This window comes from Prosopis cineraria, unplaced genomic scaffold (genome assembly GCF_029017545.1).
Source record: "Prosopis cineraria cultivar Desert tree isolate PC_DT_omini unplaced genomic scaffold, ASM2901754v1 PC7, whole genome shotgun sequence".
In the NCBI taxonomy this organism is placed as follows: domain Eukaryota; kingdom Viridiplantae; phylum Streptophyta; class Magnoliopsida; order Fabales; family Fabaceae; genus Prosopis; species Prosopis cineraria.
In genome coordinates this window covers 32,996,618-33,137,333 of record NW_026555338.1, presented here as the reverse complement: position 1 = coordinate 33,137,333, position 140,716 = coordinate 32,996,618, and the positions used below count along the sequence as shown (strand labels likewise).

Below are 140,716 nucleotides of genomic sequence, written 5' to 3'. Positions count from 1 at the left end.
CGGTGACAAATTGAACTAATCTGTGTTGACTACTTAATAAAGACCTGGCCATTTTTTTTAAGAGGTTTTTCTAATGTCATTGATAAGATTTTATTTTGTTCTTGTTATTAGTTACTGGGCTTTCCAGAGAGACCAAGGATAGTGCACAAGAGTATGCTTCCACTGGAGTTGGCATATTGGCCGGATCATCCATCTTGCTCCTCACAATAGTTTGGGGAACCTGTGTCATCACTGGCAGGCAAAAATTTAAAATTGACTCAAGGCCTACGTACTCTCATAATTCAAATTCATCAAGTTCAACTCTCAAAGAATTATTAGCTGGTCTTCCCTCTATCTTTCCCTTTGGTTTCTGTGCCTATTAATTATTGTCCAATTGTTAAGTTGTATCTGAACTACCCAGAGCAAAAGAAGTACTCCCGCGGTCCCTATTATAAGCCACCTTTAAAAAGAAAAAGAAAAATTAGTCCTTGATATAAGGTACTTAATGGGGTATTAATTACATGTTTCCAATATAATCTCTATTTAAACTCATGAATTATGGGAGAGAATGTAATGCAAATTTTAAAAATTTTCATTTAAATAAGGGTAAAATTGAAAATTTATTCTATTTTTAGATAAAGTTAATAACTTAACATAGTTAGATGTAGAGGGAATAAAGAACTATGCAGTTGAGTTGATATATGGAAAACTACTTTATACCTCATGAACTTGAGATAGTGGTATTAACCTACACATTATTGAGATAACAAGACACATGAGGATCACATGGCATCTTTTAGCTGGGTTTAACGTTGTTCTTTTAGTCTAAGTCTGTAAAATGTAAATGTTTTTGATGTGTTGATTTAGTTTCCCTTTGACATTTATAAGCAATGAAGAAACCAAGTTGTTAATAGTTGTTTTCTGTGTTTCAAATTCTTCATTGGTGATTGCTTCCTAGCACTACCTTTGTTGTTCTGACACGTCTCTGATTTTTCCTTTTCTTGGCCTACTAGGGTTTGGGATTACTATGGATAAAGAGACAAAGGACATGGCAAGAATCATGGTTCTCTCAGTTATACCACTCGTAATTATGCAAATTCCTAGTGTGTTTGGACTCTCTTTAGTGCTTCGCTCGGTGGCCTTGATGGTTGCTCTTATCGTTACTGTCATTTTTGTCTTGTTGTACCTCATTTATCAGGTACCTCATCCCACAATTTCCATCACTACCGAAGTTAATCCTTGAAATTACATTGTCTCATTAATTTCTTTTTTTTGGTGATATGTTTCATTAATTTCTTTAAGAAAGCAATATGTAGTTACAGTCTAGTACCTGGGAAGTATTTTAAGCTGGATGAACCCTAATAAAGGGAAAAAACTTGGCTAAATCTTCAGCAGACTTACACGAAGAAACATTTTCAAGGAATCAGTATTAAAAGGTTATTTTATTGTGGACGAATCAGATAGCAAACAAACACTCCAAAAAATTTATCCAATTCTTGTGCTTGTTAAAATGCTTTTATCCATATGATTCACAATACTGTTGATGTCATTGCTTACAGTCATCCTATTTGCCCTTGAGAAACAGGTAAGTAACTGCTTATTTCCTTGTAAATCTGCAGATATTTAAACCTCAGATAGAGAAAACAAGGCTAGAATACATAAAACATCATGATTTAATATTGAGAATTTTCCAGCACGTTGAAAAGCAAACCCTTCAAAAGATCCTCACTGAGGATGGAACTCCTAATGTGGCAGCCATTAATGGGTGAGTAAGAAGATTTCATGAAGAGCTTGTCACAGACAGCATCAAATACATGATTAATCACAATTACTTGATAATGCAGGCTATATAACGAAATTAGTCAACACGGTGGTGGAGACAGGGATTTATTGGCTTCTGAAGTGAGAGAGCTGCTGCTCAAGAACAAATTAACTGAGACAAATATCTCAGAGGAACAAGTTGAGGACATGTTAAGAGTGTTTGATCGAAATGGTGACCAAATTATAACCAAGGAAGAGTTTGTCACTGGGTTAACACAATGGATTGAGCAAACGAAGCATGCTCTGGATAAACAATACATACCAAGAAAATCAGTCCAGAACATTTATCAGGTAGATGATGATGGTGGTGGTGGTGGTGATGGTGATATAATATACCTTGTTATATGAATGCCACGCATATATTTTACTTCTTTTAAGCTAAGCACGTCCTCATTACTGTATTAGTTAGTGAATGTGAGGAAAAAATATGGTTTTGAAAATCTACGAGGAAATATGAGATAAAATACAAAGCAGAATGCTAATTGATCTTATATTAGTAGGGTTTCCTCAAGCCATGGATGGAACACACCAGAAAAGAGCGCGAGATTAAGGGACATCTTGTATCTGAAATCTTAAGGCATGCTCAAAGCGATATGGTTGGCCGGCTTCTCAATGATGATGGCACGGCAGATGAGTCTGCTATAAGAAGGTATTAACTATAAACCTAAACCAAAAAATCAGTTACATACTTTGGAGATTCCAAAGACAAAAATTCAAATGTCATTCGATCACAAGGCTGTGTTCGTTGTCCCACAGACAAAGACTTGATGAGATTTTTGTTGTCTGTCATATATGTTGGTGAGCACTATTGACACTGCGATGTGATGTAACAGGTTGTTTGAGGAAGTTGATATCAATAGAGATAATTGTGTTACTCAATCCGAGTTAAGGAACCTAGTGACCAACATCCACTTTGGTAAGGCAGTGGATGAGGAGGAAGCTGTCAAGAAAATAATTCAAGATTTTGATATCAACAGTGACAATGTGATTACTGAGGAAGAATTTGTGGATGGATTCACAAAATGGGTGCTTTCATTTTCCAGACAAGCTCCACGCTCAAAATCTCTGCCTCATGAAGAAGAAACTCATCAAGTATTTGCATTATTCAATTTTTCTTCCTCATTTTTTTGGGAAAATTAATTATGTAGTTTATGTAGTTTTAACTTGATTATAATTCAGTCTCTCAAATTTTAGCCATCTAACATGTTGATCCCTACTTTTTATAACTCGATTATAACTAAGTCCTTGAAGAGTTAGATAATTTTTTGAATTTGCAAAGGCTAACATATTAAATGACTCCAACTTGAGGGGCTGAGTTGGAAGAGTTGAACAAAATGAGTTGCAAAAAATTATAAGGACTAACTAATTAATTTTTCCTTTTTTGTTTTTAAATGTTTTGAACGCTTGTCAATTCATTTTCCTTTCGGATGTGTTAGACCTGGGAATATGTAGAGAAGGTTGTGGAAGAGAAGCATCAGCACAAAGGAATATATGGATGGATCATGGCTATACTAAATGTGGTTCTTGGAATTACTATTTTATCCATTCTTGCAGAGCCATTAATAACAAGTGTCCAGAAGTTCTCTGCAGAAGCAGGAATCCCATCTTTCTTTGCCTCATTCATTTTAGTCCCTCTGGCCACAAATTTTAGAGAAGCAACCTCGTCCATCAAAGAAGCTAGCCACAAGAAGAGAAGTAACACTTCTCAGACAATCTATGAGGCCAGTCATGAGTAAATCACTTAGTCGTCTTTTCTATTATAGTTAACTGATCCCTACTTAACTATTTCTATAGTCATATTAAAAATAATTCTGTTTCTTATTGTGCATTTCTATACACTTCATTGACAAAAAACTAAAGAAATTTTTTGCTAAGAGGGTTTAGGAAAAATTCAATAAAAGTTAATATAATTTATTCATGAATTTTGAAATGCAGATTTATGGAGCAGTATTTATGAACAACATCCTTGGATTCTTGGCAATTGCGATTCTGATATATGTGAGAGAAATTATGTGGGAATTCTCAGCAGAAGTGTTGGTTGTTGCAATTGTCTGTGCCATAACGGGCCTTTCTGCAAGTTTCCGGCCCAATTTTCCTCTGTGGACATCCTTCGGCGCTTACCTTTTATATTTGCTGTCTTTAGTTCTGGTTTATGTTCTCAGTGATGTTCTGCATTACGCTTAGTGAGCCACTCTTTGAAGATCTTGACCGACACAGAATGATCTTATCTGGACAAGTACCAAACATTATATATTTATCATGGTTCAAGGACACACAATGATGTGTAACTAAATGTATTGTTATAGGTTCTTTTTTTGGGCCAGCGTTATAGGTTTAAATTTTAGTTAAGTCTATTTCTTAAGATCTTGGGCTGCTCGTGCATCTAATTGGTCTTTTATAGGTATAATAAATGATTCTCGCATGATCTGTTGGTCCGAAAAATAGAAAAATTATCAAACTGTTGCTGCCCCATCCCATGAAGTTTGACTTTTTTAAGGTTCCGTTTGGTTCTCAACTTTGATAGATTCCTGGAATATGTCGCATTCTCTGCTTGGAGCAAGTGGTTTTTCTTGAACAATAATTATACTCTTTAAATAATTTGAAGGTTGTTGACGGGGCTTCAAATGCTTCATCTCAAACCTTAAACAGATTGAGTATTGATATTTTCTGTAGACCACGTCAGATTTTTTTTTCCCCAACAAGTTGAAAGCATGAAACCGTATACCCATTCAATTACTTTACTTGTGGATCATAATTTCCTATTACTACTATTTCATCATATGCTTTTCAACAACTGCTTCATAATATGCAGAAGCATTCTTTCTACCGTTCATTTGGGCAACAATCAAGCAAGTGATGAGAACCATTTTGAGAAAATTATGCTTTGTTTTGTTCATTCTTTTTGCAATAAGGATTGTGGTTGAAGGGCGTCGTCTGAACTCCATAACTATTGATAATGAATTGGTTTCAGACGGGGTTGATGATGACGATGAAGTTCAACACAACAAAACTTACTTACTTTCCAAAGGCATTGAATCTGAACCCATTTATCAGGAGTGCAAGCAGATGTATGGGTTCTTGCCATGTTCAAACAACATTTTTGGCCACCTGTTTCTGATTCTGGTTTATGAGTACTTGTTGTTCCATGGAGAATCATATCTGGCTGATGGAGGTCAGCAGATCTTCAAGATTCTCGGTCCTGGGATTTTTGGTGCAAGTGCCTTTCACATCCTTAGTGCCCTCCCAGAATCCTTAATTCTTCTTGGTATGCGACTTCTCTTGGAAGTAAAACCTCATTTCGAATTAATCCTCAAATTGATTATCTTTGAATTTCGATAATACTCAACAAATTTTGTTTGGATCTAATTCTGTATCCATGGAGATACTGTGCTTCTGCGTATGCTAGTTTTCCTTCCATGAGCTTTAAATATTAAATCTTGATAACAATAATACTCAACTAGGCTCTGGACTCGCCAAATGTCTCCAATTAACTGTTTGATGTTGGAGCAACTAGTTGTTTTTGGAAAAACTTATATACTTAGCCTTATATACTTAAGGTGCTTATTTTCAATTAAATTAAGACATATATATGTATTATTTATAACTTATTTAATCTATAATAAATTATTATTATTAAAATTATTAACACATTTAAATCTACTTGTTTTGATTTGATTGGATAAAAGTACATTAAATATATAAGGCTAAATGCATAAATTTTGTCCTTTTCTTGATTGCACAAGGTATCCCTCAAGCTGGTAGCCATGAGACTAATTTCTCCAGAAATTTGAGTGCCATTTTTGGAGTTATCTTCTCCCAAGCAATGTTTTTTTATATATATCTTCTGGAATCAAACCCTGGATGTAGCATGTAGCTTTTAATTCTTCATGTTGTGTTTAGTTTGAAAATTTGGGAAATAAATTTAAACCTGAGTGAAGTTTTACATGTGACTAAAAAGTTTCAGCATTGCCTATAATTATGAAATTCACAACAACCAAACATGTCTTAATTCAGCTTCATAAACTCTATGAGCTGTTTTGCATCTAAAATTTTAAATGCAAGTTAGAACTGGTCGGTCTCAGAAGGGTCAATATTTGTGAAGCACTTTAATTCTTAATAGCGTGCAATCTTTATATGAATTCCTATACCATCTGATATTGATAAAATGAAATCATTCAATCTATGAACCCATCCCCATCTTTTGTATCCCAATTACGAATATGCCATATTTGGTAAATAACAAAAATGCCATTTTGCTTTATCAGTTATATGATTAGTGTTTGCTATCAGTTTCTGGACTTCTCAGCAGCAAGGAGATTGCTCAAGAGTATGCTTTTACTGGAGTTGGCTTGTTGGCTGGATCATCCATCTTGCTCTTGACAGTAGTATGGGGAACCTGTGTTATTATTGGGGCCCAACAATTCAACAGAGATTTAAATCTTAGAAACTTTGATGATTCTAATTCAGCATCTACAAGACTTGAAACATTTTTGACTGGTCTGTTCCATCTCAATCCTCTAATTATATTCTCACTTAAACTGCATTCAGATTCGTGGTCAACACATAATATTGTTTCAAATGCCCATAGCTAAGCCTGCTTGACATGTCTCCAAAAAATTTGGTGGGATTTTAGGTCATGGCATTACAACAGACTTGGAGACCAGCTACACTGCAAGAATCATGATTTTCTCCGTCATACCACTCATAATAATGCAAATCCCTAGTCTGTTTCAATTCTCTTCTGGGCCAAGATCTGTGACCTTGATAATTGCTCTCATCATTACTGCCATCTTTCTGTTATTGTACTTCACTTACCAGGTTTACAAAATAATCTGGTAACTTATGAAATCCTTTATAAAATAATGTGATTCAAACTATAAGAGGAAAAGTAAAAGGGTTAAAGAGCAAAAATACTCAGAAACTTTTTCTCTAAGAATTTCTAATATCTTTAAGTCAACAATGGTGTCTAGGTATCTATTAACTTTAGAAAAGAGGCCAATCTTCCCCTATCTATTAAGTTATATCCTTAAAATTTAATTATCAACGTTAGACTATTGTACCAGATTGGAGAATGTTTGCCTTTTTTATAAAGTTAATGGGTACCTAAGCACTGTTATTGATTTAAAGATGCTAGAAGCTTTTGAAAAAAAAGTTTTTGAGTATTTTTGCACCTTAACTCAGAGTAAAATGATAGTTCTCTTATAGAGGGGCAGAGAATGCATGCAGGGAGTTGTAGACCAGAAGAAAATGTTTCTGACAATTGGCTTTCATTTTGCTATCAATCTGCAGATTTTTGAACCCTGGATACAGAAAAGAAGATTGGAGTATGTGAAGCGCAATCATTTACTAGTACAAATATTACGACATGTTGAGAAGAGTACCCTGGAGAGGATTCTCACCAAGCATGGATCTCCAAATGTAAGCGCCATAAGAAGGTGAGATTTCATCAAACAACTCTTGAAGTAGGTGAAAATTTTGTTTTATTGTCCAGAAGGGTTATGTTTAGTTCATCGCAATGGCTATCTGTACATTGCAGGCTATTTAGAGAAATGGATCAAGATGGAGACAGTGTTGTAACACCTTCTGAAGTAAAACAAATCCTGCTTAAGAGCAAATCAAATGAAAGAAGTATCAATGAAATGGAGATAGAAGACATGATGAGAGTTTTTGACTTGAATGCTGATGACAATAGAATTACTAAGGATGAATTTGTGAGCGGCTTTATAAAATGGCTTGAACAAACCAAGTTTGCTCTGAATAAACAGTATATGTCAAGGAAATCACTCAAGGAGTTATATCAGGTACTAAATGCACCTTGTGACTTAGAATTCCACGCATTTCCAATTTTCAGCTCTACATATACACACTCATGTTATATTTACATGAATCTTGAAATTGCCATAACACTTGAGAAGCTACTGATTCGTTCTGTGTTTCTGACAAACTTGTAAAAATCTAACAGGTTTTCGAGCCTTGGATTGAGAACAAAAGGAGAGAACAAGAAACGAAGAGATATGTTATATCTGAAATCTTATGGCATATCCAGAACGATTTGGTTATCAACCTTCTCACTGAAGATGGCAAGCCCGATGAACTTGCTATAAGAGGGTTAGAATCTTGAATTCTTCTTCTTACCTAGCCAGGTGCAAGTATAATAACAATAATGATAATGATAATAAACCTTAACTAGATTACAATCATGTCAAACTAGTTAATAGTGCTGGAAATATGAGTTGAACAAGTGAGCTCATATCCACTTATTTCACAGGTTATTCGACAAGATCGATAGCAATAAAGATAACTGCATTTCCGGGTCTGAGTTAAGAAAACTACTCACAGATATCAATGTTGCTAAATCATCAATAGATGTGGAGGAAGCAGCCAGTAAATTCATTGAAGAACTTGACTCTGACAGTGACCATGTCATTAGTGAGGAGGAATTCATTTCTGGGTTAAAAAAATGGCTCAGCTCATCATCTCCCAGCCCCGCTCTTCTCTCAGACTCTGAGTCTCAAGAAGATATGGTGAAAGTAAGTGAAGCACAGTAAAAGAACACACAAAGTTTCCAATCTTGTTCATTTTACTTTTTTGTGTGTCAAGATCCAGAAGTTAAAACTGACACCATGTTGTTGTGACTAAGATGTGGGAAGAGACAAACATGGTGGTGGAAGAGAACCAAAGCAAAGCAGTGGTTGATAAATCGGTATGGGCATGGCTAAAGGCAATAATGTATGTAGTGGTGGGGATTGCTATTTTATCTGGTCTGGCAGAGCCCTTGGTAGAAAGTGTACGCAAGTTCTCGGACAGTGCAGGAATTAATGCGTTCTTCATCTCATTTATATTAGTCCCATTGGCTACAAATGCTAAAATAGCAATTTCTGCAATCAAAGAAGCAAGCCATCAGAAGTCTAGGACTACCTCTCTTTCCATTTCTGAGGTTAGTCATCATCTCGTCTCCCTTCACTTCTTCAATAACAACATAAATCATTGATGTCAACTCATTTTAAATAATAAATGTCAACCCATTTTAAATAATGATGGTGGTGGTGATGAATGATAAAAGACGCTTGGTGGAGGTATGACTCAATTTATCTATATGTGATAGGGTTGGGCTAGAAAAGAAAGGCATGCAAATAGAAAGAAATATGAAACTAATGGCTCAAAGTTTAGGGTTAACTCACGTATATGTAACATGAGTGGAAGAACTTGTACATTCCCCTGAGTCCCAACAAATGGTATTAAAGCCAGGTGGCTCAGTAGAATCTTCCCAGCCTTGGATTCTTTTATGAGTTCTCATGAGATGATAAAAATTAATTAGAAGTTTGTTTTTTTCTTTGAGATTTGATTGACAAACACATATAATCCATGATGTGAAAGAAGTTTTGTGGTCAATGATTGCAGATATATGGAGGGGTGTTCATGAACAATGTGCTAGGGTTCTTTGCAATTTCTGTTTTGATATATGCTCGAGGAATTACATGGGAATTCTCAGCTGAAGCTTTGGTTGTGGCACTGGTTTGTCTTGTGGCAGGCCTTGCGGCTAGTTTTAACTCAAGTTTTCCTATATGGTCTTCCTTCTGCGCCTATCTATTGTACCCATTTTCTCTCGTCCTTGTTTTTATCCTCAGAGATGTTCTCACCTATATTTAACCACAGTTTGGAGTGGATTTTTCTTTTACAAGGCATTTTATGCATGGAGTTGGCTTCTCTCCTTAGAGATCCCCTTTACTTCTCCTCCGTTGCATTCCTATGAGTAGATTTGGATTGTTTATATTCTAAACAATACAAATTTAATCTAGTTGTTTATTACTAATCTGAATAATATAAATTTAATCTAACTGTTTTAATTTAATATTATTTTATTCATTTTTATAAATCGATTATTAAAATATACTTCGAATAATATAGATTTAATATTAAAAATTTTTAATATTGAATTTGAATCATTTATATTAAATATGAACTATTCAAACTGATGATCTAACTGATTTATTAAATTTTTTTATAAATACTTATTTTAATAAATATAAAATAAAAATAAAAATATAGAAGCCAACCTTTTTATATATCATTGAATTTAATTTATAAATAAATGTTCATGTACCACTACGTGTCAATTGTTGATGCAGTAATTTTTTCAAAAATAAATTTATAGGTTTATTTTGTGTTTGATCCAGCTTTATAATTTATTAAAATCAATTTTATGTATTAATTATCGGAAAACCTAATTTTCCAACTTAAATTCAGACATATCCAAAGCAAACCATGTTACGCACCCATGCATGAAGGTAGCAGATGGGTTAGCCGACTCCCTAAATCTGTAAAGTAGCCTGTTTAATGTAATTACAGCTTTTGTGGTCCTGTATAGCAAATATTGATCGTTTTCGGTACTTGTGTGCAGCTTTTCCATTTAAATACATGACGCAACACGTAGCCATGTGGAGATTTGGCGAGAACAGAATGCTGCATTTGTAGTTTAATATAAATTATTCCCCGCTCTAATCTGCGAGATAGTCACATCAAGCAGTCTATTTTATTATTATTTAATATTTAATATTTAATTAAAATTATCAAGGCCTTGTTCCTATCATCTCATCTCATTGTGACCCACTGGATCAGATCTATACGTGGGCGCATATCGTGTGCCAAGTAGATCTGAATATTCAGAACTAAATTCTACTCTAAGTTTCAAAGGGTTAAAATTTAAATTGAGAGGATTATAATTTACTTCTTTTATTTAAAAATAAAAAATATTTTTTAAAAAATTTAATATTAAAAAATATAAGATATTTTTAATTTTTTAAGGTGTAATTATTATTTTTTTAAAATATTCCTATTAATAATGACTTTATATTTATTATAGGGTGTTTAATAAGGGTAAATATGAAAAGATAAGATTAATTGAAAAGTAAGTAACTATTTTATTGGGGGTGAGATTTAATTAAAAATGCCTTATATTTTTAAACGGAGGGAGTATTTGTTTTCTATTTTTAAAGATTATTTTTTTAAAATAAAAATTTTAAAATTTATTTGGATAAGTATTTTTATTTAATTATTTTTAAAAACAAAAAATAGAAAAACTTTAAGTTGTTTTTCATTTTATTTTTCTTGTTTTTAAAATACACTATATTTTATTATTAAAAATTATAGTTATCTTGATTAATTTTTATTATTAATTATTATCTTTAACTATCTAAAATCATAACTACCAATCTATTTTTAAATTTTAAAGCTTTTTTTAATTAACATAACTAAATGGATTCCTTTTTTTTAAAATAATTTTAAAAATTATATTATAAAATATTTTTTAAAAATAAAAAATGAGAATAGAAAACAAACAGGCTTTTAGAGCCTATTTATTTTCTATTTTTAAAAATTAGTTTTATTTTTGAAAATAAAAAATTCAAAATTTATTTGAATACTTATTTTTTATTTAATTATTTTTAAAATTGTTTTCATTTTTTTTAAAAAAAATGAAAACAACTTTAAATTATTTTTATTTTATTTTTCTTGTTTTTAAAACACATTACATATGATTGTTGAAAATTATAATTATCTTAGTCAATTTTTATTATTAATCACTATCATTAATTGTCTGTAACCATCACTATTAGTTTAATTTTTAATTTTAAAACTGTTTTTAATTGATATAATCAAATGAATTTTTATTTTATTTTATTTTAAAAACTATATTACAAAATATTTTTTAAAAGCAATAAATGAGAATAGAACCCAAACAGCCCCTTATATTTAAGAACTTTTTAAAGGAATTATTTACAGATAAAATTCAATATGAAATCGTTTGTTATTAAGATGGTAATGAAGATTTGTTTTTTCCTAATGTTGATTTGTTATTAGTTTTATTTGTGAATAATTCTCTTGAGATGTTTTTCAATATGATTCTTTTAATTTAAATTATACTCCCACCATCCTAAATTATAAACAATTTGATATATGATTATACATATCAGTAAAATATAATAGTGATACTTTATCAATTTACTTTTTTAAAATAAAATTATAAACTTTAAAAAATGAACCTATATAATTAATTATTATGTTATAATATCATTTTAATTTTTTCTCTATTTAAAAATAATATTAAAAAAGTATTATTAATAGAATTTTAGTTTTGTCAAGTTTTCTTTTCTTTTCTTTTTTTTAAAGCTGAGTTCAAGCTACTGTTTATTTGGCAGAAAATGAAATGGTGTCCTTCTAGTAAAATGCTAGAGTCTTGGATGTTATTAATGATCTATGATAATTGAATTTTAAAGAGTAAATTACATTATTTTTTTATCAATAATGGAAATTTAATTTCTTAACTTACACCTTGTTGGGAGAAAAAAAAAAAAACTCTTTAACTCACACCTCTATCTACATATTAGCTAATGTACTAATATACTGAACATTTGAGAAAAAGGCATCTTCTTAAATGATATTTAAATTTTTTGAAAAATTAATTTTATGAGTACCATATGTGGAGATACATTGGAAAAAAAAAAATCAGTAGATCACTCATAATTCGGGAGGCAATAACTGCTTAGGATCCTTCAACACCTAAGTCCTAACTGATAAACTGATAATTATTATGAAGAATGTCAAGAGGTTGGAATTAATTTAAATTAAATTTCAAACATTAACTTTTAAAAATTTGTAAGTTTGATTTTTAATTTTATAATTTTATTATAATAAATTTACAACTTATTTCTTTCTATCTTTATTATAGAACATTTTCAATATTTTTACATATATTAAAAAAATTAATTTTTTTATATCATAAAAAAGTGTGAAATACTTTTATTTTTATCTTTAAATTTAAATAATAATAAAATTATATTAAATAATTTCAAATGAATTAAGAAAGAATAAAATTTAAAAATTAATTTAATTAATATAAGGTGTCATATATTTTAAATTAAAAATTATTTTTAAAAAGTGTCTTATAAATAAAATGAAAGGGAGTGTGTTTCAAATTGTAATAGAAAAATAAATTTATTTATTTTTTAATTATATTAAAATTTAAAATTAAATTATAAATTTATCATTATAAAATTATAAATTTCTTAAATTTAACATTTAAAATTAAATTTAAATTGATTAATTTCTTTGAACCTACGGCATTTTCCCTAATTATTAACCAAAAGACAAAACAACTACTAGCCTCTCGTCTCTCTCCTCTAGCGCTTTCTGCCAGGACCCGCTTCTGGATTCGGATTTGCGGCATGCTATATTTCACTTGTGCCACCGAAACGTCTCGTAAAACCAGCCAATTATCCCCCGTCGTCGTATCCTTTTCCACTGAATCTCTCTCGGTTGATACATGTCTTGTACACATTCCCTCACCTTCAGCTTCTGAATTTCTGATACTGATTCTCTTTACAAACTATGCTTCTTCCTGCCCGTTTCACCCTCTTCCTTGTAATCCTACTCATCTGCGGTCACACTCATGGCCGCCTTGTCATCCGCCTTCCATCATCGTCTTCCTCCTCTGATTCGATCTCAGATGGAGTCTCTGATGATCCGCAGCAGAGCAAGCACGTACTGCTGCTGCCCCTGGCGGTCCAGTCTCTGACGGATTCCACCTGCGAGCAGACGTATGGGTTCTTACCCTGCACCACTACTGTTCTTGGGAACTTGTTCCTCATCATCATCTATGGCTTCCTCATGTACAAGGCGGCTACTTACTTGTCCGGTGGGAGTGAGCTCTTGCTTGAGATCTTAGGCCCTGGTATAGTTGGCGGCTTGTTCCTTCCCATGCTCGGTGCTCTTCCTGATGCCATGCTTATCCTCGGTAAGAATTTTATTTCTTATATCCCTTTGGTGAACTGCCAAGTATGATAGGAACTCACTCTCTGCGCTGTTTGCTTCGAATGAAGGAAGTGAAAAAAAGAAAGGATCCTCCCCCCCCCCCCCGGATGGCTGAAATGGCGGGATAAAATATAGGGGTCAAAGGATCTGTCCGATTGGTCTCGAAGGCAGGAGTAAGGAGGAAAAGTGGAAGTTGCCATATTTTCTGATTAGTTCCAGCGAGTGCTGAGCTTTCAAAATGGAAACATTGAACTTTTGATCTTATAGTGGGGATTAATTTTTAATGCATTGTTAGGCTTTGGTGACTGCATTTCAAGATCAAGTAACTTTTCTGTAAGTTCTTCAGTTATGTCATCAAGTGTTTGCTGAAGTATCAGATATGCAGTTCCTTAAGTAAATCAGGAGCCAAGTGCGATCCTTGCCGTCCCTATTCTTTTTAATTAAATGAAATTTAGGAAGGCTACTGGGTTTGTAACTTTTACACACATCAAGAGGCTTTTGTGTGAGAAGAAATGCCAGATTAAAAAAAAAAAAAAAAACCATTTGTGAGATATTAAGCGAAATGATCTTTGATAATGTGAACTTCATTTCCACATGTAATATTGTATTAGTGTTTCTCATGATTGAAATCATTTGATTATTGCAAACTTCATTTTCTGTAATTTGCTTTTTATTGTTTCTAATCTATTTCTCCCATTTATCTCAGTATCCGGGCTTTCTGGGAGTAAAGAAACTGCTCAGAGTCAGGTCTTTGTTGGAATGGGCTTGCTAGCTGGGTCAACAGTTCTTCTTTTGACTATTATATGGGGTACCTGCGTAATTGTTGGGAAGTGCGACCTTGTCGATTCAAAAGCAATAGACTCACAAGACACGAGGGGGTTTAGCTTAACCGGTGCATATTTTTTTGTTTTTTTGTTTTTTGGCTGCTCTGTGTCACTTATTTGATAATTGAGAGTCAGGTTAGCAAACTTTTCCTTTCCCAAGGTGAGGAAAAAGTCAGTATTTCTCTCTATGGTCATCCAAGAAATAAACTTCTTTACTCAGCATGTTTCTGGTTTTTAGGCTATTAAGTATAGATGTTCTCAGGCTGTTTAATGGTTATCTTTATAACGTGATAATTGAAGTATAAACATTCTAATGAAAACGGAAGATGAGCATAGTTAATAATTTGACATGTGCACCTTTCACTGAAACTTGGCAAGCTGAGAATGAAACATTGGTTAAATCTAACATCTTTATACCATATGTTCATTTGTAATTACTCTTTTTTTTTTTAATTTTATGTTAAGTGGATTTTTTTAAAATAAAAAAGTTGGAAAGTGGAAATCATTAGCAGATGGTCAACATATACCGAATGGATGCTTCTCGCTATGTCTCAGTTTTTAGTTGGATTATTTTGTGACTTTGAGAAATGAGAAGGGTGCTAGGCAGAGTTAAATATGACCCCTTCCATTTTCTTCTCCACCCCCCTTGTGAGTGAGGCCATTATTTCCTTATTTGTGCCATACTCTGCAAGTGCAGAAATATATCATTCATAAGGATCCTTTGTTTAATAAAACCTCCGATTGCAGGTTCTGGTGTTAGTACAGATATTTGGACCAGTTATGCAGCAATGATTATGGCCATATCCATCCTTCCATTTCTGATTGTTCAGTTACCACAAATTCTTAATTCAACTTCAGGAAGGCACCTGGCTGTTTTGATTGCACTCATTGTCTCTCTGTCTTTGTTGATTGCTTATTGCCTTTACCAGGTAAATTTTACTGTTACTTTGGCTGCATTTATTTATTTTGTTTTCCAAGCACTTCCATTATTCTGTCGGCTGTCTTTAGCATCTTTAGATATACAATTGACCAATTTAGAGGTAGTTACCATACCTCTGGTCATCTGATAATTAGGCTTCCTTACACCTTATTTTATGACTTGGTGCAATTAACAAGTAACTTTAAGCAAGCTGCGTTTCATCCAGCCTGAACGATACTTTTATGTTTTATTTTTCATTTTTTGTACGAAGTTGTGACTGGCAGTTCAATGATTACTGCATATTAGAACTAGAACTAGACTTTGTCACCACATAATTATAAATAGCAGTTCAATGATTACTTTTATGTTTTATGCATTGTTTCCATATCCTGATGAAATTGCGGGCTGGAATATGCAGATTTTCCAGCCTTGGATACAGAAGAGAAAACTCAATTATGTGAAACACAAGCACGTTATTTTAGGCCTTTTGAGACGCTTAAAGCAGCATGCATTGGGAAGGTTACTAAGAGATGACGGTGAACTTAATGAAGATATTATAAGAAAGTCAGCTCATCTTTCTGTTTTGACTTAACACATTTTACTTTCTAAAGCATAAGTATTCATCTCATATTTTTATCGTTTTTTTGGTAGTTACTAACTTCTCAATGGATATTTGTACAGGTTATTTGATAGAATTGATGAGAACAATGATAGGCACCTTTCTTATGGTGAACTGAAAGCGCTAATTATTGGAATTGAATTTGAGGAGATTGACCTAGATCACGATGATGCTGTAAAAAGGATAATGGAAGATTTTGATACTTCTCAGGATTCACTTCTCGATGCAAATGAATTTGTAAATGGTGTACGTAAATGGCTTCGAAAGTCTATGCGTTCTCAGGATGCTTCTGGGGATGCTGGTCCACGGACAATAAAGTTCTTAAACGATTTTCACCAAGTAAGTGGTGCTCTGCTGAACTGCTTGAAGGAAATCAGTCTTTATGAGGCTTCTGAATGACTTGACATTTTGTGTACAGGAAACAGAAAGGGAACGTGATCTATTGCATGTAGGGAATCATAGTGATACAGTTGAAGAGGGTGTAGCTGATGCTAAATGGAATGTTATCAAAGCAGTGCTGCTGCTGCTTCTTGGGACTGTGATAGCAGCTGTATTTGCTGATCCTTTGGTTGATGCAGTTGATAACTTTTCTGATGCCACAAGTATTCCTGCTTTCTTCATTTCCTTCATTGCACTGCCTTTGGCTACAAATTCTAGTGAAGCAGTGTCGGCAATCATTTTTGCTAGTCGTGATAAGAGGGAAACAGCCTCCTTAACCTTTTCTGAGGTTTGTATTCTGTTTTGCAATCTTCGTCCCTTTTAGGCATTAGAATGCATGAATAGGAGCTCTAATTTTAGAGAAGAAAAAGAAATTGGAATTGGGTTATTTAATACAATGATGTCACAAAGTTATGTTTGACCCATATTGTCACAAAGTCATAGAAATGAAATTCCTAGGATCAGTAGTGCGATTAAATGAATTTTTTTTTATCCTGCTTGTAAATGAGAACGAACTTGTATTTGAATTAAGTTTGGATTCTGATTGCGATGTCTTTGCAGCTATATGGGGCAGTGACAATGAACAATGTGCTGTGCCTTTCGGTGTTCTTGGCTCTTGTTTATGCGAGGGGATTGACATGGGACTTCACTTCAGAAGTGCTGGTTATTGTCATAGTTTGCGTTGTCATGGGTCTCTTTGCCAGCTTCCGCACAAGCTTCCCTCTCTGGACAGCAATAGTGGCTATCCTACTCTATCCCTTTTCCCTGGCTCTGGTCTATGTTCTTGATTATGTGTTTGGCTGGTCATAGGCCGCCTAGAAATGTTTTCAAAGGCCATTGCTTTCTCTGGTTAATTGTCAAATACAGTTTTTGTTGGGATGTTTTGTTTTGTTTTTGTTTTTGTTTTTGTTTTTGTTTTTGTTTTTGTTTTTTTTTTTTTGTTTTTTTGTTTTTACCAGCGTTGGGATGTTTTGTTGTCATGCTGTTCCCTGAGAGTGCTCTATATTTGCAGCCTTGTTAGGTGTGAGAAGCTCCATGTACATGGACGTGTGCGTGTGTGTGCGTGGTTTTTTTTTTTTTTTTAACCCAAAAACAAATTATCTATCTGAATGGACATTTATGGTCGAGATGATGAAGCTTATGTTTCAAAGAGCGCTGGTGCTCGTGTGAATTTTTTATTTTCATATAAGTAAAAGGACAGAAAAGCGAAAGGAGAAATAGGGTGCGAGGTTTCGTTCGGAGGATGTAGCCAGATACCTCGTATCTCCCCGAGCCACGTGCAGAAGTTTGTCTTTATCATTGCCCATCGTGATTCATCCTACCAGGTTCCCACAACCAGATAAACGATTACCAAAACTAGATACAGAAGAAACCAAAATCCAAAAGGCACATTACGACCAGAAATGTAGAGGAATTATTAGTTCCTCACGTCAAAAACAATGAAATATCTCCTGCTCACATGGCAGAGATTTCAAAGTCGCAGTCAGATTCATTCTTACATGTGCAAATTTAGAGTTACCTTCATCCCTGTGGAATTATGTCAAAATGGATAAGCCATTTTTGGAAGAGTCTGATAGTGAGAAAGAGCTGGTGGGTAGAAGTTACAGAGAAAAAGATGTTCATACCTTCAAATTTAAATCAACATTTTCTCCCACTTCATTACCATTCTGAATTCTGGCAGTTGTCTTGGCTTTTGCAACTGGTGGGAAGAAGTTATATAACGGTTGCTGCATTTGATTGAGTCCACTGAACCCTGGCAATTGAGTAATTTGATCTTCGATAATCCCCTTTAGCAAACAAAATGAAAGTCAAGAGTGGTTAATGAAATCAGCCAAATGGGAGAAAGAAAATCATATATCTGAAGTATATGTGCAAGTGTTTGCTGCTAGGTTCATCAATAAAAGCAAGGCAAGTAGATTTTTTTTTCTTAACAAATCAGCATCACATGATAGGATGATTAGGAAAAAAAAAGATCTTTTACATGCTAAGATTATACTGGAGAACTAGAGGCAAATACTTTAAAGAATTTTTATAATAGAGAAGAGAGTAAAATGAGTTTGCCCAAACCTGACAAGATAGAGACTTTATAGACGTTGAAGGAGACTTGGAGTTTGAAGGCGGACATAATGAAGTAGATGTTGGAGGAGCCAGTGTGAGAAAGTCTCCATTGAAATTCTCATTTTCTGTATTTCTTCTCTTTGAATTTGGCTCTAAGTTGGATGTCGAAGAGGAAGGGGCTTCTCTGTGGATTGATCAGAGAATAAACGAGGGTATGAGGAAAAAAGACTGACAATTACAATGTAAGGACCAAAAGATCAAATTGAAACAACCTGAAATTAGTTGCATTGGCAGCATAGTTAAATCCGCTTCCACTCCGAGAAGGAGTTTCATTCATTTTCATAGGAGCAGCGAAGGTAGGCAATCTAAAACTAAAAGGGGCAGGTGGGACATCCAGGGAGAAGGAGTGTGGCCTTTTCATGCCATTCATCTGCGTTTGAGTTTAAAATATAGATTTATATGCTATGTAAAATCGTCACATATTGTAAGAAAGAAAAATATCGCATCAAAATTTATTAGTTCAAAATCTCAATGAATTAAGCGAGATATGTTAATTACTCGATGATTACTGAAGAAATCCAGGTATATATATTTATATATATATTTGCCATAAAGGAAGAGAGAAAATTGTCATTTTTATTCACTCATCAATTTGAGTTTCTATGTTTTGGTATTACTGTCAAAGATGTCTTGGATTTTGTCTCACCTTAAATCCACCCACACGTGTGATTTTGAACAACTCATCTTGGTGCAGTCAGGATACTGCAACTATTGTGTTTCTAGAAGAACCTTGATGACAAAAAGAAGTCATCTTTTATTAATTATTAGGAGATTAACACTCCTGGGTTAAGACTTAAGACGCACAATAGCTATTCATATGAAAATAATCAAACACGACATTGAAATAGCTAAGATCAATCAAAAGAGAGTAAACTATGACTAAAAGCACATATCGTAAATACCTTCTCTTCCGGCTGCAAAGGCATCCAGTGCCCAGTGCAGTTTTGGTTTGAAGGGGGCTCCATTGAGCATCGAAGTGAAGGTATTGATGAAGTCCCTGATGAGGCATTCACCTACAGGTTCCAGAAGCCATCTTTTCTCATACCAAAGAAGGGAAGGAGCTAGAAGATGCCAATTGAGAAGTATCTTACCATTGAAGAAGAAGGCTGTTCATGTGGTTGTGTTCTTTGCAACCATTTTGGGAGAGGCCTAATGGAGTTGGAATTTGATTCATGAGGCAGAAAAACCAACCCAGGTTCAACACCAAAGCTCTCCTTCTCAAAATCATTCTCATGGGAGCTCCAACACTTTGATACAGTCCCATGGCCTGGAATTATAACAGTGCTTGACGCTTTAGCATCCACCTTTTGCAGTGAAAGAGGCGACCCCGCAGGAAATGAGATTGCAGAAGAGGAGGGTTGATTATAGTGACGAAAATTTGGAATCGAACGAGTCAGATAGGGAGATTTGCTTGATGATGCGGAAGATAGTGATGATAAAATTGCAGGAGATGCTGGAGCTTCGTCTTTGTTTTGCTGTTCCTTAACCCTTATTTTCTCAAGCTGAGCTACCCCAAGTCCTCTTTTTGGGATCTTCTTCTGCTTCGGCTTTTTGCATGGCCTACTACAATTGCCTCCAATGTCATCACCACCATAACTATTGTCACAGTTTTGGATTTGATCTTCTTGAGTCATCGTTGTTATATTCCATCTAATTCTTTACATCATGCACAGTTTTTGTCTCTTTCATGACCAAATTTTTAAGCAGACAACAGATCCCCAGACTTGTAGGGATAGAGATCTCACATTTGATATCACACCCAACATTCGGAATCAAAATCCAAGAGCAAAATCTAAGAAGGTACTAGAAGATTACACTAAATCTCTGGTTGTGGAAATCTGAGGAACAAATCCAAATGGCGAGCCAATCATATAGCAAAGACTGAATAGAGAGAAAAGTATCTGAAATGTTTCGGATTTTTCTCAAATCCAGATTTGCTTGTCTTGTGTGAGAGACAGATAGAAGATTAAACTAACAAGAAGAGAAAAACAAGGCTATAGATATTATCCAAAATTCCGAAAACTTTGAAATCATTCGCTTCTGGCTTAATCTTCGTTCCACATCCCTCATTTTCTTGTTAGATCGACTCTCACAAACTCTTCTTTTCTGAATCATTGATGGGTTATTGGGAGTGTCACTCTTGTGAGTCCGTTATTTTAAGCACTCGAGTCTTGAGGCTGGCCCGTGTATTACTATTAGCCTGACCCTAATTAACAGGTCGTACTATTTAAAGCTTACTAAACTGAGTAATTTTTTAAGATTTTTTTAACAATAATTAAATTAAATTAATTTTTAATCGTGATCCTATCGTTTTTAAAAAGAAAAAAGAAAGTAATAAAATCTCATGCTTGGGTGTTCGTTAGCTATTTTAATTGATTGCTGCAGCTTTAATAGAGAAATATTGTTTTGATATCTAATACCCCGATTTTGACAATATAAACCAAATTTTGATTTCAAATTTGAGTGGGCGAGAGAGATTTTGGGTGAAAAATATATGGTGCAAAAAGCGGGAAAAAAAAATTAATGAGTGAATCTATAATTTCATATTAATGATGTTTCAGAAATAACTAAATCATACTTTGTCCTGAGATAAATTACACTAGTTCATAGCTATAAATAATAGTATAACATGCAATGAAATATTAGTTTGTATCTACCACATGATAAAATGTTATTGTCGTTGATAGCACAATTAGGACTCACAATACTTATACCCCTCTGATTCTTATGCCATTCCTCTGCTCTTTTGTATTTTGTACCGTTTACTCAACGAAATCCCTTTTCCACTAAAAAATATCAATATCGCGCGCGTCCTGAGATCTGTGAATTTTTGTGGATTTTACTGTATTGAATAATTTAATTTACCTCAGACTACTTGGGTCCAAATTTAAATATAAAATATAAAATTTTTGCAAAATATAAAATTTATCCATTATGGATAGTGTGGTTTTCTTCAAGTTATAATTATTCAAATCAACCAATTAAAATTGATCTAGTTGATAAGAATTTAATTCATAATTTACAAGAACATAGATTTAAGACCCGTTATCTAGATGAAAACGTTATTAGTAAATGATTTATAAATACTTTTTTAAATAATTTTTGTTCCAATAAATTCTGGAGACCAGCTCACTTAAACTTTATTCAATAAAAGATAATAATTATTCAAATCAATACAAAGCATACCTCAGAGGTCATTATTAAGTTAGGGAAATCTTGAGCTAAGATAGGCGCAGGGTCACTATATGTAATTACGTTCATAAACTGGAGTCTAAAAATCTTGTCTCTTTATGTGTGATGCCAATGGGGAAAAGATATGCCAACACGTTCAATTTCAGGCACAACAACCAAACTGCATATTGATCAATTTCAATATTACAAACACACACACACATCCAGGAAAATAGTTAAACAGAAAATCAGAATCTATCTACCATGTAAAGCGTCTTGTCATCAATCAAAGACACTTCCACCACCGTCCGTGAGGGCATTGAACCAATTTTAGAGTCTTCATGGCCCCAGTTGTTCAATCATATACTAACTTGAAAGATCATACGCTCATATTGTGGTGCCATTTCACTTTCATTCGCCCATAGTTGGATGAGTCATGCCATCTAACATTGAACATTTAGGGAAATTAGGTTTATTTATACGAAATATATTTGCCAACTACTTAGGTTGTGATATTGAAGCCTGAAACCAAGGATCATGAAAGTTACTAACTTGGGTCACTCCTGAAATTTTTCTTAGATGTACAGTTAATTTTAGTCGGTTAATTTTCTCACGATTTGATTATTTAGTATTTATTTTCTTCATATTTGGAAACATACATGGAAATGGAGATCCCTACCTTTCCTCACCTTCATTCATATAGACTACTCATCTCTCAAGAGATGAACCATCTGCTTCAGTGTAGTTGGCTAGTCGCTCCACCATTTTCAGTATTCAAAACAATCCATCAATCACCATGCAAGCTATTGGCTGTCTTCCATTTTACCTCATCTTATATCACCACCCTCACACCTTTCCATCCTCGACAACCAATCTTCAGGTCCCTGCTTGTTCTTCTCCGGTACGTGTCCCTTCCCCTTCGCCATTATTTTGCATTGAAGTTTCTGCTTCTGGGTATCTCAGATTTTAATGTTTTAATGATGCTTCAATTAGAAAGATGAAGCCTTGTTGCTCTTGCTAATAAGGAAACAATTCTGTTGAACTCCAGTGCTCTGCTGTAGTGGCATTCAATAATTATGTATAAAGATTTGGGTAATTAAATTGGGGGGAGGGGGGAGATGATGTGCATAGTTGTAATTTGTAGAAGAGTATAGGATTCATGTTTAGTGTTTTTTTTTTCTTTTTTATTATGGCTATTTGATCGGTCAGATTCAAGTTGGCCCAATTGAGAGTAACTCTCTCAAAAGCATTTTCTACATCCACGCATAAGTTCGAACTCAAAATCTCATGCTTAATTAGTCATAATCCATTCTACTAGGACCAATGCCTGTTGGTTCATGTTGAGTGTTTTAAATGCCTCAATTCCCAAGCTTCAAAGAAAGTGGATACTAAATGTAACAGCATGTTTCCAGAATATTCGGAGCTGATTCCAGAAATATATTACTTCTGAAAGAAATAAAACCCTTGAGATGTGTGACTTGAACATTATAGTTCATATAGGTACTATCATGCATATGCATGCTCTTTTAGTTTAACATGCTGAAAGCCCCCATTCTTTAGGCTTTGCGGAGTCTGAATTGTTAATTGCATATAATGGAAGCTTGCTTTTTTATGAATTTGCAAGGAATTTGGCCTTTATTTTAAGGGTTTATGGTGGCTACAGAGGACATGTCCAGAAAAGGAGGGAAAGTAATAATGGGTTCTTTGTTCTGCTCCAGATTGTACCAAATGATTTAGTTTATAATGTACCTTAGTGTCTTCTTTCCTGTTGTTTTGTTGACCTTGAAGTGATGTTAGAACAAGTTTACAACATTTTGAAAATAAAAATTTCCCTGTATAAAATAGCACCTGAGTGAAATTTGAATAGCCCGTCTATTATTATTGTTCATCTACTATAACTTTGTAAATATTCCAATGCAGGTTTACAGGTAGCAATTTCTTCATCTTGCCTCCCTGAGAGAAAAGAATGAGTCCAAAAAAATGGTTTAGGACGATAATCAGACTGAAGAAAAAGGAAAACAAATCAAAACAAGAAAAGGTTGTATTTTCTCTTGTCCTTTCAGCATGTTTTTTTTTTTTTTTTTAGTTTTGTACACATGATGAGAACATGGATCTCTCTTATAGCTTTTCTAGAATGTTGTTATCGCGAATTACTGACTGGAGAGGATTAGAATCTGTGAAATCATCAACTTGCTTTGAGTTGTCTTGCATTACTTGAAGCTGGCTCTGTTTTAAGCTCTTCTTACTGTAACTATGTTTTGTTAAGTGAACACTAAAAAAAAAAAAAATTAAACACTTGTTAACACTCAGCACATATAATGCTGCTGAAATAGGTGGAGTCTAGTGCTGAAACGTTAGAAGAGTCAAACAGCACCCCCATTGAAGCTCCAGTGATAAATCGAGCAGTTCCAACAAGGTTGCTTGAAGATGTTGCTGCTATTCGCATTCAAAATGCATTTCGTTCATTCATGGTATAGGAAGACACTTCTTAATCCCTTTATCTTGTGAGTTTGGCTTGATATTTGCTCTTGTTTCTTCATGCTAATGAATCAATTTTGTTCATCCTATGAGCATAGTGGCATTATCTTCTGGTTATCAAATTTTCTCTCGCTTTTTCACAATAGAAAACATAATTTTACTTTTACTGTCTCGCTGGATTTTCCTGGTGAATTCTGTATGCAATGCACGTGGAAAGCAAAACATGCTTTTTATGAGCACTTCTCATGTTCTATGATCATTATGCTTCACTTCCCCAATCCACCACTCTCCTTTTTGAGGATGGGCTCCTTGTCAGCCGGCTTACTTTTATACAAGCACCAAATGGTAGTTAGTGTAGGATTTGCGTGGATTTAATCTTTGGCCACTTCAAGAAATATAAAACTTAAAATTTGGGCCTTCTTACTATTGGGTAGATCAAGTATGTTAAGTGCCCAGGTGGATTTTACAGGAAGATATACTTTGCACACTTAAATTTTTTTTAATGATTGATTTGATTTACCCATCTTTTGTAAATCAAAGTTACATGAGAATCTCCCCCCCCCCCAAAAAAAAAAAAACAAAAAAAAGCGTATTTTAGTAATCTATGATGTTGGCATGTATGACCACCTTTCTCCCTCTCCAACAATTATACAGGCAAGGAGAACAATACACCACCTGAGGGGAACCGAGAAATTTGAAGCTTTGATTCAAGATCACTTGGCCAGAGAGCAAACAGCAACAGCACTAAGCTACATACATTCGTGGTGTAGAATACAGGACCAAATTAGAGCCCGCAGACTCTGTATGGTAACAGAAGCTAGGATGAAGCAAAAAAAGCTAGAAAACCAGTTGAAGCTGGAGGCTAAGCTCCATGAACTCGAGGTATAATTATAATAACTACTGTCTGCTTGCAATGGCTTTTGCTTCTGATGTGAGGTGAGCTTTTGTGAAGCCTCAAATCAACAGGATATGTTTTTGTGATGTTTCAATGATGTATCTGTAACTCAGCAATTCAGTTGGTCCCATTCTCATTTGTGGTTTCAAAGAAAAAGTGCCCCTTCATCTTACAACATGAATCGTGTGTATGTCACTTGACATTTCTATTTGATGACAGTAACTCTTTATCCTGCATACAACAACAACAACAAGCCTTTATCCCACTAGGTGGCAAAAAATATTCAACATTCGATAATTGTTCTCTCTGTCCTCAAGGTTACTTGTTTACTGCGATTATCAGTTTGTCTCCTGTGTTGTAGTTATATATAGGGAGATATATCAGGTAAATATTCACAACAACGTAGGCATCAGTATGGGTGAAAACCTTATTTGAGTATTGTAAGCAAGATCAAACTTTTGCTCAAATGATCAAGAATCTGATTTCATTTCAAGAAATTGCCTCCAAAAGCTATGAGCTCTGTTACCTTTCTTGCAAAATGACGTTCGGTTCGGTGGACAGGTGGAATGGAACTGCGGGTCTGAAACAATGGAAGAGATACTTTCCAGGATACATCAGAGGGAAGAAGCAGCGTTGAAACGAGAGCGGGCCATGGCATACGCATTCTCTCATCAGGTGGAACAGCAAAACTCGCTCCTTGAATTTTACACATCAAGTTCTCTTGCTATATGAGTTATCAATTCATGGACTATTCCACTCTATTCAATTATGACAACATGATGAAAATGCAGTGGAGACCCAACTGCAGCCAGTACTTTGGTCAAGCTTCTTTCAGTCTCGGCAAAGAGAGCTGGGGTTGGAGCTGGACGGAGCGATGGGTGGCAGCACGTCCATGGGAAATTCGGATTCGGGTTCAGCCATCTAAAGCAAAGAAACTGAATGGACAGAACCGGATCAAGTCAGACAAGGTAACAACAACAACAACAACAAACCAGACAGATGGTAGCATACCAGCTATGGATAATGGGAATGAAACTGAGAAGGCCGAGGAAAATGCTACAGGCCTGTCCAAGAACACTCTGTCCGAGTAGTTTGTTCTGTCTGAGGTAGCAAAAGATCAAAGGTTGATGGCTTTCCCAACGAGGGACGGATCAAAAAGGCTTGACATGTTGATCGGGTGTCTTGGATTTTTCATTTTGCACTTCTTATAATCAATTTTGGATTTGTGGCTTGGTGGTGAGAATCTGATATTCAGTGTGTATATTACTGTTAGAAAACTTGTTTTGTTTCGCCGGTGTTTTGCTTTATCACTACAACGTGTTTAGTTTTACATTTCCCTAGTGATTCCTGGTTCTAGCTTGAATACAAACATACAATTCACCATCCTCTGCATTTCAGGTAAATTTTCAGATGATTTTCGTTTTACCCTTGCTCACCAGTTAACCCAAGTTGATCAAGAAGAAGATAAAATACCTTATACGTGTATATATATCTTAAAAATAAAAATATACGTAAGATTTAGTACATAAATGTTCAAACATTGATGCCCCCCCCCCTTTTTTTGGGAAACGTGTTGATATCTTTTTTCCTCGGGGAACTGTCTGTCTGAAAGTAGTCCCAGAATCCAGCAAGAATGATGTATAAATTGGGCCTAATTTGAAGGTAATGGTACCGGCGGGCTTTCCATCAGTTTCAAAAGGGGTCATCGTTTTCAATTTATCATCTTTCTTGTTGTGTAATAAGCAGTTAAACTGTGATGTGATTCTTTCAGTTTCAAAATTATAAAAGTTATCATTGTAACCCAAAAGAAATATAAATACATCAATCGAGATGAGCGCAGGCTTAAAAACCTAGTTTCGTGAAAGGATAGGCTCCTCACCAAATGCCAAGCTCATGCAACTATTTGAGGGACCGGAGTACATAAAAATATTAAATCATCAACAAGAGTGAGCTCTAGCAAAAGAAGTTAATTTCTCATAATGTAATTAATTTAAGTTTGAATTCTCCCTAGGAGAAGAACCCTGGATTTGGTGCCTGATCATAATGCTAAAAAAAGTCATACACAAACTTTTGTTTTTTAAGCCTTCAACCTCATTAAGACAAAGTATAACAAAGGACATAATTTGTCAATCTCTTAAAAAAATGACAGTTAAATCTTAAAATATTAAATTAATAATAGTTAAGTTAATTTTTTTTAAATAAGTTAAAAATATCGATCTCGATGATTACAAATTTAAAATAAATTAAAAATAAATATTCAAGTATCAAATGTAATTCTTAAATTATAACAGAAGTTTTTGATTGTAACTATTTAAATTAATATTGATAATTTATTTTTTAGAAAATTTTGTGAAGAATTTATTTGTCATTTTTTTAATTTTTGGGACCTAACGATCATTCTTCCTAAAGAAAATTAAAGCTAATTATATGCAATCTCTTATGATCAAGATTTAAATTGGAGGAATAGTCTAAATTTACTTACTCAATAAGTGTTTCAATTATGGCCATTAAATTTTATCAAATACTTAAAAATTATTAAGATATATTTTCTTTTTAAAATTTAAAATAATTCTCCCAATCAGAACACTCACATATATTATTTCTTCCAAAAATTCAAGATTTAATATTTTTTGAGTATTATATAAAAAAAATCTTCTATAATCATTTAATTCAATTAAATGGTTGTTATTGTATTATGTAAGAAACTCATTGAGTGAGTGAATTTACCTCACATATCTAATCCAAATATGAGTTAAAGAAGGTAATAAATATTGTTACCAACAGTCTCATGAAACAAGCTTATAAGATGAATGATGAATTCATAATTTTATGTCCCAACCTACAGCGCAGTGCAGAGTTCTCATGCGTTATCCCTTTTTTTGGGGGGCTTCTACCTTTTTCTTTTGTTGTTTTTGGTTTTGATGAAGTTATAGCCTTTCCTTTGTGTTAAGTCCAAAAAAAAAAAACAAAAAGAAAAACAATCATTTTCATCGATCGTAATCGGGAGCCCAGATGATAAGCCAATATAAATGCAGGGATAGTGAAAAATGAGGAGAGTTGAGAAGGAGCACAGGACAGAGGAGGCAATAAAATAAGTGCACTTTTGGTAATGGCAAAAAGCCAACGCAACATTAATTCAGGTTTTAACGCTAGTAATGGTGCTGACCTTTCGCTAAAAACGCAATTAATTGGTAATCGAGGTAGGCTTTTAATTAATTAATAGTAGTTGGCATGCCCTGATGTGATCTCATTGTCACGCACTTCGATTATTGTTAACGTTTCCATTGGTAAGACGGACGGATAATCCATTTTGCTTTGCCGTCAAATACACCAATATTTGTTGTCAAGTTAATCGGGACAAAATAGTTAGGGTAGAACAAATATACAAAGAGATGGTGATCCTCCCAATAATTACAGGATTACGCACTTTATGTGGCTTTGCAATGCTTAGCTTAACAGCATTCTCATTTTGTAATTTTTTGCTGCCGGATGTGGATCCCACTTTCAACAAATATGAATGCTTGATGTATATGGATTTTAAGGTTTTATGAAAAGAGATATGGATACATACACTGATAAAAGTATGAATCTTATTTCTAATCCATGTATGAATCCCACTATTTTTTGGAAAACCAGCTTTTTAGGAAAAGTTGTTTGATAAAAAAAATATTTTTTAAAGAAATTGCTGTTTTATCAAAAGACGATATAAATTCTTTTTTAAAAATTACTTTTAGATTTTAAATAATTTTTCTCTTGCTTTTCAAAAGTATAAATTGATTTGGGTTACTTTCCAATTGAAACATAAATCTTAAGGAAAATGATAAGAGATCCTAAAAAAATTAATTAATTTAAATTAGGTTTTAAGTGTTATATTTTAGAAATTTACAATTCAATCTCTCAATTTTATAATTGTATTGTGATGAATTTGTAACTTATTTTTAAAATTTTAACATAATTGAAGAATAAAAAAAATTATTTTTCTTATTAAAATTTAAAATACAAATTACAAATTCATCACAATAGAGTTGTAAAATTGAGATATTGAATTGTAAATTCCTGAAAGTTGATATTTGAGACCTAATTTAAATTAATTAGTTATTTTAGATCCTCTATGTCATTCTCCCCAAATCTTATCCTAATAACTAAGTTTATTAACTGATTGATAAACGAACTTTTAATAAATTAAAATTCAAACTCATACTCAAATACTAAAATTTTTAATATTTTACTGTCCAATTTTCAATAAGCCCTACCCACTTGACGGTGTAAAGGTGCTTATCTTAAAATGCTTGAAGCCACTCGCCTTTGGAACCAAAAAGGACAACACCTTTCACAAAATAAAATTAATTTGCACTCTCCGGCCACCCTAGTCACATAATGTGTGGAGATCCTTTAAGGTTGGGGAAAACAACTAGTTTGGCGTGTAAATGCAGTGGTCAAATATCTGTCCTTTTCACAAATAATAATATTATTATTGTCATTATGTGTATAATTTTAGCATATATAACACACACACATACACACGCACTTGTATATACAGCATGCGACCTATTATCTTCAAAATTGATGGAGCCCATCCCAATCTTACCAAACCTCCACTATACTTGTGGCACCATCATTCACAGTATAATGGTGCTAATCCAATGTATTATTTGTGAAGCAACAGACGCGTACAAGATAAATAATAATTTAAAAAAAGGAGATGAAATTCAGGGAAAAAGAATAAATCTGACTTATATGTGAATTATTATGATGTTTGGTATTTTTTTTTAATAATATTTGTGAAGAGCTAACTTGTAATTATAAAACCCCATAATATCATACAATTCATACAGCTAATTCCTTACTTAATAAAAGAGTCTCTATAATAATGGTGGTGGTGTTGGTATTACTTTTTATTGGAAGAGCATTTCATCGAAATGGATGGTAAGAGTTGTAATAAAATGTAACCAGGCAGTGCTCAAGGATTTAAACCCTTTTAATATAATAAAAAAAAATACAGAGTTAAAATTTAAAATTCCGGAATTAACATGCTGAGGCACAATTAATGGTTTTGTACTCTAATTTGGGTTTGATATAATATCAGACCACTCTTATGTTCGTGGCGTCACCTCCCGCGCAATAGCTCTATCTCCGCTCCCTCATAAGCAGTGCTTATATATACTCGCCACTTCTTCACGAGCATGGCCGTGATGTACAGCTAGATGATTTTTAATTTGTTCCTTTTTATCCAAAAAAAAAAAAAAACATTAGCCATATCTATATATATGTGTATGTATTGTTGTGATTATAAATATACATAGCCTGCATATGATTAAGTTACAAGCAAGTTTATACAACCAAATATCTCACCAAATGCGTGAGAATCAACCCTCTATTTTCCAATATATTAATGTTTTTTCATGTGATGCACGGGACAGGCACCAAGTTCATTTCTCAAATATGGGAATCATGGAAAAATATAAAAGTCATGTCATTTTGGTTTTCTTTCAAAGAAATAAAAATAATGTTACATGCATGGAAATTGATGGAATTTGTGGGAAAAATTTGGAGGGGGGGATAAAAGTGGCATGAAACCTGAGAAAAGTCACACTATTAATAATTGGCAACGCTACTAGCTATAGATTATATTATATATGTAAGGATAAATAAACATTTTTATCGTTAAAGTATTCTCTAAAAAGCACTTAGCATCTTAAACAATTATTGGTTGGAGCAATTTTACTCTTAAAATACTTAAAATGAAACATTTTTACTTTTGTTATTAAATTCTCTAATAATCAACATTTGAGTTCTAGATAACATTTTTTTTAATAGTCAACATTGAGAGTTTGATAATAAAGATAAAAATGCTTTGTTTTAATTATTTTAAAAATAAATTTGCTCCCACCAATAGTTTAGAATGTTGGTTACTCCTTGAAAAATACTTTAAGGATAAAAATATATATTTACTTTGTGTGTGTGAGTAGTGTGATGTATTGCTGATTTGTCATCTGTGAGAGATCAAATATTAATGTAACTTAAACCATTTGGATCAGCTCAGATGGTAATGATAGAATAAAATCTGGTTAGATTTAGCTATATAGGTTGGGAATTGAAACTTTCCAAACAATTTAGTCAAAAATAAACAAAATGATCAAATTATGGATAGCGCATGAGTCACTACGTACGCGCGAGTCAATGTATAAGATGGTATATATTCCTTTGAATTCGCAATGTTATCATTAAAAATGCAGATTCTTGAATAGAAAACGTAGCAACCGGATTACACGCACATAGACAGGACATATGCCAAGTAGCTATATATATCAACAAAATAGAATGTTTTGAAGTGTGAAAGTGAAATAGGTTGACCAAAATGACAAGGAACCTAGTTAGAATTCTTTCCACGTGCAAATTAGAGGAAGATGAAGGATACACAAACATTTGACCAACTTTGATAGAATGAAGATTATTCTTTTCTTTGGATGAAAGATTTTGGGGAGAGGGAGAGAGAGAGAGGTGAGAGAAGAAAGCAGTTGATCAGGATAAAGAAGTCGGCGCTTGGTGATCAGTGATCGCTTCTCTTGGCCACTCGACAAAATAATCAAATTGGTGTTCCACTCCTACATCAAGCAGTACGAAACCATATACATACATTCACACCTTTTATTTTTTTATCCTCAACTAAGAGCATGACATGTTTTCAAACTTAAAAAGAATTTATAAAAATATTTATTTATCACTTGTTAACAAAATCTTCATATTAAGAGTATAATTTAATTTTATGATCTCATAAGTTATAAATTAAATCTTTATTAATTATATCAATTTTTGGCAATCCCTCACCATACACTATACTATTTTGTTTCTATTTGTAAGAGAAATTACTACCTTATATTTTTTTTATATAAATAAAATTATATATTTTAATAAGCATTTATTATATTTTTTTTAAATCGCTCCTCATAATTTACATTAATGAGAAATTATTAATGCATACTTATGTTGATGAACATAAAGTATTTTAGTTCAATTTCTTTATTTTCAGACATAATTATTATGATTAATTAATTTTTTAAATTATGTGATTTAATTTTTTTTATATATAGAAATGGAGGAAGTAAGTCTATTTCCTCTATTACTTGCTTCAATACATACACACTGCCAGCTATATTGTTTCAACTTTTACATTTTTTTTAAATGATAAGAGAAAAATTAATTATTTTATTTATGTAGCTTTAATCAATTAAAATTCATTCATTAAATTTTAACTCTATGCAACTCATCAGTTTTTGAACTTTGATTCAATGCAATCCATTTTTTATGGTTTTGATAACCATTTAAAATATTAGTCCTTATATTTATTTCTTAAAATAAAATGGCAAGGATTAAATTTATTTTTTAAAACTTAATGACCAATGTTTTAAAATACTAAAACTATATATATGGACAGTGTTGTAATAAGTTAAAGTTCAGGGATTGAATTGTAATAAGTCAAAATTACAGGAACTAACTAGTTGCCCTAAATTAAAATTTAAAAATTGAATTATAATTAAATCAAAACTATAGGAATCCAATGAATACTTTGCCTAATGATAAGAATTAAAGTTTTTTTATGGGACCCATAAAAAACTAATTTATCTTGAAAAAAATATAGCCTATTGACCTTGATATACTAATAGGAGCACTATGTTAATATGTATTAAATACAAAATGTGTTTGTCCATTCTGAAAGATCAAAGTTTGACATTACTTTGTAGCACATACCAGTATAAATAGGCAGTCCAACCATGTTGGGATTGCAAGCATCTTAAGTTCTCTCTAGCCATTGACGTATCAATATATATATATATTCTGGTTAATTTGTTTTAAGAACTCAAAACGATGTTGTCTTTGAAAAGGTTTTGTGGATTGGGGGTTGTCTTGCTGGTTTTTCTTCTCTTCTCATTTGCGTTGATGTGCGAAGGCCGTGCTCTTCCCTCTCAAATCCCAGACAGGGATAGTGGAAACCGGGGATTCAGCGAGACCGCGGGACAAGTGACGAAGGATATTGCCCTGAGTCAGGGATTGGTTGGGCCAAGTTATAAGCCCAACCGTCTCAGCCCAGGGGGCCCAGATCCACACCACCACCTCCTCCGTTCCCAACTTCACAAGTCATAAAGACAAGATGGAAAAGAATAATAAGAGTGCATTTCATCGACATTCTTATTATTATTATTGTTATTAATTCACGAGATGGAATATTGGAGTGGAAACTAATGTGTTTGCGGTTTGATTCCAAATCATGGTTTGCCCAGAAGTGATATCTTGTCACCTTTTTTTGGTCAAACGTGATTTCACAATGTTCTCGCCGCGAAACTAAATGTATGTTAGTATTTAAGTCCAGTATTGTTTTCATTTTGCTAGTACTCAAACCTACGTGAGTTACCTATGTTAGTCTCAGTTAATGATGTAAACCTAATGGTTTTTTTTTTTCATGACTAGATAATGAATCCTATGTTTTATATAGAATTTGAAATGAGCTGTATTGTTCATAACTTATGAATAATATAATTCAGATGTTAAGTAATATATATTGATAATGAGAATGTGGCGTGTTTATTGAGTTACTGTGATGAGTAAATTATGGAATTTTCGTCAGTGCAGATTACAATTGTTCGCTCCTTTGTTCATTTGTGTTTTTCCTTCAATGCAATTATCGATCGAAATAGTTTATACTAGTGACACTTCGAATTTAATCCATTTCAATTAGGCAACGGTGGGAGCTGGTGTTGCTTTCTACAATGTTTTTGAACCGATAAAGAGCGAGCTCTCTCTCTCTCTCTCTCTCTCTCTCTCTCTCTCTCTCTCTCTCTCTCTCTCTCTCTCTCTCTCTCTCTCTCTCTCTCCCCCCCCCTCCGGCCCCCTTCTCTGACATGCTCGGCATAACCAAGCAAAGCCATAAAGATTAAGCCTTTTCACAATCATGAAAGGCATTGGCATGCAAGAGTCTAATTTAATTTATTTAACCCAGAGTCATCGTTATATTATTATTATTATTATCGAATATCAATTAGGATTAAATCATTAACACATATTAGGCCAAGACTATTTGGAAGAGAATAACTTTGGGCCTAATTTCTCACCTGGGCCTACACAAACAAAAGAAAACTTGGTTTTATAGTTTAAAGGAACTTGGCCCAAACCAATTTAAAATCACAAAAACCACACGTGATAAATTTCGCCCAGAAAAAAGTGACTGGTAAGACGCCTGATACCTCAGCCTATTTGTCCTCGACATTAGGACTACATACGGACAAGCCGACAAGATCAGGCAGATGGGGCATCATCTTTATGATTCAAGTCACCAGTTTAATGCCTGATTGTTTATGTCGGGTTTAGCCCAGTTCAAAAAGATTTTTTTTTAAACATAAAATAAAATGTATATGTGAAAATTATATAAAATATAATTATTGCCATTTAAACTATGTTCTTTATAAAATTAATATTTGATCAAAAGTAATTATTTTTAAAATTACATATGATCAACAATTGTTAATTATTTTTAAATAGTATTAATTTAAAAATTAATTTTAAATTTTAAAGAGATTAAAAAATTGTAAGGACAATAAATGTTCAAAAAGACTCAATATCAAGTTTTTTTTCCGCTAACTTTGATCTTAGCTGCCGGCCATAGTATTTAACAGTTGCTACGATATTCAGAATAGCTTGCTATTAATGCGCTGTTCTATAATACATACACGTGAGGGGATGGTTTTTAAATTTGGACCATAAGATAATATGAAGTTGATATTTGAAGATTTATAATGAATATATTTGGTATAAATTTTGAATAGTCAAATACACAAGACATTAAAAAAATTATGAAATTTTTTTGTCTCTTAAATTTGTCTCAATTATTAATGTAACATTTGAAATTTAATTTTTACCAATTGAATGTTTAAAATTTCATAATCATGCATAATTAATCTCAATTATTAATATAATATTTGAAATTTAATTTTTACCAATTGAATGTTTAAAATTTCATAATCATGCATAATTAATCTTTATGGTGTGAACACATATAATCCCAAACACATGTGATGAAACTTTAATTCCAGGACCACACCTCTTCATGGCTTGTCCCCAAAAAAAAACTAGTTTGATGAGACCAGATAAAAATATAAAATTAGGCATGAAACTGTAAAAATATACTTGATAAAAATTAAATTTTAAGAAATAAATTTGTAATTGAAATAAGGGATCAAAATTTTTATTATTTTTAAAAAATTGGAATGAATCTCATGTATTAGTTGTGTAAAGTTAAAAAAGTTAAGTTATATTATTAATAACTTATAATTTAATTAGATTTTATGCCTCATACGATGGACAGAAATATTAACTCTCATTTTTAAAAAAAGAAAAGAAGAGATTTTAATGAGTTCATTTTTTAAAAAAAATGGACAAGCATATTGTAAAATTTTATTTGAGATATGTAAAAGAAAAGATAAAAGAAGTCAATTTAAAACTCTTTTAGCCACAATTCTCTATTCTCTAAAGTTGAATTCATTAAAATCCCACCTTCCAACCATTCTCTTTGATCCAAACTAATCATAAAAATAAAAGAGGTTGAATTATGGTTAAATATTAATTTGATAATTTAAAAAAATAATAGTTTTTATAAGATGTGAAATAGAATTGCATAGGGAATTATAAATAAATAATTATAACAATGAAAGGGAGTATTTTATATTTACTCAAAAAAGGGAGAATTTTATATAATTAAGAGAGATATTTTTTTAATTTTTAATTTTTCTGTGCATCATATGAGTTGAAATATTCTATCTTTTATTATTTAAAGAGAAGGTATGTACCATTAAAATTTGCTGATATTGATTAAAAAAAAATGTTACAATAGAAGTCATGTAAATTAATGATAACATCAACCTAACTTGAAAGCCAATTTATTCTCATTTAGTTATGTATAAATGTCTGGTTATCAACACACTTTACATATTAAATTAAAAATTAAACAATATATTCAATTTTAAAATTTGTTACCCCATGGATATTAAATATATGAACACCAAATTATTTCAATTTAAAATTTATTATACTGGGAAACAAATTAAAAATACATATTATGTGTAAATATAAGTTCATGCGAATTTGTTAAAATTTGCTTAAAAATGGAGGGAATAAATTAATGGATTTAAATAATAAAACATTATATTTTATAATTTATTATTTATATTTATATTTTGTTATAAAATTAATTATCTTATGCATCCACAAGCAACAAATGCTAAGTTTCTTACCTTGACAAAAAAATTAGGCCTCATATATATCATTTGTATCATGAGTCTCATAACCACAAATAATTTCTTACAATAAGTTTCACACCTATTTTTTATTATGAATCTCACATGAACTCTTAATAAATAATTTTTTTAAAAAAAATATGGTTACTGTAGTAACTGTGACAAACTTTACTAATGGATATAGGTATAGATTGATATATTTTAAATAATTTATATAAATACATATATTGATTGTGCGGTCAAAAGGTAGAAACTACAGCCGCCCTTCTTTTAACGCATGAAAGCTGAAAGGAGAAAAGGTGAGGAGAAACTAATCCAACGTGACAAGTAACCTCTTTAGTCTTTCCACATGTGAAGTTTGAAAAATGCGGCCAAAATTAATCATATCTAAAGGATCGACCTGTTTTGGATGCTAAGATGAATCCATTTTGCAATTCCTTTCCTTCATTACGATTATCCCACCACATTCAGCTAAATCCCAAAATTAACAAGACTGTTTTATATCACGGCCCAAAAATGGAAGAAAAAAATGTTTAAAAAGACCTGACCAGATTTGAATTTGTTGAAGACTTGAAATTTGACGAAGGACCAAGGTCCTATGGTGACATTAAATGAAACAACCAAAAGATTAAAATACTCTTGATTAAAATATTTGAAAGGGTAAAAGACTAAATTATTTTTGCTAAATTCTCTCCCTCCCTCAACTCTTTAGTTCCTGTCCTGTGAGATTTCCGGTAGCATATTATTCTGGGTTGTAGGGGCAGAACTCACCTAAACTTTTATCCTGCCAAGAAGAAAAATCAAAAACCTTTGGTGCAGCATATTCGGGGATCTTAAAGAATGTACCACTCAATTATGCGACTTCCGAGCTTATTTATGAAAGCCTTTGATACAATTTACTTGTTGATCCATATGAAATTAATCAAGCCGCTGCAGAGATTTTGCTTTAAATTGAAGAAGTAAAGAATCTGCCGAGCCAGAGAGAAAAAAGGAAGACAAAAGTTTCAACAGTGAAGATGCAAGGAACGTGCTTCCCTTCAAATGCATGCTTTTGGGCAATCCCCTGAACTAGGCCTAGCCAGCTTGGCTTCATGTTTTTTCGGCCGGTTCAGTTTTTAAAATTTGAGGGTATATAAATATCCCTGGCCCAAATATTGTCGGCATTTCCATTTTTAATCTCTGACACATATATTTCATTCTTTTCTCTCTTTTCAAAACTTTCTATCATTTTACTTACGACTACCCAAATTCAAAGTTTCTTTTCCCAAGAATGATTGTATTAGATCAACATACTGTACACACTAGACCACTTCGTGAATGATTGTACTTTTGACTGCAATATTAAATGTCCTAATTGAGTTTACACATGCATCTATATATATATATATATATATATATAGCCGAATCCTCACTATAAAAATCGAGTCTTTCTCTGAAATCTGAAATACTCTATAATAGCACGTTTAAGTAGCTACAAAAACGATGTCGTTCTTGGCAAGGTTTCGGAGATGGAGAGTGTTCTTATTCCTTATGCTTCTCTTTTCACTTGTTTGTTTGTGCCAAGGTCGTGGCCTTCTTTCTCCAATCCCGAACAGGAATAGTGGAAACCACGTATTTGTGGAGAGTTCCAAACGCTTGACGAAGGATATTGCTCAGAGGCGGCAATTAATTGGGCCGTATTATAAGCCCAACCGGATCAGCCCAGAAGGCCCAAATCCTTACCACCATTAATCTGTCCCTCTTCCTTGAGAGAGTAAGGATAAGTTTCATTCTAGAAATAAGCATGCCCATATCATTTATTGGGCAAAAAGGGCATTTATGTGGTTACTTATAGTTCCAAGTGTTAATCTTGTTCTTAGCCATTAATTATGATATAAGCAAGGATGTTTCTCTTTATTTAATTATGATGTTATAATCATAGCAGTATTGTATTACTAGAGAAAAAAATAACTCTTGCTTGTCATTTTATATACTCGTAATTAAATTGATATATTGAGTAAGAAGTTCATAATTATTTGATTTTAAAGAGCACTTGAGTAAGGTGGAGAATCCTTCTTTAGCATTTGAGAATTTATTTAAATATTTCGAACTAATTTTTTTTTGGATGACAAATATTTAAATATTTCCTTCCACTTTGATTTTTTTTTTTAAATAAAATCAATTCGTTCTTTCTCGGAAAGCTAAGATCTCTTTCATTTCTTTTTTTTTTTTTTAAATAATCAACTTGCAATAACTTTCTAAGTACTTGACTTTCTTTTTAAATGGGAAGAAAAATTGAGAAGAAAGAAAAGAAAAGGAGAAAATAGAGAGAAGAAAAAACTTAAAAAATATAATCACTCATTATGTTTAGATGAATGAGAAAAAAGAGAGAGAAAAGAAATAAATAAATATCACAACATTATTAATACCCTTATATCAAAATATATTATATTTCGTATAATTATCTTTATAAAAATAAATTGAGTATTGATCATGTTTTCAGTCAAAAAAAAAAATCAAAATAGTTGCAATGTATTTTCAAATTATTATATTTTAAAATTTCAATAATTTAGTGAATATCGAAAACCAAATATATTAAAACTGTTCAACATCATGAGATCATGAAAATTGAAAACCAGAAAGCAAGAAAAAGCAAACATAATGCACTGATAGAGAACTCAACACAATTATGAAGGAACATGTTTAGGCTAGAAAACAAGCAAAACAGGAAGAATTCTCCGAACATGACTAATATCTGAGGGGAAAACCAAATAAGCCAACAGCAAAAGTTCAAGGAGCACAGTAAGAACTTTCAATGGATAAACAATGGAAAACAAAAATGATGAACCTGCACAAACATGAAGAAGGAGAGATAAGGGCAAACAGTGGAACAAAACTTTTATTTCCAAAATCTCTCCACTTGTGGAGAGAAATTTTGGGAGCAAAATGTGATAAGTTCCGCACTCTATTTTCTTTTTAAGTTATTTTCTCATTTGTTCCCCTCTCATACATTCAAAAAAATAGAGCACAACTCTATGCTGAGCTAAAAAAATGGAGTATATTAGTTACAATCAAACCTAAATATTTTTTCCATTCCTATTTACTTGTTTTTATAGAAAAAAACATACATATTAGGAGAAAGCAAAATCCATGTACTATATAAGTAAACGATATGATGGGTTTCGAAATATACGTGGATTATTGAGTTTGCCGAGATGAATATTGTGAAGTCAAGTGGCAATTAACGAGTCTGGGGGAGATAGTCAAAGAAAGAGATTGACGTACAAGGAAACTAAATGGAGTGATAATTATTAAGATAATTTAATTCATGGTGGATCACTAGATTTGACTATTTTAAGATACTATATGAGTAACTTTACAATAGTTTATCATCATATAGTACCAACCTGCATTTCAAAGTGACATCTTAACATGGAAAATCATGCCACTAATAGTTTGCTTATATATATATTAATGGTACAATAGAGGATATCGAATTTCTTAGCCTTGTGCCATGCACATCATTATAGTCGTGCTTAAGCTCACTGAGAGGTTAACTAGGTGTATGTATATATATTGAAGGTACTTTTTCTTTCGTCTTTAATTGTCATGATGATCTTCCAAGTAAGAATTTGATCCACAACATTTTATAGATTTGATAAGTTGAACTTGGAGCCATTATGATTTCTCAAAGAACATTTTAGTTGAAAATGTGTAAATAGAAAACCATGGAAGCCACACTACGTGCTTGTCAAACGAATAATTTATAATCTATATATGTGATTTGAACAATGGATTTTTTTAAGAAATTTATAGAAAAATAAGATATATAATATTTTTTATATTTTTTTATCTAACATGAATGGTTTTCTTTTGTTTTTTTTATATAGAGAAAATCATTTTTATAAAATTTTTGTTTTGTGTTGTATTCTGTTGATGTTAAACTAAATAACCTTTTAGCTAACTAAACAACCTTCCTTAAGTAATAAATTTTACTGAGGGCAATTTTAAAAATTTTAAAATATTAACTAATTTTGACAAATTCTTTATTACATGTAAAGTTGTTAATATGGCTTTGTAGACCAAAGGAAGTAGCTGTAAATGAAAATTTAAAAAAAAAAAAATTGTGCCGTCTTTAATATATATCACAAATCATGCATTTAAAACTATCGAAGTGAAGAGGAAATTGAACAGTGAGAGAGAGAGAGAGAGAGAGAATATTTGTAGGTATTTGCAAGAAACCTTTTGTTTTGGTATTTTCTAGTCTTGGATACTCTCAAGTCTCCTAAACCACAAGGTAAAAAGAGAAAGGGAGAAGGGTCATAGACTTACAGTGAGCATCATATGTTAGGTGAGATCCACAAATCTTCTCCCCCCCGGTCTCTACCTGGGTGATTAAGAACTTGAAGAGAATCTTTTATTAATTTTTAGATGAAATGGTTCTGATTTGTTTAAACACAAATTAAAGAAAGTTTATTTCATATTAACATATACTGATTAAGATTAAAGATGTAAAGGGAAACTTGACCCAAGTTTTTCAAAGATAGTTTAGAAACCTAGTTTAATTTTTTAGTTGAGAAATTCAAACCCTCATAATATTGGTGTAGATGAGCTGCATATTTTCAATCCATTGTATTGTTATTTTACTCTAATCAAAATTTGTATTGCCAGACAAGTTGAGGATTAAGGGTTTTACACTTCATAAAATTCACCAAATAAAGCTTTAGTTGATCATATATTTGCTATCTGACGACCTAGTACAGTTCCTATATATACTGTTTCTCGAATGGAAATGATATGTTTAGTCTCGAAGTTTTATCGCTCAGCCGCATCCCAACTGTCCAGTAATGAAACCCAAGGGACGTACACTAAACGACACCCATATTCGACTTTTAACACTCCGTATCCTCCATTAAATATCACAGTTTGATGATCAAACAAGGTAGTGAAATGAGTTACGCATGCATGGAAAAGACGGCACTTAAGCCAAAGAACAAGTTGGTTATATGCAGAAAGATTTCAACTTTCAAGCGTGGGCATGAGATTGTGTGGGCAAAGCATAATAGCTTTCATGCTTTCACACAAATACAAAAGGTATTGTCCGGTCTAATGAAGGTTATTATTTGTCTCTACTCAATCCTAGCACTCAAACATGTTTTGGAGGCGAAACGACAACCTAGGATGAATTCATCTTGTCTGCTCAGATTACGAGTCCTTAGAGACAAAGAAGAAAGCAAAGCAGGCAAACGAGCAGAAAGTCCGATGAGGATAAGAGCATTGTCACATTTTGTGTTTTTGTGACATCAAATTTAAACCCACATAGAGAAATACGACAATAGCAACCTTGGATTCTGGTTGTCTTCTTACTCCATCTTCCATTGTGCCTCTTGTAAATTCAGAATCTGAATCTCCTCCCAACTCCCTATTAGGCTAGCTTCGCTATTGGTCTGAGCATCTTCTACTCATCAAGATTCAGTTGAGTTATTTAGAGATATTACTCTTGTAAGACAATGGCTGCTTCAATGAATTCAAGGTTGTTTGTGTCTGTTCTCTGCGTCATCGTTTTTGTGTATTGGTTGTGGTGAGTTCAGAGGCAAGACTCTCGCCCCCGTCTTTCTCAACCAAAGGAGACAAAAAGATTGACAGTGAATCTTGGTTACGTGAGTTGATAAAAATTTTTAGGAAAAGTGAGTATTATGACCTTCAAAAGAGGTCGATGCTAGGTCAAAATGGAATGTTGGAGAGAGTCTCACCTACTGGGCCTGATTCTCAGCATCACTAGCCTCACACAACGCAATGAAACTTGCCACATTTAAGAATAAGAACAAGTGTAGCAGAAATGAGAAGTAGTAGTGTTATGGTGTGAAACTTATTGTCATATCATTTTCATACATTTCTAGCTTGTGACGCTTCCAGGGTCTGAAACCGAATGAATGAAGTCATTGTGCTGTTGCAACTTTTGCTTCTATATATATGTGTGTGTCCTGTCTTTTATATTCCCTTCACCCGCTTCTTTTCTTTCCCTTTCCATTTTTCCCCAATTCCACCTTGCTACCCAGACTACTTTTCTTGAAAGTAGAATCGATTGTTATCTGTGATGCCAGTTCAGTGCTATAAATGGTCTATCATTTAATTTCTAGCTATCTTTCATAAATAGATTGAAGTGGTCAATAAACATGTAGTGCATGGTTTTCTTCGGCAATCCAACTGCATACTGCAATATTCATATTCAAACAAAATTTTGATAGTATGGTTAACTTATTCTAATTTATTGATAAAATTTGAAAACGGCATTCAACTTTAAGGAATTGTCTTTCCTTAACCCAAAATGTATTTTTAGAGTGTAGTTTCACATTGGAAACCACTAAAATCATGGTATTGTTTTCAACATGAAACCAGCTTGGATAACAACAAGGATAGTCTTTCTTCTAAACTTGTTACAACTTTTCTGGGAACAACTAGGAGAGATTTAATTAAAGGAATTTATGTAAATCACATTGCTGACAAGGCTGCAATATAGTACAATTCTCTTGAAGCTCAAGATTACGCAGATAATCGAACAAGAGTCTCAAACACTGCCCAGAATTATTTGAAATGTTGCTGTCTATCTTTTTTATCTGTTACCTTTAGTTCTTGGTTTGGATGGGGAGAAAAAGGGGAAGGTGGGAAACTAAGAGATAGAACGCGCAAAAATAGGGAAAAAAACATTATTATTTTTGGAAACTTTTCCTCCTAGTTTTCTCTCCTTCATATTTTCTTCTCACTTTTTCCTCCATCCAAATGAAGCCGATTAGTAAAGTTATTTAAGCATGTCCGACTACAAATTCTGTGATTCTTGATTCAAAGCCTTATTTGTCCTCACTTTTGTCTTTACAATTATACATGGCCAACTGTGATCTTGAAATATGGATGTGTCCGAGAATCATTGTTCTGATCCAGTTCATCTCATACCAGATACAATCTTTAAACCTAAAATATTTAGATGCAAAGATTTGTGGCCACTAGAAATCTAGTTGAGGAGGGTTCTGTCTCGATAGTATCTTCTCTTCTGAACTCGGAGAATAGTTAGTTGCAGTAAAAATTGAGCTCTGCCTCTGCATATTCCTGGCAAGCCAATGCCCTTCTTCTGCAATACTTTGGCCTTTCTCTAATTGTTGCCTCCAGTGTCCCTAAAATTCAACAAATAATGCTGTGCCCTACTGTTTAATAAATTGTTCATTCAATGCATTCCTAAACATTTTTACATTGATTCAAAAAGCCATATTGCTAAAGGATGTAATCGCATTGTTCTTCACTCAAAAGTTTGTGAGTTACTTTTCATCCCATCCAATTATACACTATATTAATTCCGTGTATCAAAGGTGGGTTTCCATCAATTAAGACAGTTTCCAATGCAAATGATTAAAGAGGATAGTTTTAGAAAACCAACACAATTTTTTTTACAAATAAAACAACCATCATCTGATTAGATAGAGTCAGCTATATAAATTATATAATGCCATTTTGATATAACTTGATCGTTTGAAGGAAAAAAATATAAACTTAGTAGGCAAAGACAATTGAAGTCTCACCTTTAAGACCAAAACAAACCCTTTTAACTAGCTCCCGCATTTAGAAAGAGGGAGTAATCCATAGTTTCATAATACCTAACCTCCAAAGCTGAATTTTCAGTCAATCGTACGCTATCCAAAGGACATTAGCCTTTCACTGGAGTTCCATACCAGCAGCTTCAGCAACAAAGTTCGCCAATCCCATCACAGTAAAAGATCATGCGAAATAGAATATAACAATTATTGTACGTCGGTACCTGCATAATTTTCTTTTTGGACCAGATTTTACTTGTATAACCGTTTTATACTTTGACGTGTAAAATAACACAACAACGCATTCTCAACGGAGGATAAGTTGTATTGATGTAAGTAATGTCTGGTAATGTAACATTGTAACGTACATTGTGGACAACGGCCGTGCTGATAGCAAAAGTGCCAAGATGAGAACATGTAGCGGTTGAACGTGACAGTAGGGCTATGCATGGGATGGAAAAGAAAACAAAAAAGGAAAACGGGTACGCCACCCCGCAACTGCATTATATGAAATCCGACACGAAGCAAATATGGACCAATCCAGTTTTCAAGAATGGCCAGCCTAAACTGGTTTTATGATCGTTAACTTGATGATCAAACTGCTCTCCTAGAAATCATTATTAGCTCACGGTGCATACCTACTCTAAACAAATCGAAGTTGCCACAGCTGCCAGCAACACTCCACAATGGTCCTGGAATTGCAAAATTTGATCTTCTCATGCAAGTTACTGGTTGGCAAATTTGATTCCCTTCTCAATAGATGCCTTCAGTTCAGGCAATAAACTTTCAAGCCCTTGCTTTTCGTATTCTGAAAGAGCACCCAAACCCATAACTTCCTCCACACCATTCTTCCCAAGTCTCACCTGCAAACATTCCAGACACGTTTATCACTAACAATAGCAAACTAACCAGTGTCAGCATTTTAACAAATGTAACAAGCCTGTGTGCATGTATAATCAAATCAAAACATGAAATTCAACTATTGGAGTAGTAAAATTACAAAACAAAAGTAGATAGGAAGGGGGCGTGTGGGGAATGTGTTACAGTCCGCTGACCTTGGAGGCAAAGAAAGGGAGTTCAGTAACACTGGATTGCACAAATGAGCACTCAACCACATCTGGGACTCCGTTAAGTCCCTTGAGGCAAGCATCAGCGAAAAGGGCACCAGCATAACTGCAAGAATCGCATAAGAATCACTTAGGAATCCTAAGGTACGTGAAATTTTGACTTCAGAGAACACTGGTGCGACACCAAATAATTGTCTTCACAAGTAACAACATAAACTATGCTGTCAACACGAGAATTGAAGGATTAGTCCACACTTACGCCATTGACAAAGTGGCAGAACCTTTTCCAGCCTTAGCTTCCACAACTTCTGTGCCTCCATCTTGTGTTCGCTTTGTAAGAGCCTTAATGTCATCATCACCCAGATTGGCTTTAGGCGTTGCCTGTAAAAGTAAAATAAAGTCAGAATATTAGCAAAAGCAAAGTACATACAAGGTAGGCAGTCAACCTGGATGTAAACAGTCAAAGCAAACTAATGATGAGTTAAAAGAGAAAGGATTTACTTGAGAAAATAGTGGAAGAATAGTAATGCCTGCATGGCCACCTACAACAGGGACATTGACATCTGCAGCACAAATCCACATCATTGGAGAAGAACCATTATAACCATTTTAACTCTTGGACAAAAGAACCTCTCAATCATCGTGTGAGTTTGAAAATTCAAATCATAAAGCTCAGCCAACTATAAACCTAAAATCAAAACCCCTTGGCCTATCCCAACCCCCCCCCCCCCAAAAAAAAGCCAATTTTCAAACTTTGTTCCTGAGAAGAGTTGGTCACTCTTTGCAAACATTCAACACATAAATTTGGCTCCGAAATTCTTTCGTCAAGTTTTCCAAATTCTGTCTTCATCAGAAATGAAAATAGTGGCACCAAACAAAATATGAAAAGTAACAAGTTTCCTATAGTCAACATACCAGCAACTGGAACTTTGGCCTTCCCAGCATAGAAAGTTTTGGCCCTAACAACATCAAGGGTAGTAACACCAAACAACCTCTTTTCGTCATATGTTCCAGCCTTTTTGAAAACTTCAGCAGCGATAGGAACGGTGGAGTTGACAGGGTTGCTAATCATGTTAACAAGGGCCTGATTGCATAGACACAAATTCAACATCAAATTAAACAGTTACATAGTTTTTAAGCAAAATAATTCAAATCGTATGCTTATAATAGCATCTCAAATTCTCAAAATTGTTTCCATTTGAGTGAAATGTTCAATCTTCCAAGAAAAATCAATATCATTGTAACTAAAGCACATGTATTGCAGGTGACAATGTAAACATAGTCAAATTATTAACATTTTTTTAACAATTTAACAACTCGATGTGTAGGTATCAAGCTGCTGTGCACTTAATGAAAGCCCCAAATCGCAAGTCCATATCTTCAGCAACACAGACTGTCACGTCATTTAAAGCTTCATACCCAGTGAAGATCAAACTCAGATTCTCATTTCCTCCATGGACTCAATATACAGCATAGGTTTACCCAAGGTGAAATTTAATAAGGAAATAACATTGACAGTGGCATGCAACAGTGATTGATAAGTATAGAAGAAAAACATCAAAAGCAATTCAGGAAAATAGATGCTCACGTTGGGGCAGTATTTGGCGATAGCTGTGCAGAGTGATTTAACAATGCCCGCATTAATGTTGAACAGATCATCACGGGTCATTCCGGGCTTTCTGGGCACACCAGCGGGAATTATAACAACATCAGATCCCTCCAAAGCCTTCCCAAGCTCTTCTTCACCTTGGTATCCAGCCACCTAAAATTCGACCACATAAAGATTAAAGATCTTATCTAATTGTACAAAAAATTCAAAAGAAATAATCAAAGCTTGTATTTTTCAAGAGCTGCTCATATAGATGGAAGCCAGAGGGCAGTGTACCTCAGATCTGGTGTTGATATGGCTGACATCAGCAGCGACACCGGGGGTACCGGCAATATCATAGAGCGACAGACTCGAAACAAGAGGGTTGAGCTTCATCAGCAAAGAAAGGGGCTGACCGATACCGCCGGCGGCTCCGAGGACGGCCACCTTCCGCTCGGGAACTGATTCGGAGGAATAGCTACGGCGTGCAAGGTGGGATGAACCCCGAGAAAGGGCAGAGTGGAGGGATCTGAGCATCGACGGTTTCATCATTTTCTCTCGGAACTTTCTCAGGAAAAGCTACAGAGAGAACGAGAGACAGAGAGCAGAAGCGCAGGCTTAGAGTGAAGGAGTTCTCGAGGAATTGACCTGCCTCTTTATTAGGACTCACGAGCTGACGGCCGCAACGTTTTCGGTTCCGGTCCACGGAAAATACCTCAAAAAAAAAAAAAGCCTTTAAAGCTTAAACCTTTCCAAATTACTACATTTTAATTTTAATTCCGAATGCAATCGTTTCAACTTTCAATTATTAAATTTGAAGTTTCGTTCTTTTATTGTGGTAAAAAATTTAAACATTTAAAAAAAAACCTTACATCTTTTACGTTGTTTTGTTTTGATTAAAACCTGAAATAAGAAAACGCATAGTTGATAAAATTCCTTTTTGCTTGGGCCTGTGGTTGTAGATAGTGGAATCTTCTTATCTCTTTCAATTACTTTTTTCGCCTAAAATTTATAAAATGAGAAAGGTGATCAAATTTTTTTTTTTGATACAACGGAAATAAAAACAAGTTATTTTATGTAGGTCTCGTGATTAACTTGAAACAATGTTCTAACTTCTAATTTCGTTCAGCTATGGCTTCATATAGTTTGATTGTTTGACAATCAAGAGACAAAAAGTGGAAGAATGCTGCTATATTTATTTAATCAACTCATTGTACAATGCATGATGGAAGTAATTTTGATAAAAATGGAAATGAAAGTGAAGATAGATATGGATATGAAAATGAATATAAAAGAATAAATATAATCTTTAGTTCATGTACTTTGCTCGCGTTTTATTTTTTGTTCTTATATTTTTTTTTGATGTTTTAAATCCCCTCACTTTTATTTTTTATCATTTTTGGTCTCTCTATAAGTAAAGTATAAAAACCTTAAAATGATCCAAAATAATAAAACACAAAAATGTAGAAACTTCAAACATTGAAAAAAAAAATAGAGATAAAAAATAAAACACGAGTAAAATATAGAAACTAAAAGTTATGTTTACTGAAATTTAAAATATATTTGGTATATTTGTAGAATCAAGGTATAATTTTCATTCCAAAGACCAAAACAACCTTCCAAAAAGAAAAAACTACACTAGCAAAACCACAACCACTATTGTTTGAAAAAGTTTCCCCTTGTCCAGATATCATTGTCGATTAATTGCAGAAGTTGCTGCCACCAGACATGATTTCTAGTAACAAGAAACGCTCAAGTAATTTTGTTTGCCATCAGGCATGATTTCTCTCCACTTCATGAACTAATTACTTTCCCTCCACCATAGAGCTAAAAATGCAGAGTCAAAAATGGTGATGAGTATGAAAGAGAGGACCTTGCGGATGATTTTGCAAATTGGTTCAACGATGCTTCTTGATTCCACAATGCCAATTGTAACGCTTGGAAGCAAAGGCGTAAATGCAAAATGGTTACAAGATGAAACCACTTCCACATCAAACGAAGGATTTCTTAGATTCTTCACAAAACTGATCCAAACCCATCCAGTTCCGACCACCACCACCTTCTTCGGGCATTTATTTCTGCCATTCACATCAGCAAATGCCACTAAACCTCCCCATTAATGGAGTCGCCGGAAGAGGAAGAGTCACCATCAATTTCCACTATTAATGGAGGTTGTTGTCACTAGGTGCTAGAGGTCACCAGTGCTAGTTGCTAGGTGCTGAGAAATTCAAGGGGAATGTTGAGTCGAGAGAGGGGAAGGGGTAAAGAATGAAAAAAGCAGGCTGGAATTTGAAAATTGAGATTTTTCTTTTTTTTTTTTTATGGAACCCAATTGTTTTGGTGGAATTGGAATTGGTAAACTTTCCAATTCCATCATATCAAACAAATATTTTTCTCCATTCCATTTCCATCATACCAAACAGGCCCTAAGATATATCATTAATTAAAAAGTCTCATTTAACAACTTTTCTCAATGTTCTCTTAGGTCTTCCTTAGTAGTGCAACATAAACACAATGCAGCAACAATAACAAGCATAGGGGAGATCGACTACATGAATTGTATAATGTCATTATATTCTATCAACAATCAAATCTTTAAATATATTGTTAATCAAAAGATCTCATTCAACAGCTTTCTTGACTGTTGTCATCGGTCTTCCTTTGCCTTTCTTTACATCTAACCCAAAAGCAAAATGAAATGCATTCAGGTAAACAAGCAATCGAGACAGACCTTGCTGCTCAAACTGAAAGATTCGTCGTTTTTTCCGTGTCATGTCAAAATTGAGGCAACTTCAAGAGAACCCAAAATTCAGACTTGAGTTTTCATCCAGTTCAGAACAGGAAAGCAATCTTCTTTATTCAAGAAAAGCCTACGCAAGAAATTAAATGTCAAGATCAGAGGAGGCAAGGCAAGGGACGCTGTCATCATTTCATCTTCTTAAAAATATACCTATTTTGGGGGCGGTAGACCTTGAGGTCATTAGCTTCTCGACCATTAGAAACATCTCTAGACATTCTCAAGTGTTCGGGAACAATGAGAGTTCCACTCTTATCATGGTAAGATTCATAGATGAAGTCTAGAATAGTGTCCTGCAATAAATTGTTCAGTGCAACATTATGAACCATATAACACAGCTGAACTGCAAAAAGCTTGTTCGCCAGGGAAGAAGGGAACACATGCAGAGGAAATCACAATAAATATTTATTTTGGGGTAGAAACGATAGATAGTTTTGTAAATCTCTGAGATAAATAAGATGAAGGATTTTATCTTGATAGTTTACTGTTTGTCCCGCACCTATAAGAGAAAAAGCAAAAGGGCAATAAACTAAAATCAAATAAATATACCAGAGGTTTAGAAGCATCAAGCCAGTGGTATATATGTTCATTTCGAAACCATGTCAATTGTCTTTTGGCGAAATTCCTACATGAAAGTGTACCCAATAAGTTTAACTGAAATGAGCACCTCGTGAATAGCCAACAACGCTAAAAGGGCAACACTTGCGAAAACAACTAAATAGGAAAACTCAACTATGGAAGCAACATGATCCAACAATACTTGTTCAGAAAGTTCAATATTTCATCATGTCCTGCCATTACAGAAAAGGGCATATTTTAAGCAGAAAATCACTCTTACATCTACATGGTCTTAACACTCTCTACTCATAGAAATTAAAATGAAGAACATCGTCCACCTTAAATCAGATGAAGCCACCAAGTTTTGATAAAGCAATGTTCAATATAAAATCCCATGTCAAAATCTGTTTACTATCAATTAAGAAGTCGATATTCATCAATGGGCATGAAAAGCATATCTCATGATCAACAGGTCCTTTCTCACACAAAAAAAAAAAAAAAGGGTTCATTCACAAAAGTAACACAGCACGTACACATTTTTAAGCTTGGAAGCAATCAGGAAAATAAATTTTGTCTGATGAAATTTCATGGGAAACTAGCCAATGAATGTTCTGGGAAATACAGTCAAAAAATGAACCGAGATCCAGCACAGACAGTTTTTATTTTTATTGATTTTGGGGGGAATGGCAGCTTTGAGAATTGAAGTGTTTGTTTTCTCCCTCACAACATTTTTTTTGGAATCAAAGGGGCAGACACTAATAGCTTGAGGTTACAAGCAGGATCAAACCTACAACCTCCCACTTATATGGGAGCTGACATGCCACAAGGTTACAAGGCCATTGGCCCCGTAACATTTCATTGTTTGTCCAGGGAAAGAGATTTCAATTGCCCATAGGCCAAATACAGAAGGCAGCCTCCTATATTCCTCGAGTTCTCAAACTTGGCAAAATCAAACCATACTTGAGACATCTCATATGTTCCCAACAACGCAATGTGGGCAAACATTTCCAAAAGAAAGTAAAAAGATTGAATAATTGCAGGAAAATAACTCTGTCGTCAGCAATCCTCTACCAAGAAAATTAATATATAAAACAGATAAAACCTAGTTGCATCTATCTTAAAAAAAAAAAACACATATACCTAGACGCCTTTTGAAATTCAGTTAAAAAACTGAAGAATTCTCGAACTGAACTCTGACCCCCTTGCTGTCTGCATCTTACTAAGTAGTCCATGGCCTACCATAGTGAGTGCAAAATGTAAGGAGAATCACCTCATCAATCCATTCAGCAAGTAAAATGAACATGTGAAAGGAACTAAAAAAATTAACAGGGAAAAAACTAGGAAAATATCACTGTGAGCATGCCTGCACCTCTCTTGATGGATGCTCATTTGTTATATATAATAATTTATAATTTTATTCATTTTTATTTCAAATCAATTTTTTCAAGTTTCTCCTTGTCATCTTTTTGGGTTCACTTGAATAAGCACACAAACATCCATTCATGACAAAAATCAAAACCAGTAACTTATCACTTAGTTCTTCCTCATGTTCTGAACTTCATATAAAATATCTCTACCTCTTATTCTCAATAATAAAATGCATAAATTAGTGATATACATGATCATGATGTATGAGTAATATATATTCATGGACCAATTACTAACAAGCCACTAAAAACGACTGAATATAAACCCAAGAGTCCAACCCCAAACATGACCCAAGATAGGTCAATTTTTATTTTATATGCAAAAAAGCATGCTATTATTTATTGACTCCCCTCCTCCAAGAGTTTAATCCAAGATCTGTTCCTGCTGTCAAGCAAACATATTATACCATCACAGTCAATTCTAAAGGTCCCATTCCTGGTTCACATTCATATATAATTATGGTTAGACATAATTAGAATTTGTCAAGTGCAACATGTAAAAGTGAAATATGTAACCAAAAGGTATACCTGCCTGTAACCAATTGCTTTTGTTGCAGAATTTGAATTTGGATGAAGACCAATATTAAGAAGCCATTGAGCCTCAGACAATATCCCATCCCTCTCTGCAGTCAAAGAGAACAAAATCTCATATTTATGGACATCAAGCACAAAAAGCAGGATGTGTTGCTACGGAGACCTACACAGGCACATGTGCACATGCACACATGTGAACTCCTAATAACCACACTAGGAAGGAAGTGAGAATGATTATTTATACCCAACAAGATGCTAATAACGTCCAATGTAAGAAAAATAGAAGTCACGACTGAAACAATTAGAAATCATATCTACTATCAGTTCACAATGTACCTAATAGCATATCTTCACAGCGATAATCAATTGATCTATAGAGGTCAAGCCTTCGTGTAGAAAGGAAAAAACAAATGAACTCGTAGTCCAAATCTGAGGATGTTACTTTCATTCCATCACCAGTAGCATTGACATCAGAATAGTCAGAGTTGTCCACAACACTAGAATCTCCTTGTTCCCTAAAAGAATCATATGGTACCCGAAAAGCAGATGGAGGTGATCCACTAGACTGCCATTCCAAAATAAAACAAATAAAAAGGCAAACAAATATACTGGTAAATGTTAAATGTATCCCCAGACAGCTTAGTAATGCAGTAAGAACTAACCACACTGAAAAGATATAATAGAACTGCATTGAGGTAAATATTTTGATAATCTCATTTATATTGAAAATGCAATTATTGGATTTATGTGCAACAAACAAGTGAGGCAGGAACAGACAGAAGATGGACCAAGGGAGAAACTTGAAGTTCGCGTGAATATAATTTCCTTAATTCTTCTAGAATTCTTTGGTTGCTAGGAAGGGGAATTCAAATTTTCCTTGGAAAAAACTTAAAAACCTACCTTATCTTTTTTTCTTTTTTGGTAACATGAAAACCTACCTTAATAACCTCAAGGCTACGTCGTAATCGGTACCAATCATTGGGAGTTATAAATTGGGCCTTCGGGTCACCTGCTTCTACAACCAACCGCACAGCTGCATCCCATTTTCCGTTCCTCTGTAATTCAGCTAACTCCAAATACACTTCAGATGTAATCTCTTGAGAGGCTTTGGGGACCTCAGGCTTTCCATAAATGAACCTTGCATTTCAAAGTTCAAACAAAAGATTAATAGGAAACTATCTGCAACATAATCTAGTTTTTAAAAACCTATAGGAAAAAGAAAAAGAAAAAGAACATACAATGTAATAATGATAAGATGCAGTGAAAATGTTCTGGTGAAGTATTTGTTGCCCATATAGCAGCATCTAACGGAAAAATATTTTGCATATGAAAGCCAATCAAACTCAACCTTCAGCTACATATCTATCTTTGACAAAAGCCAAACTGTTGGGCCTCCCAACACATGGGGCCATGTGCATAAGAGAAGGCCCAAAAGAAGGACCCAATAACAGAATGGAGAAGGGAAGAATGGAGAGAGCTCAGGAAATAACGATATCTAACAATGTCAGAGTAGTGGGAGGTGTAAAAGGGGAGGAGGGGGAACGTAGTGAGGCAGGCAGCAGAATTGTCCAAGAGGAGAGGGTCTGGTCTCTCGAAAACCAGGTTGTCTGAGGATTTCTTTATGAGCTTTTGCTTCTGTTGTGAGTAGTAGGAGGTAGTTTGTGTGTGAGGAGAAGATTAGTGATTGTATTCTCTACATTTTCCCATCATAATAGAGGATACAACAGTGAATTTCTCTTCATTTTACTGCCATTTCTTGCTAGTCCTATCACAAACCAACATGACCTTTAGCATTATAAAAACAAATTTTTTTCACAGAAGTAGCTTTTGCCAACAGAGACATGATAGACATGGATAAGATAACTTCAGCAGTCAGCTATACACCCCTGATAGAACCCCGCTGAACAATAAAAGAAAAATTCAAAGAAAGGACAACAGAAGAAATAAATGAGGGAAATCCTAAGGTTTTGCTATTAACGTATGCAAATTACCAAATCAGGGTTACAAATGGGACACTACTACTGATTCTGGCCAAAAACCCATTCCCCCATTACACCCAGATTTGACAATTAACAGAAACAAATACACAAATCACAGAACAACATAGACATAAGCCACTGGCATTCACGAGGCAAGAACTCTCCTCACCACACTCAAAACATCAACAAATGACCTGCTGTGCTAGGAGACCTCAACGACTACTATATGCCAAAAAATAACTCTCACAGTTCCCAACACTGGCCACTCCTAGACCAAGCTATACCAACTCTAACTCATCATTGCTTTTTCCTGAACAACAAGAACCTTAGGATAACTCTGTTGACCATCAGAAGTTTGCTTTTCACTTCCTTGCATCTTCCTTGATTTCCTCCAATAGGTCTCAGTAAAACCAGTGGCTCTATCAACCCCACTTCTCAATTGCCATGCAAAATTTTTGCATGCTACAAGAAATAAAAAGGGGCCACCTTCTTTGTTCCTTTTATACTCAATTTTAAAGAAAGATCAATGAAACAACTGACGCCCAAGTTTCTTCGAGCTTTGGTTAACAGAATCTTTTTGAGAAAGGCAATGTAGGCATGCAGCAGGTTGAAGCAATAAGAAAACTGCGCTTCATTTCCCTACTTATGTTTGATCATAAACTAGCAATAGATACGTCTATCATGCAGAAATTGAAATGTTATACATGAAAGGACATGTGGACTCCTCGATCACAAGAGAAGGACATACCATCTTAAGTACAATCCAGTCCCCCCAACGACAATAGGAACATGACTGTTGTCAAGAATACATCTTGTAGCTTGCCTTGCATCCTCAAAAAATTGTCCAACAGAATAATCTGATAGAAGAATAATTTTATTTCAAAATATCCAAGATTCTTTGAAGACTTAACAGCAGTGAAGTCAATAAATAAATGTAAATATAGGTAACAATTAATGCATAAGAGCACAATCATATGTTATGTGTGCACTGGGAAACAAAATATAGTAAGCAACAATGAAACACACCTTCAGATGGGTGCAATATGTCAACCAGATGATGTGGCACCTCCTGATAAGAAAACCAGAACGCAAAAAGTGAAAAACATAGTCAGCCAAATTATTTTTCAAGCAGTTAACAATGGGCATTGTCGGAGTCCATTATAATGCAGAGGATTGATGAGCCTTAAATTTTTAACTCAATCAAGTAACATAAATTATTAGCAAAATCACACTCTTGAAACTTATATGCAAATTTGGCCCAAAAAAAAAAAAACTTATACGCAAATTCTTGATTTGAAGGGGGAGGGGAATCTAGTTACATCACTTTAAAAGCATCACATATAAGCAACTACCAAGTCTTAAAAATCACGGATCCTCCTCCTTTAGAGGGAGGGACTTTTGAAAGAACATTTATCTACTATAGATAATGCAATTCCAATGAACACATCTAACACACATCAATATATTGCCCCCAACAGAGGTATGGACCAGGTATTTTGGAAAGCCAAAATCATAGCAGGAAGCTCCAAATTCAAAGAACAACATTTTTTTCTTAAAAAAGCTAGTGTGAAGGAATATACTATTTTTTTCATGTAGTGACCTTTCTATCAATTTTGGATGGCTTTGCTGATCCAACATCAAGACCCTGGTATACCTGCAATACAAGCCATGTGAATAAATACAGCCCAAAGGAATGCAAAGACTTGTTCTATTGTAGACTAAGAAGTCAATGCCAATATTGGGACATCTATAATTGATTTTGTAGAATTCTCGTCACTTTTTCATTTTCCATATTCCTGAATTGTTGAAGAGTATCCATAATGCCATGTTCCTCACAACAGTCAAAAATAACTTTAGCATCTGTATTCAGTGGTTTCAAATAAATAGGAGAAAACTTTTTACGCAGAGAAAAATTTTATCATACTTCCAGTTGTCCACTTTAGATTTTTATGAGTTCTACATTTTAAAGGAAAGAGCTATGTTTCAAAAGCAGAAGGTTTGAGTGTCTGGATCGGAAAATGGAAACCGTAGTAACACTAGTAAAACACGATTTAGCCTTCAAAATTAGACTACACCACTTTTTTCGCCAACCATGAAACTAGCTTTTCACTTTAACAGTTCATATGCAGTTAAGTTGCTACATTTCTTCTTCTTTTTTAAGAGTAAGAAAACATAAATTGCGAGTTGAAACGGGGGGAAATCACTTCCATTATCAAAGAACTAACACATAAACTAAGCAAGAACACCTAAACCGCCATTCACCTTTCTTCTACATGAATGACTTCATCTTCCATGAACCAGGCAGTACTCTACAAAACTGTCAAACCTTGCACTTTCCCAATATTCAAAACTTAGACGATGGAAAACTCCATCCATCGAGAATCAGCTTACGTAAGCTCTCTTGCTTTCCACGTCATTTCTTTCCCTCAAAACCACGCAAGAGAGTGGAAATAAATGAAAGTCATGCAAAGATGGTGTCTTTTTTTTCACTAAGCTTACCTGGACAGAATCCGCACTGATAATTTCGCCATTGAGGCGCTTCGCGAGCTCTAAAGCAAGCCTGCTTTTACCAGACCCTGTGGGACCAGAAATGACTATGACCTTCTCTTTATTCTCCTTCTTAGTGGCACCGGAAACCGAGGACGCGGTGGCAAAAAGGCGGCGGCGGCAAGAGAAAGATAACCGAGCTGGTCGGAGAAGACATTTCTCTGAGAAGCAAGGGAGATGCAAGCAACACATTCGGAGACTACACCATCTACCGCTAATCACATCCTCTAGAAAGCAATGAGAGTTGAGAGGCAGGAACAAGCTTAGAGAGCCCCGTTCCGCTCCTGCAAACCAAACTTTAAACCCAGAGGCTTCCGCTACATGACTTTTTTTTTTTTTTTTTTTTAAATAAAGAACTTCCGCCATTTCTTGTTATTACTACTTAATTTTAGGGGTATTTATATGACAGGACGGGATCAGGTCCCTGTCCTGTCATGAAAAAAATAAATTAAGATTGAATTTTGATTTCATATTTTATTTCGTCTCGAAAGTCGTTTCGTCTCGTTAAGAGTTGGGACGGGATCGGGACAAAATCGAAACGTACTATCGTCTCGATAAATGAAATAATATCGAAAAAAAATTAGATAATAACATTCATTAAAATTTTAAATCATATAATTTATTAAGTTTAAAATCAAAACAACATAAGTACATAAATAACAATAATTTAAAATCAATTATTAAATTATATTAATCACAACTACATATTAAAATAACAAATACAAGTGATCTTTATACTATAAGATTAGCAACAACAAACAAGTCAAACACAACATTAAATCATTATTCTTTTACTTTAGTGAAGATGTACTAAGTTAATTACTTTTCTAAAAATAAGCAAGAAATATGTTATAAATAAAAGTTATTAAATAGATAGATATAAAAATAAATTATATTAATATAATTAATATATTATAAAGAAAGATATCACCATGTTTACTCATTAAAATTATCAATATAAAAAACTTTAGTTTTAAATAAGAATTACAAGTATTAAAATTATAATTGATATAATTAATATAAGTATAAATTATATTAATATAATTAATATATTCAAAATAGAAAATAATATATATAATATTTGGGACGGGACGTCCCGATGGTAATCCTGTGTCCCGGCCAGTCCCGAACTCCTTTTCTGTCCTGTCCCGTAAAGTTTTCGTCCTGATTATTTTTGAGCCGGGACAAAACCAATCTTAATATAATCGGGATGATACCGAGCCAATCAGGACAAATCTAAACTGAACACCCTTACTTAATTTACCGTGCAACTGGGGATTTTGCTTGAGACATCCATCCAAAATATTAATTTTTGCTGGTCCAACACAGGTATTTATTTCACCCGATAGCCGACACCAACTATTATTAACTAACTATGTGGTCTTTTTTTTTTTTAGCGATTTAGAATTTTGGGAAGTTTAACCCAAAATGTAAAATTTTTAATAAATCATGTTCATAAATAATATATATACTGTACAATAAAACATAACTAGTTGATATTAAACATTATTTATAACTTACAAACAAATAGTAGGGACAAAATTATTCCCATCAAATTTTTAATAAATACTAATTAAAAGTATTCTGAATGAATCCCAAAGACATAATTTCATTGGATTTTAAATATCAGTGTCCGGAGATTTGTTTGCAAATTAAGTGCTCCTTATTGAATTCTATAAAATTATCCAGCTATTTCATATAGACCTTTTCAAATAGATCTCCATTTAATAAAGTAGTCTCAGACATCTAATAAATAAATAAATAATCTCAAGATCAAAATGTTTTAGTTCAAGAATTGAATCAATTTATTTTAAAATCTTAAATTTGAATACTAAAATATAGGCAAGGATTACAACTCATTTTTCATATATTATATAAATAGATTTTATAGAAATGAAATGAAATCTCTAATCTTAGTAAGTTTCTGAAATTCAACTCGACCACAACATGAAATGGAAGCTGTCGGCTCATCAGAAATGTAATAAAGCAAATGAAGCATAAACAATGAAAGAATCGAGTTGCTTTATTTTTTAACTCATGTCGCTCCTCAAAGAACACAAATCTTGCATTAGAACTTTGGGTTTGAACAGAATATAACGATTACTGAGCCAGACGCACTTTCAAATATCCCCAGCTTAAAACCTCATTAGATGGGGACGATACTCTTATTTAGGTTTCTGTATACCTCAAAAAAAAAAAAAAAAATCTTTTTTACATGGCAAAATACAACTACCTCTGAGCCTAATTGTAAGAAACAAACCCGGAGGTAGAATTAACAAACATTTGGATGCTAAACTCGAGTTTACTCCCGAAAGGACCGGCTTTAATTGGGGCAAAAAGCAACTCATCCGAAGAGATAATTATTGTGGTCTGCATGGAACCAGCGTGATTTCACCCACTTCACCGTTTACAGATGGCAGAAGCAAAAGCTCAAGCATTTACAGAAAGAGAATTTCCCACTCAATTTCACACAAGTTCTGCACCTGCAGGTTCTTGGAGTCCAGATATGTTTGTGATGTTCCTTTACTAAATTCCACGTCACTGTCTCCGTACCATATTGCTAGCTGTTCATACTCCTTTTCTAATCGCTTCTTCCGACCAAACGCATCCTTGATCCTTTTCTGTTGGAACAAAGAAATGCAAAATACTTGAGCTTTTGAAAATAAGAAATGCATAATGATACATATTTAAGCAGGTGAAGTTTTTGAGTGCTTCCTATCAAATTCACCCATAAAAATCATAACAAGAATTGCATACAAGTCCCACGACACATTTAAATACCATAAGGTCTGCTGATTTGTAGTATTTAAATGTGTTGTGAACGACCTCAAAGCAATTCTCCCAAAACTATAACATGCCAAGGGTTTTTTCATGAATGAGTCAATCATGGTACTAGATTGTAAAAAATATCCACATCTATGTTTCCATTATATTTGTCAACCTTAGTTTTCCCTTAAAGCATCATTAATTTCTTTGCTGGCATAGGCAATATATATATATATATAATGATAAGACCCCATCTCCTGTCACTATGAAAACTCAAAAAAAGGAGATATAAAAAGAATGGCAAAGGGCAGAAAATATGGAACTATGGGTTTAGGAGAAAATCCTATGGGTAAAGACCAACTGACACATCAAAGTAGGGGAGTAAAGCTAGTGTTTTGACAGGGGCAATCTAATTTTAGGCTTTTTAAATCTATATGTTCGTGTAGAAGGAAAGTGTGGAGTAATTTCAAAAATTGGAGTGGTGTGGAGAGCTCTGGCCTCTCGAATGCCAGGTTGGGGTGGAGGAAGTTCATCTTGCTTCATCATTTGTTCATGTGTAGCTTAGGTTTGTGTTGCTGTACTGGGTGTATGTTGTGTTGTTTCATCATATTTTGTGTTGTTTCATGTACTCTGTAATTTCAGCTCTTTATTCTGCTTGCAATACAACTCCGTTAGTTTGTTTAATCCCATTTGTGGTGTATTTTCTGTATTTTCGTTGGTTTTAAGTTTATTAGGATAGAGGGTTGCAACAGATACCAAGTCTCACATTGAGTAGTATGGGATACTCAATGGGGCATATAAGTGGGTTGGTTCTCCTACTTCAACAGCTAGCTTTTGAGGTAGGGTTCTCCATCCTACTTAGGTACCCATCATATAATAATAGCAATATTTTCTTCCATGTGAAACAATAAGTATTGCTTTTGTGGGAATAAATCAGTGGTGTTATTTGAGTAAGTTTCAGGCTTTAGTAAGCTCTGGGCAAAAGTATAAACCACAAAGAAACATTTAATACCTGCATGAAGCACAGGTTGAAAGTACAATATAACATCACATTTCTTAGTGTAAGAAGCATATCAATTGACACATCCGATCAGCGGGAAAGAAAGGAGTACCTTGTATGATCTAAGCCTTTGGGCCCTGGAGGAAGCAGCATGCAGTTCCATATCATCCACAAAAAAGCAACTTTCACCAAGCTTTACATCATCACGTAATTGAATATCTTCCATGCTGGAATCAATAGAACTGGCTAGACGTTCATCTAAACAATGAAAAACCCACATCACATGGGAGAAAATGGAACGCACTGAAAAGGTAAATATTGACAAGCACAGGATAGTACAGAGCACATAATGAATTTTATTTTATTCTTTCTACGCCATTCCTCTTGAAGAAGTAAGCAATGACAGTTAAATATAAGGTCCTGTTTGGCAATTTATTCTGAAAACAATTTTCTATTCTTTAAAATAAAATACAAAAATATTTGTTTAGTAACGTGCTTTCAGAAAGTATTTATGAGAAAGAAAGTGTTTAAAACAAAAAAAGAAAATATTTTAAAGAATAAAAAAAATAAAATATTATTTTAGAAAATAGAAAAACGAAAACATCTTTTAGATGTTATAGGATTATTGTTTTAGAGTATAAGAAAGAATGTGAAAAACACTTGCTTTCATTATTATTTTTTATTCTTATAATATATTCTATAAAACACCAGTTCTCAAAACAGTAAAACAAAAATAGTTTAAAACAAGCCCTAAGTCTTATGTTTCTCAAGTTCCCCTCAATTAAAAAGTACAATTATAAATTGAAAAAATAGCAATCAAGGATTGCTGGAAAAAATTTATATCAATCAAAAATTGCTGGTTATCAAAACTCGAACAGATACTTGTTGATTTGGATTAGTCTTTTATCAACAACCATCCATTTAAATTTTAACAACAACTCATTATAAATTAACAACAATCAATTCGGGTTTATTTTTCATTCGAGTTTTGACAATAACTGATCCTTGATTGATATAAATTTTCTCCAGCAATCCTTAATTACTATTTTCCCTTCTAAATTTGATGTTGCTCAGATGGCCTTGTCTGCATCCAAACCCACTAAGTGAAGCAAGACATCATGGTCTGTCTGATAATAATGACTTACCACTCTCTGACACTGATATTATAGCCCTCTCCTGAGCAGAAGATATCTCTCCATGCCCAATCGAAGTTCCAAATAAGTTATTTGAAGGCATTACTTCATTGAACGCAGAAGTCTCTCCCTCTGACAATATTAAAGCAAGTCCAATTCAGCAGCAAGAGGATACAAAGACTAGTTATGATCATCATTAAAAGAAAGAGAAAGAAAATAGTGAGAGATACCAACCATGTAACTCCATTGACTTGTTGCTGCCACAGGAAGGTCCAGCCTGTGATGTCAAGAACTGACCAGCAACACCTACATTAGGGGTCGCTGTGCGGGATACAAGCACCATGGAACTATCTAAGGTACAGCCAGCAACAACTGAATGTTCCTTGCAAGAATCAATTTCAGAGCAATAGCTCACTTGTGATCTTGCAGATAGACTGTCAGATTCAGACAAGCAGGAACCTTCACTTAGCATGGTAGACAGTAACACTTCAGAGGAAGCGAGGCTATCTAAAGAGTCACTAAAGACTGAGGATTCAAGGGGTTTTTTCTCATTAAGAGAAATCTCATTCAACAGCTCAGGGATTGATTTGACAGCATTCTGTACAAGGCCCACGTCCAAGTTTTCTTTCATGACACTGGCAGTTTCCCTCAAGGAATTGTCACTAACCTCTTCTCGAGTAGAGCAAGAATCTTCCACCTCAGAGGAATTTGGCAAAATTTCATGATTGACTTGATTTACAAGGTCAAGTCCAATGGAAGCTTGACCATGCTGACTATTGGTAAGATTATTTGCATCAGAATCATGGAATGACTCGATGATATTATTGACAGGGTTTTCCTCGGCCCTTTCTTTATTTACTGTACCAGCTGCAACTGACTCTAATGAAGAGTCAACATTATTGTTCAAAGCCAGTGAACGATATCCATGTTTCACAGGATTGACCAAGGGAGGTGGAGGAAGCACATCCTGAACAACATCAGAACAGAACCTTTTTACGCCATCTCCAACATTCTGAACCTGATTCCCAAGATATTTAACAGCATCCTGAACACAGTAAGTTATAAGACTATCACAACAGCACTTAAAAATACCACAGCGTAGATATCAAATCAACAAACAGAGTGCCGGAGCTATGCAATTTTGTAATTGAATCATCAAAAGGAAAAGGAAAAACCAAATAGAAATGAAAGAATGAAATTACACCTGCCCAAAAATATCATCCACCTCTTGGCACACTTCTTCAAACTTCTGGTAAAAATCCCCCACCCATGTTATTCCTTTAAGCTTGAAATCCATTTTTTGCCATGCACTACTGCACCAGGTCTACAACGTCATATAAATGATACTTCACTGCATGTGGACTAACTTCACTTGCACACTAGAAGATCCCAAAAACATCTGACACAGCAGTCAAGGTAGGCCTTAAACTTAAGCAAGCCTCAATAATATACATATCAGTAGTTAAAAAATTGTCTTCTGCAAGTAATATGCACATTAGATAGTGCGCCTTAATTTTTAACATTACCATCAAGGGCATAATCAATTCGCACATCTCTTTGAACAGATAAAATTAGATATAAAAGAAAGGGGGGAAGTACACCACATATTTATAATTACAATCGAAGACAACCAACGTTAATAGAAACCAAGATAGTATATTTGAAATTAGATACCAAAGCGAAGTTTACAGCAATTAAGTTAACTCTAAGAACTTAAAGCACAGAACCTTCGATTTATAAATTCAAAACCCTGACGCTCATGCTTTAGAACTTTTAAAGCCCAATTAAGCTGCTAGCATCTATATCGCTCAGTCTCCTTATGCATCGCCGCACAACTTAGACTGCTCAACACATCACGCTGTTTGAAAACAGGTTCATTATGTGACGACATGTAAAGCTTCTACAGCTAAAATAATAAAGGCAATCCTACGTATTTATAGGTCCTACCCGTATTGCTTCCTTAGATTATCATTACGGTTGGCAACTTAGAAGCTGATGCATTACATATTAGGTCAACAGCAATTACCTATTATCCCTCATACGCACGCAGGACACAGTGACCCGAAAAATACAAATAATATTAAAAAAAAAAAAGCTGGGCGGTGTATGCCCGAGTTCAGCTAGTAGCTGTTTATCAAGGGGTAAAGAGAGGCTCGAATTTTCTGCAATCGCAGCATCGTGATTAGGTAGGGGTATCTAGATAAAAAAGCAAAAGGATTTCGAAATCGAACAATTCAGGGGCAAGCTAGAACTTGACATGTAATCGGTAGGATATTTCCAAACTCGTCAAATTTACGACAGAAACCCAATGCACTGCTTCCCTCTAAACGAACACGAGCATCAAAATAGAAATGTGCATGGATATATGCAGAGCATTCTACAAAAAGCATTTAATGATGCAAACGGAAATAAGCCAAGGAACTACCGACCAACTCATATGATCCATGATCAAATATCAACGATGCCCATTTGGTTTTTATGATCAAACCGGTAATTCTCCAAAACCATGGATAACCAGAATCAGTGTTTGGAGAGCTGTCGAAGAAGGACCATGAAGAGTTGAACTGAAACAAATATGATCGGCTATCGGCAACTCTAACAGCTGGACATTGGTGAGATGAGAGTGTCAAGGGCCAGGCGCGAGAACACTGAAGCGGAGGTATACCCCTCAAAGCAAGAGCAAGGTCAGGGTTTTGTTTAGGGACTTCGGAAAGAATAATAGGGTTTTAGTATTATCATTATCGTCACCATCTAGTCATCCTCATCGGCTAATAATTTTTTTTTTTTTAGTGTATCCATAGAAACAAAAATTCCTTTGTAAATATTTTGAATTGTTCATAATATTTCAATAATATCATTAATAATATAAAATATAAAATATAAAATTTGTAATACGAAACCCTGTTCATAACCATGAATAATAGTACTGCTATTTTTGTAATTGGACTTTGTAGCCTATGTTTTGCACAAAATCTAATGTGAATATGCCTAAGTTGCTTTATTCATGAATATTTTGTTATATATTGATGAATTTTATTGTTCATCTTTAATTTCCGTGTTATTTTGAAAGTTAATACATTTATAAAAGGTAAAAATTAGTTTTTACCAAATCATGGATATACTCCTTTTTTTATGTATAATAATAATAATAATAATAATAATAATAATAATAATAATAATAATATTTAATTAATACATTTTTTTGGATCAAAATTTTTTTTCAAATTTAGTTTATTAGAACTTTATGTCATATAGTAACTTAATTAAAAGAGATCTATCTTTTGCTTTTCATATTTCTTGAAGAATAACATTTACTGTCGGTGAAGTTTACTTATCATGCTATAAAAAAAAAAAAAAAACATTATCTACTATAGAGATACAATGATCAATTATAATAATATAATCAATAAAATTTAAGGTATGCAATTTGCCATTGTTGCTCTAATTGGGTTGAAAATTTAATTGGAGTAAGTTGTGAAATTACTTTGTTTAAGTTGAAAAATATTTTATTTCTAAACTTGCAAAATTGATCACAAGACTTGCAACTTCATGACAAATTTTTAGTGTTACAATCACTTTAATTTGGCTAAAAATATAGTTAAAGGGATTATGAAATTATTTTATCCAAGTTGGAAAAATTTTTATTCTCAAACCTGCAATTAACCAATTTAAAATTCATTAATGTTGAAATCACTTTAATTGAATTAAAAATTTAATTTAAAAAAATTTAAAATCACTTTGTTTAAGTTGAAAAATTATTTGCTACTTGCAAACTTAGTCACAAGGGACATTTTAGTTAAATTATTATTTTTAAAATTACAAAAAAGAACCATTATCCTAAAACTCAATTTCATAATTTCATGATTCTATGATTTTAGTTATTTGCGGAATTCGGAAGTCCTTAATTATAATTGTCCCTAAAAGTATCCTACGAAAGCAACACACGCATAAACACGTATAAATAAATGTACCGCAATCAATCCACTTACTATTTCCTCATGTCCTTACGGAAGTCCAGGATACTTATTTTTACTCGGCTCCTTTACAATATTCAATGTCACCAATCATTTTGTTAGCCTAGAATAACCAACTATATTTTGCATATTAAGGGCAGAATCAAAATACTCCTCTCCAATTTGATACATGCCAGAAGATTTAACGAGGCCAATTTCTTCGGCTTTCAAAATCGCTGATTTAATACAACCACACACCAGATGCTTGATATTCACAATAGGTTAGTAACACTCAATAAGTCACTGATTTGAAGTCAGTAATTCAAAATCTCAAGAAATAAAAGATTAAAAAAAAATACCATAATCTTGACTGCAAAAATTATGTAGTTGTTCCTTTACATAACATAAGCATAAAGATTCATCATTCATTGGATTGACAAGCAAAACTAAATAAATTAGAATTTTTCCAACACATGACATCACCTCAGGTTGTCTCGACACAATTCTTCCTTATCTACATGGCCACAAGACTGCCATATCTCCCAATCATCTCATTCACTGTCCGAATTTCAACTTTCAAGTGTATAAGCTAAGCTAATGGTCTCTACCGGACCATCCCGCATTTGATGGAACCCCTCCCAGGTTCTGATTAGATGGCATCGCTCCCATATTGCTGGGTGGCGTGTTACCCTGGCTGTTAGGAGGGCCTCCGCCCATGTTATTGGAAGGGAATCCCCCCATTTGGCTGGGAGGGTATCCCCCCATTTGGCTGGGAGGGTATCCCCCTGGGTTGTTGGGAGGATATCCCCCAGGGTTGTTGGGAGGATATCCCCCTGGGTTGTTGGGAGCGTACCCACCAGGGTTGTTGGCCGCATACCCGCCAGGGTTGTTGGCCGCGTACCCGCCCGGGTTGCTGGCAGAGTATCCACCTGGATTGTTGGGAGGGTATCCACCCTGGCTGTTGGGAGGATATCCACCCTGGTGATGTGGATATCCAGCTGGATTATTAGGAGAATATCCACCAGGTTGGGTTGGAGGGACTCCAACTGGGTTGCTTGGAGGTCCTGGCATGGGAGGTCTACCTTGCGTATCTCTGTTCACAATATTTTCCCTCCTCCTCTCAAAATTTCTCGACCTATCAGCATTGCGAGGCCTATCATTGCGTCTGTTCCTTTCATTTGCTCGCGCATTGTTCCTTACCCATTCTTCATGATACTTGGGATCATATGGAACAGCTTGCCCATTGATAAAGGGTTCACCTAGTGGGGGAATTGGGAGATTCCACTAAATGTGAGCGGATTGCAGTTATGCAGCAGCAATAATATAATATATGCAAAAGATTACATTCTAGCAGGATTTCAGGCATCGTACAAATAGAGCAGATCCTTACAAACTTTTGAGAGATGCTGATGATATATTGAATTGACCAGAGCAGGCAGAAATGCACATATCATACAATATCCAAAAGATTTTTGAAATTGAAGGTAAAGTTCTTACCTCCATAATCTTTGTTCTTGACATCCAAATATGAATCAGGAAGGACCCAACGAACTCTAGGCAATTCTGCAATTTCAAGAACGATTAGTCAAGTCCACGATTTTATGGAAAAATTATTTAACCAAAAAAAAAAAGAAAAGAAAGAAAGAAAGAGCCAAAGTGTTTAGGATTGTCTTCACCCTTAAGTTTGTACGAAAGTTCTTCAGATACAAGGGCCCCAAATGCATAGTAGTGTCTAGTTGAAACTGAATATATCTTCATCCTGGCTTCTTCTTCACTGAACGAGCGAACAATTTGAATGCCAATCATGAGGCCAAAATGTGAAGTCATATAAATATTAAAAATATAGTTTCCCTATATCTTTCCAAAAAAGAAAACAATAGCGTGCCCTCAATGACAAGCGAAACATAATTGCTTCACTTCCTCATCTGCTCTACCATTTATTTAAAGTATGATTGTACAGCAATGACTAGAGCATACAAGTCAATTGCAAAACTACAGCAGACGTGAATATGAATAACCTGCAAAAATTGCTTCTTCTATTGTGAAGTAATCTATTAGGCCGCTAAGATAAAATGTATGCCATAATAAATACGCAACTATGAAACGCCAAACAAGCTAACACAACGTGGTTAATTTATGGGAAAGGAAACAACCTTCCAACTTCAATTAAACGCATCTCCCGACAATCAAGAACTAAAAATTTGAGATCCTAAAGAAATTGATCACCACGATTAATCATACATAAAGGGTAAATCAATGGATATTATAGAAGACAGTACCTGCCAACCACCTGAGCTAAAGTTTTAATATAACTATCAATGATCTCGTCCCTGGTGGGATCACCTTCGGGCTTCTCCATGACAACAAGCCAATGCTCAAAATCACATCCATCAAGCAAGATTGTCTCTTTAGGGGGCCGGTTCGACCAGTTAGGGTTGGGATCATTGAGCGAAGAAGAAGTCGCACGGGTCGAGAAGGTCCGCAAGGAGGGAGGCGCAACTAAGCGGCGATGGATATCAGCAGAAGCGACGGCGAGAGGGCGGAGGCGGTGGAGAAAAGCAAGAGCGGAGAGGGGGGAACGAGCGGTGACGGAGAGAGAAGCAGAGGAAGTGGCGGTGACGGCGGATAAAAGAGAGCGAGAAAAGAAGAAAGCCGAGGTTAGAGATTTAGGGAAGGCGCGAGAGAGGATTTGAGTCGCCATCGCTAGGATTGAGTGAAACGATTGAGCTTCAGCTTCAAGAACAAAAACCCTAACGAAGGTTCAGGAGAGAATCTCAATGAATACCTGAATGAAATTAATAGGACGCAGGCCTAACACACTCTAAACTCTTTAGCGGGTCCAAAGGCCTTGGGCGGTAGGGGTAGAGCACTAGAGCATTAAACATTTTTTGTTACATACAGTAAAATAAGAATATATATATATATATATATATATATAAACCGTGAAAATAAGTTGAGCTTTAAAAAAATTTGCTTATTTTTTCAAACAGATAGGGCTCATGAGTTAGCTTTAAAAAAAATTAATTTTTTTAATTATAATACATCTTCTAATAAATTTATAATAATAATATTTTTAAAATTTATAATTTATAACTCTTAAATATATTCTTTATATTTAAAATATAATATGAATCTTTATTATAATTTATAAATAAATTTTTTGCTAAAATTTATAAAATAATGATTTATGAATTTTTGTAGAAATATTTTAAATATATATCATTTGTTAATATTATAAGAATTATTATTCAAATCACAAATATAAATTTATTGATAAAAATAATATGAGTTTATATTTAAATTTTCTTTCTCAGTAAAAAAGATAACACACCTAAATAAGAAGATAATTAATTATAAAAATTTAATAAATTTTTTTAATATTTTTGCTTCATTTTTTTATTTAATTCATAACCCATAAAAAATATAAATAATATCAAAATTTTATTTAAATTTTTTGTGGTGCCAAACATATTTTTAATTTTAATTCTTTTTCTTTTATCAATTTCATATTCATTTTTATTATTTAAACTTACTTTTAGTAAGATGTTCAAGTAAGATTTTTTTTTTTTTTAAGTATTATGACTTTTCAAGAATGCACAATAGATTATTTGTGATTTAAATGGGTGTTGAAAAAAATTAGATTTGATGCGCTAAATCCATAAAGAAAAAAATTGTCCATTTGGCTAAAATAAGTATGTGGACGCTGTCTTTTGTCCATACATTTAAAAAATTATAAATAAAAAATGTAAAAAAATATTTGTTTGATCATTTGATAGCCTTTATTTTTAAATACCTTTGTGTTCATCTTGTTGAAACAAAAAATCCAAAAAAAAATGTAAAAATATAAAATTAAAATTTAATCATCTTTTAAAGAATTAATTTTCAAAAATAGAAAAAACTAAATATTAATTATTTTTAAAAATTATATTTCAAAAAATCTAATAAATATAAAAAAATTTAATCCTTTTTAAGGATTATTTTTCAAAAATAATAATAATAATAATAATAAAGAGAATAAATTTAATATATCTTCAAAATTAATTTTGAAAAGAGAGAAAAAAATATTGCTTGAATCTTTAAAAAATATCTTTCAAATTATCTCAACAATTTAAAGATAATAGGAATCAACTTCTGAGAACTAAATCTTTTTGAATTTTCTTGAATCTTATTATTTCTCCTTAACTACTAAAAAAAATAGGAGGTTTTCTCTCAAATAAAAAATAGATTTTTTCAATAAAAAATTTAAAAATAATAAAATAGGATGATTGAAGCGTTGATTGCTTTAGCATTCCAACCAACCCCAAACCTCCCCATCTCTAATCCACAAATGCAAAAGAAATGAGCATGCGGAAGATAATAGTAACGGCTGCAAGTAAGTGAAAATTGATGAGCACCAACTAGATCAGGCAAGTGGAGAAGCAAAGTAGTCCTCAATGGTCAAAAGTTTAGGAGGAAAGACGAAAAAGCCAGTCTAAAATTGGTGATGCAAAGAAAGATGAAGAAAAGTGAGATTAAAGCAACAAAGGATAGTGAGTTATCATGATTTTAAAAAACCTACCCCTCTTCTTCCTATATAAAAGTGACAAAGCATTAAGAAAAGAAGATTGTTAGTTTTTAGAGAGATTGAGTCCGTGATCAACGTGAGGGAGAGTACGATAGAATTCGAGGCAAAGATAAGTAAAGGCAAGAGGGCGATTGAAAGCTAGATGAGAGAAGTAGAGCACGGCACAGTAGAAGGAGAGATTGAACATTTGAAGGGAAAGAAGGATCAATTGGAGGTACTTATCTCTGCAAAAAGGTTTGAAGGCAACCTTGGATTTGATTTAACAAAGATTTCAATTTCCAAATTGCTTCCATATTCTATTTCATAAAGTTCATATTGTTTTTAGGATGCACAAAATTGTAGAGATGTTGCCTGACTAAAAAATAATCCCTTTGTGGTTAAAGAAGTGTGTTCTGTTATGCACATGTGTCTTACTCATAATGGAAGTATGGATTGAAAGGTTGAAATCACCTTGTAACACCCTCAAATTTACAGACCGATTTTTCGCAAATTATTAAAACCATTATCATGGTAGAAAAATTTCTACCACGATACATCCAAGACAATATACCACAGGTCTTAAAATATCTCAAAAAAAAAACAATTAGAACCATGAGGGACAGACATGATCCTCATAGCATGTTATTCAAATCAGATCATAAATCAAGAGCGACAGACATAATCCTCTTGGTCATATAAATACTTTTAATAAAAAGGATTAGAGTTTACATGCTTCACAAAGAAGATATGTCCTAAGTTGGCACAAGATACATTGTATAATCTAAAATAAGAGGCAACGTAAAAGATGATGTCTCATACACCACAGTTACACCTCTGGTGCTTTCTCGGCCAGACTCGCTCCTGTAAAAATATTAACCACGGGGAATGAGACTTAAAAGTCCCAGTAACCAAAAATTAATATGTGATGATGCATGCGGATGTAACTAATCATGCGATTGCTAAGTGGGCACACAAAACATTTAACCGAACAATACTTTCAAACAAACCGAACAAGTATTTAATTTGCATGACTGCACCTTATATCCTCCTTTCGCCATGCTCGGACGCCAAATCACCCGGCCAAAAGTGAGTTGGACCAAGCGACACGCCACTCATTGGGTCCAATGAGGGCTTACCACGTGGTAATAATTAACCGAACAGAAATTCCCATTAACACCATACATTAAAATACCCTGACAAGTCATGCATCATTCAAATATCCAAACAGGAATATATCCGAACAATAATATCTCATCATGATAAACAAAAATAAATTTTTAACCCACTTGGCAATAATTTCAAACAAGTATATACAGTATTTATTTTTAATAATTCATAATTTTTCCAAACAACAAAACAACACATAACCATTCACAAACACACTCATCACAACACATTAATAATGGTTACCTTGTGTCTTGAATAACAAGTTCCCCTTCACAACTCCTTTTTCACCACTATCTTTGTCAATATAATCTACACAATACTATATATTAATTTTACATTAAAATAAATAACTCTAATTTAAATAGTTAGAAAGTCTTAGATCTATAATCCATATTAACACTAATTTAAGATTTATGCCTCATTTAACTTCCCAAATTCTTTTCTAAAATTCTCGTACCCTAATAAACTATTTTTTTAATCCTCAAATCACTTCTAGTATCACAATTTCATCCTTCTATATTCTAAAAATTCGTCCAAAAATAAATTAAATTTTTAAAATTATCCTGAAGCCTCAAATCACCTTTCTATAACCTCAAAAATACCTATTCATACTTAAATAAATATTTAATAATCATAGGTTTATCCCTACATCTCAGATTCCACATAAATTCAACCATATAGATCTAGATTTTAACTCAAAAATTCTTAAACATGAGTTTCAACCTCAAGAAAATATTCTATAATATTTATTATATCCCTAAGAGTTTTAACCTATATTTTTAATCCATCATATCATCAGATTTACTATCCTATAGAAAAAATCCTAATCAAAATATTTACTCTATCCTACAAAATAATCATATCACTAGAAAGCTAATATTATTTAAAAAATAACTATAAAATTAATTTTGTAATTAAATAAATTTTTAAATGCTAATCTAAACAGGAAAGTTAGAACATACCTGAAGAAAAAAGAAAATAATCCCCCCTTGCGAGAAAACGCCGAGCAACGTGAGAGGAAGAGAGAAAAATAATATAAAAATGGGATTGTGAGTCCCAAAATTATATTAAAAAAAACTATAGGTTTGAATTTAATTATTCAAACCTTTGGGCCCAAAGTTGCAATTTTCTCTAAATTGCATCTTAGTCTCTCATGCTTCCTAATGCACACACCCCCTCCTTTTTATACATGAAGGCACCTCTTCTCTTCCCTCATCTAACCAATGTGGGACTTAGAAACAACAACCTTCCACCCCCCCTTTTTTTTTGTTCCTTCTACCTTCTTTTTTTTTAACACACACATAAAAAAAATTATTTATGTATTATATCTTAACTAAATATTGCTTATGTGGTTTTAAATTTAAATTTTTTAAATTCATAATTAAATACCTAATCATAATATTATTTCTAAATAACCTCAAATAATATAAATTCCTATTATTATCATTTTTTTCCTCAAAACCTAAATTCCACAATTTCTTTATTATATAAAAATCAGGATGTTACAATTCTCCCCTCCTTTTAGAAATTTTGTCCTCAAAATTTAATAGATAAGCTTAGAAACTATGTACCTAAGCAAATAAATGTGGATAATCTCGCCTCATACTCTCCTCGGTCTCCCAAGTAGCATCACCTAGGGCTCCACCCTTCCAAATCACCTTCACGAGTCGGATGGTCTTATTGCGTAGTTGTTTGTCCTTAAAGTCCTCAATTCGCTCCGGTTCGGATCTAAAGGTCAAATTCTCCCTCAATTCTACTTCTTCAGGTTCAATAACATGGGAGGGATCCGGGTTGTACTTCTTCAACTGTGATACGTGGAACACATTATGGATACCTGCAATCTGTGGAGGTAATGCAACTCTATATGCAGTAGATCCAATTCGCTCCAAGATCTCATACGGGCCCATAAATCTAGGTGTCAATTTCTTTGCCTTAATGGATTTACCAATGCCTGTCACTGGAGAAACCTTCAAAAATACATGATCTCCTACTTCAAACTCTAACGGCCGTCTCCTCTTATCAGCATAGCTCTTCTGTCGGCTCTGAGCGGTTAGCAATTTTTGCTTAATCATTGCAATCTTCTGGGTGGTCTGCTCTACAATTTCTGGACCAATGATACTCCTCTCACTTAATTCTGTCCAACATAAAGGCGATCTACACTTCCTTCCATACAAGGCCTCATAAGGCGTCATCCCAATACTAGAATGATAGCTGTTATTATAAGCAAATTCAGCTAATGGCAAATGATTATCCCAACTACCTGGTAGTTCAATGGCACAAGCTCTCAACATGTCCTCCAAAGTCTGGATCGTCCTCTCTGTTTGTCCATCTGTTTGGGGGTGGTATGCGGTGCTAAAACTCAGTCTGGTACCCATAGCCTTCTGTAGCGCACCCCAAAAGTTTGAAGTGAACCTTGGGTCACGATCTGACACAATTCTAGAGGGTATACCATAAAGTCTAACTATCTCCTTAATGTATATCTCAGCAAATTTCTCTAATGTAGAGGTAAACTTGATCGCCAAAAAGTGAGCTGATTTGGTGAGTCGGTCTACTATCACCCAAATAGCATCCTTACTCGAGGGTGTTCTTGGCAGTCCAGTGATGAAATCCATAGAAATATCATCCCATTTCCACTTTGGAATATCTAACGGTTGCAGTGTTCCAGCTGGCTTCTGATGTTCTATCTTTATCTTCTAACACGTTAAACATCTAGAAACAAATTCAGTTACATCTTTCTTCATTCCTGGCCACCACCAACCTCGCTTCAAATCATGGTACATTTTAGTTATACCGGGATGAATTGTATATTTGCTCCTATGAGCTTCTTCTAAAAGGATATTCCTCAATCTTGGATCATTAGGTACACAAACTCTACCTTTATACTTCATCACTGTGTCCTCAGAGATGGTAAAATTTGGGGCCTTACCTACCACTATCTCCTTCCTTATATTCCTTAAGTAGTCATCACTCTGCTGTGAGACTCTGAGATCTTCCCAGAATTTGCTCTCAAAGTCTGCTACCTGGAGTGCGGCCATTTGATGTTCAATCACATCTACTGGAACATCATGAAAACTGTTCCATAAATGATATTCATGAACCATCAAATGTGCAGCATGAATAGTCTTTCTACTTAAGGCATCAGCTACCACGTTAGCCTTACCCGGATGGTAATGTAATTCAAAGTCATAATCCTTTAGAAATTCCATCCATCGTCGCTGCCTCATATTAAGCTCTTTTTGATCAAATAAATACTTCAGGCTCTTATGGTCACTGAAGATTTGAAACTTAGATCCATACAAGTAGTGTCTCCATATCTTCAGAGCAAACACAACTGCAGCTAACTCCAAATCATGAGTAGGGTAATTTTCCTCGTGTGGTCTCAACTGTCTGGAGGAATAGGCAACCACTCGGTCATTTTGCATCAAAACACATCCTAAACCCTTTAAAGAAGCATCAGTGTACAGAGTGTACGGCACCACAGGGTCAGGAATAGTCAATACTGGAGTAGTGGTTAACCTCTTTTTCAATTCTTGGAAAGCAGCTTCACATTTGTCAGTCCAAATAAATGGGGCATCCTTCTTAGTTAGCTTAGTTAAGGGCATCGCAATTTGCGAAAATCCCTTAATAAAGCGACGATAATAACCTGTTAGACCTAAAAAGCTTCGTATCTTGTAACAGATTTTGGCTGTTCCCACTTCATCACTGCATCAATCTTGCTAGGATCCACCGCAACTCCATCTCTGGACACAACATGGCCCAAAAACTTTACTTCTTGGAGCCAAAATTCACACTTGCTTAATTTGGCATAAAGCTTATGTTCCCTCAAAACTTGCAAGACGATTCTTAAATGTTCACCATGAGCCTCCTCATCCTTTGAATAAATAAGAATGTCATCAATAAACACTACTACAAACTTATCTAAATAGGGTCGAAAGATCCTATTCATGTAATCCATGAATACCGCAGGAGCATTCGTAAGTCCAAACGGCATCACCATGAATTCATAATGCCCATATCTCGTCTGAAATGCTGTCTTAGGTATATCCTCTGCTCTCACTCTCAATTGGTGGTACCCTGACCTTAAGTCAATCTTTGAGAAAACTGCGGATCCCACAAGCTGATCCAGCAAATCATCGATTCTCGAAAGTGGATATTTGTTCTTGATGGTTACTTTGTTCAATTGTCTATAATCAATGCACAATCGGAGGCTTCCGTCCTTCTTCTTTACAAAAAGGACTGGAGATCCCCAAGGTGAAACACTCGGTCTGATGAAACCCTTCTCAAGTAGCTCTTCGATTTGCTTTTTCAGTTCCGCTAACTCTGAAGGGGACATCCGATAAGGAGCCTTAGAAATTGGCCCTGTACTGGGTACCAATTCAATTGAGAACTCTACCTCGCGCTTTGGGGGTAAACCGGAGACTTCGTCTGGAAATACATCCGCAAATTCTTTGACAATTGGGATATTCTTCACACCTTCATCAATCTCAGCTTGGATAGAGAAGAAAACCATGTAGGCCTGGCAACCCTTCTTCATACATCTATCAACTTGCACCGCCGACAAGAAAACATGATCTTGAGTCTCGACTGGGGTCACCGATAAAGAAGATAAAGACACACTCCTCTCTCTACAATCTAGGATAGCACCATTTGCAGCCATCCAATTCATTCCCACAATTACATCCATACCTCTCAGTGGTAGGATAATTAAGTCCATAGTTGTTTTCCTATTTTTAAACTCGACTACTAGGTTAAGGCATGCCTTAGCGGTCCTCACAGATTCTCCCGCAGGAGTAGACACATTCATATCAAAAGGTAAAATACACACAGGCAAATCAAGGTTCTTTACACAAGTTTCAGAAATAAAAGAGTGTGTAGCACCCGAATCAAATAGTGCAACAATATCATGATGAAGGATTTTGATGTTACCTCTAATGGCATCTGGGGAGTTCATGGTGTCCTGAGTAAGAGCAAACACACGACCAGAGACAGTAGGGTGTTGGGAAGGGTTCTTCATATTTGAGCCCTGGTTGTCCCCACAAAACTTTGCAATGTGATCGGGTTTCCCACAAATGTAACAGACCCAGCACTGTCCGAAATGACGACGCCCGCATTTAGTGCACTGTTGAGAGCTCGCTGTACTCGGGGCAGGGGTAGATACTGTTGGGCTCCTCTGTGACCCGTGATAACTACTATGATAGCTCCTCTGTCCTTGGCCCCTTTGAAATGGACCCTTCTGCCTTCCTTGGTTCCATGAGCTACTCGAACCCTGATGGTTTTTCTTCATAATGCCTCCGGTGGGTCGAGGGTAGGTTGGGGGTCTACTATATGAATAACCCCTCTTCTCTCTCTCGACCTCCTTCTTACTGCGAGCTACTACTTGTAGTTTTATGCACATTTCATCATAATCTGGATATCTAGATGAGCCAATTGTTCCCTCAATTCTGGTCTAGCCTTCTCCAATAAGCGCTTAGCCTTCCATTCGGAATCATCCCTATACTGCAGGTACGTGGAGTATCTAGATAACTCCTGAAACTTAGCAATGAATGTGTCCTCATCGAGGTTCCCTTGCTTAAAGGCATGGAATTCCGCTTCCTTCTCAGACCTTAACTCTGATGGAAAGTAATGCCTGAATAATTTTTCCTTGAATTCCTCCCAGGTGAGTGTAGAATCATCCCTGGGCCCTGCTGTCTCCCACCAATCTCTTGCTCCTTTCACTAGGAGCACTAATGCTACTTGTACTTTTTGATTGCTGGTGCATGTGACTACTCGAAAGATGGATTCGAGTCTCTTCACCCATTCCTCTACCACGGATGGTTTAAGGTTACCATCAAACGTAGGAGGGTTAAACTTCCTAACAGTTTCCCACACATCAGTAATGGTCGGTGGGGCTCTCTGTTCCTCCTGCCTAATTTCTTTCCTTCTAGACTCATGATCTCTCAGAGTGGCAGGATGTGAGGAACTGCCTTCCCCCACATGACTCTCAACATGAGCCCTATCTCCATTTTCAGTTACCTTTTGCCTCTTTAGCTCCGTCAACTCTTGTTCGTATCCTTGAACCTTGTCTGTTAATGTTTTTACAAGCATTCTCAATTTCGCCAAGTCAGGCTCCTCATTTGGCAGTGGCGGTGGTAGGTGCTCATGTTGAAATCCTGAGTTACCACGAGTAACAGGCATTTTCTCTCCCCTCCTAAAGGATACAAGATATAAATAATAAAATTAGCCTAGCTATATCATGGCCATACAATGAGAAGCACCATAACAATGTATATTGCCAACCGACTATATGCTCTGATACCAATATGTAACACCCTCAAATTTACAGACCGATTTTTCACAAATTATTAAAACCATTATCATGGTAGAAAAATTTCTACCACGATACATCCAAGACAATATACCACAGGTCTTAAAATATCTCAAAAAAAAAACAATTAGAACCATGAGGGACAGACATGATCCTCATAGCATGTTATTCAAATCAGATCATAAATCAAGAGCGACAGACATAATCCTCTTGGTCATATAAATACTTTTAATAAAAAGGATTAGAGTTTACATGCTTCACAAAGAAGATATGTCCTAAGTTGGCACAAGATACATTGTATAATCTAAAATAAGAGGCAACGTAAAAGATGTGTCTCATACACCACAGTTACACCTCTGGTGCTTTCTCGGCCGGACTCGCTCCTGTAAAAATATTAACCACGGGGAATGAGACTTAAAAGTCCCAGTAACCAAAAATTAATATGTGATGATGCATGCGGATGTAACTAATCATGCGATTGCTAAGTGGGCACACAAAACATTTAACCGAACAATACTTTCAAACAAACCGAACAAGTATTTAATTTGCATGACTGCACCTTATATCCTCCTTTCGCCATGCTCGGACGCCAAATCACCCGGCCAAAAGTGAGTTGGACCAAGCGACACGCCACTCATTGGGTCCAATGAGGGCTTACCACGTGGTAATAATTAACCGAACAGAAATTCCCATTAACACCATACATTAAAATACCCTGACAAGTCATGCATCATTCAAATATCCAAACAGGAATATATCCGAACAATAATATCTCATCATGATAAACAAAAATAAATTTTTAACCCACTTGGCAATAATTTCAAACAAGTATATACAGTATTTATTTTAATAATTCATAATTTTTCCAAACAACAAAACAACACATAACCATTCACAAACACACTCATCACAACACATTAATAATGGTTACCTTGTGTCTTGAATAACAAGTTCCCCTTCACAACTCCTTTTTCACCACTATCTTTGTCAATATAATCTACACAATACTATATATTAATTTTACATTAAAATAAATAACTCTAATTTAAATAGTTAGAAAGTCTTAGATCTATAATCCATATTAACACTAATTTAAGATTTATGCCTCATTTAACTTCCCAAATTCTTTTCTAAAATTCTCGTACCCTAATAAACTATTTTTTTAATCCTCAAATCACTTCTAGTATCACAATTTCATCCTTCTATATTCTAAAAATTCGTCCAAAAATAAATTAAATTTTTAAAATTATCCTGAAGCCTCAAATCACCTTTCTATAACCTCAAAAATACCTATTCATACTTAAATAAATATTTAATAATCATAGGTTTATCCCTACATCTCAGATTCCACATAAATTCAACCATATAGATCTAGATTTTAACTCAAAAATTCTTAAACATGAGTTTCAACCTCAAGAAAATATTCTATAATATTTATTATATCCCTAAGAGTTTTAACCTATATTTTTAATCCATCATATCATCAGATTTACTATCCTATAGAAAAAATCCTAATCAAAATATTTACTCTATCCTACAAAATAATCATATCACTAGAAAGCTAATATTATTTAAAAAATAACTATAAAATTAATTTTGTAATTAAATAAATTTTTAAATGCTAATCTAAACAGGAAAGTTAGAACATACCTGAAGAAAAAAGAAAATAATCCCCCCTTGCGAGAAAACGCCGAGCAACGTGAGAGGAAGAGAGAAAAATAATATAAAAATGGGATTGTGAGTCCCAAAATTATATTAAAAAAAACTATAGGTTTGAATTTAATTATTCAAACCTTTGGGCCCAAAGTTGCAATTTTCTCTAAATTGCATCTTAGCCTCTCATGCTTCCTAATGCACACACCCCCTCCTTTTTATACATGAAGGCACCTCTTCTCTTCCCTCATCTAATCAATGTGGGACTTAGAAACAACAACCTTCCACCCCCCCCTTTTTTTTGTTCCTTCTACCTTCTCTTTTTTTTTAACACACACATAAAAAAAATTATTTATGTATTATATCTTAACTAAATATTGCTTATGTGGTTTTAAATTTAAATTTTTTAAATTCATAATTAAATACCTAATCATAATATTATTTCTAAATAATCTCAAATAATATAAATTCCTATTATTATCATTTTTTTCCTCAAAACCTAAATTCCACAATTTCTTTATTATATAAAAATCAGGATGTTACACACCTCCTTTGATGTTTATTGAAATTGCTTGCTGTAAGTTAATGTTTCCTTTAATAAGGATATTGCCATATTGGTTTCACCATGCTCTTGATAAACCATATGTGTTTTAAAACTGGCACAAGGCACCATCTTGAATTCTAGAATATGAGTTGGTAAAATTTGATTCTACATTATGGACTTAGACCTTTAAAATTGCTATTATGCTTGTTTCACAATTTGGGTATCTCAAAGGTTTTTCAAGAAGTTTGATTCATGTGGCTGTATGATGTTGTATCTTTAACAATGGAAATGTTAATTGAAAACACCTTATGAAATAAAAAAAATGGAGAGAAAGGGAGTAAGAAAACTTGACGGGAGTCTTTTTTTTTGGTAGAAAAAAAAAACTTGATGGGAGTCTTTGATTTGAATTAAATCTCTTACCTTCTTATGATTAGTTTTAAATAATTGGGTGTCTCTTTGATCTTGCCATTTTTTATTGCTAAAATATATGACTCCCTAAAGCTTTAGACCCCTTAATGTTTCATTAATTAACCATAACAAATGGAATTCATTAAGGCTTGCACTGTTTGCCTTTTGCTTTTAGGGTGTTGGAAATTTGGAGAAATTTTGACCTTGAATAGTGGTCACATGATTTGGATAATTTAATACTCACATCTAATTGCATGCTAAAGAATAAAAAAAAATATGTGCTTCATTATACTTTTGGTTTTTTTATGTGAAAATATATGTATAAATAGTTGATGTAAGATGGCAATTCTTCCTATTGATGGCTCTCATTTAAAATGCATGCATTATAGCATAAATATGATTGTAATCAAGAGGCTTTTATTATCTCTCGTGGGGTGAAAATCACAGGGGAGGTGTATTAATATTTGTGGATAAATTAGTGTTTTGTTTTTTTTACTCTCTTAAAATCAAGAAATCAAAATAAAAAAAGTGAGGATTTATTTGTGTTTTATTTATTTTCGTGTAAGATTTTAAGAATCTTTGCAAGTATTTAAAATAATTTCATATTATGTAAATTAATAAGATTTTATAGGTATGGACTTGTATGTATTAACATGGATTTCAAAGGCCCATTATTCAAATTAAATATTTTATAATTTAACTCAATTAAATTTTTAACGATATTGTGTAAGATTTGAAGAATCTCTATAGATACTCAAATTAATTGCTTTATCATGTTGGATAATGAATTCTTATAGATATCAATTTATATAGTAAATAAATGAATGTATTTTGTAAATAATAATATAATCAATATTTTTTTAAAATTTATTAATTAAATTAATGCATTTAAATTATAACCATGTTTACTCGATCTAATCCTTTGGTCACATGACATTTTTAAATCTCTATAAATCTTTAGGATAATCATATTATCATGTGAATTATTAAAACTTCGCAAGTATAACTATTAAATTTTTTTATAAAAATATAAATTATATACACATGCATACAAATAATTAAATAAAAATATATATAAATAAACATTGTCTAATCTTTTTATTGTGTGAGATTTTTGAATTTTTGCAGACATTAGAAATAATCATATTATTTTATAAATTAATAAGGCTCTGTAAATAAAATGATTTAAATTCTTTTAAAAAAGAAATACAAAAAATAATAAAAGATTATACCACGTAGGATCCATATATCTCTATAGGTAGATCTAATAAATCAAATTGCCGTGTGAAATAATTAGTTTCTGTAGGCATATTAATATATATAGGTATATAAAGTAATAATATAAAAATATATTTAATTTTTTTATCATGTGAGATTTTAAGATTCTTCACAAATATTTAAAATAATCATATCATCGTGTGAGTCAATAAGACTTTGCAGGTATAATAATTAAATTTGCAAAAATTCCCATAAAAGATTTTAAACTATTTTTGTAATAAAATATATTTTTTCTTTTCAAAATTGAGAAAATTACTTTTTTGTAAGTTGAAACACACACATCCAAATTTTAAAAAATTATTTTATTTGCAAAATCATAAGTTATTTTTTAATTAATTTCTCTTCAAAAAAATAAAAAAATAAAATACCAATAAACAAAATTGTAACCTAAACTATGTGGGCTTTAATTCTTCTAGCAGGATTCGTAGGTCCTAGACTCTCATCCTAAGTCAAGTCTACCTTGTGAATAAATAATATTTTTCCTTTCACATTTAAAAGTTAATTTTTGTTTGTCCTTTTTAGATTTATTTTGTTTTAGTAGGTAAATAATAAAAAGAGTAGTTAAAAAAATTAAAATGCCATACTAATTGCATAATTAACTAAGGTGAATGTTTCATAAAACAAATATTACAGGGTGCATAAGACTTTCTTCACTTACAATCAACTCCTAAACTTATCTTTAGTTGTGAAGACTATCCTTGTCACTTTCAGTTGGCATCCCAAATTTTTTTCTTAAAATCTTGATAGTGACTCCTTTCTCTAAGACTAGCTCTCACTTAAAGGCAGGCTCCCTTCCTCTTTTCTCTCACGACAAACAAGAGACTACGTCGCATGGCGGGCACGACAAAGTAAATAACATGAGTTTGCTTAAGAGTAATAATATTGTGCAGGATTTGTCTAACAAGATTTAGACGGGTGATTTAATTTTTTGTGTGCCTGTGTGTGTGATATGTTGATTAAAAATTTAAAATTATTTAAAAAATAAAGTTGCATTTTGCAAGTTAGCCTACCAATGTGTACTTGGGTTGCAAGTTGGCTTTCCACAGCTCTACCATTTATTTTTATTTATAAGTCATTTATACCAACATCGTCAATATCAATATAGCAAGGGTTAAGGTGCAGAAATACATACCAAGTAATCAGCCAAGAGTATTCAATAGCCTAAAGTGAGAAAAAAAAACAATATCCACAACATCACCAAATTTGGTGCAAAAGTAATCAAATCGTTAACTTTGCCCTAACGTCATTAGTTTTTGGTGTTAAATACTGATTGTGTTTATCATATGTCAATCTTTACTAAGTGGACTAAAAATGGGCAAAAATACCTACAAAGTCACCAATCAGAAGTATTCAATAGTCTAACGTGAGAAAAGGAATAAAAATACTCATAATATTACCAAAGTTGGGGCAAACATGACCAATTCATCAAATCTCGTAAATATTGACTATTTAGCTGACATTTAAACAGAATTTTTTTGCCAACGTGGACAAAAATATTCCTAGGTGAAATTCTATAAAGGTTGATCAATCATCATATGGATATTATATAGAAAAATGTCGTTTTGACAAAATATAAAGTTAAATCACTTGCTCTTTTGCAGTAGTGGCAAAAATAAATTGAGAATTTCAAACCTCTCATTAATGAAATTACTTAATGTTGTGACAATGTTTTTAAGGTAGGCAATGTAGAAGGTGTGCTTAGTCTTAATTTTTAATTGTGTACAATATATCTTACTGTATTGAATCTCAAATTTTGTAAATAAGAAAATGAGTAGAGAAGGAGGGGAGGAAGGGGTAAGAAACCTCAGTGAAAAAATGAGATTTTGTGAGATATGTCATTGATCAACCTTTGTAGAAATTAACGTAGGAATATTTTGTTTGCGTTAGTGAAAAAATAGTCAACTTTTGTTTAAGTGTTAGTTAAACAATCAACATTTAAGGAATTTGATGAATTGATTACTTTTGTACCAACTTTAATAATGTTATCAATATTTGTACCCCTTTTTCTCATTTTAGATTATTGGATGCTCCTGACTAATGATTTCATAGGTATTTTTCTCCTTTTTTAGTTCACATCAGTAAATACTGACACGTGACAAGTATAATCAACATTTAATTCAAAAACTAATGGCCTTAGGATAAAATTAACAGTTTAGCCACTTTTGCACTAACTCTTATAATATTATGGGTATTTTTATCATTTTTTTTACTTTAAACTACTAAATGCTATGGCCAATCACTTGATGGGCACTTTTACACCTTAACCCATACAATAAAAGTAATCAAAATAATTGTAAATGAAATTTTAAAACTAACCCTCAGATGAAAAAGTGATCCAATCAATGTAATATTATTTTTGTTGTATTTATCTCTCATACTTTACAGAGAAGTTACTTCATCTACGATGAAAAATGTATTGTCAATTTTGCTTTACAATAAGGGTGTTTTGGGAACTTCATTTTGAAATGCAAAGTCATCATCATTGAATGACTAATATTGTGAACACGTTTTCCTTCTAGAATGTGACCAATTTAGTAGATCAGAGGGAGTGTATATTAAAAGTTATTTTTAAGCATTGATATGATTTGTCACTTGTTAGTGTTGTGTCACCTGTACATATATGAACATGATTTGTTTCTACATAAAAAAAGAATCAATTTTTAAACCTATCTTTTTCAAATTTTGTTGATAACTTGTTATTTTAATATTGACAATTTATCAATATTATATTAGATAAAATACATATCTTATAAATTTATTTTTTAAGTATTTTTATTAACTTTAATTATTCATGAACACATTATTGTTTATATCCAAACAATCGTTTGTACATATATAAATATGACTTATTCATATATAAAAAAATATATGTGCTGTGAATTTTGGTGCCAGAATATATTTGTTTAATTTCAAACTACCAAAGTTGAAATTTAAAAATAATAAAATATTCTGTAAATGCTGTGAATTTTGACCTTTAATAACTACATCTAAATAACTCTGATATATTGCTAGATCTCACACGTCATATAATTAAAGGATAAGATTGAAGATATCATGTTAAAGAAAAAACTGGTTTGATTTATAAGATGATGTGTTAAAATACTAATTAAATGATTTTCATTTCTTACTTCTAAAATTTTAACAGTGATCCCGTGACTTGAGCTAGAGTTTTATAATCTCCTTTACAAAGAATGATAGTAAGCAGGGTTATATTAATATTTTAATTGATGGAACATTTCGAAGATTTTGAACAAATGAATCCACGCAACAATTTTTTCAATCTACGTGAAAATGTCTTTTTCATATCCTCCCTTAATTCATCCATCAATACCTCACTTTCATTTATCCATTTAATTATTCATTTAATTTAATAATTATTATAAATAAACATCATGACCTCATTTCCAAACATATTTAAGTGATGACAATGAATGATATACTTATTTTAATGTTGTAATTAGCAAATTTATACTATTAAAGCAAAACAATACTTAAATAAATAGATAAAATAGGCATGAAAAGATGAATTCGCAGAGCATATACCGACATTGAGAGGATCCAAATCCCGAAAATATCTTATAATTAGGATAAGGAGAAGAGTATCTTAATTAGAATTTTAGCTACATAATTAAATAATTAGAATATTTAAAAAAAGTTTTTATATATTGTATTCCTTCTATTCTAAATTATAAGGCATTTTTGAGCTCTGAAGAAGATTTATCAATTCAAAATATAAGACACTTTAAAAATATTAAGATTTCATTAAATAAGTTTATTATAATAATAATATTTTTATTTAATATTAATTAAGTATAGATTTAAGGTTATTAGAATATTTAAAGAGTATAAAATTTATCGGGAGCGATTCTCATTTCAAATAGACAAATAGTAATTCATGTAAAATAGGGCAACAAAAATACTACCTGAATTTACAATTTAGATATAGTAAAAGGAACTTGATTTTCTCATTTAAGTAAAGTTGAAAATTCAAGTCTTACAGACGATCAAATCTGACACACTCAACATCACATAATTGTAATATATATATATATATATATAAACGAGACCATTTTTTTTTAGAACACATGGCCACGGTAAAAAACTATACAATAGACCAAAATTAGGTCATGTAGAAAGTCATAAGACTTCTACATTCAGTAGGCGGTCTATTAAAAAAAGTAGTATCAAAATGATCCCTTAAAGCCATTTGGATTAGAAAGTCGGCACAATGGTTGGCTTCTCTGTAAATGTGATCAAAGGTAGTTTCCTAGTTATTTATAAAAATGCTTCAGATGTTCCTTAAAATTGGTGCAAGAGAATGACTTTGCTCGAAATTACTTTCAATGAGGGAAAAAGCCTCAATAGAATCGAAGCAAACATTCACTGTGGTAATCTTAACATTCTAATATATGTTAGGCCCTTTCAAAATTTCTAGAAGCTCGATTGTAGTGGTGGATTAATAATCAAGATTCTTAATAAATCTCTCGATTCAATTTCCCTGACTATCCTTGATAAGTCCTTCACGAGAAGCTGCTCTATTATGTTTGACCGAACCATCAACGTCAAATTTAGACCATCCAAGTTTACCATTTAGCTTTATATTTAGAGTCGGCTCTATCTAAAAAATAAACTGTAACTTGAAGCTTCATGTCATTGATAATTTAATTGGTAGTAAAAAAAGCGACGTCTTTATTTGCATTTGCATCTTTAAAATAATTTTTTTTTACATTTTGCTTTTCAAATATTTCAGCAAATATGGGTGAACAATTTTTGCCAAGGCAATCTTCGTGTTTATATTGAAATTGAAATGAATGTAAAATGATGTCAAAATAGGAACAAGGAAAGTAGGCGGGGAAAGAGAGAGTGAGTCTAACATGCGAGTCAGAATACTGACTCGCAATGTAAACTGTATAACAACAGAGGCAAAGCCAAGATCTTCTTGCTTCTTCCACCTTCCCCTGCTTCTCCATTCTTGCAATTCCCCCCCCCCCCCAACACGCATACACACAGCCCTCTCTTCTCAGCTCTCACATATTCATCATCTTCATTTTTCTGCGTTGACCACCCACGGTGGGAGACAAGGCTATCAGCCTTGAGGAGATCTAAGAACGAGGCTGTTGATCTGGTACGTTTCTTCCTTAGCTTCTTTCTTTTCTCTGCTTTATTTCATGCCTAACCAACCAGATCTTCCATTCATGCTCTCTTAATTTAGGGAAGGCGCGAGAGAAGAATTGAGTCGCCATCGTTGAGGATAGAGTGAGAAAGGATCAGGCTTCTGCTTCAACTGAGGAAAAGCCCTAAACGAAGCTCTTGGCTTGTGCTTTTGTGTGCCCTATCATACGGCGATTTGCTAGTCCCGTTATAATGATATTTTGAAGTAGCGTAAAATGATAAATGCCTTGATATGCTGGTTGAATGACAAATTTTTTATTGAAAAAATATATAATATAGGAAAAATGACTGGAAAAATTTCTCAAATTATATGAATAGTAATTTAATATCTTAAATTTTTATAATTTCATTGAAATTCTTAAAGACTTCTGTCTCAATAAATTTTAAAATAAAAATTATTTTATTTTTACTAAAAATAACAAATCTCAATCACAATTTTTATTTAAGGAATAAAAATTTTATTATATAAATCACAAGAATTAAATAAAAAAATTATAAATTATCAAGTGTAATTTTTATCTTGAAATAACAAGCCTTAATTGTAATTTTTATTTGAGGAATAACAACTTTTATTTTATAAATATCAAGAGTTGAATAAAAAATCACAATTACTCAAATGTAACTTTTGTTATTAAAAAACAAGATCTCAAAATAACAAGCTCCAATTAGAGATGCGAAAATGGGTAGGGCTTGAGGTTTTCCAAATTTTGACTGAATCTTGAGGTTTGACCTTAATTGACAAGGCTAAGGGCAGGGCCTGAAAGCTCGATTTAAAAAAAATTAATATTATAATTTAATGTTGTTCTTTTAAAAAATAATTTAATTCAATATCACAATATTTAACATTATAATTTAACTCTAAAATTTAACATAAACTAAATTAAGGTCTCACACATCATCTAAAAAAGAAATAAAAGACTTAAAAGTCTAAATGCATGTTAGTTGATACAATCATAATTCACAACAAGGTTCCAAAAATAAAATAAATGAAGCATATCAACATAATCCTTACAAAATTAGATGAGGGATAAAAACTTTCAAATCAAATTGAAATCTCAAAAGCAAGCATCAAATTGAAATATCGAACATCCATGTCTAAAAAGAAGGTTTATGCCAAAATAATAATTACTTGAGAGTAAGGGAGTCAAAAAGCCAACGTAATAAAACATCGAGAGGGAGACATAGAATTAAGAGACGTTGAATCAAGAAATGAAAAGAGGGTGTGAGTTGAGAGATGAAGAGAGCTAGGGAGTGAGCAAAGCAACAAGAAGAAGAAGTAAGATGGTTAAAGGAAAGGAGATGGCAAGAAAGAGAGGTTGAGTTAAGAGATGAAGAGAGATAAAGAACTTAGAATGATCAAATACTTAAAATGTTTTTTTATTTGCCAAACAGTGCATTTTAAGGTAAAAGAGAAAAAATATAACAATATTTAAAGGGTTAGTCGGGCACGAGTTTTTTTTTTCAGGGCTTATCAAGGTCAAATCCAAAAGCTCGACTACTCTAAAAAAACTTGAACCTTTATTTAAACATGACTTTCAGGTCCAACATTTGCTCCTAACTCTAGCCCCAATCACAACTGTTGTTTAAAGAGTAATAACTATTACTCAAACAATTGTAAGAATTAAATAAAAAATCACAACTTGTCAATAATTATAAAATGATATTTTCAATTTAAAATTTATTTAAAATTATAATATTTTGATAAATCGGATATAATTTGGGAGATTTTATTATCATTTTCACTATAATGTATGATATCAATACTCCATTTATTTTTGTATATAAAAAATTATACCACACAATTTAAAAAAAATATTACCTACAATAATTATATTTGAAAATAAAAAAATTAAACTAAAATATCTTATTTTAATAAATATAAGCATGCATTAATTATTTTTTATTAATGTAAATTATAAGGAATAATTTAAAAAATATATAATAAATATTTATTAAAATATATGATTTTGTTAATAAAAAATGATAGTTTCACTAACAAATAAAAGAAGGAGGGAATGTATCAATACTTGTCATATAAATTACTTTACTGAAATCTAAAGAAAAGGTACGTAAGCCCTTGATATTGCACTGGAAAATTTAATTTGTTTTTATTAAAGGTATTATTTTTTTAAAAACACACTTTCTTTTTTGGCTAATAAAAAACACACTTTCTCGTGGAAAACCTTTTACCATAAAGAAAATTGCAAATAGGTGGAATTAAAAGAAAATAATTTGTGGTTCAACTTTTTATACAAAGTTACTTATAAAATAGGCCATCGAATTTTTTCAGAATGTAACTTATATATAGCATAGCATAAAACAAACTCATATTTAGAGGGGGGGTTTTTGGCTAATAAAATTGTTTATATTTCATAAAAGAATTAAGTAACAGGAAATGAAGGTTTTTTAGCCAATAAATTAAATGACAATTTATCTATATTTAATTATTTAGAAATATGTTGAAGAAAGAAAATAAATTATTGATAAAATGAAGGCACTTTTACTAATATGAAATGACTTAGGAATTATTTATTGTTGTTGTTGTTGTTGTTGTTATACAAAACTGGAGTTCTAACCATTATTAATATCTATACAAAATATAAAATTCATTACATTATCAACCATCCATAATAATCTAACTTATATCAAACTCCAGGCAATATTTCTTATTATCTTAATATCTTCTGCATATTTCATTAGATATTTCATGTAAGTTCATTTTTATTTAATTAATACCCTCACCTTATTTCATTATATAATTATAATATAACGAAAAAGAGTTAATCAAATTATAATCATACCCGTTATTTATGTTCTTTCTTAATCTGAAATCTGAATTGCGATTTTGGAAGTTAGCGTCAAATATAAATCACATCAATACAAATTTTCAGAAAAATTATAACATGCAGGGTTCAAAACCATAACGATAAAAAATTACACACACACACACGCGTTATCAAAACAAATTATATATCTTCATAAGCACGAGATTAACATCAGTTCGACTTATTAAATGATTGACCAACACACACCAACTATTAAATCAACATATATCATTCATTGGGTTCATTCATATATGACCGTATAGAAGAATCCACAAACCAGTTTTATTTTTCAAGAAGCAGAAGCAATCACTCACCAAAAATAGAGATGTCAACATGTAACACGTTATTTGATGTGCATATTAATGAAGAAAAATTGACGCTAATAACTTGTAAAACTGTGTTTCATAGTATGCATCACTCATCAACCTAACTGCTAGCTGTCTTAAGAATTATAGATGGTGGGGGCAACCAAACTCTCAACCTACACAGTCATGTTCTGCTCACCAAAAAACTTCCCAAGAACACTCTTTCTTTCTTTGGTTTCTTGAGGCACTTCAACTTGAAAAACTCTTTCCTACGTCCTACGGACCAATAGAAAATAACAAGCAGAGCGCCAAGTCAATTCTCTGGCCAACACTTTCTACTTCGCCCATTCATTCAGAAAACTAGACTGGCTTCGTTCTCTTAAATTACTTGCACACAGTTTGGTGTGTTGGCTCATCTCCTTCTCTTCCTGTTCCTCTTCTTGCACCTTATTCACAAACCTAAGATACGACACTTCGTTCTTCTTTCACTTTGCATGCATACAAGCACACAATGGGATCACCATTCAAGCCAGTTTCATGTCCCAGAAAAACCCCATTTAGAATAGAAACCAAGAACTTGTCATGCAGATTGCGCAGCCAACTTGATGAATTTAGAAGCCTGTGTTTTGGTTCGAGTCCAGGGAGACGTGCTAAGCTGATCTTGAAAGATGTGAATTGTGAGGCAAAACCTGGAGAACTAACGGTCATTGCTGGTCCTAGTGGAGCTGGAAAGACCACACTGCTAGAGATTCTTGCAGGGAGAATATCCCCGTGCGAGGTTTCAGGGCAAGTGCTTGTCAATCATAGGCCTATGGACTTGGAGCAATTTAGAAGAACATCTGGGTATGTCACACAAGAAGATACTCTGTTCCCTTCGCTTACAGTTAGAGAAACACTCATGTATAGTGCCCTTCTGAGGCTTCCTGGAGGTAGAAAAGTGGCTGGTGCAAGAGTTGCAGAGTTGATAAAGGAGCTTGGGTTAGATCACATCGCTGATTCAAGAATTGGTACTGGTTGCGGTGGATCGTCAAACCAAGGCATATCGGGTGGGGAAAGGCGAAGAGTTTCCATCGGAGTTGATTTGATTCATGACCCTGCAGTTATTTTGATTGATGAGCCTACTTCAGGTTTGGATTCAGCATCTGCGCTGAACATAGTATCGGTGCTTAAATTAATGGCATTTAACCAAGGTAAGACCATCGTTTTAACCATTCACCAACCTGGGTTTCGGATTTTACAGCTAGTTGATCATCTTGTTTTGCTTTCGGATGGATTCGTCATGCATAATGGGTCATTGAACCTACTTGAGGCTAGGCTCAAGTTGGCTGGGCATCATATTCCCCACCATGTCAATGTCCTTGAATTTGCCCTCGATGTCATGGGAAGCTTGGTAATACAAACTTCAGAATCCATGAACAATCAGTTTCTTCTCAGAGACAGAGAGGAGCAAGTTTGTAAATTGAGGATGCCGTGCTCAATGAATGTCAAAGAAAAGGCTCTTCAGTACCCAAATTCTCCAGCGGAGGAGATTCTAATCCTAGGACAAAGGTTTTGCCGCAACATATTCAGAACCAAGCAACTGTTTATCACCAGAGTCATACAAGCCTTGGTAGCTGGATTTATACTAGGGACTATATTTTTTAATGTTGGCAACAGAAAAGGCCAAGTTGCCTTACAGACACGAAGTGGATTTTTCGCTTTCAGCCTTACTTTTTTGTTATCTTCAACAACAGAAGGCCTGCCTATTTTCTTGCAAGAGAAAAGGACTTTGATGGAAGAGACCTCAAGAGGAGCTTATAGAGTTTCTTCCTATGTTCTAGCAAACACCCTAATGTTTCTTCCTTTCCTTTTAATGGTTGGTCTTCTATATTCTACTCCAGTTTATTGGCTGGTAGGTTTAAGGAAGGAAACTGATGGGTTCCTATACTTTTCTCTAGTGGTTTGGTTGGTGGTCCTCATGTCAAATTCTCTTGTAGCTTGTTTCAGTGCTCTGGTGCCAAATTTCATCCTGGGAACGTCAGTGATTGCAGGGCTAATGGGTTCTTTCTTTCTATTTTCAGGATATTTCATATCAAAGGGAAACATACCCAGATACTGGATTTTTATGCACTATATAAGCCTATTCAAGTACCCATTTGAGTGTTTTATGATAAATGAATATGGAGGAAAACAAGGGAAAATCAGATGCCTTGAGAATAAGAATGGAGAATGCATTTTATATGGAGATGAGTTCTTAAGACAGCAAGGTCTGAAAGAGTCCCAAAAATGGAGTAATTTGGCCGTGATGTCGGGTTTCATAATTGGGTATAGAGTGCTCTGTTTTTTTATTTTGTGGTATAGATGCCACAGGACCAGAAGATAATCGATCAGCTTCATACAGCAATAGGTACTTTTCACAGATTACTATTATTATTATTATTATTATTATTATTATTATTTTGCTTACCATCAAGAATGAATACTTATGAAAAGGTTAGAACAATTCATGTTTGTACATTACATGCAAATAATCAGGGTAAACTTGTAATAAAAAATGGTTTGATTCACTGGCCATGTGTATTTACTACAGCGTCTGCGCTAAATTTAGCCCTTAATAAACATTAATTGTCTACCCCAAGAAGCAAGATGATAGGAAAAAGAGCAAGTATATAGGCCTTTTTCTCTCAGAGAACAGTAATGATTTCACTTCACTTTCAATTAATGGAAAATAACAAATGCAATGCGCAGATGATGTAAACAAACATGAATAGAACAAATCAGTTACATTAAAATCAGATATCGACCATTAATGCAGCCATATTAATGGAGCAGTTCTCAGGAGGACAACATCATGTAGAGCTAAGGCATATGCTAGACCTTTAAATAGCCAAAAATAAGCAATCTACTGGTGTAACAAACTTCAAATACTATCCTAGGTTTCAGAAAGTGTTAATTGAATCATCAAATGCTATAAATTTATTTACATGAGGGGAAAAACACAAAAAATTACAATGCAGTATGTAACATAACAAAGAAGAGAAGACAAATTTTTAGGACGAGAGGGAAGAGCAGAACTCAAGGGTAAACGCAGATACTCAACTCAATAGGTTCGGTCATAAATTGAGGTGAAGGTCATGGTAGCAAAAGAGGTCGTGGTTCCCATCAAAGAGGAATCGTCTTGCTTCCCATAGACACCAAGGGAAGATGTATTTTCTTCAGCCTCGACCTTTTGCATCCTTTCATCTTTGGCTTCTACAAACTCAAACAGCAATCCTGGCTTTGTAATTTTCTTTTCATCAACATCAATTTCGCCCAACAACATGCCAAGCACAGAAGACATAGATGGTCGGAGCTGAGGAGAATCCTGAGTGCAGAGAAGACCGATCTTACAAAACTGGCATGCCTCCTCAACATTGAAGCCATCTTCTAGCAATGCATCCACCAGTTTCTCCAGCTCCCCATTTTCATACACAGTCCATGCCTACAAGTCATACAATTGTATCATCCTCTCAACCATCGCCACAACTGTAATAACATTAGAATGACTTCTATGCTTTGGACCCTTAAAATCACGTGCAACTCAATCCAAGCATTAAGGAAACCCCTAAGCAATTTGCAGGAAACCCTTGGAACCATTTATATTATGTTTGGATTGAGGAAGATGGAGAAGAAGGAAAGATTCAAAACAAACTTTTCCTTCTATTCTCCTCCTCCCAAGCATTCCCTTAGAGATTCCAGCCTTAGGCTTTTCAGGGACATCAATTGTAAAAGAAAAGTTGTCCCAAATTAATTATAATTTATAACCCACTCCAAGAACTTATTCTCTGTGAAGGACTTGACAAAAAAGAAAATAAATGATGACATTGCATTTACATCCCTAATGACTACTTTAAAGTCCTTCAGAAAGCATGATAATAAATGTTGCGACAAATGGATGCGTTATCTAAATTATAGTTAAAAGATTGAAAATGCAGCAAAAGAGTCATACTAATGTGTTATCTAAATTATAGTTAAAAGATTGAAAATGCAACAAAAGAGACATAATCATGAGTTATTTGAACACATAAAAGTTGTTTCCAGGATTGCCAAGCAAATCTACGCCAGACCTCAAGGAATCTATCATGAAACCCTTGAGTTCCAACTTTTTATAGGTGGGCCTTTCACGCTACCTAAAGAACTAGGAATAATTTCTCTCTCAATATAGATCAATTTCATGATGTATTTTCAGTTTGACTTGAAAGAACCACAACTATGTTTAGCAGCTCTTTCTTTTTTTGTACTTGCCAAAAGAAAGGTCCATACCTTTGGAAGAAGATAATGTTCTTCAGCAGGTAACCGTCTGTTTGTGTTACACCTCCCACTAACAATTTCCAACAGTAGAACTCCAAAACTGTAGACATCTGATCTTCTTGTTACTTGATTTCGTATGGCATACTCAGGTGCTAGATACCCACTTTAAAAACAACACAGCTTAGTACAGAGTCATAGTAGAAAGCAAATGGCCAAAATTGCCAACAATATTTGAAAGAATCAAAACCAAGATACAAGGCAAAGAAGCAATTAATGTTCCTGCCAAAATAATGGCATAAATAAGTTGCATGTTCTTCAAAAATCAAAGAAAAATATAGGAACTTACGCTGTTCCAGCAACACGTGTACTAATATGGGTCAGGTTTGGAGAAAGAAGCTTTGCAAGACCAAAATCAGAAATTTTGGGCTGCAAGTCTTTATCAAGTAGTATATTGCTTGCTTTAATGTCTCTATGAATAATATGTGGTTCTACCTCCTCGTGAAGGAATGCTAGGCCCCGTGCAACACCAACGCAAATGTTCCTCCGCACAGGCCAACTGAATTGAATGCTACTATGGCCTCCACCTATAAAATCACAAGACTGAATCATCATTATGCCAACAATTTATACTCGCATATCCAATGCAAAATATATATTTACCAAGAAGTGTTTGAGCTAGGCTGTTGTTTTCAAGATAGCCATACACCAAAATCCTGTGTTCTCCTTCTGCACAGCATCCAAACAACTTAACTAGGTTTTCATGCTCTATGCTCGTGATCACTTTGATTTCTGTCAGGAATTCCCGAACCCCTTGATTCGAGTCAGCTGACAACACCTTTATAGCAGCAAGAGTCCCATTTCTCAGCTTTCCCTGATCAACAAACAGAGTTATCATTGGTCACTGAACAAAGAAACACATAAATAGCACTAGTGCAAATGTCCAGAAAATGAAGCAGCAGCCTGAGAATTCTTCGTGAACCGTCAAATGAAACCATACTATTGCAGTCACCTTATAGACAGATCCGAAACCACCTTGCCCTATCTTGTTTGCTGGGCTAAAACCTTCTGTAGCAATTCGAAGTTCCTTGTAGGTGTAAAGGTTCACATTCTGAATGTCTGAAACCTCGTTGCCAACATAGACATGATAGCTTAATTTAGACACAGAACGTTTGGAATATAGCTAAATTTATTAATATCAGATAATAAAAACGTAGTATAAAGATATTGAAAGCGAAAATAATAAGAACAGATTAATATTAAGTAGTTGCGTACCAAAATCTATTTCGGTAGGTTGCGTGGCTGAGACAGATCCTTTTTTTCTGATAAGCCAAGAGAAACAACTCATCACAAAGTAACTCAGGGGCTACAATGGACCAAACCCAGCGCTGCAACGTAAGTAATCAAACATCAATATGCAATCCTCCGATAACTGAGATCATGTGTAGAAAAGAAAAAATTCATGGTAAAAGGCAAAAGCCTTGAATGACTAATTTTGAAATTTCTAAAATTGAACAGTAGATTTGCTGACGGACGGGACGATGCATCTTTTCAAAAGAGAAGTCATAGCTTATTACTTGAGCAGAATTTTCTGTCAAATCAGAACACAGAAGTCACAGCATGCATTTCCGGAAACGGAAGAAGTTAATAATGGGAGGGATAAGGAAGGAAGGAAGGAAGTAGCGAAGACACGGATGGTCCGTCATGAGCAGGCATGAAAGATGAACTTACTCTGTGGAAAGCAAGTAGCAGAGGAGAGAGGTGAAGAGAAGGGGAATCGTAATTTGGAATGTTGACTTGAAAAAGCAGCCAAGCAGGTCTTTCACGGATAGTCGCTCTTCGATGAGAGAATTGGAGGCAGAGAAAGAGAAACAAGAAAATGGCAAAATCAAAACTTGCACGAGATAAAATGCAAAGCAATTGAAGGCCCCGACTCTTCTTCGTCTTCTAATTTGATGATTATTCAACAGATGGGGTCCAAAACAAAAGATGCAGATGAAATCCACAGGCAACTCCTGGGCACATACATTTTAATCTATGCATGAATATTGACTTAGAGGAATCTAAATGGTTTAATAATTTTTAGTTTTTTTTATTAATTATTATTACAGTTTATATGAGATATTATATTATTTCAGGCACGGTCATGCACCATCTAGTAATATATTTAACCCAGTTATAAAAAGCTTTTAAATGATGCAATTAATTTTGATATTAATACACTATTTAATATTTATGTACAATAAAACAAAAAATTTAGTAAATTATACCATCTAAATCTATAAGTTATAGATAATATGTTTTTTGACGACTCGCACTAATTTATGCATTTGAATTAATTATAGTTTGGCGGTGAATTAGATTTGAAACTATGAACTGACAGACAATTAAAAAATGCAAGTACTTTGTCTGAGAGATTCTCTATTAAATTATCGAGAAATATTAAAGTAAATTGAGTGTATTAAATTATTTATAATCTGTTTAATTAAAATACTTTAAATAATATAAATAAAATTTTTTGTAATATTTTTTAATTAATTTTATTTTTATAACAGAATACACATTTAATTTTTTATCTTTTCTTTTTATATAATTATTAATATTAGAATTAATTTATAATAAATACTATTTAAATTTTATGTTTTTATCAGATATATTACAAATGATAAGGTGCATTCAATCTATCTAAGTAATTTTATTAAATTATCTTATTATGTTACCCGTTAAAATAGCTAGTTTTTATTACGAGAAGAGAATACAGTCATACACCCATGGATCGTGATCCATTCCTTCCGTTTTTTTTTTTTTTTGGCCCCAGAGAGAAACTAAATTTTTATTTGAGAAATATTTTTTTATTTTAAGAAAAAAATTATAACTATAAAGGCTTAGGTCTCATATGATAAAAACTCATTAGTATTTTTAACTGTTGGTCTAATTTTTCACCAAATTTATGTTGAAATTTTTTACAACTAGTTTCTTATTTTAATGGTAATAAATGGTAATAATTACACTTTGAAAGACTAAAAATATCTTACATTTTTAAATATTTAACTCTTCAAAAAATGTCCTATATTTTTTAATAGAATGAGTATATCATTGTAGAAAATTGTTTATTCGGTTATCATTCTCATTTCTCTCTCTATTTTTTTTTATTATTATTGTAGATGACTTCTTATAATTTAATCCCTTTATAATAAAATAATTTTAAATTTTAAGTTCAATTACTTTAGCTCAACGGCCTTCGCATATCGTGTGCCGTCGCAATATTGACCGGATCATCTAATTCATACTTTCTCCAATCAAACACAGATAGCCCATATAATTAATCAGATTCAATTGATTAAAATAATAAAACACACAAATTGTCTATAAATAATAATATACAGCAAACTGGGGAAAAAAAAGGCATGTTGAAGTGAAAGTAGAGTATCTGCTAGCGGCCAAGAGGATGGGCAAATGCACCCATCACTTTGAAGAAAATTACAAGGTAGATAAATTTTGTAACTTTGCACTTTTTATTTTTAATATTTTACATATTTTGAATTAAAAAAATCCAAATTCAAAATAAGATATGAATAGAATATTCATATAAAAGATCATATTAACATGTATAATATAATTTTTTAAAAAGAAAAACAATAATCAATCCGTTACTGCAATTTTAGCCCTAATACAATTATTATTTTAAAAAAGTATTAATTTTTAAATTAAATTATTTTGCACTCCTCACTTCGCGCCTGATTCCACTATTGATATCAGTTAGTGATAGTTTTTCTTTTTCGGCCAAAAATCAGTGATAGTTGGAAATCAATGAAATGTTGCTTTAATTAACATACGACGATGATCTGGATACAGAGATGTTTTACTTAAAAAATTGTTTTCGAGTTTTGACATTCTTTCCTTCAGAGTTCAGATATAATTTGCTGAGGTTATGCCAGCATTGTTTGAAGTCGTCATCCGGCATTATTATATATGCTCAGCTTATGCAACCATGGATTGTAGTCGTCGTCCGGCAGTTCAATCCTATCCAACATCTACTACCATTTTTAACCCCTTTTACTTGGTAAATGGAAAATGTGGCTGCTCTATTATTAATTTATTATACTAGTTCATCTTGACAAAGGAGCCTTTACATATAAAGTAAAAACCAATCCATCTATCAGATTACTTATTGAGAGAGATACAATATATATATATATATATACTGGAAAATACCTCCACCCCTTTTGGTCAAGCAAAATAGACGAGTTAGGTTTCTCAGTCGATAAGACAAATAATGAAATGTCGACAATAATTAATATATCTTATACAATTGGTGACGAAAACTACTTCACCAACGAAGAATCAATGCTCCATTAACCATTTTTCCCTTATAATAAAAAGGCCGCAAACTTGAAATTTTCCGTCGTATTAACAACTAGTCCTAACTTCTCATCATCATAGCTTAACATACTCGTGTTTCAAAGACCTTGTTCCCATTCCAACATGAACTTTTCCCATGTTGACGTGTACGTCAAGAAATCAAATGCTCTTTCCTAACTCATTTGTATACATCATCAATGGTTCAATATTCGTATGTAAAACAGATCACGCTTCCCAATTTGTATTCACAAACGAATATAAGAAATAAGAACAAGTTTGAAACATCCGGGACACGACATTCAAAGAGAGAAGTAATCAACCTTTTTTATTTAGTCTACAAAAGAAATTAGTTGGAGACAGAAGCCCAACGGATACGGAGAGGAAAAGTTCTAGTGAATTCAAATTCAACAAGAGAACTTCCAGACGACTCTCCCTCCAGCAGAGCATGTGAGAAGCGACTAGCAAGCTACATTCAAATAGCCACACTATATTCGTTTACCACTCGATATTTCAAACATAGACATCTCTATACGTTAGCTTAAAGAGCCACTCATGCTTAAATACACTATGCGCGAGTAAAAACCATAGCTTTTGCAAGTTCTAGTCCTAACTTCCGCCCAAACAGCTTTTCCACTATAGTTAATGCAAACTCCATGGAGGTCCCTGGTCCTCTGCTGGTAATAAGATTGCCATCAACTACAACCCTATTTTCAACTTCGCTCTGATCTGATAACTTATTGCACATAGCAGGAAACGCAGTGGCCTTCTTACCCTGTAACACGGAAATATATATCAGTTTTACACTAATACAGTGAAGAAGCACATTTTGCACATCGAGTAGGATTATTTTAACAATAAAAACAAATCTACAGCTACATATCAAAATTATAGATAATGTAAAATTTATATAAAACCATATTATTCTTGAGTCATGAACAGCGTCACTCATCTTCAGACTTTGTGCCCATAATCTAGTTCAGTGAAATTTTATGCACTTGCCATCTGGCACATACCAACTGGATGTTTTTAACAGCACGTTAAGTACTCTCATCTAACAAAAAAGAAGAAGAAAAACAAGAGGGGGCAAAAAACCCAAAAAACTTGCACAGTTTTGTTTGGAAAACCCACAGCTTAAATCATGCTGTGCAGTCATTTCGGTAAAATTCCAATGAAGAGTTACCCATACAGCGATGATACATGCCATTTCATCAATATTTCACTAAGAGCTGTCCCTAGAATGATGATTGATCGACCGAAAAAAAAAGAAAGAAAGAAACCTTTAGCAAGCCGTGGGGCTCCAAGACTAACGCGGGGGATGCACAAATTGCTCCATAATATCTGTTTGATTCTCTCTGCTTTTTCAGCAAACTGACCAGAGCTTCTGACTTCGCAAAAGCTTGGGCACCACCAAGTCCACCCTACAGAAAGTGGATTATATATTTATACTTACACCTTAAACTAATGCTAGCTGCTGGCTACCACGAGGAAAACAAGATGCTAACTTACTGGCAGCACAATTAGGTCATATGTAAGTTTAGCTGCCTCATCAAGGAGCATGTCCGCCTCCAGTTTAACTTTCCTAGAAGCTACGATCTCTACTTTGTCCTCAAGAGAAGCAACTACAACATTTGCTTTTGCTCTTCGCAGAACATCAATGATAATAACAGCTTCCATTTCCTCAGTGCCATTAGCAATTGGTACAAGAATCTGACAAGGTAATGCAAATACAATAGCCAACCAAAGTCATTTTAGTGAAAAGAATTACTTCCATTACTATGAAGTTAAGAAACTCAGACTAAACTAGTCATCCCTTCTTCTCCATATCAACATCAGTCCACACAGCTAATCTCAATAGTTGATACCAACAAAAAAAAAATGATGGTGATGAGAATCTCAAGGTCCAAAGTTGAAACCAAACCTTGGGGGGATTATCAGATGTCCATTGGACTGGGTTTAGCTCAGTGAAAGTATATTCTTCTCCATGATTGGATCGCATGACCTGAATAAAAACATAAAACATACAAATATCTAAATAATGCTAGCATTTGTATGTCAAAAAGCAGCTGCTAAAAACTCGATCTCATATATAAGCAGTACAGTAAGTCGATAGTCAGCTGTACAAAGAATAATTAAAATATCCTGCAATTTTTCATTAGGATTTTGGAAGAAAGAATACCAACTGCTAACTCGTTTCGGGGAAAGACAAGTTTTAACCATCTAAAGGAAATAAGAAACCCCCAACACCTTTTCTTGTTCTTCCAAGATCCATGACTAAATTTCATGTTCAAGTCAGGGTTAGGTTTCTCGCTGAATGACAAAGACTATATAGAAGCTGACTAGCAATTATCAAGCGGACACGATGCGTTAAACCATAGAGAATAGTCAAAATTCAAATTAGGAAAAATATTATGCACAACATCATGGGAATGAACAATGAAGAGCACCAAACACCTTTTTTCAATCCAATAGTAATTATGTATGCCAGTAAAGGCCTCTTACCGTTACCTCCCACAATGTTATTTGATATTGTAACTTCTTCCAGTTTCTTGACCTCTATCTTTTACCACATCAAAATGAAATAGAAGACCTCCTTTAATTTTCAACGCCCAGATTTAAAATATTGACGTTTTCTAGCCACCTCCATTCACTCAATATTGAGTTTAAAATTATTTAAACAGCAAAAACATAGGAAACCAGTTTCCAGATGCAGAAGGATTGAGAATATTAAATTTCAAACAACATTGTTTGTGAATGATAACACTTTTTAGCCTTTTCCCTCTCAAAAAACTACTAGAATTATCACGAAGTAAGTCTTAACCAGTGGACCAGCAACTTCGTTGGCCTTCTCCTTTCCATATAACTGCTCAACCAGCGCAATACCGAAGTCCATGGTAGTGCCTGGTGCACGGCTAGTCACAACTTTTTCATCCAGCTGCACTATTGATTCAACAGCCGTCGCATGAGAGGCCAATTTGTCCATAAATGATGGGTGACCAGTTGCCTGACAGATCACATTACACCCATTACCACAAATTCATTCTTCATTTGATTTGTTAGACCCTATAAGAGCAACATGACTAATTGAGGGTTCTAGAAAGGGTAATGTCAACGGATAAGTTAACTTACCTTCAGCCCCTTGAGCAAACCCCACGATCCAAGTACCACGGCCGGAGCAGCGCATACTGCAGCGTAAAGCCGTCCATCTGCAACGTGCTTTTTCACTAAGCTTTCCAAAGTTTCACAGTCTCTGAGATTATCTACACCTGGAACACCCCCCTGTCGAAGAAGAAAAACTTCAGACAACTCAAAATTAAGAGACTGAACATTACGTAGAAGAGTATGCTGCTCATTTTCTTCATTAAAATTCAAATGCAACAATACCAATAATAAGATGAAGATTTATTTCATGTTATACATTTTGTCGGCTGGATCAACTGAGTCGAAGACAATCAAAATCACTTCTACGGCACAGCAAACAGGGATTACGGACGAAATCGATGATCAAACATAATTAAGACTCGGAAAGAGGAATGTACAGGTAAAGCAACAAGGTCGAAAGCACTATCGGCCACATCAGAAGCAGAAGCATCGGCAATAATCTTGACGCCGTGTAGAGCTTCGACCCGAAGCTGCTTCCCAGTAGAAGCAACGGTAACATCAGCTCCCGATCGTCGCAGAACATCGATCGTAATCACAGCCTCCATAGGCTCCGTACCATTCGCAATCGGAACCAGAACCTAACAATCCCAAGGGAAAAAAAGAGAACAACCACAGCATCAGTCCGCGATCCCATTACGATCAATATCTCGGACGAAAAAGAAGATGGAGATGCGTGGTTTACCTTCCGAGCAGAGGAAGCCATAGCTGTTGCAGAACCAGAGACGGAGAGGATGCGCTTCTTGAGCTGGGTGGGTTTGGGAGTGAAGTTGGAGAGGGAAGGAGGGAGTTTTAGAAGCAAGTGACGCAGAGCCATTTATGCTTCTGGGCGGTTCTGTGTGACAGTGCGAGAATGCGCATAATTAGGATTTGCGTCTGTGTGTTGCCAAAATGACAACACGTATCTCTTTGATGCGGATTTGCCGCTCTGATTTTGCCACGTAATAATATGTCATGATCCTGCCCTGCATGCACAGCTCCTGATCGATGGAATATTTTTTTGGGGATAATACGTGAGAATAACAATAAAATTTCAAAATTTAGAATTTATAACATTTAACATTTTAATAATTTTTTTTTCAAAAAACGAACAAATATTGATTCAAAGTTAAAATAATTATAAATAAAAATTTTAATTACAAATTAAAAGTTATATTTAAAATTAAAATATTTTATTTATAATTAAAATTTTTAAATTTATAATTATATGAATTATTGTTTTTAATTTATTTGTCAGGAAATTTTATCCCGATTTAATTATCCTAAATTCATTATTTTTTATATTTCAATGTAATTTTCTATTATCTGTTTATTTCTTCTCCCAAAAGGAATGTACTTTTTTCAGCACGCCTTGTTGTACGGAGTTTAATCATGGACCCGGTTTGAAGCTTGTTAATAGTACAGTAATTTATTATAGTTGTAATTGTAAGTATATATATAATATGTAAGGGAAAAATCACATTTAAATTTTAAAAGAAAAAATTAACAATAGGTAGGTTTTTAATATTTTTAAAATAAATTGTCAACTATCAATTCAAATGTTATGAATTTAAAAATTTTAATTATATATATGTTATTTAAATTTTAAATATAGTAGTTAGTTTGTGATTTGAATTTCTTTTTATAATTATTTTAATTAATATTTATAATTTATTTTACATAAAATTTTATCAAGAAATTAACCATCATTAATTCGTTCTTTTAAAATTTTATTGCCATTCTCCCATATATAAATGCAAATTTGAAACACAATTTATAGATCTTAATTTTAAGATTGTGTGTTATCTGTGTGATATGGTTCAATTCTCTTGCCAATAAAAACTTAATTCTATGATACTGCAAAGGGCATATCCGATTCAGCTTGTTAGAATTTTAAAAAGTAACCTACAATGCAAAGTTTTGCCCTTCTTTACTGATAATCTAGATCGAGTACGAAGCCATTAGAATCCATTCCAATTCTCAATTATCCATTTGCAACTCACAAGATCACATAACTCCGCTTTGAAAGCATATTAGTGTTATTTTGAGTTTAAATTGAATATTATATTCGTTAAACAAATTATTCAGCCTATAAAAGCACTTTTATCTCAACTAAACACATTCTTTACATGCAATTTTTTCATGACTTGCAAGTAATATAATTTATTATGATTTTTAGTATACATTATATTAAAAATGTGCTTTTTAAAGGGGGAGGGGGGAAGGATAAACTTAACGCCGATTAATTTCTCACCGTCGAAACTAGTCCGGAGAAGACAGAAAGATAATCAATTACTGATAAACTAGATTACGTGCGTGATGCAAAGAAACAATAATCATTGATCGATACTTGTAGTTTCTCTTAGTATATATGCACTCTATAATGTCATCGTGCTTAATTTTTATCACATTGTTAAATCGCAAAATCAAACAAAATGTGGTTATTTAAGGGAAAGCAACACCTTATTTCTGTGCCCAGAAAACAAAAGGAGAAGAATCATATGAACACGTCGAGATCATATTACTAATTTTGCTAATTAGTCATCGAATTGGTTCTTACAGGGTCCTAACAGTTTTTTTTTTTTGGGGGGGGGGGGGGGGACTGAAACTCTAAAAGGTGTCACGTGATTTTTAAACATGGACAAACACAGACAATTATATATTTTGTCTTCTAGCTATGCGGTTTAGATGTCGCTGCTTGATTTGGTCAGCACAAAATGCTTATCATGCCTAATTTTCCCATATTCCCTCCGTTTTTATTTTAAAAAAACAAGTTATACAATTTAAAAAAATAATTAATTATATTAATTGTGTCTGAAAATAAAATAATTGTTTTATTTTTTATTAATTATATTAATCAAACTTTCATTAATTATTTTTTTATAGTTACGAATGATAAAACTATAAGAGATAATTTAAAAAGTTTGCAATAAATATGAATTGAAAAATGTGATTTTGTTTATATAAAAATATAAATTAAGAATAATAATTTTTTTATATAAATAAGAATGGAGGTAGTATATAGTGAAAGTTTTCAAAACTTTAAAAATATGAAAAAAATAATGTTGAGCCCTTTTAGTTCCACCCATTCTTAAAGGAGGTCCCTGTGATCTAACACTTTTTAAATTCATCCCCATGCACTGTTTCACCCAACCATAAAAGAGGTCTCTATAGCTTGGAAGTTTTTAAATTCATCCCCGTACTTCGCAAGGGCTGAATGATCCTCCAGATTTCAAAATAATTGGGAATGGATTTCTACTTTCTTGCTAAAACTAGTCAAAGTTGATTTTAATTACATGGCAAAAAAATTTTATGAACTGACATGCACACAAAATAGCGAGGTGGATTGCTAATGGGATATAATAATGTAAGCCAATGCATTCTATTTTCAATTGTTAAAAACTCAAATGCTAAAAAAAAAAAAAAAAACTCTAACAATTATCCCATTAAATGTTTTGTTTTGATAGATAAGCTCCAAGTGTCTGATGATTTTCCCTCGTACATCCAAGCCTTTTAATTCGAATCCTGACAATGCATTGATAAACTTAACTTCGAGAAATAAAAAATAGAATCAAGTAAAATTAAAACCTCATTAAGATGCGTGAAGTTTCAGAACTTGAATAGTCATTAGGGTCTTTCACCATCACATTAAGACCATTTTTCCTAAATTAAGTTGCCTGATTCATCCTCATGATGTTATAATTGAGAACAATATATTAAAAGAAAGGATGAATAACATGTATGTCATTTAGGGTTTATCAATTTGAGGTATTTGAAACTATTTATTAAGCTGAGCAAGTTGGATTTGCCCTCCTATAATATTCTAGTGCTCGATTGAACAGTGATTTGAAAGAATTATTAGTTATATGATTTTGTTATGCTTAACTGGAGTATGATTTCCCCATACTAGTCATGTTTTGAGCTAATAGACAAAAACAATCAAATTTGAATAAGATATATGCAGTGATGAATTTAAGGGGGGCCAGTAGGGGCTGTGCATTCCAATTTATGAAAAAAATAAATGGAATTTTATTTATGAAAAAGTTAAAAATTCTTGTTAACTTCCCATATTTAAATGAAATTTTAATTATAGACCCTTATATGATGAATTCTGGATTCGTCCCTGAATATGTGATACATACAATTTATGAATCTTTATTTTAAGCTTCGTTCAATATCTTCATCCTTCAATGACTATTTTTTTTATTTAACCTTTTCCCCCGCATTCTTTGGCTCCGAGCCTTTAACAAACCGTTTCGGTTGGATTTAGCCAGTCATGTATTTTTGTTACCATCTATTGTTTAGCCCCTGCTTATGTCAACTTGTCCTGGTTATCACGATGAGGCATTTTTTGAACACGTTCGCAACTTTTGAATGGCATTCACAATATGAACACAGTATGACGAGTTAAGAAACAATTTCATACTTTAAGAATTCAAGTGTATTTTTTGCAAATTTTGGGGATTGATTTTAAAAAAATGTGAGTTACGTTGTGTAGACCAATTTCAAAATTGAATGAAATTATTGGCTGCAACATTAATTTTCCCGAAAACATGTTATTTTTAGTTAAAAAAGTTATTTTATCTTGAATTATAATTTATTTTTTATATGATAAGACATCCTAGACTAATTAACACTATCATTTACTTCCTCCGTTAAAAAATATAAGGTATTTTTAATTGAATCTTACTTCTCAATAAAGTAGTTATCTATTTTTCAACTAATTTTAATTTTTTATATTTACTTATATTAAACACCTTATAATAAATATTAAGTTGTTATTAATAGGGGCTTTTAAAAAAAAAAGCAATCACTACATTTTGAAAGACTAAAAATATTTTACATTTTTTAACATTTAACTTATTAAAAAATGTCTAATATTTTTAAATAAAAATAGTAGTAATTTTAATTTTTTATTGTGAATTTATCAAAATTTATGTGTCAGGTCCCGACAACAACTTCTTCAAACCAATACTCCTGGTTTGATAACAGACAGAAGGACTCATCTCCAGCAGTGTGGTGCATGACTTTCTCTTAATTGAAATGAGATGTTTACAATGACTTCACGATTAAAAAAAAAAAGTTAAATGCAATTTAATATTTAAAAAAATTATGTTTTTAATTATGCTTTGATAAAATATTCTATACAATATTTTAATAATGACAATTAAAATTTTAATATATTATTCTTAAAAAATTATAAAAAAAACATGTAATGTTTTATACAAGATTTTTTTTCTGGGCATACACTGTATTGTGATGGAGGGAGTAACCGGGAGCATCCCTAAAACAAGTGAGTCCATAAAAAAAACATTCCAGGTTGTATCTCCTCGTTTCAAAACATTAGTTTTATTTAAACTAGTATGTGTCTCATGCACAGTGTGAAATGATAAGTAACAATTTAAATAAATAATGAGATATAAATTATATTATTGTAAAAAATTACTTTTAAATTAAAGTAATTGTTTTTTATCAGTAATAATGAGTTAGATATAATAATTATTTAAAAATCTCCATGGAACTTCCCATTGAATGAATTTAAAAACTAAATCAATTTTTATAAAACGTGTTTAAATTATAACTAGTACATACACGTTGCACAATTAAATTAGAATTAAGAATTAAGGTTAATTTCATAAATTAGATCTAGGATGGAAAAGATTTTGTATCTCAATTTTCTCCAGTAAAGCACGATTTCATTTTAAAATATCATTAAACTATTTTTCATAACAGGAAACATATCATTTATCATTTTTATTCTTGTCATAAACTATTTATCTTACGCCATGATCTCTTAGTTTTTAGAATAAAAAATGAGAATAATATGATGGGAAGCTACACTAATTGCAAGGTAGGTGAGATAATGGGAGAGAAATGAAGAAACAACATGAATTATGATAAATTAATAAATTATTTTAAAAATAGCATGAGTTAGAAAAATGAAATTTAGGAAGAAGTGGGGTTTGACAATAGCGGAAATAATATGACAGAGAGTAAAATAAAGTGACATTCCTTCCCCTTTGTTACAACTACACAGGCCTTCCCTCTATTTTTAAACTCTACACTTTAGTCTCATCACTAATGTTGTGAGGAGTATTTCATTAAAAATCTTAAAATACTTAATTTTTTATTTGTAATTATGTAAAAAAATTTAGAACTATTAATTTGTCTTTATGATCTAATTGTTTACCCTCTCTCGTAATTTAAAAAATAAAATTTAAATAATTAATATTATCAATATTTATGTTTTAAATTTTTTTGATAAAAATTTTTTGAACTGTTGGTTTGACTATTATTTTAGCCAATTTATGTATTTAATTTTAAAAAAATTATTAAATAAATACATTTGCATAATAAAAATTTAAAATGTAAATGAAAATGTAAAAAAATATGCATTCATTTTTTAGATAATTTGAATTATTTTTATACAATATATATTTAAAGAGGGATATTTTGGTCAAGTGTGTATAACTTAACAATCAACTAACAATTAAGTGGATGTAAAAAAATATTAATAATTGAGAGAACATTTGTATTTTATAACTATTCATATTAGAGGAGGTTCATGTATATTTCAAAAATAAAAAGTAGATAACTGTAATTAAGATCAAATATATAGGAGGTCAAAATATTTTATTCTATAAAAATTATAATCTTAATATTGTAATATTTGAGAAAATACAATAAAATATGCTGTAGCATGTTGCAATGTCAAAGCTTATAAAGTGATAAATTATATAAATATTCTATATGATTAGATACAATTTTTTAAAACAAAGATGATATTTGAGTATGAGGAATAAATAGTGGATAATGATTCATCAATCCCTTGTAACGTCAATGAAAGCTTTTTCGATAAACCTTCACCTGACTTTGTCTTTTGAAAACAAGCTCGACTTCAACACTTCCAACAATCAACACATGCGTAGGCAAAATCATGTTGATATAGCATTACATTTTATGCAACATAACACAGGGAAATTATAAGTAAAACTACATAAATATTATCTAACTTTGAAAACAAACCAAGACACTTTAGATTAAAGCTCCGTGGAAGAATTACAAGAATTACCTAGAGTTGGTGCATCATAATTTGAAAACCATACATGTTGAATACACCTTTTAGTAACATTCAATTATATGCAATAAAATTTTAGAAATCATGACATCTTTTAGAAAGAATGATATAAAACAATGTCAAGTACATTACAAGATAATAGACATGAAGGATGAACCATGGAAAGAGGAAATTAAGAAGCATGTATGTGAAGATTAAACACAAACAATAAACTTATTGAAAAAATAGGTGAACTCTTTTAAGAAGATGTCACTCCTTAAACTTGAGTTAGAAGCATGATGTCATTGGTTGTGCCTGAAATACTTCCATTATAATGGAGCATAGCAATTTTGTGTGCCAACTACTATAACCTACCCCTCCTTTACATTTGAACCTTTTTAAGGTTTCACGCATGTAAATGCAACAATATAAAAACTTGGGATCATATCAATGTATGGTTAGAAAAATATATAATACATTTATTTTATAGAAACCTTATAAGGCATTGCATGATCTCAAAGATGCCAATTAGAGAACAAAATCAATACTCTATAGCCCCAACACAGCCGTGTTTCATTTTATGTGAGAAAGATATAAAAAATCATATGAGTGAATCGAACTATTTATCTAGAAAATGAAGAACATGAATTGGTGGCATGAGAAGGGAGGAGGGGGATGAGGCGACAGTAACTTCAAGTAGTAGACCTTGACAGTGATAGATGCTTGACGTTGATGTTATATTGAATGCTCAGAAGAAGGATGGGAAATCCAAAGGCATGAGATTCAAAGAGGTAATGAATAAATAAATACATGTGAACAATGCGAGTTGTTGTTAACGTGTGGGTAGAGAAGTTATAATTTGTCAAGGCTTTTAATATTTTTAAAATTTAAAATAAAAGATAGAAAGGTATATTGACAATGTGAGATAGTGGGAGAGAACATTATAAATAAAATAATACATGAAGGTTTTTAAGAATTTTAAAATAAAAATTTAAAGTTTAAAATAAAATGATTGGAGGTTATAGTAACGGGAGAGGTCATGGCAAATAATATTAGAGATAAAATAAAATAAAATAGCTAATATAATGTGAGAGAAAAATAAAGGATAAAGGAAAGTAATTTCTATAAGTTTTAGAGATATTGCAATAAAATATTTATAAAAAATTAATGTTAATGTGATAGTTATGATAATGGGAGGGATTGTGTGAGAAAAAATTATAGATATATTATTAAAAAAGAAAAGAAAATAAAATAAAAGATTACAAATAAGTGGAAATAAAGGAGTCAATAAGAGAAAGAAATAAGAGATGAGGGGAAGTGGTTTTGGTTAGTTTTAGAGATATTGTAATGTAATTATTACTCCAACTCATTAAAAATGTAAGACAATTTTTAATGGTTTAGATATTAAAAAATTTAAGTTATTTTTGTGTTATAGGGTGTAATTAATTAATATTTTTTTAGCAAAAGTGTCATTAATAAATAAGTCACTTTTTATTTATATAAAAATAAAACACTCTGTTAAATAAGAATAAATATGAAAAGATGGTATTAATTGAAAGACAACTAACCATTTTATTAGGAGATGTGTTTTGGTTAAAATATTTTACATTTTTTTAATGGAAGGGGTATTCTAATAATTTTAAAAACAAATGAAGGCTAGAATTTGCAATATTTATTGTTGTCAAACTCTCGAGTTGGCTCTATTAATTTATTATTTTTATATTTTTAATTTATAAAATTATGTTAACTTATTCATAAACTTGAACTAGATAAAGCTTTGTTAAACTCACGAGCCGCAAGTTCATTGTTTTTACATTTTTAACTTGCAAGATATTGTTAATCTGCTCATAAACTCATTGAGCAAGATATGCATTGTATAGAACTTGATTTATAGGAGTAGTAGGATTCAATTTAATGAAAAATAAATTTAAAAATAAAAATTAATACTAATAATAAAACAAAAATATAAAAAAATAAATTGCTCTATTTTAAAGTCTTTATGTTGAGTATAAATAATCTATAAATGTGGGTAGATTTAATTTTAATAATTTATATTTAAAATATATTTAAATTAAATTATAGTTATATTTTGTATTTTAATTATTTAATTATATATCTTTAAAGGTTATTTATTATTAAAGGTAAATTCTTATGGGTTTATAATTCAAGTCTATATTTCAAGTTTATATTCTTATTATGAATTTATTTAAATCTATGAATTTAACAACCTTGACAGTATTTAATGAAAAGTTGGGATTGAAGGTGGGATGGTTTTATAAATTTAAATTTAAAAATTTTAAATTATGAATAAGTTATATTAAAAAATTTCAATACTAATGTCATGTAGCATCATCATGCTACCTGCAGTTTTAAAAGAATCATGCTGCTTGGAGCTTTACTTTTAAAAATTTGAAATTATGAATAATTTAAATTAAAAAATCAGAGCATAAAAATTACATGACATCACAACGTTACTTACAATCTTACTTATAAATATATATTGGGTGTGTTTGGATTTCAATTGGTAAAAATTAATTAATAAAATATGATAATGTTTAGATAATATTTTTTAAAATTGATTTTGACAATTGAAAATGTTCAGATAATTTTTCAAAATTAATTATAAAAATGGGGGAAATTGAAAATGTTTGAATGTTAAAAATTAATTTTTAAATGGAGGGAAAAAAATAGCTTTTTTAGAATGAAATTTTATAGGTCAAATAAAGTTTTACAAAATAGAGAGTGTTTGAATAAGTTTCTATATAACTATAATTTTGATCCCACAATTAATTTCAAATAAAAATCCAAACAGGCCCTGCAAAGCCGATCGCGTTGCCCGCGACAACGAGGCATCGAGTAAACTCCATTATTAGTGATTGGTGGTGTTTATATTAGACAATGTTATCCTATCCCCATCTCCAGCAAAAAAAGGAACCCTATCATTTTATTAATCATTAAATATTACAAAAAAGACAAGACCGGGGTGCAATCATTCCAGTATCCCTCCCCTCACTCCCAATAATTAACTTAAAAAATTAGTTTGCTGTATATCAACCATGATGGATATGAATTTTTTTACGGATCTAAGGTGGACGAGTTATATCGGAATTTCGTTAAACAATTTAATAACCAAATAATAAATTTATATTTTTTGGAAATTAAATCAATATAATATTAACTTATATTATATTATACGAATTTCTCTTGCAATTTATTATGTAACGCTTACTTTTTACTGAAAAAATTATATTTAACTCCCTCTAATTTAATTTATATCTATAAATTCATTTTTTTAAATAAAAGATGAACTTAAATTAAAAAAATCACATCACTACCTTGATCATCATATAATAAAAAATTAAATGATAAGTTATATGTTAAAGTTCAGAATCCGTTATTTTTCATGTTGAGAAATACTCCTTCTATTTAAATTCACAATCTTAGTGTAAATTATTATTGGCAATAAATCGAAGAAGAAATTTTGGAGGGTGTGCGCATTTATATAACAAGTGCATTTACCATACCTTTTATCCGAAAAAAGAAATATAAACTACCCAAATACCTCTATAACTGAAATATACTATAATGGAATAGCGACAGCATCGTATAAAGTAAAATCACACATAAATATTGTTTGAAAATCACATCTTAATCTTACGGTTTGTTAAAAGTTAAAATACAAAATTCAAGATATAAACATTTTTTTTGAAGACGATGTAATTTTGTTTCAAAATATAAATAACTTATTATGTGTAATTTTTTTTTCATTTTACCCCTTATGTTTATTAATTTAGATATTTATATAAATATACCTCTCATTCATTATAAATATATTGATAATTAAGATTAAAAATAAAATAAAAAATTCATAAAAGATTACTTATATATTTGTATGAGAACGAAAACATTATTGGTATACATTTTTTTTTAAATTATTGATATTTTGAACAGAAACATTATTTGTTTATTTATTTTTTCTTCTAAAAGGAAAAGGCTCCGCTTTTGAACTGATCCGTCTGCGATGTCCATGGAAGGGGTTACACACAGACTTAAATAAAAGCAGCCACAAAGGGACAACGGACAAGGTTAAGTGGAAATGGGAGAGTACCAGTCCATGACATTCACTCATGGCCTCATGGAAAGTGCTTTGAGAGAGAGAAAGAGAAGAAGCTTTTAGAGCGAGAGGGAGGGAGAGAACGCTTTCTGCCGCCTGCTGCACTCTGGAATCAACAGTTCGTTCGCTGCCGTTGCGGATGAGTTTTGGCGTGCTTTTGCTTATGAAGTTAAGGCAATCTGCATCGGCCATTGGACCCGTTTCTGCTGCTAGGGAACCCTAATTCTGAAGTCCAGCCATTGTGGAGAATGCGCTGCCAAGGTCACTGGAATTTCTGGTCCGTATTTGTTTTTTGAAATGCATGCTAAGTTTGATGCATGTGGACGCTGAGGGTGGATATGTGACTCTCTTTATCTGAAATTTTAGCTGGAAAGGTCATGAGTGTCACTAAAATGTGAACCTGATGACCTCTTGTGCCCTTTTATTTTCTGGTTTGTCTGGCATTTGTGGATTTCCTGTTTGTGAATTGACTCTATGATCCTTTGGGATCAATGCATGCGGGTGAGATAGTGAGATGGTTCAATTTTGTCGCAGGATTCATGGTTTCTTCGTCTCTCTGCGTTTGCCAGTCTCGTTGGAGCGTCTTTTTCAACCAATGAGTGCCCGATCTTGCATGTTCGCTTTTTTGCTTCCATTTTCTAACTCAGTTGCTCGCATGCTGCTTTGGCATAAAAATGGCTTGAAAATGAAATTATGTCTGTTTCTGAAAATGTTATGGAAGAGTTGTTGTGCTTACTGAAAGAAACATGCGAACTTCTGCTGATCTTATCTTCCATAAGCCTTTTTTTAGTGACTTTGATACAGTGTAATTCTGAAGCAGGTTATTGTCTATTAGAAGTTTTTTAACTCCCTTTTATTCGCGTCCAGGATGTTAATGCATTTTATTTCCTTTATTATGTCCATAATTGGCTTTGGACCAGCGATTAGAAAACTTTTGCGATTATTCCCGGGACGGGAAAAATGAAACGGAAGATACCATCAATGCATGAAGGTTTGTGTGGGAAAAAAAAGACGCGCATATTGTATTCTGTCAGGCTTACATGGAAATATTGCACTGTTGACTATTTCCAAAAATTTTGGTTCATTTTAACATAATGCACTTCTACTAAGTAATTCCTGTCGTGCAATACGGACCATCCTCCTTTCCTCTTCCAGGTCTCTGCGAAATCGCCTTTCACAAGGAAAAGGAAAACGTGAAAAATCCTTTTGATTTTCACGGCATTATTTGCCAGTTGAAAATAATTCCTTTTGCACTGAGTTAAATGCATTATTCTAAGATTGTCGAAATCCAAGGGACTTTTTTTGGGCTGAGCTTACTAGCAATAGTATCAGTTAATGGGATAGGTCGTGGGAAAACAATATACTGACAGCTTATGCTTGATAGAATTAAATCATATAGAAACAGTGTCATCTTTTTGCTGTGCTTGGTCTTTTTGGAATTACATGTTGATGCATCCAGAATAATATTTTTTATTGCTACCAGACAAACTTTGAATCACTATTGCAGAACTGGTGATTGTTATATTTAGGTGCGTTTTTTCCAATTTCATGTTTAGATTTTTAAACGTCTCTCTCTCTGGGCTTCTTATGTGTGTTTAAATATAGTTTTTCCTTGCTTTTTATTTGAACCCTTGCTCCGGTCATTTTTGCTTTATATTCTCATACTGTAAGTGATGAGATTTTTTTCTTCTTCTTCTTCTTCTTCTTTTTTTTGCTTGGTTTATAAAATGCCAGGGCTGGGTTTTGATGACGGCAGCAACATGTAGAACTGGTCAACGAAGGTTGTAAATAAATAGAACAGTATTAACTGTAAGAGATGTTACGTAACAAAGAAATAGAGGATTTATGTGATGACAACTTTGAAGGTTCTAATGATGAAAGGCAGATTTTTACTGAGATATTTTTCAGTAAAGATAGTGTTCAGCCTAGTCAGAGGTGTCTTGTTACTGGAGTCATCAACTTTGAATGTGAATCTAGTAAAAACACAAATATTTCACTCTGCTCTAGCAATGAAAACTCAGTCACAAGAAGCCCCTCTTCTTCAAAAGTTACACATTCTGAGGATGATTGTGACGTGATTCAGACTTTGAAAGGGACTGCTCTTGGTTGTATGCCTGATAGATTCAATTATGAAGGCCCAAATCATGAGGATGTAAATGTCAAACGCATGAAATTTTCCCTGCATGAACTTCCCTATAGATCCAATTTCAAAAAGGTTTTGAGTTCACCAAAACTTTCAAAAGAATATGTCACTGACATGGCTGGTGCTGCTATAGACTTTGATAGTAAACCACTTTCACTTCGTTTAGTTGAATCGTCAAAGCATGGTGTGATATCCAGTTGCTATCTGTTGAAGCATAGCATGATGCTGAACAAAAAAAGAGGTAAGGATGATGTAGATGTTTCAAATTGTACAAAAACCACTGTGGATGGAAATTTGGCCAAAGAAGTGTCTACAAGTAAAGCGGCTGCTTCTCCTGTTTCCCAAGAGAGCTTTGCAAATAAGCTTGTAGTAACAAGTCCATTTATCACTGCTATGGAGAAATCTGGATCTCATTTCCAATTTGAGGAGATACCCAAAGGATTTTTATCCTATGATTTGGATAAGTCAAATTTATCATTGACACCAGACCTTAAGAAGGACCCCCGTGATTTATTGCATCACCGTAGCGTGCAGTTGCTTATGATGGCTGGATGGTCTATGGAGAAGCGTAAGAGACCTTGTAGACGCTACTTTGAGTCTATTTATTGGACGCCAGAAGGAAGGCCAGTCCGTGAGTTTATAAAAGCTTGGAGGTTATGTGGTCAGTTTTTGTCAGTCGACAAATACAGTTCAATGCAGGATAGTTGTAAAGAATGGGCTGATTTTGGCCAATTCTGGTCTGATCTATCCCATGCACTGATCAATGTTGAAAAGGAAATAAACCAGTCAGAGTCTGCTGCTATGTTAGCTTATCAATGGTGTCTCCTGGATCCGTTTGTAGTTGTAATTTTTGTTAAAAGAAAGATTGGTGCACTGAAAAAGGGGGAGCTAGTGAAGGTGACTCGAAGTATAGTTTCTAGAAATTATAGGATGGCATGTACACCCAAAAGTTCAGCTTGGGAGGATTCTCCTGCAATTCCATTTGATCTGAAACATGGGTCAGCTTTTCTTTTTGATTCTGCTACTGCCACTCAGAGCAAACTAACAACATCTTCGCTCAATTACCGTGCCCGTAATCAGAAAACTGGGGATGGAAATAACTTAGGATATGAACAGACAATTAATGGGATGATAAAACTTCCAGTATTTGAATGTAATGGTATTGGTGACAAGGAAGAGATGTACTTAGAGCACAACACTGACAGCACGGTGAATCAATGTAGGAAAGTGTCTGTATATGAAAGGAGCAGACTTGGAAAAGGCTTGTTAACTGATGATGAGATGGGTTTTACTGGTACACAGTCCAGTGCTTGTACTTCCAATGTTACTACAACTTCTGGAAATTCAAATCAGGCATTTAGGGGGCTTAAAATAAACACTTGTCTGGAAAGTAATGTTAGAAATTTTGAAAGCTCTGATGAAAAGTACTTGGAAAATTTGCTGGAAACAGATAAGAGAGTAGCTGGGGATGTGCCAATGGACAAGGCAGAGGAAAAGGATCAATCAGATGGCGAAGTTCAGGATTGTTATGGAAGTCATCTGCGGGAATCCCTGAATAGATATCCACAAGGAGCAAGAGATGGCCTGGTTCATTGTCATGCCTCAGAGGGTGTTCAACAGTCTGAATATGTTGAGGAAGGGTGTGGACAAAGCTCAAGAGCTTCGGTGCTTGAGACAGACAACACATGTTCTACCCATGATGTTATTCTGAAAAAGAAGATACAGAGGAAGTGTAAAAGGGTATCTGAAATTAAACTTAATATGCTATATGAAAGTGACATGATGGGTTTTACAGTTACAGACGACGCCCTATTACCAAGTGGTGGGGTATGTGGTACTCACTTAGGATTTGAAGAGGGTGATCATGTAGCTGATGATGCAGAGGATGGAGGAGCCTGTGGTAAAGTATCATCAATCAGTTTGTTCCAGCAACAACATATTGGGAGTACAAATGCAAAGTTTAGAAAGAGCTGTCATAACTATGACCCTATAACTGAAAAACCAAAGTCTAGTGGATGCCAGATTGCAGATGATGACCTGTTGGTTTCAGCTATTTTTAAGAAAACTGGTTTCATCTCAAAGACAGCTCGAGATCAATCTAAATCTAAATCCTGCAAATCAAAAGCTCAGAGAAAGCTGAGGAGGCAAAAGGGTCACTGCAGGTTGCTACCAAGGAACCTTGGCAATGGGGGGAAGCGCCTTAAGGAAGGCAAGAGGTGTTATCTTGGGGCAAGAACAGTGCTGTCATGGTTGATTGAAAATGGGATCATATCTTTAAATGATGTGATTCAATACCGAAGCCTTAAAGATAATGCTGTCATTAAGGATGGTAGGATTACCAGGGATGGTATTATATGTACGTGTTGCAATAAGTTGCTTACATTATCTGAGTTCAAGTTTCATGCTGGGTATAGATTGGATCGCACCTGCTTGAACCTTTTCATGGAGTCTGATGAGCCCTTTACATTGTGCCTGCTTCAAGCTTGGTCTGCTGAATACAAGGCCAGGAAAAGTGGGAATCAAACTGTAAAAGTTGATGATGACGATGGTGATAAAAATGATGACTCATGTGGATTGTGTGGTGATGGCGGTGAGTTGATATGCTGTGATAACTGTCCATCAGCTTTTCATCTTGCTTGTTTGTCCACTCAGGTCTGTCTGATCTCAGGTTTTTTCTTTCCTCTATTCTTCTGACTTTCACTTATATTTTTACTTCCATTGGAAATAAACTTCTCGTTTTTTCAGTAATGTGGGCGTTCTACTGAGTAATTATTTCCCTGTTTCCTTCTGCCTTTCCTGATACTCCCCCCATTCTCTCTCTCTCACTCAAAATTCTCTGTATGTTTTATCTCATTGATGTACTCAAGGGTGTGTATTCATGCGCACCATTACGTATGCCACTCTACCCTCCCCCCCCCCCACCCCCCCACCCAATATTGTGTTAAATCCTTTTGTCATTTAACTGGTCTGGTCACTAGTTAACATGCTTTTATATCTAGCCACGTACTGGGAAAGTGTAAAGAGTTTGTGAACATGATGGCTTATAGGGGTACTCTGTACCCTGGATTATATTTAACTTGTGATATGATAACAAACTGACATGTTTAGTTTCGTTGTTCTTAAGTAAGGGGTATCATTTAGTTTATTATTATTATTACACATATATTTGTTGTTTTGATGAGTGAATTCCTTCATGTTATTAAATGCGAACTTCTCTAGCATCTTTAATTTGATTATCATGTATTCTTTTGACCAATTTGTGTTTGAAAACCTGATCCCTTCCTTTCTTTTGGAATTTTGTGAACATCATGATTATGGTAGTTTTCTTATTAAACAATGATATAAAAGCATGTTTTATACCTCAGGATATCCCTGAAGGCAACTGGTACTGCACAAACTGCACTTGTGGGATTTGTGAGAATTTTGTCAATGATAAAGAGGCTTCTGGTGCTTGTGATGCATTGCAGTGTTTACAGTGTGAGCAAAAATGTGAGTATGACAACCATAGTTATTAAAATTGTACAATGCATGAGATGAAATCCGTGAATTGTAATTGAGTAACAACCAAAAATATGAATTGATTGCTGAATCAGAAGTAGTCATGAAATATGCAGTGCCAGCCAATGTGACATCATCACATGAGTTTACGATTCAGACGTGTGAAAACTATGAATTGATGTCATATTGTTGTTTATGCCTTCTATAACGGAAGGAGAGAAGGATATTGCTTGAGACTATCTCAAGAATTAATTTCTTACAAATTTATGACTGATGAGCTTATCTATGACCTGTGTCTAAGTACTTCTTTTAACTCTTGGGTTAGATTTACCATCTTGAGTATTTTATACATATTATAAGGACAAGGATGTCATGTTTTATGTTTCAAGCTTTTTTGTGATTGAATCATAAATCGGTACTTTCTATTATTCAAGATTTGTGTATGTATGTTAGGATTTGATAACTATGTGACAACCTATATATTCTGAATCCCTTTTTGGCCTTGTTGTTGAATTCTCATTAGTAGTATCTGTAGTTTGATTAAAATTGGTCATGCTGAGATGTTCCTGTTAAATTCATATTGTGTTGGATCTTGTCTTAATAATTGCAGCTTTCCAATGAGTTGACATTTTGAACACAGTCAATTTTTAGGTTATCACCTTGCCTGTCTCAGCTTGAACCATAGTTGTCTGTAAAGATTCTCAGCTGATTTTTTCTTCTTCTGTGCTTTCTTCTTTGTGATTCTTTCACGATGACTTTATCTAATAATTATAATTTTTAATAAATAGATCATGGAAAGTGTCTGACTGGAGGCGGTAAACCAGAAGGGGAAGTTTCTGGCAGTTGGTTTTGTGGTGGACTCTGTCAAGAGGTACTGTAATTGCAATTCTCAAATTTCTTTACTTCTTTCATCAGTTGGATAGTGGATTTGTTAAATTTAGAAAATGAAGGTTTGTTATTTTATCCTAGCTTATAATAATATAGTTTTGATAATGTGTTTGCCATTTCATTTCATTTCTTTTTTTTTTTTTTGCTTTGGAGGTTGTTTTTAATGCATTGAATGTGTTCTCTTGTTCATTTGCAAAAAATTAACATGAATATGATTTGGTAAAAGTTCAACAAAGCATGGATAATGGATGGTAATTAACAAAGTAACATTGTTTTTATTTACAAACTCTTCTGTTAAAATATTCAGATAGTACCTGTTATTGTGAGTCATGTTCTAGGAGGCAACCATGCTGAAATAGATGTAGGAAATGACAAAGAAATTGACATGGCAACAAGACAAATTTGAAATGCTTGCATGTCTAAGTTGAGGTTTATGAGTGTCTGATATGTGGGAGACATTTGTAAGTCTCTTCTTTTGAATTGTATGTGCTTTATATGTCAGTATTCTTGATTCTGTGTTGAAGTTTCCATTATTTCTATGACTAATGTTCTTATGCCACAATGTTTGTTAAAAGTAAAAAATACTTGGACTATTTTAACAATGTCATATTTTTCTGTACTTTTAACATGTCTTTCCTGGAATGAATAAATCTGATATATTGATCTTTTTTCCAACCTGCTCTTCACTCAAGGGAAGTGAAAACCCTTTTATTGACATGAAAGGGCAAAATTTTGAATCATCTTATAACTTTTAAATGATTTGCTTTTGTTTTACAATATTTTATGTGAATATTAATCGAACAGTTAAGTCATTGTCTTCGGTTGATGTTATCAATGAAAGAGTCTTCAACTTTTGATGTAGTTGCTTTTGTGGTTGTTTAGGCTTAACTTTTAAAATGGTCTCTGTTTTCACCCATTGCATTCTCCAGCATGAACAGATCAACAAATTGACATGTTAATATTTTCTGGTTTCTTGATGTAGATAATATGGCTAATGACATTATTGGTTGTACTGTGCTTATTGTTCGTTTGTTTTCTCTGTCATCACTAATCACTAAATATTTTAAACAGCATGAATATCTTATATTTAGTGTTATTGCTTTGATTTTTTTGTTTTTTGCCCCAAGATTTAACAATGTAGCCTGTGCAGGTATACTCTGGTCTTCAATCTCGGGTTGGACTTGTTAATCATATTGATGATGGCCTCTCATGGATGCTTCTTAAATGCATCCGGGATGACCAAAAGGTTCATTCTGCCCAGTGGTTTGCCCTCAAGGCGCTATGCAATACAAAATTAGCTGTTGCCCTTACCATCATGGAGGAGTGCTTTTTGTCAATGGTGGATCCTAGAACAGGCATAGACATGATACCCCATGTTTTATACAATTGGGGGTGAGTACCTCTTCATTTTGATAACTCTTCCCCCTTGATTTATTGTTTACGTTGTTATGTTTTCCGCTTTGCAATTTTCTTACTAGTTCTGTGTCTTCTTTAAGGTTTAACAGCTTTTATTTCTATATGATATGTAGGTCTGATTTTGCTCGACTGAATTTTCAAGGGTTTTATACTGTGGTATTGGAGAAGCAAGATATCTTAATTTCTGTTGCATCTATCAGGTAAAGTAAATGTTCTCATGGAATTTATATTAAAACTGAACTGATCATATCTATCTTCCCTTAAGCAATCACTGGAACCTGTGTGAAATGGATCTGTTTAGTTATTTTAATGAAATGTAAAGCCCGTTATAATGTGCTTCTGCTTCTTGTTGACATACGAGATGGGCCATTTCATGAGTAATCGTATATGTGGCATCCCTGTATTTACTGCATTCTCTTGGACCTTTTACTCTTTTGCAGGGTGCATGGAACTACAGTTGCAGAGATGCCACTTATTGCAACTTGCAGTAGGTATCGTCGGCAGGGAATGTGCCGACTCCTTGTGAGTTCAATTGAAGAGGTATGACATCATTCTGCTGTAGTTTTGTGTTATCTTGAACCAATATTGGCCATAGGGATGCTTATAGTTGTTCCTCAGTTTCTTAACTTTTTGCCAAATTTTGTTTTTTCAACAACAACAAAACTTCTTTTTCCATTAAGTGGCATCGGCTATATGGATTGCACGATGCCATTATATTTTATCATTTACCAAATTTTTAGGAATGTTGTTAATTAAGAGGTCTCGGTGAACAATTTCTATAAATGTACTCGTTAATTTTTCTTTACCTCTCTTAATAGGGTTCATAATTATCCTTACCAATGCCTCTTGTGATCTTCTTTTTACGTGTTCAAATCATCTTAAATGATTTCTTCATCCATTTAAAAAAACAAACCTTTTTCAAATTTAGCAACAGACTGGATGATTTTTTTTTTAGAGAATCTGCGCTCAGCAGTTTGAAATGGTTCCACAATTCGTTCTTTTGTCTTATTTAAGCACTTTATACATGTACATATACTTTTATCTGCAGATGTTAATATCTGTCAAGGTAGCAAAGCTTGTGATAGCAGCCATTCCAGATTTAGTGGAGACTTGGACCAAGGGTTTTGGATTCAGACTTGTAGGTGCTGATGAAAAGCAGAAACTGAACAAAATAAACTTGATGGTTTTTCCTGGGACTGTGTTACTTGAAAAACCCTTGTTCAAGGAAGATAAAACAGAAGGTATTTTCATTTTGTTTCATATGGACAGCAAGCTAATGTTGTGCTATATCGTCTATATTTATAGAGGATCTAATCTATTTTGTGACTGTGATCCATCAACCTTGGTAACAGATGACCCGGCCAAAGTAGGTGTGTATTGTAAAGGAATGGAGATGGCCGAATCATTGCAGCAAGATGTTGGAGACACCTCTGCAGATGAAATTGGTGCTAAGTCTGACGCTGAACATGTTTGCAGCGAGAATGACCCAGATTACAGAATTGAATCACTGCAGCAGCATGTCCAAAACAATTATACTGATGAACTTAGTGCTAAGTCAGAAACAGAACATGTTTGCAGCAAGAACTTCGCAGATTACAGAGCTGAGTCATCATTAGGATTGAAAGAAACGGCAGATCGGAATACCTATTTAAGCGGAGAGAAGATCATGGGCCTTGTAAAGCAGTGTGATGACTTGCAGAAATATATCAAAGTGAAAAATATGCACGAATTGAGAAACAGCGCCAAACTGGAAGCCACAAATGAGTCCGTACAGCACTCTAGTGAGAACTGTTGCACTAACAGAGATGGTACTGAAATTGAGAAAAGGAATATCAAGGCTGGTGAAGGTCACGAGAATGGCTTGCGGGGCCCCTTTTTGCAGAAGTCCTGCAAGCCAGTATTAGGCAACAATTTTGACGTGGATTCCATAATTGAATCCTCGGGGATGTATGATGAAACACAACTTTCTTTGCAACAGAGTTCGCAGGAAGCATGTGAGATAATGAATGAATGAAAATCAGAAAGGAATTAGTTGTTCAGAGATATGGTATGTTATTCTGATGGTACTTATGGGTCAGCACTCCGTGGTGCACCTTGGGAAAATTTGACTGCAAAGGAAAACACAAGTTTAAAGACTGTGACCCCATTACGCATTCAGCATAATTAAGTCTAGCATGCGGTTAAAAAATAGAAAACTGCATCGGAGTCTTGACATGAGGTGAATCTGGATCCTCTCCATTCTTTTCTTCTCGTTTCATCTCGATATTTGTGTTTACTTGGCTTCAAGACTAAATTGAAAGATGAAATCTTACAAAGTTCTTTGTAACCTTGCAGACTCTCGCAAAAGACTAACATTTAAAAGAAATAATTCAACAGGTGTTGGCCTTAATAAGAGGCACCTTGATTACTTAAATACAAGATTTTTAAGTTTAAGTTTGTGTGAGTGCAGAAAATATATGAGAGATTCTTGCTCAACAATGTTCAAATCTGATTCAATTAGATTGTCATATGAATAAAAATATTTATAACAAATAAATATGTAAATATAAAAGCGATAACAAACCATACAAAACAGAGAGTTAGTGCATAAAGCGATACGGAAAAAGTTGAACATTTGAACTACTTCCACTTGTTGGTCCCCCCCAAAAAAAAAAAGCACCACATCCAATTATGGCCCACTAGCCAAAAGATTTTGGGCTTAACTAATAAATGATGAATCGACCTCAGTGGGATTTAGCCCATTGGGTTCACAAAGGCTGGATCAAAGATCAGAACCCAGTGCTTTGACCAAAAAATGACTGAGTAACTGATAATAACGGATCGCCGGATGCTACCTGGGAAATACAGTTCATCTGTTTCTTTCCTCAACGCCTAATAGCTTGCTTCGTAGTCACTGCAGTGGAGGACACGGCAAGGCGAGGCGGGGCGAGCATCTTCCTTAATGCCATGAACGAAAGCTCCTTTCTGATTCTACAGTTTATAGTTCCTCACTCCCCAATAGACCCTAGACTAAGGCTTCGTCTGCTTCTGGGGTTTCTATGAGCTATGCCTTCGTCCCCCAAGTCCTTCTACGGCCGCCCACCTCCGCTGTCATCTCGTAGACCGGCGTTCCTGATCATCTTCTGCCTTCTAGTAGGTGTTTCTGGCTTTCTCTATGGAATCACATCCTTTCTGTGGCCGATTCACGGGTATCGATGTCTGAATACCCGGCCTAGATCCGTTAGAGTGGTTTGGGAGCAACTTGGCAGCAGTGGTGGTTCCAACGATGGGATCCGTGGTGGGATTGGAAAGGATAGGCATAAAGTCATGGGCTTCGTGGGGATTCAGACCGGATTCGGATCCGTTGGTAGGCGGCAGTCGCTTAGGAGGACTTGGTTGCCATCGGATCGCCAGGGTCTTGAACGGTACTGATGTTCTATGCATTGTTCGCTGTTTTCATGAATCATGATTTCTAGCGACTAAAACATGTCGTGTAACCGTGGGTTATTGAGAAAAATTGAGTAATATGCAACTCTTATTGAAGTACTGCTATTCTGCCTACTTCCACGCCACCATTTTTTATTATTGTTGGATTTGGGTTTGATCTGGTTTGTATAAATGTTATTGGCTGTCTATCACTTGAAAATTCAAGTATTGCAAGCATCTTCTCTCTGCTTACATGGCGTACTTTACATTCTATACAGCATTGAGTATCCATAATTAGTTTTGCGTATAGTATTTTAAAAGATGTTAATTATAGAATTTATCCTCAGCATTGTTCATGCAAGTTTTGGCTTGAAAATTTGCCGGCAGCATTGGGCGATAAAAGCAAGTGACCTAATTTTATTCAAATTGTTTACTCTTAGTGCTCAGTTCTATTAAATGGTTGTGATCTGCAGCTTGGAAGAAGCCACTGGATTAGCTTTTAGGTTTATCATTGGTAGAACAAATGATAAATCAAAGATGGCAACACTTCGGAAGGAAATAGCAGAATATGATGATTTCATTCAATTGGACATTGAAGAGGAGTACAGTAAGCTACCATATAAAACGTCAGTACTAAGAATTACAGAACGCTGTCTGTTACGCCTTTGGTAATAGTACGTTTGCTAAGTTGCTTACCGGATTCTTTCATTTATTCAGTTTAGCTTTCTTTAAAGCTGCCTATGCACTTTTTGAAGCTGAATTTTATGTCAAAGCTGATGACGATATATATTTAAGGCCAGGTACTTGATTAGTATTATATTGATTATATGCATATAGGACCTTCATTTGTTAAGATCTTCCCTCCTTTACCACCTCAATATGATTTATGTGATTTTGAATTTATTGTCAGATCGGCTTTCATTACTGCTGGCAAAGGAGCGATCTCACTCTCTGACTTACATAGGATGCATGAAAAAGGGCCCTGTTTTCACCGACCCAAAACTTAAATGGTTTGTTCTATTTAGATCTCTATTTCAGCTGTTATCTTGATTTTATCTTTTCTGTGCACAATGTTTCTAACTCAACATCTAGTATTTGTTTGTGTCTCTAAGGAAATTACTTCAATTATGCAATTTCAATAGAATATAAAATGGGCCATCTTGGTCTGATATTGCTGATTCCTGGAGAAAGAAATAACTATACTACCTATATGTTTTATGAATGAAGCATCACAACCTTGAGATATCAATCTTCTGGTAATAGATTCACCCCCAGATGCATTATTTATTATAAATAATGTTCTAACAGTTATAGCAGTTATGAAGATGTTAACCTTGCAATAAGAACTGAACAAACTGTGTGGATAATATAGTTTTTCATGCTAGTAATTGGAGATCTTTCTTATCCTTTTCATCCCTTGAAGATTGAGTATACCTTCAGTTTAAAATCTACAAATTCTTTTAGTTCAGTTTTTTGTCAATTTGGGTTGGTCTGGATGCTACCTAGGTGACAATCCACTATTACTTTTGTTCTAAACTGCTCTGATATTTTGTGTGAAAAGTTGTAAAATATCAATTATTTAATGACAGCCTCATTTATATCCTGAGAAAGAAAGTTGAACCCAATTCACAAATGAATTGAACTTAAACAATTTGAGACCTTTGCGTACTCCTCTCCTCTTATTTGGTTTTTCCAGTAACTGGACCGTTAAAATCTTCAGGTATGAACCATTGTCCCATTTGCTTGGAAAAGAGTACTTTCTCCATGCTTATGGTCCTATATATGCGCTTTCCGCTGATGTTGTTGCAAGCTTGGTGGCTCTTAGGAATAATAGGCAAGTATCTTTTTCCACAACTGAGCTGCTTGGGGTATATTTTGCTATCTAATAATCATGTTATGAAGTGACACATGATGCATTTAGACATATTTACGAGTCTTTGATCATGGGATGTTTTTGTAACTTTATCTAATCAAATTACTATTAAATGTGATCAAGATTGAGGTTATCTCCTTCTCCATTTCTGTTCTTTCCTGTCCTGTATATTTGCGCAGATAATATGGACGTTGTGCATTGCTCACACCTTCCTAATTCCTGTGACTGTAACTAATATTTGCATTTTTCTTTGCTAAATCACAGTTTCCGGATGTTCAGTAATGAGGATGTCACTATTGGAGCTTGGATGCTTGCAATGAATGTCAACCACGAGAATAATCATGGATTGTGTTCGACAGACTGCACATCCACATCCATTGCTGTATGGGATATTCCAAAGTGTTCAGGTTTGTGTTTTGCTGATTGCAAAAGTATTTATAGAATCAGGATGTCGGAGGTTGTACTATAGAGTTGCACTGGATATGGTTAAAAACACCTGTAATTTATGGATCTCAATGGCAAAACACTTGAGGGGACTATTGTTGCCTTTATTCTTGTGTACATTTGGCCTGCGTATCGGGAAAAACTAATTTTAACTTATCATCTATCAAAAGAATAGTCTTATGATATCATATGTATTAGTAAACTTACATTTATTGACGCCATTATTGTTTTGCACAACTCTATGTTGAGATACACCTGTTGTGTAAACCAAAGCAAAATGACTGCTTATGATTTCAATGCTGTTTTGTTTTGTTTTTTTTTTTTTTAGGCCTCTGTAACCCTGAAAAGAAAATGCTCGAACTCCATCAAAAAGAGAGCTGCTCAAAAAGCCCTACACTGGAATCTGATGAGTAGTATTTGCGCGCATATTTACATAGCAAAGTTCAGAAGCTACTGAAGGAATTGCATGCTCCTGTATGACACTGCTTTGAGATGAGATGCAACCGCTGTCATCATTTTCTATCAAATGATAATTTTCATTTCGATTCACCTTCTTCCTGCATGAAAACGTGCTATCCTATTTTTTCCTTTTTCTTGATTTTCCTCGTATTTTTTTCTTAATTTTTTGATGGGGGTTAAGGGGGAGATGAAAGGGTTGATTTGAGGAAGGTTTTGTGTAGAACATACGAAAAGGGATAGACTTGCATCATCCAGCTAAATTTTAACTTCTGAGACTTCATATGATTCCCACCAAGTTTTGACATTCTTCAGAAGAATGGACCATTTGCCTTTGGGTGTAAATTCATGTTTTGTGGATACTTGTATGGTAGTCTCAAGTCTGGTCTTTTATGAGAAAAATTTAGTCCATATTCTTGTACTTTACCACTTTAGCGCAGCTGTTCGCTAAAAAAGAATAGAAAATTCATGCTTCTGGTAAATCTATTGTGTCATACACAATGATGACCTGAACAAGAAGAGGCGATGCGTTCAACTTCATTCTGATATTATCCTTTTTTTTTTTTTAATGAAAGGTTAATGCAAGTGTCCAGATATGAACATTTTTCTCATCGGTTGCCGATAACCGAAACATTTGCTCTCTATGCCTTCGACTTTTTGGTTGACCGATATGATTTCCTTTCTCCATTCATATTTAGCCCAGAATTTTGGAATGATCTCCCACGTATCACTCACCACACACGAGGTTCCTTCCAGATTTGGTATTAAATTGATTGGGCTTGTCATGGAAAGCGAAACCTGATGAAATATGGACCAGGAAACAATGGGCCCAAGAAACAAAAAAGTGCCTGGCAATTGGGTTTTCACAGTGTTTCCTCTATTCCCTTCATGGCCTCACATTACACTCTAGCAATGCGTTTTGCAAGCCACTAAACATTTCTCAGAAACCAAAATTTGAACTTCTTACAACTTGTTTGAACTTCTTTTATTCTAGCGGAAAATGGTGGCAGGAATAGGATATTTGAAGACTGCCCATGAAGGAATAAGCAGTAATAAACAAAGACATGCAAGTTGGATTATTAATTCTGTCAGATTAGGGGAATTCCTGGTCATGCTTCCACTATGATTCATGAATAAGCGATAGGCCCAATCAAGACTCGCTTTTTCCCTTCTTGGTTTTGTTTTTTTGTTTTAACGGGTGGGGTCTGAAAGAATAAAAACAAATGTTAAGTGTATTATTTTTTAATGCAGGATTTATGATGTTACTCATTGGTCACTCACGAGTACGAAATAGGCTCAATCCAAACTCGCTTTTGCTGTACTTTAATACAGAATTTATGATGTTAATCCTTGATCATGCTTTCATCATCACCACTAAAAAGTCCAGTATGGTTGAGTTAGGCCAAAATGTTATTAACTTCTGGACAATGTGAAGTTTCCCCAAGCTTTTTTTATACTACCTCCTGTCCCTTGGAAGGGGAATTTCAAACATTTTCCGCATCAATTAAAAAAATTGTTATATTGTTTTTATTTATTCAAAAATATTTTAATATTTCAATCCTACCCTTATTAATTCATCTTTATACTTTGTGCAACCTCATCATGTCCTGCTCAAGTTATAGGGGTAAAAATAGAACATTATTTAATATCCTGACTAGAGATATCTTATAATTTGAGCCATTTTTTATTTTTAGAAGGCATCCTATATAAGGGGATATTACATAAAAAAATGAAAAAGAAAGAAACAGGAAGAAAACTGTCTGTTTTCATTTCTCTAATCTCAACATCCGAACTGAACCAGTGGGTAAAACTATGATAAAACTCTTATTAATTTGTTGTTGATGTCGATGAATATTTATTCTATCAGTAAACTTTGCAAGACCATCCAGCAATGTTGATATTTAATCAAGCAAAAACAATTTTTCAGCATTATTTTTCATTTTCTTTGTGTGCATATGTTGCCCCATTCATTTCTGAAAGAGCAATAACTAAAAAAAAATGCAATACACGGAGACAGAAGAAGAAGAAGCGGAGATATTAATGATTGAACATTGTGTTATTATAACTCAGAAACGATGAAGTCAAAGTGATTGGACCCATCACAGGTTGGTGAAGACCTCCTCAACTGAATTTTTTTATTTTATTTTATTTTTAAATATTAAAACTTAAAAGCAGCTCACGACCTTTAACTAATTTTGGGATCATTCAATTCGATGGATGAATGGTTGTAGAGGAATTGAGACTACTTCCCAGAGAATACTGATTGCAAGGCATGGGTCTCCCATGATGGGCCCATAATTGGCCCATCGAAAGTCAATCATGCTGGGCCACCGTACTGTTGCCACATTGCTTTTCAACAAATCACCGTGCATTGGACCCCACCGGGCCCATCAACGTTACTTGACCCCTCTTCGCTTCAAAACTTTCCATCACTGACCTGGAGCTGACTCATTCTCCCCTTTTTAATTACTCTTTCTAGCTTATTTGGAATTTTTCTATTATTTCATTTAAAAAAATTATACATATGTCTCATAAATCAAATTGAATTTATCTCACTTTTCTTTTAAAGATATATTTTTCAGGATAAAAATGGTATTGCATTTTGGCTAAAGTGTAACTTTAATCATTTAACTTTACATTAAATTTTATTTTTGATCCATTAAGTTTATAAATTGTCTTTGTCAGTTATGTAATCTTAAAACCGTTAGTTTCGTCAACAAAAATTTTTAAAAACAATTCTAAAATATTAACGTGTTAATTTTAACTAATGCTTTTAGAACAACAATGATTAGAACAGAGAATAAAATTAAGAAAACTGATTATATATACCTCAAATATGATTGACTCTTATGAAAAGATACTTATGAGTAATTTAAAAAAATTAAGAAACCAAAAAAAAACTTGACATAAAATTAGAAGCCTTACAGTCTTATATAATTTTGAATTTTATGACAAATTATTTAACTTAAATAACGTCACGTTAACCATGTATTCGTAGCGAGTGAGAAATGTAAACCATACAAATTGTAAACCACACGCGTGGACAGGCACGAGGTTGTGATATTAATAATTAATAACACCTTTCGAATCTTCAAAGAAAGATTATGGATGCCTAATCTATTAAAAAGTTGATAGAAAAACGAATAATTATGGTAATGATAATAGCTTCTTTTGGATTAAAGTGTTGAATGTCGATCCCACATCACATCATTTATAATGGTGTTGTGTTGTGACATGGATTGTGATTCAGACACCACTACAACCACGACAAGCGAGAAAAAATTGAATCGATGAATTCTGCAGACATGAAATTTGTCCCCAAGAAGAAACAATCATTATTAAGGCTTGATTTGAACAGTAAAAATCCAAAAGAATTACATGTGACACCGAATTGATTAAGAGCCAGGGCAAATATGTAATTATTCAATACAATTCAGCACAGATTATGAAAACCCACTTTTTTTTTTTGAATGTGCGCAAAATTGAAGTGCTTAATCATTAGAGCATAGACGTTCATATATACAAGTCAATGAGTGATTGTTTGATTAACAGTACAAAGTAAAAATGGTTTGAGAATGGATCTTAAATTTAAATCCTTGCTTGATCATTTAATAAAGAATACGTTCAAAGATTTGTTTGCCTTAATTCAAAATAAACAAATCCACGGACATGTGCCACTTTCGCATTTTCTTTGATTCTGACCTCAGTGGAGGAAAGAAATGCTACAACTATAATTAATTTTTGAAAACAGTAACACCAAGCGCTAGCTCCATTAGTTAGAAAGTATGCTGATAAATAATTAAAACAAGAAATGATAAAATATTTTCTTGTTTAAGGTAGAATGTGACTTGCCATGTAGTAAAATATAACGACAGTTAAATTTCAAGGGAGATAATTAATAACAATTTAAGATATCGATAAAATTTTATTAACATAAATTACAAATATTGACTCAAATAATTATAAATTCATAAATTTTAATTGTAGATAAGATTTTTTAAAAAACAATAGAATTAGGGTCAAATTTAAAGAGTGAAATATTATAAAATAACCAAGACATAATCAAGCTGATGTTCCTTTCATAATTACCCACTCCCTCAATGGAAGGAAAGTGTCAGTTTGCAATTGAGATTTTTTTGTTTATAAATATCTAAATCAATATTTAAAACTTTTTTTTTTTTAATTTTGTCAGGACCTAGTTATCGTTAACTCATTTCAAAAAACTAAGTTTACTATCGTACTCCCCCCCAAGCAGGATAAAAAGGCAAACGGGGATGACGTGGCAGGGTCAAAAATCCATGAAGGTGGCATTCAAAAGACGGAGGAGGAGAGAATGAAAGAGAAATGCCAAATGCATATAATAAGAAAGCTTCAATCATTCACGACTGTGCAGTGCCTGACAGTACTTGACCCTTCTTCTCCCACTGTACTCTGTGAACTCTTTTTACTATTTATGTATTACATCACCCACCTCCTTCCAAATATGCATCAATATTCCCTCTGCTTTTAACCCTAAAAAACCACCAACACCACAGTCATATCTCAACCATGGCGTCATATATAAAAGTTTAATTAATTTGCGTGGGGATGATGGAAATGCAGAGCAGAGTAAATAGTTAATGAGGGAGGCATACGACAAGAGTACAAGTACAAGACGGCAACACCAAACCACTTCTGTGCTAATGGATCACTCTTACTGTGACACTCCAAGAATCCTATGCCCTCTTCCTTCCATTCACAACGTTTTCTTCTTTTAGTAAATCATCTGTCTTAAAACTAAAACAGTTCTCACTAATCTATATCAAATCAGAGCTTCGATCCTTTTGGACGTAAGATTTACTACCAAATTAACATTGCCAAGGACATGAACTGAAAAGATGTAATTTATTTACTAGTTAAACCAAGTGCACTGGCTTGTTGGTACTTAATAGTGTTTTCATCCTCCGGTTTAATTGGATTTAACTACGTGGTGATGGATAAATGACAGTGGGGCAGAGTTGAAGTTGTGGCTTTGTTGTTGTTGTTGTTGTTTATTGCATTTATGAAGCAGGAACAAGACTTTGTCCAAAAAAAAAAAAACAGGAACCAGATAGGCCAGGAAAACCCTAGAGGTAGGGATGTGTAGCCCTATTCATTAATTGTTGCATTCCATAACATGACCCTTCAGACGCTCCATCCTGATTCCTGACACCCATCATTATATTCAATACCATTTATATCCTTAAATTACCAACCTTAATGCGCAAATATTATATGACTGATCTTCTCAAACCATGTGGTGTGGATGTGATATCAATACAGAGTTCCAAGTTAAATGGAAATTATTGCATCATAGGAGTTACTTTCGAGCAATGTTATATTATAATAGAAGGCGGAAGATGGACGTGCAGATGAAATACTTGACCTAATTAATAAAACAAGAATAAGAAAAAGAAACAAAATTAATACGTGCGAAGAGTTGGCGAGCAACACTCGGGCAAATTAAATTTAAGTGAAAGTGGTGAAGTTATTCAAAGTTGTACATTAATGGCAGCCGAGGAGAGAGGGCGAGAGAGAATCCGAAGCATGTGTTGAGGAGAGAGAGAAGGTGGAGAAAAGGATTTAACACAGAGAAAAAGTCCAACTAAAACTAATAACTCATCCAAATAAAAAAGAAGGCTTCTTATAATGTAGGCACTAAACCACATGGTCGTCACGTGCTCCTGCACATGACAGAACCCTCCCTCTTATCCTCTCATCATCAATACTCCTACTCGATCGCCTTCCTGTTCTGCTCTCTATTCTCTACCACCGCTCGTTTCATCTCCAACAATATTGTAAAAGATATGTAAGTATGAGTGGACTTGAATCAACATGAAAACATCTTGTAATATAAAAAGAAATGATTAGTAAACCAGAACCTCTAAATTTGAAGTTAATATGTCACGTGGTTTCTTGTCCGTTGGTTCATTTTTGGACGGTGCTCCACTTGCCTGAAAATGACAGAAGAGTCTAGTTGGAGGGAACGGACGAGAAGTTCACCATCTGAGTCTTAGGGTCTGTTTGGTTCGAAGGGAGGGAAGGGGAGGGGAAGGGAAGGGGAGGGGGAGGAGGGGGAAGGGAGGGGAGGGGAGCTCCCCCCCAATTTGGAGGGGAGGCTTTGGAGGGGAGGGGAGGGAAAATTTTAAAAATTTCCCCTCCCCTCCTCCTAACCAAATGAGGGGAGGGGAGGGGAGGGGAGGGGAGGGGAGGGGCTCCCCTCCTCCTAACCAAATGAGGGGAGGGAAGAGGAGCCCCTCCCCTCCCCTCCCCTCCCCCCGAACCAAACGGAGCCTTAGGCACTTCCTTAACAAAGACCCAACATCGAATACGTATCCATTTATATATACATATATAGATCAGGTTCGACCCTCTCATGCATGTGACCCTACCATATATTAATTCTCTTTCTTCTCATATATCTCCATTCATTTCTCTCACGACCACTTCTTCGATGAATTCTCCTCGTTTCATCATTCTACGCCTACTCCCATCAAAACCCTAATTAATTACCCCATCTTATATTATATATATTAATTTGTTTCATTTAACTTTTAGGGTTTGGGACACAGTCCTATGAATCTAAGTGCTCTCTCTCTAGATTTCTTCTGCTCGTTCTGTTCAGTACAACCATTGTGATTCAGCTTTTTCCTTTAACTTAATATAATGAACCTTCATTCTCTAGATTCATTCCCCTTTACTCACAACTGTTTTATATTTTAACTCAGGAAAATCTATTGCTTAAGACAACCTTGGATTTAGCTTTTTCATTTGTCAGGGTTTCTCACCCTCTTCAATGACACTTCCAGTTTTATTATTTTTATTTATTATTATCTTTTTGTTTGGGAGTCAGTCGAGAGTGTGTGGCATATGATCGCTCCATGCTAAATCTCCATTTAGTATATATAATCATATATTATATATAATAAATTATACTCCTTTTGTTTTTATTTGCTGGAGAAACTATAATTTTTTATTTTTTTATATAAAAAATTATATATTTCAATAAGTATTTATTACACATTTTTTAAATCACCCCTTATAATTTATATTAATAAAAAATAATTAATATATGATTATGTTAATTAATATAGAATATTTTAATTTAATTTTTTATTTTTAAATATAATTATTATGGTTAATAAATTTTCTTAAATTGTATAATATAATTTTTTTTAATATATAAAAATGGAGGGAGTAGTTGTAGTTGCAGGACTAATTTTAAGGATTTTAAAATGCAAGACAGATGAGAAATTAAAATCTTCAAGTTAGCTGACCGTCCCATTATTTTCACAAATGCGTATTTGACATTTCATCCCATTTTATTTTTCACATTGTTTTATGTATGTTGCCGTAATTTATATTCCTCCCACTCATAATGCTGTTGCATTGTAATGTACATGAAATAGCAGGCTGTAACATTCATTACGTGTCAGGTTCAAACACCAATAAAGTCAATAACGTACGTGCAACAAAATTTTGCGAGAGATGACCACTCAACCACTTCAATTTGCGAGCCGATCGAACACAAATAAAATGCAATATATTGTTATTTAATATTCATAATTCCTTTATACTCACCTCCACTAATGTTACTCCCCCTATGACTCTATTCTATTTATACATGAGAGAGAAAATATTTTTTTATATATTTATAAATTATTTTATTAAATTTTTAAATAAAATTAATAAATTTTAAATATTTTTAATTTTAATTAAATATGTTAAAAGTGGTCTATAAATAATAACAGAAAAGTATTCTTTTTATGTCCCATATGGCCATTGCATGTACGTATATCTGTACGTACTATATACATAACAGATCAAATCCAGCCAATCTTTCTATCTGTATGTATAATTTATGGCTTCATGCACGAGCCAACTCAAAATTGTTTTATTATAGAATAAATAAATAATCGGTCTTGAAAAATACCATGCCGATTCATGGATATACAATTATACAAACAGACGTACAGTAAAATAAAGTGAACATTTTTTCTAACATTTTTGGACAGAAGACCTATTTAAATTGTTTTTGGATATGTGTGCGTGTGTGTGTTCAAATCTGAGGTATCTTTTTTTTTTTTTGGCCAATATCTGAGGTATCTATTTAATTTCAACTTCGTACCTAAAGTAACATTTTCATCTTTATATTTGTCGGTTCCAATATACATGTGAAAAAAAAAAAAAAAAACCAATCTGCAGATGTTGACCTCAAAAGCCATTTCACGCAGTGAAGCATAGGACCTTTCAACGAGTCTAATTAATAAACCACCACTTTTCAATGAAACAGTTGAGCTCTACGAATTTAGTGTCGTGTGTATTTATTCAATTCGGTCAAAGTTTACGGACCACTTTTCTTACTGATATGGGTAAAAAGCTCATTAATAATTCGCTTTCAAGATCTTTTTTACCCAAAAATGAAACAAAAAAATATAATTTAATCAAGAGCCTAGAGGACCTTATTCACACAACTTCATTTTCAGTGCTGAACAATCAACACCAACTGTCATTCATATTTTAACATGTGGGATCTAATTAATTTGAATTTTGACATCAGTTAAAGGTCATATAATCTAATTTTAAATCATAATTTTAAACCATACGTAGAAGTGTATATTAAATATTTTCCAAAAGAATATCGTTTGAGTCCCCTTTAACGAAATTATTAACTCTTTAGTCCCTTAAGTAATTAGTGACTCTTATATGTTGAAAGCATTTTTTAAGTGGAGATAATAAAGGATCCTGATGACATTTTCCCATTATATCCCTCCACACACACACACACACATTAGTATTGCAATTTCATAATAAAATGGGCTAACCCTGGTAATTAAATACAAGATTTCTTTATCTGCGATTTATTATTAAATAACTGTGATTGTATATCATAACACAATAATATCGATCACGTTACAATTATTAGAGTGCCAAGATTTGGACCATTTGTGTGTGCTTTTCTTTTCATGAATAAACTGTAAAGCAAGCATAAATTCTGTGGGCCAAATGCATATCTTAATCAGTGGCATGTCATCGACCAACCAAAAAAAATGAAGGTTCATTAGTCATCTCAAATCTCTCTGTACCAGATTACTTTACCTAATTGTCATCACTCCGAGAGCATAATTTGGTCACATAAAGCCAGGCCACCTGATAATTGCCCAGCACCTTCTGTTTTTTATATTTTCTTACATAAACAAATAAAAGAATTGATTATGATTTGTGCATGTGGTTTTGACCATGTCTCAATCAAATTACAATTTCCTGCTTATAATATATACACATATACACACGATGATCTTCACCAGTTTCCACTAGAACATATACTACGCCAAATTCACATAAACTTATCGTTCAAAATAGAATATGCCCTTGATTGTGCTGAGTTTCCACCTCTTTCTTTTGTTTTATATATATATTCGTTTTCCTGATCACTTTATTTTGACATGGACTTGTGGAATGGACAAATTACAAATGTCTGTGATATAAAAGCAGATGGCTACACGGACTTCTTTTTGTTTTAGTAATGCCAAGACTCTATTCAGCAGATAAATATTCCCTTGCTAATTCGTATATATAATATAGAAAGACGTCGGCAAAGTATGGATATGGATATATATATATATATATATATATTCTTGTACCTGTCCAACCTATCTTAAAGTGAAATATATAAGAGATGATTGAAGTTGTTAGAATGGACAAAGTTTAGAGGAAGAACAAACTAACAAGGGGCGCTTAGAAGAACAAGAAGCAGAGTTGGAGATTGAAATGTGTCGTGTTCATTCATTTGCCATATAAAGGCTTGTCTATATTAAAAAAAGAATATTAATATACATTCGTCCCTCATAAAAGTATGTGCTATGGCTATTTAAACATGAAGTTTTAAAAATGCAAAAAATGCATTTGAAAGAGCTTTCTCTATTAAACTTGACAATGTTTGAATTTGATTTAATCAAATAATCATGTAAAACAATTAAAATAAGAAATGTCAGAGATTGATAGAAATGCAACAGCTCTGACTTAACAAAATAAAAAATTATATCACATGTAAGGTAAATTAAATTTATTACACGCACATAATTAATATTCATAAATTGATATTCGTATTAACAAAAACATAGCCATGCCTGCTGTAAGCATCTAAATTATTATTATTATTATTATTATTACTACGTAAAAAAAACAAACAACTTGAATGCATATTATATAAAGAAGAAACTTTAAATTAAAGCAGCACCAAATGAAATGAAGGATAATTTTGCCCAAAAAAAAAATGAAATGAAGGATAAACGCACTTGAATAAGGGAATAGTGGTTGGAGACGCATGTAACTATATATATCCATTTGGAATCAAGCCAATTGTGAGGTATCAATAAGTGGGTTTCAGTATGTTTATGTAAAATAGATTAATAGTACAGCTTTTGCCGTTTATATATAAATTTTAGATTAAGGATCCTATGTGGGCACTAATGAATGTGTCCCAATCTTAAAAATGGTGCCAATTGCCATAAATTTTAAAGTATGAGTGCCGGGTCGATCCCACACATACATAGAAATTAATTTGATTCCATAAACCCTAATTATATGTACCACCAAAGTTAACTTTGGAGTAGGTCAACCCAATAGTGGAAGGCTCTCTCTGTGGATGAGTGAGAGAGAGAGAGAGAATAAGACACTAATGAACACTTGTTAATTAACCCATATGATCACTTTGGCCTTTTATATATGTATGTGGAGTTGAGGGAATTATACTATATGTGAACAAAAGATACCCTGATCTCTAACATTGATTAATGAGCCTGCCAATGATAATATTTGTTTAATTTGAGTAAGAGAAGATGAGTGTGTTTTGTGAACATTATAATTATAATATGATACGATGCCCCGTGCAGATGCTTTCCCTGGTACAATGAACTTTCCCTAAAACATCACATATGCTATTTTTTGCGTAATGCTTAAGAAAAAAATCGATTTTTTTTAATCTTTCTCTTCTCTCGTCTTTGGTAATCTAACATTTAATTACTATAATTAAGATAGCTAATGATGATCCCTCGTTTGATTAGCATTTCAATACAATAATACAATCATACTATGACCGGAGAGAGAACATCATATTGGAACACTGGAGGGCTGTGTAGACAATTTAAATATAGTAATTAGATTCTATTTATAAGTCATAGCTTTCAACATGTTTCATTAGTATTAAAGAAAATTTTAAAATTAATTATTTTTATTTTAAAATTTAATAAGTTCTTAATTTGTTCCTATTAAATACTCTCTCTGATCCTAGTTATAGGACAGAGAAAAAAAATATTTTTTTGATCCTATTTATAAGTTACATAATTAAATTTTTATTACATATTTCTTCTTTTACCCTCAATTGAATGTTGAAGAGAGAAAATATATTATTAAGGTATGGATATTTAATAATGGCCAAATTAAAAAATTTATTAAATTTTAAGACATAATTAATAAGTTTTAAGATTTTTTTTACTACTAGTAAAACATGTTAGAAGTGACTTATAAATAGAATTGGAGGAGTGTACATACTTTAATAACATATTTTCTCTCTCCAATATTCAATTGAGGGTGAAAGAAAAAATTTGTGATAAAAATTTAATAACGTGATTTATAAATAGGAGTAAAAAAATTTCTCTCTTTATGTCTTATAAATAAGACTAGAGGGAGTATCGCAAAAGAAAACAGAAGAGAAATTAAACAAAACAGAAAAAATAACACCAATATTGTATATAAATATACATATACATACATGCATACATACATACATATATTCTTCGGTGGGTGAAGTTGGGGTTTAATTCAACCATTTTTTGTGGAAAAATAATTCAATTGGGGCAGTTGATCCTCACGGCCGCGCGGTTCAATTAATTACTAGAACCATCCACTTGTCTGTCCTATATATCTACGTGCAATTCACTGAACACACATACATACGTATACACGCACAAGGGAGTAATATTTATGACATAATTAACAAATGTAAGAAGAGGACGATAATATATTTAATTGCTGCGATGTGCGGAGAATCCTACGAGAACTAATTAAGAGAGGAGATAGTTGCTCAAAATACGATCATATAATCGCGGTGCTTGAATGGTCAAATTAAAGGGACGACCAAGCTCGCGAGCTATTGATTATAAACAAGTGTACATATAATTAATAAACACACACATATAAGAAAAAAATGTGAGTTTGGAATAACGAATGTGAAATGGACACACACACACACACACGCACGCACGAGAGTCATCAATAATTAACCTAAATTAAAATCACGTGATGACATTAAATTGAACATGTTATTTCATGTACGCTCGTTTCGGGACAGAACAAGCATTGCACATGAGTCAAGTAACACCATGTGTGTTGTGATGCTTCCTCTGGATAGTGTTGAGAACAAGGGATGGTTCAGTTTGTTGTTTATATTTTCCTCATAATAAACTGTGCGTTATACATGTAGCATTATTGGAAGCAAGGGGTATCTTAAGTTATTTAATACGTTTTAAAATTAACAAAAGTAACTCTAAAAATGATTCTCACTAAGAAACATTTACTATTTGACACGTGTCATGTGTGCGTGTGTGGGTTCGATTGCTATGGGTTTTCATCAAATTGGCATATTTTTTTATATTTTTTTAATTCTATTTATAAAACACTTTTAAAATGTTTCTCTGGAATAAAAAAAATCTTAAAACTGAATAATTCTGTATTATAATTTAACAATTTTAAATTTTATCCTAATTAAATATAAATTCTTTAATTAATAACATGCTATGGCTACTCTTTCAGTGGTACTTATTAGATAGAAAGTGTATCTATTTCGATCATATTTATAAAATATTTTTATGATTTTTTTTCTTTATCTTTATCTTTTTACCATTATTAAATATTAAAAATGTTATTAATTAAATTGTGGAGTATTTTATTTTTAATATATATATATATATATTTAATAGAAGTAAATTAGTTGAATTTTCAGATAAAATTAAAATGATATATATATATACATATAATTAAACATATATAAATAACTTACAAATAAGATTAAAAAGATCAATATTTTCTCTCTCACGAACAATTAATATGGAAGGTAAAGGAAGAATTATGATTAAAACTAATGATGTGACTTACTATTGAATATGATCAAACATTCTCTATCACTGTGTTACTTGCCAAGGAAGCTCTCAAGCAAGTGTAAGGGATCGTCTTCTTCTCGCATTCTCTAGATTGCATTACTAAGTCTTTAATTTCTTACCTAAGGGTCTAGGACCCTGTGTTGTTTTTTTTCTTTTGGTCATTAAAAAAAACATTACTTGTCCCTCTTATAAATAGAACACAAAAAATACTTGTTTATCATTAATATATAACTCTACGCATATAAATTTAAGTAATTAATAATATTTTTTTAAAAAAATTAATTATTTAATCCCTGTAATTTTAACACAGTTATAATTCAATTCTTGAACTTTACCTCTTACAATTTAGTTCATGAAGTTTTACCCTCTTAAATATTGGTGCTTATATTTAAAAAAAAATTATAAAAATTAAAAATATTTTAAAATTTATTACTAATATCTTAAATTATTAAACCCTTTTAATATTTATAAATATTAAAAGTTTAAAATATTTTTAATATTTTTAATTTTATTTTTTAAAATATATGGACTAATATTTATGAGGTTGAAATTTTAAGGACTAAATTATAAGAAGTAAGATTCAAGAATAAATTTACAATCAAGTCAAAACTTAAAAAAGTGAGTTATAACAAGTCACGGTTTAAGTATTGAGTTATAATTAAATTAAAATTATAAAAATTAAATGATTAAATTTTATTATTTTCAACAAGAGTTAAGTTTGACAGAAATGATTTTAGCCTCTAAAATATTGTAAATTAATATTTAATTTTTTGTTTGAGAGAGAGGTGCTGATATTCAATATCCCAATCCTATTTTGAACATCATAATTAATCCATGAAAAGGTGATCTTTTAATGGAAAAATTGTACAAGAAAAAAAAAATAGATTCCATGAAATGTTTGACTACTTCCCGTTCGTGGCCATGTAAGTCTGGCTCAAAAAAGAGTCTTAATTATGAAAGTCCGCTTTTTTTTTTTTTTTTTGGGTTACATTTATACCTATGAAAAGAAAGATCAT

At 33.2% G+C, this 140,716-nt stretch overlaps 14 protein-coding genes across 31 annotated transcripts in view; 7 read left to right on the top strand and 7 right to left on the bottom strand.

Annotated features, from left to right (window-relative positions):
- The window catches only part of LOC129315727 (sodium/calcium exchanger NCL-like), a 5,188-nt gene extending 1,026 nt beyond the window's left edge, over positions 1–4,162 (top strand). The window contains exons 2-9 of the mRNA XM_054959709.1: positions 112–321; positions 993–1,177; positions 1,599–1,744; positions 1,824–2,091; positions 2,301–2,449; positions 2,634–2,892; positions 3,237–3,521; positions 3,736–4,162. Coding sequence (XP_054815684.1) covers positions 112–321; positions 993–1,177; positions 1,599–1,744; positions 1,824–2,091; positions 2,301–2,449; positions 2,634–2,892; positions 3,237–3,521; positions 3,736–3,984 — 1,751 coding nt within the window. The 3' untranslated portion in view covers positions 3,985–4,162. The remainder of the gene's footprint in view (positions 1–111; positions 322–992; positions 1,178–1,598; positions 1,745–1,823; positions 2,092–2,300; positions 2,450–2,633; positions 2,893–3,236; positions 3,522–3,735) is intronic.
- Positions 4,163–4,355: 193 nt separating this feature from the next.
- Positions 4,356–9,490, top strand: LOC129315728 (sodium/calcium exchanger NCL2-like). Its single transcript, XM_054959710.1, has 9 exons — positions 4,356–5,065; positions 6,091–6,297; positions 6,434–6,618; positions 7,090–7,235; positions 7,337–7,601; positions 7,763–7,908; positions 8,069–8,330; positions 8,441–8,737; positions 9,202–9,490. Exons 1-9 carry the CDS (start codon positions 4,657–4,659, stop codon positions 9,448–9,450), a joined length of 2,166 nt encoding a protein of 721 aa, XP_054815685.1. The 5' UTR covers positions 4,356–4,656; the 3' UTR covers positions 9,451–9,490.
- Positions 9,491–12,975: 3,485 nt separating this feature from the next.
- Positions 12,976–17,558, top strand: LOC129315795 (sodium/calcium exchanger NCL-like). Its single transcript, XM_054959849.1, has 7 exons — positions 12,976–13,591; positions 14,315–14,500; positions 15,180–15,361; positions 15,770–15,915; positions 16,033–16,309; positions 16,389–16,697; positions 16,970–17,558. Exons 1-7 carry the CDS (start codon positions 13,186–13,188, stop codon positions 17,216–17,218), a joined length of 1,755 nt encoding a protein of 584 aa, XP_054815824.1. The 5' UTR covers positions 12,976–13,185; the 3' UTR covers positions 17,219–17,558.
- Positions 16,589–20,707, bottom strand: LOC129315796 (uncharacterized). 5 transcript variants are annotated; one of them, XM_054959851.1, is made up of 7 exons: positions 19,618–20,707; positions 19,429–19,539; positions 18,739–18,896; positions 18,476–18,650; positions 18,034–18,195; positions 17,666–17,726; positions 16,589–16,726 (listed from the first exon to the last, which is right to left on the bottom strand). In XM_054959851.1, exons 1-7 carry the CDS (start codon positions 20,158–20,160, stop codon positions 16,683–16,685), a joined length of 1,254 nt encoding a protein of 417 aa, XP_054815826.1. In that variant the 5' UTR covers positions 20,161–20,707; the 3' UTR covers positions 16,589–16,682. The 5 variants fall into 5 exon arrangements, with proteins under 5 accessions (XP_054815826.1, XP_054815827.1, XP_054815825.1 ...); XM_054959852.1 differs by having other exon boundaries at positions 16,643–16,758; XM_054959850.1 differs by lacking the exon at positions 16,589–16,726 and having other exon boundaries at positions 17,290–17,726.
- A 1,691-nt stretch (positions 20,708–22,398) lies between these two features.
- LOC129315329 (protein IQ-DOMAIN 10) lies at positions 22,399–26,402 on the top strand. 2 transcript variants are annotated; one of them, XM_054958956.1, is made up of 6 exons: positions 22,407–22,598; positions 23,618–23,735; positions 24,031–24,168; positions 24,830–25,057; positions 25,632–25,745; positions 25,862–26,402. In XM_054958956.1, exons 2-6 carry the CDS (start codon positions 23,664–23,666, stop codon positions 26,159–26,161), a joined length of 852 nt encoding a protein of 283 aa, XP_054814931.1. In that variant the 5' UTR covers positions 22,407–22,598; positions 23,618–23,663; the 3' UTR covers positions 26,162–26,402. The 2 variants fall into 2 exon arrangements, with proteins under 2 accessions (XP_054814932.1, XP_054814931.1); XM_054958957.1 differs by lacking the exon at positions 24,031–24,168 and having other exon boundaries at positions 22,399–22,598.
- A 17,985-nt stretch (positions 26,403–44,387) lies between these two features.
- LOC129315510 (malate dehydrogenase, mitochondrial) lies at positions 44,388–47,211 on the bottom strand. Its single transcript, XM_054959252.1, has 7 exons — positions 46,870–47,211; positions 46,573–46,746; positions 45,900–46,068; positions 45,486–45,547; positions 45,244–45,365; positions 44,973–45,090; positions 44,388–44,780 (listed from the first exon to the last, which is right to left on the bottom strand). Exons 1-7 carry the CDS (start codon positions 47,122–47,124, stop codon positions 44,643–44,645), a joined length of 1,038 nt encoding a protein of 345 aa, XP_054815227.1. The 5' UTR covers positions 47,125–47,211; the 3' UTR covers positions 44,388–44,642.
- A 1,882-nt stretch (positions 47,212–49,093) lies between these two features.
- LOC129315508 (tRNA dimethylallyltransferase 9-like) lies at positions 49,094–56,759 on the bottom strand. Of its 3 annotated transcripts, none has more exons than XM_054959250.1 (11): positions 56,367–56,756; positions 55,468–55,521; positions 54,894–54,936; positions 54,616–54,724; positions 52,827–53,025; positions 52,225–52,453; positions 51,883–51,977; positions 51,068–51,162; positions 49,919–49,994; positions 49,523–49,662; positions 49,094–49,442 (listed from the first exon to the last, which is right to left on the bottom strand). In XM_054959250.1, exons 1-11 carry the CDS (start codon positions 56,604–56,606, stop codon positions 49,382–49,384), a joined length of 1,341 nt encoding a protein of 446 aa, XP_054815225.1. In that variant the 5' UTR covers positions 56,607–56,756; the 3' UTR covers positions 49,094–49,381. The 3 variants fall into 3 exon arrangements, 2 of the variants coding, with proteins under 2 accessions (XP_054815225.1, XP_054815226.1); XM_054959251.1 differs by having other exon boundaries at positions 55,448–55,521; positions 56,367–56,462; XR_008594519.1 differs by lacking the exon at positions 49,094–49,442 and adding an exon at positions 50,103–50,160 and having other exon boundaries at positions 49,601–49,662; positions 56,367–56,759.
- Positions 56,760–58,454: 1,695 nt separating this feature from the next.
- Positions 58,455–64,009, bottom strand: LOC129316871 (uncharacterized). 3 transcript variants are annotated; one of them, XM_054961240.1, is made up of 6 exons: positions 63,743–64,009; positions 62,518–62,712; positions 61,548–62,358; positions 61,326–61,445; positions 60,293–60,438; positions 58,455–59,035 (listed from the first exon to the last, which is right to left on the bottom strand). In XM_054961240.1, exons 2-6 carry the CDS (start codon positions 62,608–62,610, stop codon positions 58,853–58,855), a joined length of 1,353 nt encoding a protein of 450 aa, XP_054817215.1. In that variant the 5' UTR covers positions 62,611–62,712; positions 63,743–64,009; the 3' UTR covers positions 58,455–58,852. The 3 variants fall into 3 exon arrangements, with proteins under 3 accessions (XP_054817215.1, XP_054817214.1, XP_054817216.1); XM_054961239.1 differs by having other exon boundaries at positions 62,518–62,626; XM_054961241.1 differs by lacking the exon at positions 63,743–64,009 and adding an exon at positions 63,041–63,722.
- A 1,602-nt stretch (positions 64,010–65,611) lies between these two features.
- On the bottom strand, positions 65,612–68,080 carry LOC129315027 (multiple organellar RNA editing factor 8, chloroplastic/mitochondrial-like). The gene is made up of 4 exons (XM_054958526.1): positions 67,546–68,080; positions 66,943–67,040; positions 66,764–66,829; positions 65,612–66,525 (listed from the first exon to the last, which is right to left on the bottom strand). Exons 1-4 carry the CDS (start codon positions 67,965–67,967, stop codon positions 65,861–65,863), a joined length of 1,251 nt encoding a protein of 416 aa, XP_054814501.1. The 5' UTR covers positions 67,968–68,080; the 3' UTR covers positions 65,612–65,860.
- Positions 68,081–89,757: 21,677 nt separating this feature from the next.
- LOC129315975 (ABC transporter G family member 10) lies at positions 89,758–92,032 on the top strand. 2 transcript variants are annotated; one of them, XM_054960172.1, is made up of 2 exons: positions 89,758–91,320; positions 91,526–91,716. In XM_054960172.1, the coding sequence occupies exons 1-2, from the start codon at positions 89,977–89,979 to the stop codon at positions 91,580–91,582; spliced, it is 1,401 nt and encodes a 466-aa protein (XP_054816147.1). In that variant the 5' UTR covers positions 89,758–89,976; the 3' UTR covers positions 91,583–91,716. The 2 variants fall into 2 exon arrangements, with proteins under 2 accessions (XP_054816147.1, XP_054816146.1); XM_054960171.1 differs by having other exon boundaries at positions 89,758–92,032.
- A 161-nt stretch (positions 92,033–92,193) lies between these two features.
- LOC129315976 (cold-responsive protein kinase 1-like) lies at positions 92,194–95,686 on the bottom strand. 4 transcript variants are annotated; one of them, XM_054960175.1, is made up of 7 exons: positions 95,463–95,686; positions 95,007–95,119; positions 94,744–94,850; positions 94,395–94,605; positions 94,081–94,318; positions 93,747–93,897; positions 92,194–92,925 (listed from the first exon to the last, which is right to left on the bottom strand). In XM_054960175.1, the coding sequence occupies exons 2-7, from the start codon at positions 95,077–95,079 to the stop codon at positions 92,545–92,547; spliced, it is 1,161 nt and encodes a 386-aa protein (XP_054816150.1). In that variant the 5' UTR covers positions 95,080–95,119; positions 95,463–95,686; the 3' UTR covers positions 92,194–92,544. The 4 variants fall into 4 exon arrangements, with proteins under 4 accessions (XP_054816150.1, XP_054816148.1, XP_054816151.1 ...); XM_054960173.1 differs by having other exon boundaries at positions 94,744–94,860; positions 95,008–95,119; XM_054960176.1 differs by lacking the exon at positions 95,463–95,686 and adding an exon at positions 95,309–95,456.
- Positions 95,687–98,391: 2,705 nt separating this feature from the next.
- LOC129314993 (protein DJ-1 homolog B-like) lies at positions 98,392–102,103 on the bottom strand. The gene is made up of 8 exons (XM_054958485.1): positions 101,935–102,103; positions 101,630–101,830; positions 101,220–101,369; positions 100,912–101,094; positions 100,012–100,092; positions 99,600–99,800; positions 99,371–99,511; positions 98,392–98,865 (listed from the first exon to the last, which is right to left on the bottom strand). The coding sequence occupies exons 1-8, from the start codon at positions 102,064–102,066 to the stop codon at positions 98,659–98,661; spliced, it is 1,296 nt and encodes a 431-aa protein (XP_054814460.1). The 5' UTR covers positions 102,067–102,103; the 3' UTR covers positions 98,392–98,658.
- A 10,230-nt stretch (positions 102,104–112,333) lies between these two features.
- On the top strand, positions 112,334–122,670 carry LOC129315189 (increased DNA methylation 1). 4 transcript variants are annotated; one of them, XM_054958758.1, is made up of 10 exons: positions 112,334–112,660; positions 112,934–113,014; positions 114,134–117,194; positions 117,908–118,031; positions 118,829–118,911; positions 120,079–120,320; positions 120,458–120,544; positions 120,785–120,884; positions 121,393–121,585; positions 121,697–122,670. In XM_054958758.1, the coding sequence occupies exons 3-10, from the start codon at positions 114,216–114,218 to the stop codon at positions 122,356–122,358; spliced, it is 4,470 nt and encodes a 1,489-aa protein (XP_054814733.1). In that variant the 5' UTR covers positions 112,334–112,660; positions 112,934–113,014; positions 114,134–114,215; the 3' UTR covers positions 122,359–122,670. The 4 variants fall into 4 exon arrangements, with proteins under 4 accessions (XP_054814733.1, XP_054814731.1, XP_054814732.1 ...); XM_054958756.1 differs by having other exon boundaries at positions 112,334–112,676; XM_054958757.1 differs by lacking the exon at positions 112,934–113,014.
- A 509-nt stretch (positions 122,671–123,179) lies between these two features.
- LOC129315190 (probable beta-1,3-galactosyltransferase 14) lies at positions 123,180–127,004 on the top strand. 2 transcript variants are annotated; one of them, XM_054958759.1, is made up of 7 exons: positions 123,182–123,748; positions 124,223–124,375; positions 124,467–124,549; positions 124,660–124,759; positions 125,470–125,583; positions 125,887–126,029; positions 126,395–127,004. In XM_054958759.1, exons 1-7 carry the CDS (start codon positions 123,390–123,392, stop codon positions 126,478–126,480), a joined length of 1,038 nt encoding a protein of 345 aa, XP_054814734.1. In that variant the 5' UTR covers positions 123,182–123,389; the 3' UTR covers positions 126,481–127,004. The 2 variants fall into 2 exon arrangements, with proteins under 2 accessions (XP_054814735.1, XP_054814734.1); XM_054958760.1 differs by lacking the exon at positions 125,470–125,583 and having other exon boundaries at positions 123,180–123,748.
- The last annotated feature ends 13,712 nt before the right edge of the window (positions 127,005–140,716 follow it).

What these genes read in the sequence shown, in the direction of transcription:
- LOC129315975 (XM_054960171.1), top strand. Translation starts at nt 89,977, where the DNA reads ATGGGATCACCATTCAAGCCAGTTTCATGTCCCAGAAAAACCCCATTT.
- LOC129315027 (XM_054958526.1), bottom strand. Translation starts at nt 67,967, where the DNA reads ATGGCGACTCAAATCCTCTCTCGCGCCTTCCCTAAATCTCTAACCTCG. An exon ending in ACTTTCGTACAAACTTAAGG is followed by an intron (nt 66,830 to 66,942) that starts GTGAAGACAATC and finishes TTGAAATTGCAG; the next exon opens with AATTGCCTAGAGTTCGTTGG. An exon ending in CAAGAACAAAGATTATGGAG is followed by an intron (nt 66,526 to 66,763) that starts GTAAGAACTTTA and finishes TTCCCCCACTAG; the next exon opens with GTGAACCCTTTATCAATGGG.
- LOC129314993 (XM_054958485.1), bottom strand. Translation starts at nt 102,066, where the DNA reads ATGGCTCTGCGTCACTTGCTTCTAAAACTCCCTCCTTCCCTCTCCAAC. An exon ending in TGGCTTCCTCTGCTCGGAAG is followed by an intron (nt 101,831 to 101,934) that starts GTAAACCACGCA and finishes TGGGATTGTTAG; the next exon opens with GTTCTGGTTCCGATTGCGAA. An exon ending in CATCTGATAATCCCCCCAAG is followed by an intron (nt 99,801 to 100,011) that starts GTTTGGTTTCAA and finishes TTACCTTGTCAG; the next exon opens with ATTCTTGTACCAATTGCTAA.
- LOC129316871 (XM_054961239.1), bottom strand. An exon ending in CAAGTCAATGGAGTTACATG is followed by an intron (nt 61,446 to 61,547) that starts GTTGGTATCTCT and finishes TAATATTGTCAG; the next exon opens with AGGGAGAGACTTCTGCGTTC. An exon ending in AATATCAGTGTCAGAGAGTG is followed by an intron (nt 60,439 to 61,325) that starts GTAAGTCATTAT and finishes TTCATTGTTTAG; the next exon opens with ATGAACGTCTAGCCAGTTCT.
- LOC129315795 (XM_054959849.1), top strand. Translation starts at nt 13,186, where the DNA reads ATGCTTCTTCCTGCCCGTTTCACCCTCTTCCTTGTAATCCTACTCATC. An exon ending in TTGCTTATTGCCTTTACCAG is followed by an intron (nt 15,362 to 15,769) that starts GTAAATTTTACT and finishes TGGAATATGCAG; the next exon opens with ATTTTCCAGCCTTGGATACA. An exon ending in AATGAAGATATTATAAGAAA is followed by an intron (nt 15,916 to 16,032) that starts GTCAGCTCATCT and finishes ATATTTGTACAG; the next exon opens with GTTATTTGATAGAATTGATG.
- LOC129315189 (XM_054958757.1), top strand. Translation starts at nt 114,216, where the DNA reads ATGTTACGTAACAAAGAAATAGAGGATTTATGTGATGACAACTTTGAA. An exon ending in TTGCTTGTTTGTCCACTCAG is followed by an intron (nt 117,195 to 117,907) that starts GTCTGTCTGATC and finishes TTTATACCTCAG; the next exon opens with GATATCCCTGAAGGCAACTG. An exon ending in ATTTCTGTTGCATCTATCAG is followed by an intron (nt 120,545 to 120,784) that starts GTAAAGTAAATG and finishes ACTCTTTTGCAG; the next exon opens with GGTGCATGGAACTACAGTTG.
- LOC129315976 (XM_054960173.1), bottom strand. Translation starts at nt 95,079, where the DNA reads ATGAGTTGTTTCTCTTGGCTTATCAGAAAAAAAGGATCTGTCTCAGCC. An exon ending in CCTAGCTCAAACACTTCTTG is followed by an intron (nt 94,319 to 94,394) that starts GTAAATATATAT and finishes GTGATTTTATAG; the next exon opens with GTGGAGGCCATAGTAGCATT. An exon ending in ACACGTGTTGCTGGAACAGC is followed by an intron (nt 93,898 to 94,080) that starts GTAAGTTCCTAT and finishes TTGTTTTTAAAG; the next exon opens with TGGGTATCTAGCACCTGAGT.
- LOC129315510 (XM_054959252.1), bottom strand. Translation starts at nt 47,124, where the DNA reads ATGATGAAACCGTCGATGCTCAGATCCCTCCACTCTGCCCTTTCTCGG. An exon ending in GGCCAAAGTTCCAGTTGCTG is followed by an intron (nt 45,548 to 45,899) that starts GTATGTTGACTA and finishes TTTGTGCTGCAG; the next exon opens with ATGTCAATGTCCCTGTTGTA. An exon ending in TCTGCCACTTTGTCAATGGC is followed by an intron (nt 45,091 to 45,243) that starts GTAAGTGTGGAC and finishes CGATTCTTGCAG; the next exon opens with TTATGCTGGTGCCCTTTTCG.
- LOC129315329 (XM_054958956.1), top strand. Translation starts at nt 23,664, where the DNA reads ATGAGTCCAAAAAAATGGTTTAGGACGATAATCAGACTGAAGAAAAAG. An exon ending in ACAAATCAAAACAAGAAAAG is followed by an intron (nt 23,736 to 24,030) that starts GTTGTATTTTCT and finishes CTGCTGAAATAG; the next exon opens with GTGGAGTCTAGTGCTGAAAC. An exon ending in CATACGCATTCTCTCATCAG is followed by an intron (nt 25,746 to 25,861) that starts GTGGAACAGCAA and finishes ATGAAAATGCAG; the next exon opens with TGGAGACCCAACTGCAGCCA.
- LOC129315190 (XM_054958759.1), top strand. Translation starts at nt 123,390, where the DNA reads ATGCCTTCGTCCCCCAAGTCCTTCTACGGCCGCCCACCTCCGCTGTCA. An exon ending in GATCGCCAGGGTCTTGAACG is followed by an intron (nt 123,749 to 124,222) that starts GTACTGATGTTC and finishes TGTGATCTGCAG; the next exon opens with CTTGGAAGAAGCCACTGGAT. An exon ending in AGTAAGCTACCATATAAAAC is followed by an intron (nt 124,376 to 124,466) that starts GTCAGTACTAAG and finishes TCATTTATTCAG; the next exon opens with TTTAGCTTTCTTTAAAGCTG.
- LOC129315508 (XM_054959250.1), bottom strand. Translation starts at nt 56,606, where the DNA reads ATGTGTTGCTTGCATCTCCCTTGCTTCTCAGAGAAATGTCTTCTCCGA. An exon ending in CATATTGCACCCATCTGAAG is followed by an intron (nt 54,725 to 54,893) that starts GTGTGTTTCATT and finishes TTCTTCTATCAG; the next exon opens with ATTATTCTGTTGGACAATTT. An exon ending in CTGTGAAGATATGCTATTAG is followed by an intron (nt 51,978 to 52,224) that starts GTACATTGTGAA and finishes CTTTGACTGCAG; the next exon opens with AGAGGGATGGGATATTGTCT.
- LOC129315796 (XM_054959850.1), bottom strand. Translation starts at nt 20,160, where the DNA reads ATGACTCAAGAAGATCAAATCCAAAACTGTGACAATAGTTATGGTGGT. An exon ending in AACAGCCTTCTTCTTCAATG is followed by an intron (nt 19,540 to 19,617) that starts GTAAGATACTTC and finishes TGGAACCTGTAG; the next exon opens with GTGAATGCCTCATCAGGGAC. An exon ending in CTTTGCAGCCGGAAGAGAAG is followed by an intron (nt 18,897 to 19,428) that starts GTATTTACGATA and finishes ACTCAAACGCAG; the next exon opens with ATGAATGGCATGAAAAGGCC.
- LOC129315728 (XM_054959710.1), top strand. Translation starts at nt 4,657, where the DNA reads ATGAGAACCATTTTGAGAAAATTATGCTTTGTTTTGTTCATTCTTTTT. An exon ending in CTCAAGAAGATATGGTGAAA is followed by an intron (nt 8,331 to 8,440) that starts GTAAGTGAAGCA and finishes GTTGTGACTAAG; the next exon opens with ATGTGGGAAGAGACAAACAT. An exon ending in CCTCTCTTTCCATTTCTGAG is followed by an intron (nt 8,738 to 9,201) that starts GTTAGTCATCAT and finishes CAATGATTGCAG; the next exon opens with ATATATGGAGGGGTGTTCAT.